General features: G+C 46.8%; 6 protein-coding genes, 2 long non-coding RNA genes and 5 other non-coding genes across 19 annotated transcripts in view; 8 read left to right on the forward strand and 5 right to left on the reverse strand.

Annotated features, from left to right (window-relative positions):
* Nucleotides 1–663: 663 nt before the first annotated feature.
* On the reverse strand, nt 664–21492 carry TMEM53 (transmembrane protein 53). The gene is made up of 3 exons (XM_042950780.1): nt 21330–21492; nt 5596–5717; nt 664–1394 (listed from the first exon to the last, which is right to left on the reverse strand). Exons 1-3 carry the CDS (start codon nt 21388–21390, stop codon nt 741–743), a joined length of 837 nt encoding a protein of 278 aa, XP_042806714.1. The 5' UTR covers nt 21391–21492; the 3' UTR covers nt 664–740.
* Nucleotides 21493–33512: 12020 nt separating this feature from the next.
* Nucleotides 33513–39648, reverse strand: LOC122226874. Its single transcript, XR_006205800.1, has 4 exons — nt 39571–39648; nt 37572–37703; nt 34676–35055; nt 33513–34257 (listed from the first exon to the last, which is right to left on the reverse strand). It is a non-coding gene; the product is annotated as an uncharacterized LOC122226874 (long non-coding RNA).
* ARMH1 (armadillo like helical domain containing 1) lies at nt 34692–71677 on the forward strand. 5 transcript variants are annotated; one of them, XR_006205798.1, is made up of 12 exons: nt 34692–34780; nt 35809–36036; nt 41013–41081; nt 41775–41941; nt 42997–43193; nt 46415–46499; nt 70217–70339; nt 70427–70499; nt 70627–70756; nt 70846–70923; nt 71200–71304; nt 71381–71473. XR_006205798.1 is itself a non-coding variant. In XM_042950766.1 (12 exons), the coding sequence occupies exons 2-12, from the start codon at nt 35831–35833 to the stop codon at nt 71497–71499; spliced, it is 1329 nt and encodes a 442-aa protein (XP_042806700.1). In that variant the 5' UTR covers nt 34692–34780; nt 35809–35830; the 3' UTR covers nt 71500–71677. The 5 variants fall into 5 exon arrangements, 4 of the variants coding, with proteins under 4 accessions (XP_042806700.1, XP_042806702.1, XP_042806704.1 ...); XM_042950766.1 differs by having other exon boundaries at nt 71223–71304; nt 71381–71677; XM_042950768.1 differs by lacking the exon at nt 41013–41081 and having other exon boundaries at nt 35846–36007; nt 71223–71304; nt 71381–71677.
* A 1377-nt stretch (nt 71678–73054) lies between these two features.
* Nucleotides 73055–77700, reverse strand: LOC122226875. Its single transcript, XR_006205801.1, has 2 exons — nt 76634–77700; nt 73055–73268 (listed from the first exon to the last, which is right to left on the reverse strand). It is a non-coding gene; the product is annotated as an uncharacterized LOC122226875 (long non-coding RNA).
* On the reverse strand, nt 77410–77525 carry LOC122228899. The gene has a single exon (XR_006206789.1). It is a non-coding gene; the product is annotated as a U5 spliceosomal RNA (small nuclear RNA).
* Nucleotides 77701–90185: 12485 nt separating the features above from the next.
* Nucleotides 90186–108369, forward strand: KIF2C (kinesin family member 2C). Of its 3 annotated transcripts, XM_042950755.1 has the most exons (21): nt 90186–90325; nt 91199–91293; nt 94342–94443; nt 94616–94664; nt 96281–96403; nt 97520–97642; nt 98191–98291; nt 98961–99056; nt 99504–99558; nt 99648–99810; nt 101854–101944; nt 102203–102266; nt 102345–102436; nt 103234–103376; nt 104158–104362; nt 104486–104596; nt 105376–105443; nt 105721–105826; nt 105919–106032; nt 108037–108160; nt 108256–108369. In XM_042950755.1, exons 1-21 carry the CDS (start codon nt 90262–90264, stop codon nt 108336–108338), a joined length of 2172 nt encoding a protein of 723 aa, XP_042806689.1. In that variant the 5' UTR covers nt 90186–90261; the 3' UTR covers nt 108339–108369. The 3 variants fall into 3 exon arrangements, with proteins under 3 accessions (XP_042806689.1, XP_042806691.1, XP_042806690.1); XM_042950757.1 differs by lacking the exons at nt 90186–90325; nt 91199–91293 and adding an exon at nt 92278–92383; XM_042950756.1 differs by lacking the exons at nt 90186–90325; nt 91199–91293 and adding an exon at nt 93826–94179.
* Nucleotides 108370–114537: 6168 nt separating this feature from the next.
* Nucleotides 114538–117329, forward strand: RPS8 (ribosomal protein S8). The gene is made up of 6 exons (XM_042952818.1): nt 114538–114638; nt 115036–115142; nt 115619–115718; nt 116116–116291; nt 116526–116655; nt 117164–117329. Exons 1-6 carry the CDS (start codon nt 114635–114637, stop codon nt 117271–117273), a joined length of 627 nt encoding a protein of 208 aa, XP_042808752.1. The 5' UTR covers nt 114538–114634; the 3' UTR covers nt 117274–117329.
* Nucleotides 114870–114949, forward strand: LOC122229041. Its single transcript, XR_006206903.1, has one exon. It is a non-coding gene; the product is annotated as a small nucleolar RNA SNORD55/SNORD39 (small nucleolar RNA).
* LOC122229051 lies at nt 115432–115535 on the forward strand. The gene has a single exon (XR_006206913.1). It is a non-coding gene; the product is annotated as a small nucleolar RNA SNORD46 (small nucleolar RNA).
* On the forward strand, nt 116352–116421 carry LOC122229049. The gene has a single exon (XR_006206911.1). It is a non-coding gene; the product is annotated as a small nucleolar RNA SNORD38 (small nucleolar RNA).
* Nucleotides 116946–117016, forward strand: LOC122229048. Its single transcript, XR_006206910.1, has one exon. It is a non-coding gene; the product is annotated as a small nucleolar RNA SNORD38 (small nucleolar RNA).
* Nucleotides 117330–121805: 4476 nt separating the features above from the next.
* On the reverse strand, nt 121806–125195 carry BEST4 (bestrophin 4). Its single transcript, XM_042952342.1, has 9 exons — nt 125044–125195; nt 124864–124958; nt 124048–124281; nt 123717–123871; nt 123195–123272; nt 122707–122904; nt 122512–122592; nt 122253–122407; nt 121806–122079 (listed from the first exon to the last, which is right to left on the reverse strand). The coding sequence occupies exons 1-9, from the start codon at nt 125193–125195 to the stop codon at nt 121806–121808; spliced, it is 1422 nt and encodes a 473-aa protein (XP_042808276.1).
* A 9919-nt stretch (nt 125196–135114) lies between these two features.
* The window catches only part of PLK3 (polo like kinase 3), a 4923-nt gene continuing 1861 nt past the window's right edge, over nt 135115–138176 (forward strand). The window contains exons 1-9 of the mRNA XM_042951129.1: nt 135115–135400; nt 135613–135720; nt 135810–135926; nt 136067–136196; nt 136278–136365; nt 137185–137280; nt 137372–137570; nt 137681–137804; nt 137988–138079. Of these exons, the coding sequence (XP_042807063.1) occupies nt 135191–135400; nt 135613–135720; nt 135810–135926; nt 136067–136196; nt 136278–136365; nt 137185–137280; nt 137372–137570; nt 137681–137804; nt 137988–138079 (1164 nt within the window). The 5' untranslated portion in view covers nt 135115–135190. The remainder of the gene's footprint in view (nt 135401–135612; nt 135721–135809; nt 135927–136066; nt 136197–136277; nt 136366–137184; nt 137281–137371; nt 137571–137680; nt 137805–137987; nt 138080–138176) is intronic.

Raw genomic sequence — 138176 nt, forward strand, 5'->3', positions numbered from 1 at the left:
TCTGATCTTCAGGGCTACTGAGTTTGTCCCAGCTCCTGTACGGCGCTACGGTCTTCCTGCTCCCCACTCCACCTGCCTGTTACACACCTTGCAGCTTTCCTGAACCAGTGGCTTCCTGGTAGTGTGACGGACCCAGGCAGGCCTGCCACCTCTGCATCCTCAGCTCCCCATCTGGCTCAGGCTCCCCGACAGTGAGCACAGAGAAGCCTCTCTTGGTGAACTATTAAGTGGGATCTAGGCGGATGGTGCTTCATGCTGCAGGGCTTTGCCCTTCTGGGGCCTTGGGGTAGGGACATCATAGCCCCTGCCCCGGCCTGACCCTCCTTTCCGGCACCTCCCACAAAGCTCACCTTCCCTTCAAGAAGTCAAAGATCAACCCTGGGGTTCATCAGCAATCCCACCCTCCCCACTTTGATAACCCTACACAGCCTAACTGCCACAGAAATTAGCAGCCTCACTTACACTTGTCCAAACACAGCCGCTGCAAGACTCCTACAGAGACCTGTCCAGGCACTCCCACCCGCCAGGATCCTGGGATAAACAGACCACCACAGTCCCTGGGGTAGAGGCTGCTAAAATTCAATGGGGATTCTCTATTTGCGGGACCACGAAGTCCCAGAGGGCTGTAAGGGAGGTGAAGCAGAAGAGGACCCCACTCGTGGATATAGGTTGTGGGGAGGTGTCAGGCATTTATTTCTGGAGTAGGGGTAAGTTGGGTGGGTGTTGGGTGGGGAAGGAGCTCAGCAGTGGACACAGCTGCGCATGAAGTTGACACAGAGGCTTGTGTAGTAAGCAGGGTAGTCGCGGAGGTGGCTGACATGTGCAGATGACACAAAGTCCACAGAGCGCACCAGGACCCGGTGTGCCAGGCGTGCCTCCACCATGCGTTCCACATCCCTGGCCAGGACCACCTCGTCGGCCCTCGAGTAGAGGTAGAGCTCAGGCCAGCGAGAGGCTGCATCGAGTAGCCTGTCATAGAAGTGGGTGTGGAAGAGGGCAGTGAGTGGAGCGAGCAGGACATGGAACAGGACTGCCACCAGGGCGAAGGCCACCAGGAGCAGCAGGCGCAGCACAGCAGGCCGGTGCTCCAGGATGGCTGCCAGGGCCCGCAGAGCCCCCACCAGGTTGCTATCACCAGGACCGCTGTCAAAGATGGTGCCCACCACACGCAGGTGGCAGAAGCGCCGATGGGTCTGCAGGAGCTCCAGCACGTATCGGTACAGCATGACACCAGCATTGCTGAAGACATGGAAGAGCAGGGGCTCCTTCTCAATCTCGTAATCAAAGAGTAGCTCAAGTAGCTTCTGGGCCAAAACACGAAGTGAAGGGATGCCCAGGGACTCGGAGAAGAAGACCATGTGCCATGGGGCTGTGTATCGGATCACGATGCAGCCCTGGGGAGAGGAGAGAGGCCTGGTCGGTCCTCGGGGATGGGGGTAGGGGTAGGGGAGTACCGCTAGGTCAGAGATGTCCAGAAGCTCCAAATGCCAGAGGCCCACAGGCCTAGCAGTGTCCAGGCACCAGCTCACCATTCACAGATGCGGGTGCCTTCCAGAGTGGAAGGTACACTCAAGGCCCATTTATGGAATAATCACTTCATGCTGGCCAAGACCACTCAGCCTGGCACGGTACGTGAGGCTTGGAGCTCGCTTTGGAGACATCTAAGCTGACCAGAAGAAAGTCTCACTCTGGCCCACACCGTCTCCCTCCCAACCTCCCCCTTACACCCTCATCTGCTCAACTCTGACATATTTACGGCCTCACTGCTTGGCTACACCTTGCTGCAGTGACTCAGCTCAGCACTATCCCCACGCTCCCAGGCCCAAGGAGGACCATCCGACACCCCACCCCATAAAGACCCAACGCAGGAGCTATAGCCTGCAGGCCCCAGTCTTGACCACCAGAGGCCACTCGTGAGCTAGACCCCGCATCGTGTCAGTCTCTGGCCACTGCCACCTTCCAGCAGGGCCTTGAGAGCAGAGTCCATACTCTCTGGCACAGGAGCCTGGCACCCAAATCTATCTGGTTCCAAGGCCCGGAATCACTCCTCCCACTCGCCCTGAAATTCCAAATATAGTAAACACTGTTGTTCCTCAAATTCTAAAATCTGAGCCAAACTCTTAGGCTTCTGTACCTCGCAATGCCTGGGTCAAGTATGCCTCAAAATCTCCAGATAGATCCTCTTCTAGGTCAGTTAAAAAAGGCAGCCAAAGCCATGAGCCTGCATCCTAATCCCCTCTCGTTGTCCTGTTCCAGAGACAAAGGGCCCTTTGTCAGGGGAATCTGTTAGGTGGGCTCTGGGGTCATACAGGTCTGGATTCAATTCCTGGCACCACCTCTTAACAGCACGAGCAAAAAGAAGCCTCCTTCATCTTCCCAAGTCTGTGTTTCCAACTGTAAACTAGGATGACATCCATCTCACAGGGCTATGAAGATTGAATGACAAAATGCATCTCAAGTGCCCAAAACAGCACCTGGCACAAAGTAAACAGTAGCAGCAATCAGTAATGGTAGGAGTGATAATGAGAACATCATACGGCCACAGTACTTGAATGACCTATAGCTCAACGCAATGGTCGGCTGAAACAATCCTGCCATTAGCCCCCTAACTTCATCCCTCCCGCTGACTCCAATCTGACATCTGCCCCAACTCCTCCTGACTGTTCTTACCAAGGCCCTGGCATGCCTAAGCCCCCTTTCTGATACTCTGCAGAGGGGCTCACCAATGCCACCTGCCCCCTCAGGCTCTGGGAAACTTCACAAAGTGCTCTGTTCTGACTTCCCAGTGGGATGTGAAACGTCTTCCCCCCTATGCGACACACAGCATTGCCCACAAATGCAAACACACTCCCACATCACACCACCACACACGTGCAACTCCTAGGACTAAACAAAGCCCACCCACATCACCATCCCACAGAGGCAGACACACGCGGCACCCACCACTCACTCACGTGCACCTACCATACTATCTGTGAGTGCACAAAAAAGCAATAGCCAGCTGTACACACCCACAAGCACCCACACCACTGGCGGGGACACACTTGCCTGCTGCACTCCCTTCAAGAGTATACACACACACACACACACTCCCCTGCTGGAGGCGTCACATGCAGAACTACCTGGTGGTGCAGACACAAACAGCAACTCCTGTGAACACGCCATCTATGAGGATATGCACAGCATGTGCCCTCCAACTGCGTGTCACCTGTGAGCACACACACAGCGCACACAACCTCCACCCCCCGTGAAGGGCATGACATGCCAAGCCAAAATACAAGAGACCCGCTCGTGGGTCTGGGCCTCACTTCGAGGTTTCCCAGGTGCCTGGCATCTCTGCTGCCAACTCCCCAATCACATGCTCCTAGAAGTCCCTGCACATCAGATCCCAGTGTCCCCCTGCCCCTCCAGCCAAGCATTTCTCCATCTCTGTGCACACTCGGCCCCAGGGCCTTGTTGAGGGTCCCTGCCTCCCTCTCCTGTATTTTTAGTCTCTTCTCTCTAGATTCCTAGCAAACCAACCTCATTAAAAAAAAAATCCTCTGCAGTTTCATTGTGTCCCCTCTAACTCTATCCCACCCTCTCTCTCCACCTTCCTAGACGGTCTTTGACACCTTCCCTCTCCGCTTCACCCCTTCCCACTGGCTCCCCTACACTACTCTCACGAAGGTCGCCCATGCTCTCCCAAATGGTCAAACCCCATGATAGCTTTTAGCGCCCATCGTACTTTCCTTCCAGCACCTTTGGGATCACGCACTCACCCCACATTAGGTATAGAAATTACTTAAAAATAAAATCTTAAAAAATAAAATAAGGAGCGCTTGGGTGGATCAGTCAGTTGAGTGTCCAGCTCTTGATTTCAGCTCAGGTCATGATGCCAGGGTCATGAGATCAACCCCCACATGGTGCTCCATGCTCAGCATAGAGCCTGTTTAGGATTCTCTCTCTCTCTCTCTCTCTCTCTCTCTCTCTCCCTCTGCCCCTCTCCCCTACTCGTGCTCGCTCTCTCTCTAAAAAAGTTAATTAATTAAATAAGACCTTTAAAAAAATAAAAGAGCCTTAAGGAACAAAATAACTAGATGCCATGGGTGATCCTGGATTGGATCCTGGTTTGGGCAAATCAGCTATAAAAGACATTCTGGGGACTGCGGAAGAACCTGAATACAGACTGGGAACTAGAAGAGATAAAAACAGATTAACATGGGAAGGTGGGGATCATGATCTGAAAAAAGGCAAGATGCAAAATAGTGTAGTCAACAGATGTGGTTTAGGTAAAGAAAAGATACAGAGAAAAGCTGAAAGGATGGGCACTAACGAGCAGATAAAGGTCATCTCTATGTGTAGATGCAGTATTTTTCTTTTCTTTTAAATAATAAAGTATTAGAAGTATGGGTTTGGAAAATCTTTTTCTCCATACCCATCCTGTCCTGACCCCCTTCCTTTCCCAGACAACCCCTCCACCAGCTTGCCAACTCAACCCCACTGCCTTCCCTGGGATCTAACATCACCCCTCTGCTTAAATCCCCCCAGGACCCTCCCAGCCTCGTCTCTTGACACCTGCCCTTTCTTTCATTCTCTGTTCTGGCCACACTCACCTATTCCTATTCTTCCACCTGCCCTCAGGGATCTTAGTCCACTGGAGAAGCCAGACAAACCAGCCTGGCCCAGTGAGTGGAATTCAGAAGTAGCTAAAACTACCCACAGAGCAAGACCACTCATAAACAGCAATGCCTGAGGACCAGCCTTGTTGGTGGGGGAAGGCCTCAAGCTCAGAACTACATGTTTCCTCCAACCCTTCTCCCATTCCAGGGCCACCATCTACTTCATGCACAGTGCAGACAAAGGTCAGTGGAGAGAGGCTGAGGCAGGGGGCAGAGGGTACTGCCTGGCCTTTCTCCCAGGAGATTCCCCACTCCTCAGCCCAGGGCTTCCAGGTGGCACCTAGGGCTGTCCGCACTGGTGTCTCCCTGCTTTGGGAGGTCTGGGCGGAGGAAGACAGGGCCAGGCCAGAAGCCAAAGATGTGAAAGGGGCTTCCAAAACATAACCCAGCCCTCCTAAGCCTCTCTCCAGTTACCAGTAGCTCTATATCCAACTCTTGGGGTAGCTTAAGAAGAAGCAAGAACCTCCAGCCTGAATCACTTTTCCAAGAGGCCCTTCTACTATGGGAATGTGAAGGTCCATGGTCAACCTAAGACAGAAACTCACCTGGTCAGAAAAGGAGAAAATTCCCAGCACACTTGGCCCAGGCTTTTGCTGCCCATCAGGGCAACAACAGACTTGAGGTCTGGGCTGACTCCACAGCTGGGAGCACATCAGGGCTGGGCTGCTGTGGGGTTTGAGGAGGAGGAAGGGGAAGCAGGTCAGGGGGCTAAGGGAGACAGACCAGGCAACAGAGCTGGCAGCATCAAGAAGGGATAATCCTGCCAAAATGCCCATGACCCCAACATCTTCCTCACAGGCTGTTCTTCGTGCCATTCCCAGGCCTGCCACACTGCAGCCCAGGGATGAGGGCGGCCAAGGCTGAGTTCCCCACAGAGGGGCCACAGGGGGCAGCGCCCCAATGGGCTGGGTGTCCGCAAACCTGCAGTACTCACCCTTTTGTGGTAGATGGCGCTGTACTTGGCAAGGTTCTTGTCGGTGCAGCCACCCCAGCCCAAGAGAATCACCAAAGGCTGTCGTGTCCCCACCTCCTTCCCACCTTGGTTGGGGCTGTTCTCTGAAACACAGACACAGTGGGACTGTCAGCACCGAGCTGTCATGTGGGGTGAGGGTGACTGGCCAGTCCAGAGCCAGCACCACTCTAGCTGTAGGCAGGGAACCAACAGGTGCCAGACCTAGGCATCCTGCCAGCCCCTGGGCCTCTGATTCCCACGGGGCTCGCTCCTCTGTCCTGCCTCAAGTGGCATTTAAGCCTCTTAGGAGGCACTACAGGGTCACTGGAAAAACCCACAAGAGGGCACCTTTCTTTAGTAACTCAAAGACATAGCCCAGGTGAGAAAAGTAAGTGAGGACTTTCTCCATGCAATTTCACCTTCTAATCCAGATGTCAGCAAATTACAAGTCATGGGCCAATTGTGACACGTGGTCTGTTTTTATATAAACCGCAGGCTAAAAATGATTGTTGTTATATTTTTAAATAGTTTAAAAAATAAAAAGAGAATCGTATTTTGTGACATATGACTTATATGAAATTCAAATTTGGCTGTCCACAATAAAGTTTTATTGGAACACAGCCATACTCATTTACTTAGTGTATGTAGCTGCTTTCTTGCTAAAACAGCAGAGCTGAGTAGTTGCAACAGAGATCGTGTGGTTCACAAAGCCTAAAATACCTACTGGCCCTTTACAGAAAAAGTTTGTCAGCCCTGTTCTAATTTCACGAGCACATGGAAGAAGAGGATTTTTTAAGTACAGTTCACGCCCAACGCGGAGCTTGAACTCACAACCTCTTGAGCTCAAGACCTGAGCTAAGATCAAGAGTCAAACATTTAACCGACTGAACCACCCAGGAGCCCCAGGAAGAAGAGGATCTTAAAAGGAGAAATGGCTAGGACAGCACCAACAGGGAGGTGAAGCAGACTGATTCTGAGGGCCCATGCCAATCCACCCATCCTGTCCTGCCAGAGAATAATAATCGCCAATATTTATTGAGATTTAACCCTCCTAACAACACTAGGAGGCATATTATTGCAGATGAGGAAACTGAGGCACAAAGTGCTTAAGTAACTGGTCTAAGGTCACACTGGAAGTACACAGCTGGCAATGTGGCCCTTGCTCCCCATCCTAACTAAGCCACTTGAGACCTCCTGTGCCACGAGCACCACCCACAACTAGAAGCATGTCTCCTTCGGTGATATGCTAAGGCACAAAGCCAGCTGTTTCTTTTACGGCTGCTTTCAAAGAGGCCTCCCTGCAACCTTGTTGGTCAGACCTCATCTCATTCCCCCTGCTAAGCCAGCACCCGCCCAGTCAGGGGGACTTTCGTGCGGGGACTGTCTGTTACTAGCTATCTGCCCTCCCAAAAGGGCCAGGGTGTGCCCTTCCAAGTATCAAGCCACTTGGCAATACTCAGCTGCCACCTCGAGATTTATGGATGCCAGCGGTGACCCGGCAACAGTAAATTTCAAGGCTAGTTAAGAGGATGGTAAATATAAATCACTAACCTTTGGACAAAAGGAAGACAACAATTTCCTGTGGAAATTAATGTGATTGAAAAGTTCAATGTGCCTGCTCTCCAGCAGTGGTGACTCTGGCCTTCAGAGATTAACTACCCGCCCCCATGGGGATCCCAGGCTGGGTCGCAACTCAGCCTGGAGCAGGAGCTGCCAGCGCCTCAGTCCCTTCTGATGCCTGCCAGCGCTCCCAGGCTCCCCTGATGCTGGCCTGACCTCTGATAAGGGAGAAGGTCCTACACCAGGCCACTCCAAAAATTCTCACCACCTTTCCCAGCCTGGTGTCCCCACCCCCTGCCAGGGCAGCTCTTCGACTGCCCTGGCCCTTCTGGTGGAGAAGCCATATCTGGGGAGGACTTGCTGGGGATGACTCCCCATGAAGCTCAGGCTACAGCAGTCTCAGGGGTAGCAATCAACAGCCACCCATTTGGATATGCCTTTGAATCTCTGAGACCCAGGAACTAGATGTCTGAGACCTGCCCCAGGGAGGCCCCCTTACCTCTGTGCAACTGTCTGAGCATAGGCTCCCCTCCCCCAGCCTATAGCGGTCCCCTCCTAGGCCACCACCAAGACACCAGCAAAGGGCCTTGGCATTTATCTCAAATACAGAGAGGGCAGCCATGGGATGTCACACCCCCTGGTGGCCTCCTGAAGTTAAGGCCAGCCCCCACCAGTGGCACTGGTGCATTCCCAGTTGGACAAGGTTCAAACAGCCTCTCCTGGGCCTCTGACCTGCCCCCTCCCAAAGCTGGATGTGAAACTCCATTCTGCTCCACCAGGTTTTACAGGTTCCCTTGGCTTCACCAACTCAAGTAGAGATGACCCTTCCCCTAGATAGGCATTTCCATGAAGAAGCTCTCAGAATACGGACACCCTGAACACACTGCCTACGGCCAGAGCCCAGCCTTTCCGTACTACTCCTAATGGGAGGCAACTGGCCCCTCCACTCAAGCCAGGCCCTCGAGGCTGCCCCTGAGCCACAGGTGCCCTTCCTGTCTGCAGGCATGCCCACTCCCCCGGCACAATCTCCTCCTGTGACCCATTCCTAACTGGAGCCTTCACCCTGACCTCCTCCCACCAGAGCCATGGTGCCCCTTCTGATTCTATATTTCAAGTGCTACAACCCAGAGAGGTCCAAGGTGCTTTGGCAACATGGCTGAGAGTGACGGAGACTGGGAAAGATCTCCCGAAGGAAGACACATTTGTTGTGCTGGCCCTGAGGCCCGTTAGGAGCTGCCAGGTGGAGAGAGGGCATGAGGCTTTGGAGATGCTGCAGTTGGTCTGAGGCCCAGCAAGCAGTCCTGGGGGGTGGGGGGGGGGGAGGGCTAGAAGCCTGGGTGAGGAGAAGCAGTGGTTGGGAGAGCTGCCAGGAGCAGGTCCGGGGGCCCAATCCTGCAAGGCCTTTCAAGCCATGCACACGAGTTGGGATTTTATTCCACAGCAGTAGAGAACAAATGATGATCCTGGAATTAGGGAAGTGGCACAATCCAATCTGTATTAATAACTCGCACAATTATATAATGTCTATCTCTCCCTTTAGCTGGCAGGCTCTGTGAAGGGGGGCACTGAGTGTGTCGTGTTTATCCCCACATCCCCCAGTGCCCAGCCCTGTAGCTGGCCCATTCAGGCACTCGGGAGACACGTGCTGGAATGAACATGTGGCTGCAAAGTGAAGGATGGATCCAAGGAGAAAGAGCTGGCATTCTTCTTGTTACCCATTGCCCTTTCCAGAGTAATAAAAGTAATTGTTATGGCTATTGTTATTTATTGCCACATCCAGATCATGATTCCTCCATCCTCCTATAAAAGCCCCTGTTCCTTTTATGCTCATTCCACTGGCCGTATCACCCTCTCCCCGCCGTGGCTGCTGCCCCCAGGGCCAAGACTCAAGCACTGGCTCCATCTCTCATTTATACTCCAGGACTTCCCATGACCCTGCAGAGGCAATCAAATCCACCTTGTTCCTAAACCATCACAGACCTCTCTGAATTCCACATCTCCCTCCAGCTCCTACCTCCCCCCCTTTCCCATCACAAAGAAAAACAATAATGATAACAGGAAAAGAGCATTATATGTCAAGCACTCTCTAAGCACTTTATTATCAACTCATTTAATCTTTACAACAATCCCATGAACAATGTACTGTTACTATTCTCATTTCACTGATGGAAAACTAAGCCACAAAGATAATAAATGACTTGCTCAGGGTTACACAATAATCAGTGAAACTAGAATCCAAACCCAAGTGGTCTAGAGACCAGCTTGTCACCACGATCCCAGCCGGCACCCTGGGTAAGAAAATCCAAGCCCCCAGTCTGTTTGTCTGTCTGTATTTATTTATTTGGTTCTTTATGTTTGAGAGAACACAAGCAGGGAAGGGGCAGAGAAAGGGGCACAGAGGATCCAAAGCGGGCTCGGCGCTGACAGCAGTAAGCCTGATGTGGGGCTTGAACTCACAAACCACGAGATCATGACCTGAGCCAAAGTCAGACGGTCAACTGACTGAGCCACCCAGGTGCCCCCCAATCCCCTAGCCTTAACCAAATCTCTATTACCTCAGCTCCAAACGTGTACACATAGCTCCCTCTGTACATCAACAGATCCAATGCTGACCTCTTCCACCTGCTTCTCCTCAGGGACTGGCTACCCCAACCAGAACCCCAACATATGGGGCTTCATTTGGTCCTGCAATCATCCTAGAAGTTAGTTACTAATGTCCCCATTTTACAGATGGGAAAACTAAAACACAGAAGAGCAAGTCCCTCTCCCCAAGAACATGGAGCCAAGAAGTGGCAGAGTCAACGTCCATCTCTCTGGACCACCATGCCACCCTGCCCCGCCCCGCTCCAGGACCTTGCACATGCTCCTCATTCCCCAGCCCGGGATGCTGATGCTCCATGTTCATGCTTTGCTAATGCCCACTCCACTTGCTGAGTCAGCTCACTGTTTGCTTCCAGGAAGTCTCCCTTGATGTCTTCCTCAACCCCTTTTCATCCTCCACCCCAAATCACCAGACTGGTTAGATGCCCCTCTTCTGTTCTGTCACAGCACCTGTCATCACCGTGCCACCACACTTATCACACTGCATGGGCAGTGCTCATTAGGAACAGACAGAGGCTGCTGTAACGTGCAAGGCAAGAGATGGCAGAAGCCTGAACCAGAACAGTGGAAGCCAGGTGGGAGGGCAGAGGGAAATGACAGGGACAAGAGCAATTTTGGAACCTGTATCAAAAGTCTCAAAAACATTCGATCTTTGACATAGCAACTCCACTTCTAAGAAAGAAAAGTGTTTAATCATATGAAAATACTCAATAATACCTTAAGAAAATCAGAAACATTAACGTAGGAGCTAAAACTATAGAAAACACAGGAGTCAATTTTTGTGGCCTTGCGCTAGGCAATGGTTTCTCGGACATGTACAAAAGTACAAGGAATAAAAGAAAAAAAAATAGATAAATTGGGACTTCATCCAAATTAAAAACATGTGTACTTCAAAGGGCACTATCGGGGCGCCTGGGTGGCTCAGTCGGTTAAGCGGCTGACTTCGGCTCAGGTCATGATCTCGCGGTCCGTGAGTTGGAGCCCTGCGTCAGGCTCTGTGCTGACAGCTCAGAGCCTGGAGCCTGTTTCAGATTCTGTGTCTCCCTCTCTCTGACCCTCCCCCATTCATGCTCTGTCTCTCTCTGTCTCAAAAATAAATAAACATTAAAAAAAAAATTCAAAGGGCACTATCAAAGAAGTGAAAATAACAAGGGATGCTTGGGTGGCCCAGTCGGTTAAGCATCTGACTCTTGATTTCGGCTCAGGTCATAATCTCACAGTTCATGAATTCAGCCCTACAGCGGGCTCTGTGCTGACAGTGCAGGGCCTGCTTGGGATTCTCTCTCCCTCTCTCACTGCCCCACCCCTACTCACTCTCACTCTCTCAAGAAATAATAAATCAACATTTTTAAGTGAAAATCAAAGCCCCAGAATGGGAGAAAATATTTGCAAATCATATATCTGATAGGGGAATTGTATCCGGCATATACAAGAAAACTCTTACAACTCAACAATAAAAAGACAACCCAATTAAGATGGGCAAAGGATTTGCAGGGTGCCTGTGTGGCTCAATCAGTTAAGCAACCGACTCTTGATTTCAGCTCAGGTCACGATCTCACGGTTGTGAGATCAAGTCCCCTGTCTGGCTCCCCACTGGGCGTGGAGCCTGCTTAAGATTCTCTCTCCCTCTCCCTCTGCCCCTGCCCCACTCATATATGCATGCACGTGTGCACATTCTCCCTCTCTCTCTTTCTCTCTCTCTCAAGGTAAATAATTAAATAATTTGATATCTCCATACAATGAAATACTATTTGGTCATAAAAAGCAATGAAGTATTGATACAGGCTACAAGTCATGGATGAACCTTGAAAATATATGCTAAGTGAAAGAAGCCAGACATGAAAGACTATATATTGTATGATTCCATTTATATGAAATGTCCAGAATAGGTAAATCCATAGAGAAGTAAATTAGTAGTTGCCAGGAGCTAAAGGAAGGGGGGAATGAGGAGGGACTACTAATAGGTATAGGGTGTCTTTTGAGGTGATGAAAATGTTCTGGAGTTAGTGGTGATGGCTGCACAATTCTGTGAATATACTCAAACCCAATGAATTGTACATCTTCAAAGGGTGAGTTTTATGGTATGTGAATTATATCTCAATAATGCTATTATTTTTAAAAATTAATAGTAATAGGGATGCCTGACTGGCTCAGTCAGTAGACCATGCAATTCTTGATCTTAAGGTTGTAAGTTTGAGCCTCACATTGGGTGTAGAGATTACTTGAAAAAAAAATTTTTTTAATTAATAGTACATTAAGTGAAAAAGCAAGTTGAAAAGCAGCATATACAACAGAATACACACACACACACACACACACACACACACACACACACACACACACACATATTTGTGCATAGAAAAAAACACATCAAGGGGCACCTGGGTGGCTCAATTGGTTAAGTGACCAACTTCAGCACAGGTCATGATATCATGGTTCATGAGTTTGAGCCCCGTGTCAGGCTCTGTGCTGACAGCTCAGAGCCTGGAACCTGCTTCAGATTCTTTGTCTCCTCTCTCTGCCCCTCCCCAGCTCACGCTCGTGCTCGCTCTCTCTCTCTCTCTCTCTCTCCCTCTCAAAAAATAAATAAATATTTAAAAAAAATTTAAAGAAAACAGAAAAAACACATCAAATATTAATAGCAATTATTTCTGGGATTAGAGGCAAATGGTTTTTCCTGATATTTTTTACCCATTTTCTAAAATCAGTATGTATCACTTTTGCAATGAGAGTTAAAATGTTACTTTAGCCCAGGGGCCCCTGGGTGGCTCAGTCAGTTAAGCGTCTCTGACTTCAGCTCAGGTCATGATCTCACGGTTTGTGGGCTCAAGCCCCACATCAGGCTCTGGCCTGCTTCAAAGTCTGTGTCTCCCTCTCTCTCTCTGTCCCTCCCCTGCTTGTGCTCTCTCTCTCAAAAATAAATAAATGACCACTAAAAAAATGTTACTTTAGCCTCTTGGCAAAGGCAGAAGTATTCTTTTCAACCCTGGCACTTCTTGAGCACCCACAAAACAATTTAATCTCACAGGCTCCCTGTCCTCTGGAACTCAACAAAACAACACTGACACCAATAATACAAGAATTACAAATATATATATTGTACAACAGTCCAAGTGATAAAATTAAAGCATAAATTAGATTGTGTCTATCCCAGGGGCATGTGGAGAAGACAAAGGAAAGGCTGATGAGGCATAAGGGTCTGTGACACAATATGTGCTTTTTCTCTGTAAGCCAGAATCAAAAGGCAAAGAACCTGTTTTCTTTTTAAAATGCAAAGAACAAAAGATCCTTGGTTTCTTCTGCTTCCTCAGAAATACCTTCTAAATTCTCACAGTCCTGATATATATTTTTTAAAGAAACCGTACCCCAACATGGGACTCGAACTCATGACCCCAAGATCAAGAATCACATAACAGGGGTGCCTGGGTGGCTCAGTCAGTTAAGCATCCAACTCTTGATTTCGGCTCAAGTCATGATCTCACGGTTTGTGGGATCGAGGCCCACATAGGGCTCTGCACTGACAGCTCAGAGCCTGCTTGAGATTCTCTCTTGCTTCCTCTGCCCCCTCCCCACTTGCATGTGTTCTCTCTCTCCAAAAAAAAAATAATAATAATAATAATTAATTTTTTAAAAAAGAGTACTTACTATATAAAATCATATCTGAATTCAAGAGAGAAAGACAAACCAAGAAACAAACTCTTAACTATAGAGAACAAACTGATGGTTGCCAGAGGGGAGGTGGCTGGGGGGATGGGGGAACTAGGTGATGGGGATTAAGGAGGGCACATGTCCTGATGAGCACCAGGTGTTGTATGGAATTGCTGAATCACTATATTGTACACCTGAAACTGTATGTTGTTTTGTACATACGTACATATGTATGTATTGTACACCATAACACTGTATGTTAACTAACTAGAATTAAAATAAAAACTTTAAAAAAAATACAAATAAAACCTTATCTGAGTTCAAATCTGTGGCTCTGCCACAAATAACTGTGAAACAGACCTTCAGCAAGTTCTCTAAACTTCAATTTCCTTATCTGTGAAATGGGGCTAATAATACAAAGATTAAATATAATAATGACGATAGAGGGCTTAGCATGGTAGCTGGCACAAAGAAAGAGTTCAATAAATCAAAGATACTATCCCTTCACGAGGAGCACATGCTTACTGTAGAAAAGGAGAAAATGAATATCTAATAAAAATGGAATCAGTTTTGTAATCTGCTTTCTTCCATTTAGCAATATATTGTGAACATCTCTCCCTGTCAGTTTATATTTTTCTACACCACTCTTTTTAGTGGCTACAGAGCGACTGTAGAATATTTCATAATTTGTGGTGAACAATCTCCCATTATTGGACATGATATTTCCAATTTTTGCTGTTATAAAAAGACTTTATTGGACACCTCTTTCTTTCTGTGTGTGTCCTTAATTGTTTTCTAGAAATGGAACTGTATTCAAACAACACTTACTAACGGCAACTGAAATCTGCATGCACTAGCTTAGGAGTGGAGCTCCAGAGTTGAAAGCTGGGATAACTTGGGGTAAGATACTTGAGTTCCCCCAGGTTTCTGTTCCTCATTTGTAAATCGGCGTAAGAGCACCCCCTGCTTCACAAGGTGGTTGTGATTAATAAAATCATGAGAAGTGCTCCTGGCAGGCCTGGCACGCGAGCAGGACATGGTCAACAGTGTAAGTACAACAGCAACCCTGGAGACCTCAGAGAAGGGAAGCTTGTAAAGGTCTGGAGTTCAAATCCAGAGCCTAGCACAGCACCTGGTACAGAGCAGACAAATTAGAAAGGGTTTTATGAATGTGTGAAAGAGACTATGATTCAAAAAATATAGGCATACCTTGGAGATATTGCAGGCTCATTTCCAGACAACCCCAATAAAGCAAATGTCACAATTAAGTGAGTCAAGTGAATTTTTTGGTTTCTCAGTCCATACAAAAGTTGTGTTTATACTATACTGTAGTCTAGTAAGTGTGCACTAACATTATGTCTAAAAAAAAACAATGTACATACCTTAATTTAAAAATACTTTATTGCTGGGGCACCTGGCTGGCTCAGTTGTAGAGCATGTGACCCTTGATCTCAGGGCCGTGGGTTCGAGCCCCACATTGGGGGTACAGGTTACTTTTAAAAAATAAATAAAATCTTTAAGAATACATTATTGCTAAAAAATGCTAACCATCATCTGAAATCTGAGCTTTCAGTGAATCATAATCTTTTCGATGGTGGAGGGTCTTGCCTCAGAGTTTATGGCTGCTGACTGGTCAGGGTGGTGGTTGCTGAAGGCTGAGGTGGCTGTGGCAATTTCCTAAAATAAGACAAGGAAGTTTGCTGCATCTGTTGATGCTTCCTTTCACGAAAGACTTCTCTGTAGCATGCAATGCTGTTTGATGGCATTTTACCTCACAAGGGAACTTCTTTCAGAATTGAAGCCAATCCTCTCATACCCTGACACTGCTTTACCAACTCAGTTTATGTGATATCCTAAATCCTTTGTTGTCATTTCAACAATCTTCACAGTATCTTCACCAGGAGGAGATTCCATCCCAAGAAACCACTTTCTTTGCTCTTCCATAACAAGCAACTCCTCATCTGTTCAGGTTTTATCAGTGAGATTGCAGCCATTCAGTCACACCTTCAGGCTCCACCTGTAATTCTAGTTCTCTTGCTCTTTCTTTCTCTTGTTCTAGTTCTCTTGCGCAGTTACTTCCTCCACTGAAGTCTTGAACCCCTCAAAGTCATCCATGAGGGTTGGAATCAACTTCTTCCCAAGTCCTGTTAATGTTGCTATTTTGACCTTTTCCCATGAATCACAAATATTCTTAATGGCATCTAGAATGGTGAATTGTTTCTAGAAGATTTTCAATTTACTTTGCCCAGATCCATCAGAGGAATCACTGTCTGTGGCAACTATAAACTTACTAACTGCATTTCTTAAATAATGGTATGTGAAAGTTGAAATTACTCCTTGATCTATGAGCTACAGAATAGATGTTGTGTTATCAAGTCATGAAAACAATATCAATCTCATTGTACATCTCCATCAGAGCTCTTGGGTAACCAGGTACATTGTCAATGAGCAGTAATATTTTGAAAAGAATCTTTTTTTCTGAGCAGCAGGTCTCTACAGTGAGCTTAGACTATCAGTAAACCATGTTGTAAACAGATGTGCTGTCATCCAGGCTTTGTTAAATTTACAAAGCACAGGAAGAGTAGACTCATCATAATTCTTAAGGGTCCTAGAATTTTTGGAATGGTAAATGAGCATTGGCTTCAACCTAAAGTCACCGGCCGCCTTAGCCTCCAACAAAAGTCAGCCTGTCCTTGGAAGCTTTGAGGCTAGGCACTGACTTCTCTGTAGCTATGGGAGTCCAAAATGGTATCTTCTTCCAATATAAGGCTGTTTCATCTACATTGAAAATCTGTTGTTTAGTGTAGCCACCTTCATTAATTATCTTAGCCAAGTCTTCTGGATGACTTTGCTGTGGCTTCTACATCAGTACTTGCTGCTTCCCCTTACACTTTGATGTTATGGAGATGGATTCTTTCCTCAAAACTCATGAACCTGCCTCTGCTAGCTTCAAACTTTTCTTCTGCAGCTTTCTCACCTCGCTCAGCCTTCACAGAATTGAAGAGAGTTAGTATCTTGCTCTGGATTAGGCTTTGGCTTAAGGGAGTGTTGTGGCTGGTTTAACCTTCTATTCAGACCACTCAAACTTTCTCTGTATCCACAATAAGGCTGTTTTCTTATCATTCATGTGTTCACTGGAGTAGCGCGTTTCATTTCCTTCAAGAACTTTTCCTTTGCATTCATAACTTGGTTGTTTGGCTTATGCCAAACATAGTGTTCGGCCTATCCCAGCTTTCCACATTGTCCTTCCTTAATAAGCTTAATAATTTCTAGCTTTTGATTTAAAGTGAGAGTCTCGTAACTCTTCCTTTCACTTGAACGCTTAGAGGCCACTGTAGGGTTATTAACTGGCCTAATTTCAATAATGTGTCTCAGGGAATAAGAAGGCCCAAAGGGAGGGAGAGAGAAGGTGGAATGGTGGTCAGTAGAGCAGTTGAACACGCACAACATTCATCTTATATAGGTGGGGTCTGTGGAGCCCCCAAACAATTACAATAGTAACATCAAAGATCACTGATCACAGATCACCAAAACTATATATAATAATGATGAAAATTTTGAAATATTATGAGAATTGGGGCACCTGGGTGGCTCAGTCAGTTAAGCATTTGACTTCAGCTCAGGTCATGATCTCATGGTGTGTGGGTTCAAGCCCCGTGTCAGGCTCTGTGCTGACAGCGCAGAGCCTGGAGCCTGCTTCGAATTCTGTGTCTCCCCCTCTCTCTGTCCCTCCCCTGCTCACACTCTGTATCTCTGTCTCTCAATAATAAATGGACGTTTAAAAAATTTTTTGAAATATTATGGGAATTGCCAAAATGCAACACAGACACAAAGTGAGCAAATGCTGTTGGCAAAATGGAACCCAGAGACTTGCTTGATGCAAGGTTGCAGCAAACCTTCAATCTGTAAAAAAAAAAAAAAAAAAAAAAACCCACATCTGCAAAGGGTAATAAAGCAAAGCAATAATAAATAAGACAGGGTATGTCTGTAAATAAACTCCCCTGTTCAAAAAAAAAAAAAAAAAATGCCTTTAGGAGGCCGGCAGGCAAGGAGAGGATCAAGTCCCAACTCAGTCTTCACCTGGGCCTCCAAGGCCTCTCTGGTGTGACAGCTCAGGCCACCTCAGGCCTCTCCAGCGCTCTTACTTCCACACTCCCTTTGCTCACCATCGGCTCTGTGAAGCTTTCGGTCACCTTGGGCCACTGTTCTCCAGGAAGCCACCTCAATGCCTGGAGCCCACCATGGTGTTCAAAACCACTCCAGACTGTTTCCCAGGGCCAGTGAAAGCTTCCTGAGGGTTAATTGGCCATTCTTGGGACACACTTTTTTTTTTTTTTTTTTTTGCTAGTGCTGACATAAGACCAGGTTCACAGTAAAGCCTAGGCTTACAATACACCCGTCACTTCCCCTCTCTGTGACCTCCGAAGGCCTTCCTTGTACTCTAAGATGAGCCCTTGTCCAGACCCTGTGAACCAATCATTTCTGAAAATGTTTACTGAACATGAGAGCAATATAGTGCTCCCAGCAAGCCGAGGGGGGGCCCTGGGGCAGGACTTGGCTGACCATTCTCTGGCTGGGAGGAGGGGCAGCATAGCCTCGGCCTGGAATGTCAAGAGCATCTCTGGCTCAGGCCCACAGAGCTGCCAAGTGACTCCATTCAGCCTAGTTGGCACCTCATCCTTGCCAGCCCCTAACAACAGTGAGCAAAACCGTCAAAAGCACTATGACAGGGATCCCTGCTACGAGAACCAGAGAACAGAACCTTCTCCAAGGAAACGAGATAGGAGCAGAGTATTAGGAGGGGGAGGGGATCACTGGTCAGAGAACCAGGATGCAGGGAGACACCAGGGCAAGGGAGCAGCTTCAGCAAAGGACCGGGCGGACTATCCTCCCAGCATGGGCAACCACAGACACTGGCTGGTGGGATTCCCGGCAGAAGGATCCTGGGCTGCCCAGCCTGGGCTCTGAACAACTGCAGGTGTGCAGCTGCCTTCTAGCTAACTGATATGCCAGTAGCAGCTGCTCGCCTGTCACTCACCGCAGTGCCAGGCACTGCAGTTTTGATGTTTAAATACAGGGAAAAGATATTCTGGAAACCAAATATAACTGTCCTATACACTTCTCCACCACTAAACAATAACTGCAAAAGAAAGACAATCTCCAGGATCCCCACAGAGTATCCCTGTGTGAAGCCATGTCGGCCTGGAAAGAGCTCTCTGCAGACAGATTCAGGGGATCATGGTGCTGTGACCTCCTTTTGCGGTCCCACGTTCCAGCTCAGCTCTAGGGCATGCACTCTAAGAGGGAAAAGCATGATGAACTGAAGCCAATCCAGAGGGGCCATCAGAAGGAGGAGGTTCTTAGGACCACATCAGAGGAGTGACAGCTGAAGGCCCTACAGGTATTTCTCTAGGAGAAGAGAGATGTGAGGAAGGCATGAGCTGACCTCTTTTTTTTTTTTCTAAGTGTTTATTTTTGAGAGAGAGAGAGGGAGAGAGAGAGAGCGCCTGAGTAGGGCAGGGTCAGAGAGAGAGGGGGACAGAGGATTTGAAGCAGGCCCTGCACCGACAGCAGAGAGCCTGATGTGGGGCTCAAACTCACAAACCATGAGATCATGACCTGAGCCAAAGTCGGATGCTCAATCGATTAAGCCACCCAAGCAACCCCTGAGCTGACCTCTTGAAGACAGAGAAAGAGAGACTACCTTGCTGTGTTGTACCCACCACGACCCTCGAGCCCTGCAGTTATCACATCATTGTGAAACCACCTGCTTATAAACCCTCACTCCTCCCCCAAACCACAGCTCCCTGAATGGAGCCTTTGCCTGAGTCACTTCTGAGGCACCAATAACTAACCCGTGGCCAGGACACAACAAATGCTGAACTGAAAGCAGAAATGACAGGAAGGCCTGTTGTGGCTCAAGAAAGGGAAGTGCTTTCTAACAATCCCAGTTACCGACAGCAGTCCAGGATGTTTGAGAGGAAGCATCCTATCAGGGAAGGGTCTTGAAGCAACAGAACACCCTCATGCTAGTAGAAGGACGCAGTACTAAATGGCCCCCTAGGACCCAGCTTCCTCAAGCAGTGAGGGGAGCCACAAATAGAGGAAACACACAGACATGCCAGGCACACACACCCAGTCCCTACCTTGTAAGCCCTCACAATTTCATGATGCAGACACTATTACAATTCCCATTTTACAGTGGAGGAATCTGAGGCCAAGGAAGGCTCAGTCACTTGCCAAAGCCATAGAACCAGCAGGAGGTAGAAGTGAACTGTGAACCAAGACCAGCAGGCTGCCCACCTGGGCTGAGGGAGAACACCTGCCCTACCACGGCAGCTCTACCCCTTCTCGTGGCTGGTGGCTCTCCAAGGGCAATAATATTAACTGGCTTCACCTCCCCCTGATGCCAAAACCTTTCAAAAGCATTTTTACATCTGTAAGCTCAAGAGCCCTATGCCAACATACCCAGCTCTAAGGAAATACATCTGGTCTAGAGCCATCTGTCCTGTAGGAGCCTAGCGGCTGCCCTCTCCTCCTAGACCCCAACCAAGTAAAACAGATGCCATGGGAGGGGATGGGAAGGCTCTCCTGAAGGAGGCAACATCTGAGCTAAGCCTTCAATGATGAAACGGACAAGGACAAGGGAGGGGTGGTGTGGGGCAGCAGAGGGGAAAGGGCATTCCAGACAGAGGAAACAGCAGAAGCAAAGGCAGAGAAGCAAGAAGTGTGTGGAGAATCACAAGCAGTTTGTGTTGCCAGAACATAAAACTTAAATTGAACAGTGGAAGGACACAGTGATCTAAGTGATAAGCAGGGGCTGATAAACTACGAAGGACTTTGAATGCCACGTTAAGGACCCTGGACTTGATTTATCCTGAGGGCAGTAAGGAGCCACTGAAGGGTTTTAGGCAGACCAGTGATAAAAGCAAACCTCTACATTAAGAAAGATCACTGTGGTAACCATACAAGAGGCTGAGCTGCTGGCAGTGAGACTGGAGGGCGGAAAGGCCATGTGAACTAATGCAGGGAGAGACATGCTGGGCTCAGTACTTCAAGCCTCCTCTCTTAAAATTCCCAATCGAGGCCAGACTTTCCATTCTCTGGGGCCCCAATTCAACTCTCACTGCAAGGATCCAGGCCTGCTCTACAGGCTACTCATTTTGTGGAGCCTCCCACACACCACTCTTTAATGATATGACTCTAGGGAGGAGTAATGCTAATCACTATACTTACTTCATGCCAGACACTATGCTGGGTCCTTTACACAAATTACCTCAGTTGTGTAACCAACAGCCCTGGGAGGGAGGTTACTATCGGTAGCCTCATTTTGCACATGAGGAAACTGCCAAAGGTCACCCAACTACAAAAAGGGAGGATCTGAACCGACTTCTACCTGACAGCAGAGACTGCTCGGTTAGCCACTGTGAAGGACAGTGGGAGGGATGAGTCCTGTGTCCCGGGCTTCTGCAAGGACCCCCGGGGGAAACAGTGGGTGGAAAATAACGGGTGGGTCCTCCAGCCACAACCACCGAAGAGAGGCTGGAAGTGGGAAGCCTGACCCCAAACAAACGAATCAGGACAACCCCTGTCCTAGGCAGCTCTCAGCTGCGAGAGAAAAGAGGGCACAGACCGGAGATCTCCAACCGAAAAGACAGAAAAATCCCTCAACAAAGCCCAGGCCGCAGGGAAGGGGCGGGGCTCGGACCCGGAGACGACTCCGGGGGCGGGGATTGTACAGGGGCGGGGCTCTGTGGGCCCGACAAAGTCTAGGACCTGCGGGACCCCGTGAGGGGGCGGGTCGCGAGAGGGCGGTGCCGCGAGAGGGGAGGAGCCACAGCTATGCTTGCGACCCACAGACTCGCTCGGTTACCTCCCCACAATTGGACCCAACCGTCGTTCCATACCCTGGCTCCAGCAGGGCTGATCCGGGATCTCGATGGTGTAGTCCAGCTCAGACGAGGCCATGGTGAAGGCGCCAGCACTCAGCACGGGCCTCCGCCGGAACTCCCGCTCGCGCGCCCGCGCCTCACCCGCAGCCTCTCGGGCACCGCCCAATCACCACCCACCTCTCCCGTCGCTGCCCAATCCCTGAGCCGCGCTCTGTGACCTCCCGTCCTAGCAACCGCCGAGTCTCTCTCGGAGCCTCTCGCCGCACCCCACCAGTAGGCCCTAGCAACCATGCCCCGCCCCGTCTATCTCTGCTTCTCAGCCATTGGCTGGATCTCCTGATCTGGGTCCGCTATTGGTCAGCCGGGACGCCAGTCGGAAAGAGGCCCCACCCTCCAGTGTAGGTAAGAGGGTCTGCGGGAGATTTGCGGTATTCTGGAAATGGGAAGGTTTTCCTTCTCGGTCGTGTCTTGTCCTACGAGGTGGACGGCAGTGCCCTTTGACTTACATCATCTCCTACCTCTACCATCCTTTACCAGACGCAGCTCCGAGGGCTGGAGGTAGAAAACCGTACAAAACGGCCTAGGACGCGTGCCGGCCATCCTCTACCCAGTGGGTTCAGGCATATTCTGGCTGGTGGGGTGAGTGGTAGACAGGGGAGTGGTGTCTTAAGGGGGAGACTCTAGAGAATGCTCTGTTCATGGGGGGCACAAAGGAGCTAGCGAGTACAGTTTTCTTGCATTTATTCATGCATTTAACAAATATTTATTGAGCACCTGTTATGTAGGTGGGCTCTAGGGAGGATTAAGCTTTTGGCCCTGACTTCCATACATCTTAAAAGGAGAGGGAAAAAAACCATGCATGAACCAACTGTAATTCTGTGTGAGGGATAAATACTACAGAAGGGTAGGCCCTAAGGATTTTAGGGGCTCAGAAAGTATTGAAGGGACATTTATGGCAATGGGGATGTCTCTTGAGCTGGGCCTTGAAAGACTGTGGAGATAGGGAAGACAAAAGACTCCTTCCTCAAAGAGAGGAAACTGAGGGGTGAGTGCCAGAAATCTTGAGCATCTTCTGGCCAGAGGAGATACTAATGTGAAAACCTTGGAAGAACAGTTAGGTCCCAATCCTGGAGGGTCTTTGATGCCACACTCAGCTCTGAGCTTATAGGTAGATGGTAAAAATTTTCCAGTGTGTTTTATAGCCACAAGCACAAGAGTTCAGACTTTATCCTGAGGACAGTGGGGAGTCATTGAAGGGCTTTAAACAACAGAGTAACAATCAGATTTGTGTTTTAGAAAGATCAATGCAGAGAATGAATTGGGGATTGGGAGAAGGAGGGAGACCAGTTAGGAAGTTGTTTCAGTAATGGGAAAAGATTATGGTGGCCTAAAGAATGAAGAGGAGGGGATGGATTCCTTAGACACTTGTGAGCTAAAAAGAACCAGACCTGGTGCTTGATGGGGCAAGTAGAAGTGAAGAATGACTTCTAAATTCCTGGCTGGAGCACACAGAAAGAAGAGATAGCAAAGTTTTTAGGAGAGGGTAAGTTTTGGGACTGATGAGTCCAGTGGGACATCCAAGTGGAAGTGTTGAGGCAGCAGTGAAATATGCCTGACTGGAGCTTGCAAGATTTCTAGTTTAGACTAGAAATCGAAATGTGGTGGTCTGTAGTGCCTTGTAGACATCAGCCACACGGGTGGATGGATTTGTTGGGCTTTCCAGACAGTATATACAGGAGTAAGAAGAGAAGAAGGCCTAGGACATAGTCCTGAGAAGCCCCTGAGTCTGAGGGTCTGCAAGGGAGGATGAACTTGCAAAGTCAATGGAGATGAAGTATCCTAAATGGTAAAATAATCAGTGGTAGAACGTGCTGTTTGAGAAGCCAAGGCAGGAAAGTGTTGAAGGCTGATGACTAATCAAGTAAAATAAAGTCTGAAAAAATCCACTGGATTTAGAAACAAGGAAGTCGTTGGTGGCCTTTGCAAACGCAGTTTCAGTGGAAGTGATAGGAAGAGAGGTCAAATTACCGTGAGTCGAGAAGTGGGTGTGAAGGTGCGGCAGTGAAGACTGTACAATACATTTTCAAGACATTTGGCTCTTTCCAAGAAAAAAGAGAGAAGGCAATAGGAAGGAGGCAAAGATTTTTATTCAGATGAGAAAATGCTTTTGGCGTGGATCCAGCAAAAGGAATAAAAGGCAAATTTACAGAGATAAGTGAGAAAGTAGCACCCCCAGAAAAGGAATAGGAGGGAATCCAAAGCATTGGTGGAGAAATTCACTTGGAAAAGCAGAGGGACATTTGCACTGTGACAAGAAGGAAGCATGAGAGATTAGTACATTAGTAGGTTTCGTGGCAGGAAGTTGAGGAAATTGTTGTTTGGTGGTGTCTAGTTTCTCTGTGAAATGGGGACATGATATCAGCCAGTGAGAGTGGGATGGGAGATGGTATGCAAGGTCTGAGAAGAGCAGAGAAAGATTGAACTAGCCTCAGTGAGTGAACAATGGCAACAAGATGACTGAGGCAGCATACAGATTTCTGGGCAGTTATGAGGCCTCTTGAGGTCCGTGACCATTCATTGTAGCAGCAGCAGTCTGCATGGTTGTGTGATAAGCATTTTTCCCCAACAGTATTCAGCCATCTAGTGGGGGGTGCAGAGAGGTTAGTTCAATCGGTCCAGGTTTGGGTTTCATCAGGTGGTGAAATGGAAGGACAAAGAGGTGGATGATCCTGCAATGGGTCGAGATGATAGAGCTTAGCACCTAAACTGCATGGGAGAGTGTAAAAGTGTTATAGACTGGGGGTCCCAGTGAAGTCAGAGATCCCTTATCTTGGAAATAGTTGAATGAGAGAGGTGTGATCAGAAAGTGGAGTGATGAAGCTTGACTAGGTCCAGCTGATGGCAAGGTCCAGGATGTAGCCATGGGAGTGGGTAGCTGGAGTGGAATATAGAAGACAGTCAAGATGTTGACATGGCCAGCCCCCAGATGATGGCAGGACTTGAGGAGGGAAAAGGATGCTTGTGAGCTAGGTACCAAAGTCCTTGATGGATTAAGAAAATTGTTCTTGAGTCTGATGCTTGAGGTGATGCTGTGAATATGAGGAGGGATAATGGTCAATACATTAGAGTGGCATGACCCTCAAAGTAGCAAGGGTTTTTACAAGAAAGAGGCGGAATAAGGAACTGGGTTGGGCTTTGGTGAGGAGACCCCAGCCCCCCTGCCAATCCTGAGACTTTTGGGGTATAAGAATATAAACAGCCTCCACCAGGGAGGGCTCTGCAGAAGTGGCACCTGGAGTAGAGCCAACTTTGGGGGCAGGCTGAGGGGAGGCAGAGCAAGTGTGGAGAAGCTAAGGGTGGAGAAGACTGCTGATTGGGAACAAAGGCCTTTGAGGGCAGAGTAAAGAGGCTGGGAAGGAAGGAGGGATAGGAAATCAGGTCAGGGAAGATGAAGCACAGAGCAGTGCAGGGGTGAGGAGACCATGGGTAGAAAGATGATGGTTGGCCTAGAGAGTTAATGTTTGGTGGGGAGAGCATGAGGGCAGGTCTGTGGAGTGGAGATCGGAAGCAGAAGTGATCTAGGAGAGGAAAATTGGGGTCTGGGTAGAGAATGAGGGTAGGTCTGGCAAGAGGATGAAGGCAGAGGGTTTCACAGGAGGGAAATGGGAGAAAGGTGGTCTCTGGGGAGAGGATGGAGGGAAAATAAACTGGGGGAAAGATGGGGCACATGGAGTCTGTAGGGAAGTGATGGGTGGCAGGAGGGATCTGTGAAGAAGTTATGAATGGGGAGCAGAAGGAAGGGACTAAGAGAAGGAAGTGACAAACTGTAGTACATCTGCCCTGAGGGAGAAGTAAAGGCCAGGACACCCTCTGGCTAGGCCTGAGGTCAGAAGGAGAGTGTTTCTTTCTCTGTCTCTCTTCTCCCTCCCTCTCTCTTTCTGAATGGGGAGCTAAGAGTGAGGAGTTAGGATGGGAGCCCAAGGAGAAGATCTCTCTCCCATTCTGCAGATGGAGCCTGCAGGAACAGGGGACACTGACTGCCTTGTCTCCAAGGCCATCTGGGGACAGGGAGCCAGGCTGGCAGCCCATGCTCTAGAGGCTTCTTGCTTTTAGAAACGTGTCTTTGGTTTAGGGAAAGAAAGCCCTCTGAGAAATTTTATTTAGAAACAAGACCAGGTGACCTTTTGGGTTTTATTACCTCTGCTCGTTTGTCACTAAGGACTTTTGACTTAGTACAATAGCCGGGGTTTTTGAGATCTTGTGATCTTAGTTTCCCTGCGTGAAGAAGAACCATTTGTCTGCTATAGATATGATTTGTGGGGGAGTCCAGATTTATTAATCACCTCTGAAAATGGAGAGGAAATTAAAAACAAAGAGTCCACTCTGGGCTGAAGACAAAGTAGGTTTGTCGTCCTTGCAGAAGATTTTGCCAAGGTTAAAAGGCCACAAACAAACCAATTTGGACCATGGTTCCTAATCCGGATTTTAATTTCATGTGCTTTGATTTTTTCAGGCCATTTTCTCTCCAAGGTAAAATAATGACAATTTTAATTGGCTGCCACTTACAGAGAGATTCCAATAAGCATGATGGCATACATATATTTTTCTCTGGCATTCCATGTGTGCTCCGGTTCTTATGATCAAGCTGGTGAGGCTGACTTTTACTGCATGCTGCATGCCATGATCAGCTGACTATAAATTAAATCCTCTTTTCCAAAAGCCATTTTCCATTAGTGCTAATTTGTTTGCTTCTCATTTCCACTGATCATTAGAGTCTCTGCTTGTGAGCACCAAATTGGAAATAATTTCTTTGACATTTCAAAAAAAAATCTCCCCTTCTTGAATGCCATTTGGCTGTGCAGCTAAAGAACATTATGGTTTGCAGAGGAACAGTTCACTCCAATTACAATTTAACTGACCGTTCATGGCACTGAATCCCTGTCCTTAGTGTCCAGAGATGACACCGTTGCTGACATTGCTATTTCCTGTCATAGCTGTAAAATGCCTCATAGACTTTGCACTGGCCTTCTTGGATGGAGATTCTGCCACCCTGCACATGGTAGCTTTGGGAAGTTGGTAGTTTTATGGACCTACATATCAGGGACCCTCAGATATAACCATCTAAAACAGGAGCAGGCTGATTTCTTCACTCATTCACCCAGCAAGCATTTATTAAACATCTATTTTGTGCCAGGCATTATGCCAGGCCCTGGGGACACAGAGATAGGGAAGACCAACCCCTGCCCTTGAGGAACTCACACTCTACTGGGATGGATGGTTAGTTTTACAGCATAGTAGGGGAAGAGGTGGCATAGGTGGGACCACAGAACCAAGAGCCCCTAGTTGTCTTGGGGAATTAGTCAAAGGGCAGAAAGGAGGCTGGCCATTCCCCATGGCAGAGCATCATTGAAATAAAGAGGGTCTGGAAGGGTCTGGGAAGTTGAAAGGTGAGATGAGGTTAGCCCGGGGCCAAGTTTGAAGGGCCTTGTATGCCACGTGTTGTTTAGAGAAATTTGGGGGTGAAGAATGGAAGAAGGGTAGAAGCTTGAAGGAAAGATCATCAAAAAAGCGTTATTTACCTATTGATTTTGGTTGGTGAAGATTGAGTAGGTATTTACAAGGAGTCAGAAATGGGGTTCCTGGGCGGCTCAGTCGGTTAAGCCTCTGAGTTCAGCCCAGGTCATGATCTCTCAGTTCATGGGTTCAATCCCAGCATCGGGCTCTGTACTGACAGCTCAGAGCCTGGAGCCTGCTTCAGATTCTGTGTCTCCCTCTCTCTCTGCCCCTCCCCTGCGTGTGCTCTATTTCTCTCAGTCTCTCAAAAATAAATTAACGTTAAAAATTTTGTTTAAAAAAGAGGAGTCAGAAAGATGGAAAGATTGAAAGATAGAAGGGCAGACTCTAGCACCCGTGGAAGGGCTAGGTGCTGACATGGTAGGGTTGAGAATGGACGGGAGAAAAGGGCCCTATTTTCTCTGTTAAGTAGGAAGCAAGGTCAGCTGGGCATCCTTGATTCCTCCCCCACTTTTATCCTTCAATGCCAGTCACCAGGTCCTGTCGATTCTACCTATGTGGCATTCCTGCTCCTCTCCAGCCCTACTGTCACCAGAATCTTTTGCCAAGATTAGGGGAACAGCCTCCTAACTGGTGCCCCATGTCCAGTCTTGCCCCCTTACAATCATCTTTCCACACTGCAGTCAAGAGATTTCTAGAACAAACTCTTTTCTTGTCACTCTTGACTTAAAACCCTTTAGTACCTTCATGTGGCCCTAGGGATCGAGGGCAGACCCTGTAGCACAGCACACACAGCTCTTCATTCTCTGGCCTCTGCCTATTTTCACAGTTTTATCCCTCGCCACTTCCTTCCTCATACTGTGGCCAGACATTCTGAAATGGTCTCAGCAATGAAAATAGAAGCTAAGTTTTATGTTGGCCCTTTGAGGTATCATCACCTTTTCTCAGGTAAGAGAGCTGAAGCCTAGAGAGACGTTAAATACTTTGCATAAGGTCACACAGCCTGGAGGCGGGAGATCATGGCGCTCTAGTCTCTATGTTCCTAACAACAGCCCTGTACTGCCTCCCACCTGGAATTCTTTAAATATGCCTCACATTCTCTCACCTCTAAACCTTTGCATATTTTATTTCCTCTACCTGAAATACAATGTTATCACCTCTTCACCTGGCTGGCCATCTATCATAGCCTTTCAGCCTGGAGTAGTACTGTAGAGTGCTTTTAAGAAGCTCTCCTGTGGAGCGCCTGGGTGGCTCGGTCAGTTGAGCGTCCAACTTCAGCTCAGGTCATGACCTCACGGCTCATGGGTTCGAGCCCCGTATCGGGCTCTGTGTTGACAACTCAGAGCTTGGAGCCTGCTTCGGATTCTGTGACACTCTCTCTCTCTCTCTCTCTCTCTGCCCTCCCCCGCCTGTCCTCTCTCTCTCTCTCTCTCAAAAATAAACATTAAAAAAAAAAAAAAAAGAAGCTCTCCTGTGAAGTAAGAAAACCAGAGAGGGGACTGGAGGGAGACATGAGGCTGAGGTAGCGGGTTTTGTTTTCATTTTTGCTTAATTTTGTTTTAGACTAGGCAAGAATTAAGTAAGTTAACAAGAAAAATGCCTAAATAAAGAGTGCAGTTGAGGATACAGGGGAGAAGGGGGCAGTGGGTGGAGTGAGAGCCTTAAGAAGGCAAGACAGATGGATGGAGAGTTCTGGGAGAGGGAGAAGGAAAAAAGGACAGGTGTGGGTACAGGTCAAATGGGAAGAGTGAAGAAGACTGTGAGGACATTCTTGCCTCATGGCTTTTTGTTAACCCAGGAGTAGATGTCCTGAGAACAGATGGAGGAGGTGGGAGGGCAAGGAGCTTGCAGACGTCACAGGCGGCTCATCGTGAGTATGAATGCGGGGTTGGTTAGAGGTGCAGGTTCAGGGTCATTGGAATCTAGATTCTGTGCCTCTCCTACCTGCTTCAACAGATCCTGGGATTTACTCCATCAGAGCACTTTTCACTTACTTTTTAAGTCGTGATTTTTTTTTTTAAGTTTATTTATCTATTTATTTTGAGAGAGAGAGAGAGAGAGAGCATGAGCGCGTGTGTATAAGTGCAGGGTTGGGGGTGGGCAGAGAAAGGGAAAGAGAGAATCCCAAGCAGACTCCACCTGTCAGTGCAGAACCCAATGTGGGTTTCAATTCCATGAACCATGAGATCATGACCTGAGCCAAAATCAAGAATGGGACGCTCAAGGCGCCCAAGAGCACTTTTCACTTTTCATTAAAATCACCAGGTTGCCTTTCTCTCCACCCACCAATCTCTAAGCATCGTGAAGGCAAAGACTAGATTTGTCATGTTAACCAGGCCCAATCCCAGTACTTGGCTGGGAATCAACACCCAGGACATCTGTTTAATTAATTACTGTGTGAGGTTAAGGAAATTAAACGCTCATTATGAGCACATTATGTCAGATGTCAATTAAAATAACCCTTGTTGAGCATCCATTATGTGCCAGGGATGATACCAGCCACCCAGATTTCAAAGTTAGAGCATGTTGATGTTGAAACTGCCCAGCCGTGCTTGGGTAAACAGGAAGACAGGTGCCCAAACCATCATGAGCATCAGGGAGTGGCCCATAAATGAGCGCCGAAGCCTAGAAGAGGGGGAAGGACAAGAGGCTGGACCTCAGAGGAAAAGAAGTAATTTTTTAAATTTATTTTTATTTTATTTTTTTTTAACTGCTGACTTTTTTTTTTTTAAGTTTATTTATTTATTTTGAGAGAGAGAGAGCACAGGAGCAGGGGAGGGACAGAGAGGGGGGTGGAGAGAGAGAGAGTCCCAAGCAGGCTCTGTGCTGTCAGCACAGAGCCCAGTGTGAAGCTCAATCTCACGAACTGTGAGATCATGACCTGATACGAGATCAAGAGTTGGATGCTGGGGCGCCTGGGTGGCTCAGTTGGTTAAGCGTCCAACTTCAGCTCAGGTCATTATTTTGTGGTTCACAAGTTTGAGCCCCATGTCAGTCTCTGTGCTGACAGCTCAGAGCCTGGAGCCTGCTTTGGATTCTGTGTCTTCCACTGTCTCTCTGCCCCTCCCCTGCTCTCTTTCTCTCTCCCTCTCTCTCTCTTAAAAATACTGAACATTAAAAAAAAAAAAAGAGTTGGATGCTTAACTGATTGAGTCACCCAGGTGCCCCTTTTTATTTTATTTGAGAGAGGGAGAGCGCACAAGCAAGGAAGAGGGACAGAGAGAGAGAATCTCAAGCAAGCTCCACACCCAGCACAGAGCCCAACATGGGGCTCGATCCCACACCCCTGGGATCATGACCCGAGCCAAAACCAAGAGTCCAGTGCTCAACCAGCTGAGCCACCCAGGCACCCCAAAAAGAAATGATTTAATATGAGGAATTTAGAGAAGGGTTTGAAGCATGGGAAAGAGGGCAGCCTCCTCTCAACTCCCACTGGAAGCCGTGACTCGGGGCAGGGGCGGAGGAGGTCAGATTTCAGTTGTGGCAGAATTTAGAAGTTCTTTGGGCTGAGATGTTTGAAACTTTATCTTGAGACTAATGAGGAACAACTGAAGACATTGAAGCAGGGAAATCTGTCGGATTTGCATTGTTTTTAAATCTCAGGTGACTGAAGATTAGGATGAGGTAAACCTGAAGATCGGGTAGAGGCCATTGCAGCAATCCATGTGAGGGATGACGGGGTCAATGAACGTAGTGGCAGTGGAGATGAAGATAAATAAACTGATGGAGATTTAGGAAGGCCAACTGGCAGAACCTGGCAACAGCTCAGACAAGGAGGGTAAGGGAGAGGAATGTGTCAAAGATAGCTCTTGGGGGAGTGCCTTGGGTGGCTGAGTCGGTTAAGGTTAAACGTCCCACTCTTGATTTTAGCTCAGGTCATGATCTCACAATTCGTGAGTTCAAGCCCTGCATTGGGCTCTGCACGGACAGCACAGAGCCTGCTTGGGATCCTCTCTCTCCCTCTCTCTCTGCCCCTCCCCACTCACTCCCTCTCTCAAAAATAAAAATAAACAGGGGTGCCTGGGTGGCTCAGTCGGTTAAGCGTCCGACTTCAGCTCAGGTCATGATCTCGCAGTCCATGAGTTCGAGCCCCGTGTCTGGCTCTGTGCTGACGGCTCAGAGCCTGGAGCTTGTTTCAGATTCTGTGTCTCCCTCTCTGTCTGGCCCTCCCCCGTTCATGCTCTGTCTCTCTCTGTCTCAAAAATAAATAAACATTAAAAAAAAATTTTTTAATAAAAATAAAAATAAACATAAAAAATATATATATCTCTTGGGTGACTAGGAGAGTGGTGAGCTAGTTACGAACTAGGGCAACACAGGGGAAGGAGCAAGTGTGAGGGTTTGGCAAGCTCAGCTGTGGATGTAGGATTTGAAGAGTGTGTGAAACATACTGATGAGGACGTCCACTGGTCATTAGGTACAGGCATCTGGACCTCAGAAGGGAGGCCCAGGCTGACAGTGTGGCTTTGGGAGACCTAAAGCCTGCAGATGTAATATGAAGTGATTAAGTGGAGGAGGCCAGCCAGGAGATTACAAAGCGTGAGAAGACAACTGAGAACAGAAGAGAGCTGCACAGGAGCCTGAGGAGGATCCAGTGAGGGGGGTAGAACCAGGGAGAGTGAGGTCAGGAAAGAAATGTTGAAAAGGGAGTCACCCACAATCCATCAGAGGTCAAGCAAGATGGGACTGCAAGTTAGCCACCGAATTTGACAATAAGAGGTGTTTGGTGACATTTTGGAACACAAGGGAGAGCAGAATCAGTGCTTTTGGTTTAACGGAGAGAAGATGGACTCTGGAGTTACACACAAACCTGAGTGCAGTTTCCGTTTCCACCCCTGCTTAGCTGTGAGGCCGTCAATAAATGAGCAAACTTTCTAAACCTTAGTTTTTCCCATCTAGAAACTAGAGATAATAATAAATACTTCCTCAGGATCTTAAGAGGATTAAAATAATGTCCATAAAATATATGTGACTAGCTCTTATAAACACTAAAAAACATTAGTTTCTCCTCCCCACCATCATTCCATCTCTCCTCCCTTCACCATGAAAGATACAGAATGTATCCCCTTATATTTGGTAGTCAAGAAGAAGCTCAGATACAGAATTTATCCCAGCCACTCTCTCCCGAACGTGGTACATTTCTCTCCTTTTCCCACTGTTTTCTTCTTTTTAATTCTTTTTAAAATTGTACTTACTGGTTATTTGGTTTGGGGTTTTGGGCTTTTTGTTTTGTTTTGTTTGTAATCCTCACCAAGTCCTATTTTGAAGAAAAGCTGAGATAAAAATAAATAAGTGGCTGGAGGCTCTTGATTCAACATGACTGCCATCCTGTACCTCCCCTACTTCTCCATACCTCCCTAACATAACACTAAAGAAATACAAAAAGGTATTACAGCAGATGAAAGCTCGATAAATATTTAGAAAGCAGGTAGGGAAATGTTACCTGGCTTGAAACACCCTAAGAAATCACAAACAAAGTGCCAGCAGGGGGAGATTACCAACAAGAAGCAAGTCAGTTCACCTAGTTTAACTTCCAAAAAGCTTAGTGCCTTGAAGGCACGAATTAGCACATGTTAGAATGAGGTATGGGGCTAACAGAGGGGAACTGGCTGAAATCTGTATGCAGAGCACTTTGCCCCCACCCCAAGCTCCTTCCTCAAAAACCACATGGCAACTCTAAACTCTTGCAGCATCAGAAAGAAGGAAATTGAACCCTGGAGGCCCCCATACTCAAGAGACCTCAGGCATAGTCTGAAGGGCAGGGATGAGATAGAGGATGGAAAACTGAGTGTCGGAGGGAAAGCCTACACACTGCATTGGGGCAGCCCGAGCCCCTCACCTCGTCCCAGGCATCTAGCACCCTCCAGCCTCTCACGACCTGTAAAGTAGAAAAGTCCTGAAGACACCCAGAAGGGGTAAAAAATAAAAAAACAACCCTCCACTGACATTTATGTGTTCTTCAATGAAAAGACTGGTTATTGCCTGATAAATTTCCAAAACTCGCAGGAACATAGCACCTGATCAAGAGAGCCCACCAAGGGCCTAGAATACTAAGTGAAAAAGACCTGCACCAAGGCATACGGTCATACAATTTCAGAAAAGTGTTTAAAAGCATCGAGAATGAAAAAGCAAGCCACAGGCAATGGCACATAAATCAGAACGACATCAGACTTCTCAACAGCAACAAGGGAGGCTCAATCTGAGAGTTTATTTCTAACATGGAATTATATACCCAACCAATCTAACACGAGGTCAATATACTTTCAGACTTTCAAGGACGCACACACACAAAGTAATTTTCATTTCTTAGGAAACTACTGAAGAATATACTTTAGGAAAACAAGAGAGCAAACCACAAAGGAGGAGAGGTAGATCCAGGAAACAGAACAGTCAACAGAAAACTGGCAAAAAGGAAATCCTAGGACAACATTTGTGTGCCAAGCTTAGCAAGCAACCAGTCTAAACTGGAGCAGAAAGACAGAGGTCTGTGGGAAAGAAGTCGCCAGAGAAGGGGCTCCTGGGTGACTCAGTCAGTTAAGCGTCTGACTTCGGCTCAGGTCATGAGTTTGAGCCCCACAGTGCAGAGCCTGCTTTTCTGTCCCCTTCTCTCTCTCTGCCCCTTCCCAGCTTGCTCGCTCTCTCTCCCTCTCAAAAATAAATAAACATTAAAAAAAAAAAAAAGTCGCCAAGGAAAAGATGGAACTGATCTGTTAGGGATTGAACATTTGGAAAAATTGCCATGTGTTTGGAACATTGGGAAGAAAGTAGCCCTAGGTACTCAGAAGTCTAAACAATTAAAAAAAAAAAAAAGAAACAATTGTTAGCTCCAGGTTAAACCAACTTGTAAGGAAAGAAAATGTAATAGTAGTTTACGGCTTGAGTGGACAGTATTTATTTACCTAATCAATAATGTAAACACTAACTATTGATTTAACTATAAATTGTGGAAAACTATATTATGAGGATAAGGGGAGAAGAAAAAATGGAAGTTAGCATGGTACGAGAAAGCTAATTCCTCAACTGTCAGAGTAAGAAATAAATACTGCCTAAAACAGATAAATTAAGTGAGGGTGATGTAGGAGTTTGCTGGGGCTGCCATCACAAAGCACAATAGGTTGGGTGGCTTAAACAATGGATATTGGTTATCTCACAGTCTGGAGGTTCTGGTCAAGGTGTCTGAGATCAAGGGGTTGCAGGACTGGTTTCTCCTGAGGCCTCTCTCCTTGGCTCCCAGTCTGACTCCAAGTCTCATGTTCTTCCACTGTCACAAGATCTGGGGCTCCTCAAGGGCCCTGGCAGTGCTGTATTCATCCCCGCATGTCCCGCAGCGCCTCACACAGTGCCACGTGATGGGCCTGCCCCACATACTCACTGATGGACACCTGAATCGCTGTGACCTTTAAAGCTGCCATTTGTGGGTTTTCCTTTCCTGTTAAGAAAAGATTAAGAAAGGGAAGATCCAAGGAAACCTCAGGATCCAAAGTGGGGAGAGCCCAGCTGCAAGTGTCCCACCCTCCCTGGCCTAGAATTGCTGGGTGCATCTCTGATGGCACTTTAAATTTTAATCCTGGAGAGAGTCCACCCACGGCAGCAGGGGGCAGTGGGGTGGGCACAGGGTGCTTTTCTGCTTCTTAAACCTAATGGTGGTGTTTCAACTCCTCTTCCCTGAGGTCCAGAACGGCCATTCATCCCCATTTTCTTGAGGCCTGTTTGGATGCTGAAGGTGGCCGCGGCCTCTGAAAGTTATTCCCAGACTTAGGGCTGTAATGTCATTAACAGTGATTGATTCCTGATCCTATGAGGGATTTTGGTCATTTTTGTGTTTAGGGTGATCCACGGTTACTCACCTGGCTGTTAAGGCTGACAGGATTTCGTGGTTGTCTCCATCCCTGAGGCTACGTGGACGCCCTTCCTGAGAGCGCATATCCAGTGTCCTCTGGGGAGTAGTGGAGGTTGGTGTGTATGTATGTCTGTCTCAGTGTGCCTCAGATTATTGCTTCCTAATAAAATTCTGATAGCTGGGCCCCATCAATATCTCAAATACATGTGAGGAAACGTTAATTTAGAATCAATTTTAGGATGTTTCAGACTGTAAAGTCCTTTTAACTAGATCTCTGGCGAAGATGTAGAAGCACTTTATGGGACTGTAAATTTCATGTTGAACAGTCTTCGTGAAATACACATCTCCCCTACACACAAGCTGTTCTCTCCATATCAATCATGGCCCCTGCAAGTAATGTTTCACAAATATTCTGTAAATCACAGAAAACCCCGTGATAATGTGAAATATGACTTTCACTTGTCTGTTAGACAAAAGAATCACACATGCCTCTCTCCCATCAGCACTAACATTTGTTATGGATAATAACACTTTCAATCACAACTATTTTTGGAAAACGGGTTGATTTTAAACCTTCCCTCCCCCACTGAAAACACTCTCCCAAGGACACAGACTCCTACAAACCACAGCCCATTAATCTAACTATGGAATGGGAACTTTTTATTCTTACTAACTTTTTTTAAAGTTGTTTTTAAAAGAATAGTATAAGAGCCCAAGGCACAAGGTTAAGGAGCATTTTTCCTTGGCCGATTGGTATGAGAAGCGCCAGGTCTCTAACGACCCCAAATCTCTGACACTGTGTGAAATGAGGGGTGAAAGAGACCCAGGTTTTTAGCAAGCACCCTCATCTCAGCTGGCATCAGCAGAGGATCCAAGGAGCTAAAATCTTAGCTCTTAAATGTGAAGCAGATGTTTGCCACCTTGATATTCTTCATGCCATTACAACACAGCTAGATCCTGCCTGTTCAAGTAGGAGGTGACCTGTTCTAGAGGTATATTTTGAATGTTTCAACATCCATGTGGGTGACAGAGACTCCCCCTGCCTCCCGCCGATTGCTGGAAAAGCAAAACCCATAGAGTAGCCCACAGGACTTGCATGGTTCTAACTATTTTGGTAACCTGTTTTCCCTCCCTCTGTAGCCAACTTCAGGACTGACTGACCATGACTTCTATAAAGGAGCAGGCAGCCATCAGCCGGCTCTTGAGTTTTTTACAGGATTGGGACAATGCTGGCAAAGTTGCAAGGAGTCACATCCTCAACACTTTCATCGAGACCAACCAAGGCAAGACCGCCCCTGAACTGGAGCAGGAGTTTTCTCAGGGAGCCAGCTTGTTCCTGGTACGCCTGACCACCTGGCTTAGACTCATGTATCCTTTGCTGAACAGAAATAAATTGGGCAATCTTCAAAGGAGAAAAGGAATGAAGATTATTGAGGGAGCTCTTCTCTTGAGTCTAAGATTTTAGATCAGGACATCTGGTGATCAAAGTAGTGTCCCCAAAGTCAAGAACTCTCTCCTTTCCTGTCTTCCCAACTTATATCCTCATTCTCACCCCTAACCCCTTCCATTCCCATAAGATTTGACATGGGTATTCCTTCCATCTGGGGTTGTCCTCTCTCTGTCCGCAGGAACCTTATTCTTTCTCTCTGGTGGCCTTCATTTTTGCCTCCCTACCAGCTTTTTCATTGGCATTTACATATGCTCAAATCCCTTCTGCCTTAAAACATTAAATTAAATCCGCATCTCAAACCAGTATTCCACCTAGTTCCTGCCCTTCATGGTGAAGCTTCTTGAAAAGGTTATTGACTTTCCCTGTCTATACTTCTTTACCTCCCTTTTCTCCCCCACCCACAGCAGTCTGACTTCTGTCCCCTTCACCGATGCAGGTCTTGCCAAGGTCACCAATGTTGTTCTAATTGCAAAACCCAGTGACTACATCCTCAGTCATTATACATGACCTCTCAGTGGCATTTGTCAATCAACCATTACCACTTCTCAAAACACGCTTCCCTGAAACTAATATAATGTTATATGTCAATTATACTTAAGAAAGAAAGAAAGAGAAAAGAAAAAAGAAAAAAAGAAGAAAGAATGCACGTATAGATCATCACAAACAAACAAACAAACAAACAAAAAACTATATACTCTTCCCTTGGTTTCTGTGACACCAATTCTCTTGGTTTTCTCCTTTATTTCTCTATGTTCCAAATTTTCTTCAGCCATCCCTGAAATGTGGATGTTTCTTGGGGCTCCATCCATGTCCCTCTTCTCTGCTCACTCATAGATTCTCCCTGAGTGACCTAACCCATCGTTGTGATGTCAACCCCACTACCGTTAAAGGGCTCTCAGTTGTGTATCCCTGCCCACGTTTCTCTCTGGAATCTGAGTTCCATACCTATTAATCCAACTACCATCTCCACTTCTATTCCACAGAATGACTCTCATGTTTCTGGCTTGGGAAACTGGGCGAATGGGGTGCCATCATGTGGGAAGAGAATCCAAGAAACGAGGGAGCTGGAGTTGATAAATCTGGTTTGGGACATGTTGTGTTTGAGGTACCTTGCTCAGGAGCCCCGGAGACAGATAAGGGTTGAAGACAGATTTGATAGTTTGAGTTAGGGATGAGTTTGTGGATATTCCTGCTGGGTGCCCACAGCATTCCACGGAGCATCTCAGATCCTTTTATATATTTTTCTTCTTGCCTGAACCCTCCCCTCTTCTCTAAACCTCCTCTTAATTTGACTAATTCCTACTCCAGTATTCAGATCTCAATCTAAAACATCCCTTCCTCAGAAAGCCCTTTTCTGAGCCCCAGACTAGCCTATGCACATACCTAGCCTGTTACATATGTAGCTCATGACATTCCCTCTGTCTTCATTGCCATAATATTGTACTGTTCATACCTGCTCAGTATCTCTCTTCCCCACTGGATTGTAGACTCTGTGAGGGCAGGAACCACATCTGTTCTCCTCATCTCTTCAACCCTAACACGCAGGACCATGCCTGGCACATTAGGGATACTTCCTATGTGTTTACTGAACAAAGGAATGAGTGAACCAGAGTCTGCACCTGGGCAAAACTAAAGGCTTAAGTAATTACAGCTCTCTTCTTCTTACAGTTAAATCATTGATAAAATTACTAATCAGACTCAGGCCTAGAACAAGCCAAGGGGAAAACCACTGAATATATCTCTAGGTTGACCCCAGTGTCCTCAGACATTAGTGTGCATAAAAGAGGTTTAAGATGCAGATTATGAGTCTACCTCCCCACCCCCACCCCACTGTTCTGATTTAGTAGATTGAGGGAGACTCCCTGGCCTCTTTGTTTCTCACAAGCATCCTTTGGTGACTCTCATGTGATCCAAAGATGATACTTTGAGAAGCATCATCACCTATAATCTGGCTTCGACCTCACAATTTGTGACACTGACCTCACCAAGGTTATCTGCAACCCCTTTGTCACTGAGTCTAGACTACCTTTTTCCCTCCTCATCTCACTTGGCAGCACTTTCCACATGACAGGAGGAGGGGAGGGAGTCAGGGTTGTACAAGCACAGGGTCAGACCCCATCTTCATTTAAAACTTTAATATTTTATTCATCATGGATTTTTTTTGTGTTAATTTTTATTTTTTTAAATAGCACATTGGAATATTATTTGATTACTGAGTTGTTTGATGCCCCCTGAAATTTCACAATCGAAGCAAGTGCCTCACTCACCTCACCCTAGCCCCCATCCGGCTTGTCCACTGCCCCTATCTATGCTCTCCTCTCCTCCACCTTCTCCCAAGGCCATTTCTCAGTCTCTGTTGCAGGATCTTTCCTACACCCACCCCTTAAATGATAATGTTCTTTTCTTACTCAGTCACTGCCCTTATTACTCTAGGCCTGGTATCATTCTTCCCCATATCCCAAGTGCCAATCAGAATGCCTAACATTTAGTAGACGCTCACTCAGCACTTACTGAATGATTCAAATCATGCTTTTAATATACAGTTGTATGTTCAGTGTCTATACCTGAAATTATTCATAATTTCCTAACTTGCTGTGACCTTGTCATACAACAGAGAAAATAGACCAGCCGAAGTGATACCGTGTTTTAAATCAGTGACTTCACTCCTCCTCCCCAGTCCTCTAGTTATGGTGGATTTTGAAGGAAAACAAATCAACATAGCATCATTATGTTTTACAAAATCGACTACCGCCTAATCTCACAGAAGCCTCAAACCCCTTTTTTAACCTTGAACTTCCAGAATAGACCAGTAGAATTAAGGATTTACAGGGGCACCTAGGTGGCTTAGTTGGTTCAGCATCTGACTTTAGCTCAGGTCATAATCTCACGGTCCATGGATTTGAGCCCTGCGTCAGGCTCTGTGTTGACAGCTCAGAGCCTGGAGCCTGCTTTGGATTCTGTATCTCTCTTTCTGCCCCTCCCCTGCTCAACTCTCTCTCTCTCTCTCTCTCTCTCAAAAATAAATAAACATAAAAATTTTTTTAAAAAAACAAGGATTTATATATTATAATGACAAAATTATTAGTTGCCATTTATTGAGTCTTTTTATGCTCTAGCTATGTGATGTACAAATATTATCTCCTGTGAGCCTAACACCAAGCCTAATAGGTGATTGTCATTACCTGAAAAGTTTGAGTAATTTACTAGTAAATGGCAGAGATAAGGTTTGCAAAGGGTCTATCTGGCCCAAAGCCCGTGTATCATCCACTCTACTTCACCGTCTCCCTCCCCAGTGAGAGGGCAGACCCACGATTCCACCTCCAACACCATCCAAGGAAATAATCCATAAATAGCCCCACTCCCTCCATCTGTCTACAGGCAGAGAGGCCTGACAGGAAAAACTCAGACTCTGAATTAGACTCCTAGGTTCAAATCCCAGTTCCATCAGTTACCTTTGGGACTTAGAGAAGTCATTACCCTGGCTGAGATTACATCCTCATGAAGTACATGGACATGTTATAATAGCAGCCCCCATGGGGTGTGGTGAGGATTCAGTGTGACAATGCAAGCAAAGCAACACAGTGCCTGGCACACAATGAATGCTTAGTACTGGTTAGCACCTGCTGATATGGTGACAGACTTCTGGAACTAATTGCTGAAAATAAGGGATCAGAAATACGCATAATGAGTGACTGTGAAAGCAAGACTAGCCTGGGGCAGAGGAAAAAGAGGTGACAAAAGTTGGTGAGCCTAGCTAGTAACTGAGGAGAAGAGGGAGAAGGCAGTGAGGTAGGAAGGGGGGGCGGGGCTGGGGCTCCTGGGGAGCTGGGTGGGAGACAATGGAGGAATACAGAGACTACCCTGTGGGCTGATATCCTGGCCCCCAGCTGGAGTGGCAACAGGCAGGGGAGCCTGGCTCTAGAGCAAACACTGTTTTTGCAGCAAAGAGCCTTTCCTAATGAGCCAATCTGTCTCCACTTCTATTGGCATCCTGGGAACCAGGGTGCAGCAGAGATAATTTGCCTCACGCGCCCTCCCCCCCCCCCCCCAACAAAGCACCATTACCTCCAACCCATTACATTAGCCTTTATCAGTCTTGGAAGCTCTCAGTCATCCTCCATGAGCTGCAATAATTTCAGCTAATTTCTTAAGTGTTCTAAGAGCCTGTGATGTGTTATGAGCCTAGTAATTGTTGACTGGTTTCTTTTCTGTTGTGGGTTGATTTCATACCTTGTATCTGAGCTGATGCGTGCTCTGGGTGCTTTATTACAATGAGGCTTTTTGCAAGGCTCACATTAAAAAATAACATTAAATACTGAGGTTGTTTTAAATCAGAGTTTAATTTTTCCACCATCTCCCGTTGTTCTTATTAGGAAGACACGCAATTCTTCATAAAGATAGTGACCTCCAGTGTAAAGCTCTGAGCAAGTACAAAATTGAGAATTAATGATGAAGCTGATTATTTTTAGAGAAGTCTAAAAACGAGGCACAAAGTAATGAACTGTGCAGAGACCCAAGGGTGCAATGGTCATAGCATAGAGAGTCTTGGAAAATTGACTATGCTTTCTCCATGCACCTTATATTCATCAGAGCCTCCTTGCTGTCTAGGGGGCCTGTCAGAGTCAAGGTTGCTGGAATACCGGTGAAAAGCTTCCTGGGGAACTGTGAACATGACTGCCAGCATTCCCCCACCCCATGTTTGTTTCCACTTCCCCTTCACCCTAGGGACCCTTCTCAGATAAAGGATACAATTCAACTATCGGTCATCCTGGGCCATAGATGTAGGCCCAGGAATGGGCCATGATCATCATAGATGATGACCAGGAATCAGTCACAGGATCTGGTTCCTGTGTGAAAAACCATCCTGAAATTCACTCTTTAACTTGTCATACAGCTATATGACTGGCTCGTGTTTAGATAAGCTTCTAAAGTCAATTGGCATCTTCTTGTCAGCTGTAAGCAGGTGAGTTCTAGAGAGATTCTGGGATCTCAGTTGTATGTTGGGCTCATGGTGGCCTTGGCATTCACACCACATGGGACCACCACATTTCACCATCTGGGTAGAAATGCAGATTTTCGGCCTGACTAGATCCAAGGGCTCAAAAAATGTCATCAGTACTTGGTCCCTGCCTCTCTTTTTCTCTATTTCTCAGCTCTGTTCTGAGCGCTATGGCTCTCAGAAACTCCAGACATGCATCCTTCTAGCTCAGTCCACCCAAAAGAGCACTTATCTTTCCCAGGGATTCCTAAGAAAGTCCCCAGTTTTGAACCTCCTTGAGCCAACTGAGGTCACATGGCTGGTCCCAAACGATTACTGCAGTCAGAATGATGGTGTTCCCTGTCACCCGCTCATCCTGCCAAAACCACATGGCCCTTGAGTGGCAGAGGGGTGATTCCCCCAAGGGTCATTGAGGTGCCATTTCAAGAAGAGAAACAGATGCTGAAAAACCAAACACAAGATATGTCCATTGTATTTAACTTTTTCATTTGCTGCTAGAAGGAAGAACTTCTAAATTATTGTGTCACTTTGCCCATGAGCACTTCCTAGATAGGAGGGCAAAGTATGTGAAGAAAGGCCCTTGAGATCCCTCAGAAAGGTGAGTGCCAAGGAACCTGACAGGGTGTCTGATTTCTACTCTTGTATTTCTCTGGACAGTAATCGGTACCTTATAGAATTTCTCGAGGTTGGAGGCGTCCTAACACTCTTGGAAATACTTGGGCTGGAGAAGATCAAGGAGGAGGACAAGAAGGAATCCATCAGGCTACTTCAGGTCATTGCGAACTCTGGCAGGAAGTACAAGGAGCTCATTTGTGAAAGCTATGGTGGGTACTGTGTATGACAGGGTGGCGATCCCATGTCTTCCTAGGGGCCTGGGCAAAATGGTGGCAGCACCCAGCACTGCTCTAGGAAAACACATCATGGAACTGGTTGCACAGAAGCACTTTGTACAGTGGAGTCAATTAGCCCCTGTCCACGTCACTGCCAGAAGAGTCAGATTTATGATTTTCTTGATTTGTCATTTGCTCAAATCTTTCCATGGTAGTTTTGGAAATACTTCTCCATTTTAAATATATCCTCTTTTATGCACCCATTCAACAAAGATTTATTGAGCCATTGCCTAAAATCCTTTGTGAAATTAAGTGAGTTATGAATAACTCTAGAAATAAAAAGGAAATAAAGTCATTGAATATGTGTGCTAAGTATACACACACACACACACACACACACACACACACATATACACTAAGGTGCTGGGAGTACAAAGATGAATAAAATACAGTCCTTGTCCTCAAAGAGCTTACAATATAGTGAGAAGTGTAAATAATCGTGTAATTTCCGTATGTTCCATCAAGTGTCCTGATCAGGGTGGATAAAGATGATGCCATCCCCCCCACACCCCTTTTTCAAAGTATTTCCCTCACTGCACTTTTCATCATGGTTCTCCTCTATGTCTCCCCATGGCCTCTCTGAGCCTTAGTGTATTTATCCATGAAATGGGACTAACACCTCCCTCTCAGTATAGTGATTAAATGAGGCAGCATGTGTCAGAACATTTAGTAAACTGCTGAATGCTGCATATGTGTTCATTATCACATAGCAATCCCAAACACGTGTTTAATTGTGCATTTTGCAGAGCCATTTTCAACTTTACAACAGATTTTGACAAGCGGACATGCCCTGTGTTGAAACAAAATCCTCTGGCCACAGAGCCATGAGGCAAATAAGGCAGTGAGGCAACGCAAGAGCCTTGATTTTTGCTTCGCTTGAACAGGCTTGGTTAACACATTTCAGTCCTTACCCCATATTATGTAATCTCAAGTGAGGCTCTTTCTCATAAATCCCTTCCAATTGGGCATTTCCTCTTTTCTTTGTTCAGGTGTAAGATCCATAGCAGAATTTTTGGCAAAGTCTAAATCAGAAGAGACCCAAGAAGAAGTGCAGATTCTATTGGATTCTTTGGTCCACGGTAATCCCAAGTACCAGAATCAAGTGTACAAAGGTCTAATAGCTTTGCTGCCTTGTGCGTCCCCAAAAGCTCAGCAGCTCTCCCTGCAGACTCTCAGGACTGCACAGGTGAGGCAGCCCACATGCTCCTGTGGTTCCGATTCAACACACTAACCTGAAAATTACCTTCCACAGTTGCACTTCACTCAGGCATGAGAAACTGAGCTCAGCCTCCCACTGCACATCTGCTGTTCAATCAGCGTTACTTCCAGAAGGCCAAGGCAGGACAAAGAGTTCATGTCTCCCAGCAGAGTGATTTGTCCTGTTTACTTAAGGATCAGAAAGATGTTGGCAGACTTAAAAGTGGTTGAGACAAGAAACAAGGATGATGAAAAGACTGTAGAAAAGCTTACAGAAGTCAATTTAGTAGGGAAGGCATCATGGGCACATTTGTTGACAGCATGGAAGTGAGAGGCCAGATCGCCAGGGCTTGGGAAAGCTCCTTTTCTCTTGCGGGCTCTACCTTCCTCTCAGTGCCCTTGAATGCTAGTGGAAGCAGATTTGGGACATGGTGGCCACATGAAGACACTGTGCTAATAAGGAGGGAAGAGAGGCTCCAAGACTGGTCTTGAGGTAAATTATTAAAAGCTCTCAAAACAGCTCCAGGCTCAGTGGAGGCAGGGAGACAAGAGGTCAAAGGAAGGGTAAGGTCTGAACTGTGGCAGTGGGAACAGAGAGGACAGGGTCAGACAGACATTTCTGAGGCAGAGTGAGTGGTAAGTGGGGCAGTAAAAGAAAAGCAGTAAAAAATGACATCCAGCTTTGGACTTAGCATCAGGCAGAGTTGGGTACCAGCAGGAGAGAGCAGGAAAAACCGATCTGATTTGGGAGGAGTTAGGTTTTGACTTGATGAGCCTCGGTGGCTCCCAAGTACCATTTAAGGAGCAGGCCCAGCCAGCTGCAGAAGATATAAATAGGCCAAAAAAAAAAAAAAGATATAAATAGGTCATTTATGGAAAAAATACCAAATCCTGGGGGCATCTGGGTGGCACAGTGAGTTGAGCCACTGACTCTTGATCTCAGCTCAGGTCATTATCTTGAGTTTGAGCCCCAAGTTGGGCTGGGTGCTGATGGCATGGAGTCTGCTTGGGATTCTGTGTCCCCTACTCTCTGCCCCTCACCCTCTTGTTCTCTCTCTCTCTCTCTCTCTCTTTCAAAAATAAATAAAATTCAAAAACAATTTTTTTAAATACCAAATCCTGGGCATCCCTCCCATAGAATCTGACAGTTTTCAGGCAGCCTTTGGTAATGCTTTTTCTTGTTAAGCTCCCCAAGTAATTCTGACTCCTAGCTTAATTGAGGAATTACTGTTGAGGACATCTAGGAGAGAGGCCCACTGGGTTTCATGAGCAGAGAAGTAGTAACTAAAACAACAGAAGTGAATAAGATCAGCCAGGTAAAGTGAACCAAGTAAGGAGAAGGAACATTGCCAGCATTTAAGAGATGAGCGGAGGAGAAAGGCCCAACAAAAGAGCTGGATTATTATTATTATTATTATTATTACTTCCAGTTTTCAGTTTTTAAGTGCCTCCTACCTGCCAGGCACTGTGCCAGGGGCTTACTTTAGTCTTTACAATAGCTTATGGAGGCAGACATTATTATCCCCATTTTAAAGATGATGTAACTGAGCCTTGAGGGGTGTTTGGTGACTTATTCAAAGCCACACACTAAGTAAGAGGTATGTACTAAGTGGGCATTTAAACCCAACTCTCTTGGGGCGCCTGGGTGGCTCAGTCGGTTGAGTGTCTAGCTCTTGATTTCAGCTCAGGTCATGATCTCACTGTTGTCAGTTTGGGCCCCACATCAGGCCCCACGTCAGGCTCTGTGCTGACAGAGTGGAGCTTGCTTAAGGTTCTCTCTCTTCCTCTTTCTCTGCCCTTCCCCTACTCACTCTCTCTCTCTCTCTCTCTCTCAAAATGAATAAATAACCTTTTTTTTTTTTAATTAAAAACTAAATTGGGCACCTGGGAGGCTCAGTCAGTTAAGCGTGCAACTTCAGCTCAGGTCATGATCTCACAGCTTGTGAGTTCGAGCCCTGCGTCAGGCTCTGTGCTGACAGCTCAGAGACTGGAGCCTGCTTCTGATTCTGTGTCTCCCTCTCTCTCTGCCCCTCCCCCACTCATGCTCTGTCTCTCTGTCTCTTTGTCATAAATAAACATTAAAACATTAAAAATAAATAAATAAATAAATAAATCCAACTTTAACTCCACAGAGTTCTTAGTTTTTCTAAAACTTGTTTTAAATGTTTATTTATTGCGAGAGAGAAAGAGAAAGCACGAGCAGGGGAGAACAGAGAAAGGGGGAGAGAGAGAATCCCAAGCAGGCTCCATGCTGTCAGCGCAGAGCCCCACACAGGACTCCATCTCGCAAACTGTGAGATCATGACCTGAGCCAAAATCAAGAGTCAGATCCTTAAATGATGGAACCACCCAGGCCCCCCTGAGAGTTCTTAGTCTTTCCATATACCACTCAACCTCTTTGGAAAAAAGCAATGGAAGCCATAAAATGAAAACAGGGAAAAAATAGGACTGTGAAAATGCAGGGAAAAGAGTTTCAATAAGGAGAACATGACCAGCTGGGTCAAGTACAACAGAGAGATTAAATGTGGGTAGAACCGAAAGATGGTCCCCAGAAGAAAAGTTTGGTTGAATCTTGGTCCCATGGCAGGAAAATTTAAATTGCAGCAGCCTGTCAAAGGGGGATGCATGGAGGATGAAGTAGTTTCCCCTGGGCTCCTGCAAAGCTTAGGTGTAAAGGGGGAAAAGAGCAGTAGCAAGAGAAGATTGAGCCGAAGGATAATTTTGTGCAATCTGGGTGAACTTGAGGGTGTTTCATGCTAATGGACAGGAAGTGATGCACAGATAAAGGTTGAAGAGGTAGAAAGGAGCAGTTCCCCTGTTGGGTGAGGTTCATGAGGGAGAGAAGATATAGGATCCTGGATCAGTGCCACTCTCCCCAGCCTGTGCCCACCCTCCCCCCAGCAAGGGGGGAGGCTTGTCCCCACACCTCTAGCAGGTGGCCAGCTAACCCCAACTGAACACCTCCTGAGCTAGAGGGGTCGGTGGTCACCTCAGCAGACGCTTCAGTCTGATTCTTGGATGCCCATCTGTCCCTCCCCTGGAAAAGAAATGTACTTGATGGTGCGGGGGCCAAGGCCCGCTGACTCACCACTCCCCTCCCTCTCCCCACTCAGCCAGGCTGCCTAGCTGTCTGGGAAGTCCGCTTTTCATTTCTTCCAGGTGTACTAGATCTAAAGAGTAACTAGTTTGTCCTGTTGTCTATCTTGTCAGTCGATCGTTGGGACCACACACCCCAGCATTGTGGACTGCGTGCTGAAGGTACTGCGCACGATGCACCTGGAAGTGCAGTATGAAGGTAGGGGAGGCGTCCGGGTCTGCTCCCACTCACACATTATAGTCACCGTGAGAGCTAGACAGGTTTGCTCTTCAAATTTTCTTTTAATATTTATTCATTTTTGAGAGATAGAGTGTGAGTGGGGGAGGGGCAGAGAGAGGAGACACAGAATCCGAAGCTGGCTCCAGGCTCCAAGCTGTCAGCACAGAGCCCAACGTGGATCATGACCTGACCTGAGCTGAAGTCGGACGCCCAACCGACTGAGCCACGCAGGCGCCCCCAGACAGATTCACTCTTGAGAGTTTTCTCTTAGTCATGGAGCACCTGGATAGTTCAGTCTGGTTGAGCATTTGCTCAGGTCATGATCTTACGGTTCTTGAGTTTGAGCCCCACATCGGGCTCTTTGCAATCAGCCTGTCAGCGCAGAGGCTGCTTTGGATCCTCTGTCCCCCTCTGTCTGCCCCTCCCCTGCTCTCACTCAAATACATACATACATACATAGAGTTTTCTCTTAGTCACAGGAACCATGTTAAGTATCCTAGGTAACCTCAGCAGATGGAAGATGCTGGTTCGATCTGATCAGCCAGAAAATGACAGCCACTTTCTATACTTTGAATCAGCCACATGATGCTTTAACATTTGCTAGGACCTGCCTGGGTGAAGAGCTGGCTCTGGTTCTCAGTCTTATGTAGTACTTCCCCACTAAACAGAAGTCACCTGGGGGACCGTCCCTCTCCTAAGAAACTAAACTGGATGGTGGTAGTATTAAGTTTTCATGTATTCAGTACACCTATGTGCTAGCCACTTTCCATGCATCCTTTCATTTAATTCTCAAAAGAACCACAAGAGTACAGAGCCTGGCACATATTAGGTTTCAAATGTTCAAATGAATAAATGGTGGAGGTAAGTATTGTTATGTTTTTCAAGCTAAAGCATCAAAGCACAGAGATATTAAGTATGCTTCCCACGGTTATGCAACTAACTAGATTCAAACCAGATCTGACTGCAAAGTGTATGCTTTTTTTTTTTTTTTTTTTTTTTTTTTGGGACAGAGAGAGACAGAGCATGAACGGGGGAGGGGCAGAGAGAGAGGGAGACACAGAATCGGAAACAGGCTCCAGGCTCCGAGCCATCAGCCCAGAGCCCGATGCGGGGCTCGAACTCACGGACCGCGAGATCGTGACCTGGCTGAAGTCGGACGCTTAACCGACTGCGCCACCCAGGCGCCCCAAGTGTATGCTTTTTAATTTTTTTAAGGTTAATTTATTTTTGAGAGAGAGAGAGAAAGAGAGAGTGGGGGAAGGGCAGCTAGAGATGGAGACACAGAATCCAAAGCGGGTTCCAGGCTCTGAGCTGTCAGCACAGAGCCAGATGTGGGGCTCAAACCCATGGACCACAAGATCATGACCTGAGCCGACGTCAGACACTTAACTGACTGAGCCACGTAGGTGCCCCTAAAATGTATGCTTTTAACATGAGCCCATAGTAGGTGTTTACAGGATGTTGTTTCCTTCCCTGTTCCTAGAGTGGTTCAAAGAAAGAAAATTCTGTTTTCAACAGGAGGGATCAAAGAAGGGTTTGCTGAGAAGGTGGTATTTGAGCTGAGCCTTGGAGAATGGGAAGGATCTGGGAAGGTAGAAAGGAGAAGAGGAGGGCATTCTGGAAAGGAGAATGGTATAAAAGAAGTCCCAGACGTAGGGATATACAAGATGTATCTGAGGAGTGACAGATCATTTAGTGGAAGTTTGATAGAGGTCTCAGTCCAGAAAGATCTAGAAAGGTAGGCTAGGACCAGATTGACGAGCACCTTGAAAGCCAGATGGAAGAGTAGCAGGTACTCTCTCCAGTAGGCAGCACAGAGCCATTGAAAAGTGAGCCGTGAACAGGGGAGTGGCAGAGGGAAAGCACTGTCTCAGGAATGTTACCTGAGTGGTGGTGTGCTCAGTAGGTCAGAGCCACAGAAGGCTCTCAAGTCTCGAGGACAGTTGGGAGGCCTTTCAGGTTGTTCAGATAACAAAGTAAGAATGTGCTGGTCTGGGGGTGCCTGGCTGGCTCAGTCAGTGGAGCATGTGACTCTTGATCTTGAGGTTGTGGGTTCAAGCCCCATGTTGGGTGTAGAGATTACTTTAAAAAAATTTTTAAATCTTTAAAAAATTTTTTAAAAAATGTACTTGGTCTAGCCAAATAACAGGCCCTGGGAAAAGAGAATGGACAGGACTGGGAACTGCCTCAGTATGGAGAATGAGATGGCATATGGAAGGGGGAATGAACAGGGCTGTGGAGGCCAGGACAGAGAGACCTATTAAGCAGGAAAGATCTGGACATCAGGACATATCAGGATTCGGCAGGTGGAGCCCCAGACCCAGGAAGTCTGGGAGGGACAGAAGGAGCAGGCGTGTACCAGGGTTCAACTATGCATGTGAGATCCTGGGGAAGACCAACAAAGGTCCAGACGCTGACTTCCAATATCATTTATTTTGGGGAGGCCGTGTTGAAACTAAATGTCAGTCAGTTTTGCCTTCAGCAGCATTGTCAATTTCATATTTGTTTGACCCCTGCAGGTGTGCCTGGGAAAATGGACCTTGTAAATTGAGAAGTAATGCTATGTTGAAATCCATTACCAGCTGGAGGAGAGTCTCCTAGCTTGGCAGGAGTTGCCAGTAAAGTGTGGGGTAGTGGAGGGAACCGAGTAAAGGTCAAACCCAGCAGCAGAGAGTTGTTGCTGCATTGGAGCAAGGGGGTAACCTGGCAGTTGAATCACGTTAGGAAGCATAATCAAGCAGCCCAAGGGGACTAGACTGGGTGGCACTGAGCCTCCCTTCCCGCCACCACCTTCACCTGACTCATGTGACCACTCCTACTCATCATCACTTCTTAGCTTAAGCATTTCTTTCCCAAGGCCTTCCCTCACCTGCCTTCAACCCCTGCCCAGATGTCAGCCCTCCTTCCTTTGTACCACCCTGCACCTCCTGCCCTCCAGTACACCCCTTCCCTAGAGCAGTCATCTCTAGAATGCACTGTGTACAGTTTCAGTGCACTCCTTACCACTTTTGTCCTTATCTCCTCAGTGCAGTCTCTGGCATAGGGTAGATCCTTGTTGCATGTCTGTTGAGGGAGGGAGGGAAGACTGTACATGCACACTGAGGCAGAGGCAGGAGAAACATGAGATTTTCTCACTGCCTTTTTGGTTTGATGTCTGCTCCTGTGATAACAGTAAAACCGTGAGTCTCAAGATAATTTCAAATATGCCAAACTCATAACAGGTGCCCAAGATGTCTGTTGAATGAATGAATCATTCTTTTTTACCAGGAACTTCAAAATAGTCTTGGTGGAACTGGGAACGTAGAGCATGTATATGCATGTATATGCATTGTCCACAAGGGGGAGCTATGCTACGTGATCGGTGGAGTGGAAGTTCTGGAAGAGAACACAGTGTTAGCTCCCGCTGAGACTCCTCCAAAGGCAGGGGGAGGGAAGGTCTGACAGGTCTTAGATGTGGTCCTAACAGTGACAACTGGAGAGGATCAGAGATTAATTTCTCTGAGTTGGACAACACTAAATTACAAGACCAGGATGATGGCAACAGTCATGGTTAGAGAACCCAGTAACCAGGAGGAATAAGCGATATAGTCGAATGGACTAACCTTAAAAGGGCCAGAGTTCGTTTGTTTTTTAGAAACAAATATTAATTGAACATCCGTGGTGTGCCAGGTACTATGCCAAGTACTGGGGGTTGCTTGTGTTTGTATTGAGGAGAAAAGTTAATGGGTCATAGGGCATCTGGGTGGCTTAGTCAGGGGGGCGACTGAGTGGCTCAGTTGGTTAAGTGTCCCACTCTTGATTTTGGCTCAGGTCATGATCTCTGGGTCGTGGGATCAAGCCCCATGTCGAGCTCTGTTCTGGCTGTGGAGACTGCTTAAGATCCTCCCTCTGCCCCTCCCCGACTCTCTCTCTCTCTCTCTCTCTCTCTCGGACTCTCTCTCTCCCTCCTTCTCTCTCTCTCTCTCTCTCTCTCTCTGTCTCTCTCTCTCAACAAACAGACAAAACAAAAAACAAAAAACAAAAACAAAAAAACAAAAATGAGTGGTTCAGAAGGAAGGAGGAGGTTAAGGAGGATGTTCACTCTACCTTCCATGATGGGAGGGGTAGTTAACATCCTTCCCCTGAGAAGGTTACAAGGAAAGTGGAGTTCTCAGGGAGAGTCCAGTGAAAACAGGGTGGAGAGGCTTAGGAGACCTGGTGACTCTTTCCCCTTGTCAGTGGTGCAGGAGCCAGGTGAGACCTTCACCTCTTTTTTCATTGAGAACTCCACCCCCACCACCTCCAAATCTGCCAGTCTGCCTGGCCCGTTACTCATTCTCTGTTCTCTTTCCCATTACTACCAAATGTCCCTGCTCCTACCACAGGCCAGCTCTTCTGCTTCTTCTTTTTTTTTTTTTAGGTCTATTTTTTAAGTTTTTTTAAGTTTATTTTTACTTAAGTTTATTTTTTTAAGTTTATTTTTTTTAAGTTTATTTATTTACTTATTTGAGAGACAGACAGCACAAACAGGGAAAGGGCAGAGAGAGAAGTAGAGAGAATCCCAAGCAGGCTCCACACTGTGGATCTCACCATGAGATCATGACCTGCGCTGAAACCAAGAGTTGGTCACTTAACTGACTGAGCCACCCAAGCATCCCATCCTCTGCTTCTGCTTATTCTCTGAAGCACATTCATAAAGCCTTCTCACAACAGCCTCTCTCTTTCTGTCTGGTGGATCATCTCCATTGACATGCAAATATGATCTGTATCCCCCATCTTTTTTTTTTTTTAATGTTTATTTATTTTGAGAGAGAGAGTACAAGTGGGGAAGGGAGAGAGAAATCCCAAGCAGGCTCCTTGTTGTCAGCGCAGAGAGCCTGATGTGGGGCTTGATCCCATGAACCGCACAATCATGACCCAAGCTGAAATCAAGAGTTGGACACTTAACCAGCTGAGCCATTCAGGCACCCCCTGTATCTCTCATCTTTAAAAGAGAGCCCCTCCTTGGTAATCTATGGATTAAAAGAGATTTAAAAGACTTGCCCCCCAAAATTAGATTAAGTGATAGCGTTTAAGGATGCATATCCCTCCTTGACCCCAAGTTCCCCTCCAGCTACCCGTTTTTCCATTGACCCAATTGGCCCAAAGCATCCGGCTTTCTTCTCTGGGCTTCTGTGATACCACTTCTCGTTGTTCTCCTGCCAGCTGGGTCTGCCATGTTTGCTCTGCTTGCTTTTCTACTTTCTCCTAATTTCTCTACCACTCTGTTAGGTCAGCCTACTTCTCATCTCTTTACCAACACCTCCTGCTTGCGTGATTTTGTCTAGTCCCCTGGCTTTACGCACCACAAATATGTTATACATGCAGATACCAGACTGTATCTTTGGCCTGATCTCTCCCCTGAAACCTCCCCAGACATCTGAAATTTATATCCAAAACAGAACGCTTGATTTTCTTCCCAAATCCTTTTCTTTCTCCTATTTTCAATAAAAGGTGCCACTACCAACCCAACTGTTCAGGTAAAAAGTGTAAGACCAGTACCATGATCTGCACTTTCTCTCACCTCCCACCCCATCCCACCCTTACCAAGTTCTATCTGGCTCTCTCCCTACTTACCCTCTTTGTCCGCCCCAACCCCACCCCGTGATCGCCCAAGGCTAACCCACCATCCTGTTTGCTAACGTCTGCTTCCATTCCGGCCTCCTGTAACCCATCCTCCCAGTGCAGCCAGAACAATCATTTCAAAATAGCTTCCCACTGCACCTACACTAAAATCTACACACCTGTCATGGCCAGCAAAGCTTCTGGAAGGCTCTTCCCCCAGACCTTGGATTGATGGACAGCTTCTCAAACTTCAGCTCAGATGTCACCTCTGCCCACTCTCTCTAAAGTTTCCCCATTCCCTCCTGCCACCCACCTCAGGCTCTCTCCATCATAGCACATCATTGCACTTATCTCCTTTAGAAATCACCTTGTTTGTTTACATGTTTAATGTCTGTGGTCTGTAAGAAAATCAGCTCCAAAAGAGCTGAGAGTTCCTCTTCTTTGTTTACCATTGTATCCCTAGGGCCTGAACAGTACTGGCAAAAGTAGACTCTTAAATATTTGTTGAATGAATGAATGGAGACGGGGTGAATCGTGTATACCCTAATTTATACTGAACAGGCATCACATTGGAAATAGAATGAAATAACTAGTTTTTTCAGCCCAGGTGGCTAAGTGGAGGCTGTGTGTAGTAAATTACCCTTTATTTCCTGAGAGTTCCTAGGGCCAAGGAAGAAGGTTTGGAGAGGGAGAAAAAAGAAGTGGTACTTGGAGGAAGGTAGGAGATAGTAAGGCCACAGGAGCAGGGCGTGGATGCCCTGGTTACCTGTTGCTTGTAACAAACCACCCCAAATTTCATGTCACAAAACTATCACTGTTTTACTCTCACACTACATAAGTCAAAGATTACAACAGGACACAGCAGAGATGGATTATCTCTGCTCCATGTTATCTGGGGCCTCACCTGGAAGACAGCTGGGGGCCACAGCTGGAACTAAAGGCTAGTGCGGATTAGTATTACTGATTTCTCCTTTTCTCTCAGGGTCTAGTATGGTTCCACAATGGCACCTTTTTCTCCCAAAAGAGTGCCAGACGAAATGTGTGCATCAAAGAATGGTTTCCTAGTCCTCACTGCAGGGGATTCTGGTTGTCCATTCTTGTCTGTTCTTCACTTTGAAGTAGAAATAACCATGGCAAGGGTACTGGTGACCACTAATTTCTGAAGGTTTTTTTTTCCTAGAATTAAGATTTTAGAATTTCTTTTAATGATGATCCCATTTAACATTAGAGAGCCAAAATTAAAATTAAGGGAGGCCTTCTTCAAAGTGGTCCTGCCTGGAATTTATCTCCATTTATGACTTCTGTGAAGTGAAAAATGGCAGTTTCCTCCCAGGGAGGATTGCTATTCCAGGAATTGGTGGCAGGCAGGGACTTAATCATGACGAGCAGTCTAAGCCACAGAAGTACTCTCTCACTGGCCTCTCTTCCTAGAGAAGAGAAATTTCAAAGTCATAGAAAGTTTTGCAGAAGAATAAATTAATGAGTTCTGTTGGGAATTTGAAATATATGTATGTGTAAATATATTAGCATCTTTTACAAATAAATTATTACCTTATGAACATCACTATGTATGACTTACTTAGAAGCAGACCATTCATTGTAAATTAATTTGCCAAATATATGCTTGCCAAAAATCAATTGGCCGAATGACCAATTTGCTGAGTGCCCAGTTCACCAAATTCCCAATTTACTGACATGTTTCCTTTAAATATTTGTGAAGTTTAAAGCATTGGTTGTATTAATGGGACCTAAGAGAGCTGAGAGAGGCCGGAACTTCAGAGTTCTCAGAGATTTTACACTCTCTCTGTCCCTCAGTTCCCTCATCTGCCCTTTGTTGGCCCTAGGTCTCCCTTTCTTTGTCCCACCTCTCCCCATCCTCTCTTCTCAAGGGTGGGTAGTGTAGGCTATGCAGTATGGTGACCTCCAGCAGGCTCCTCCACGGGGTCCCCCTTCCCTGCCCCCACTCCCTGCCACTGCAGCTACAGAGCTTGGGCAGAGACAAATGAGAATTCCATAAAATGCCACTATGAAGACAAAATGAAAGCCATTATATTCACACTTTGCAGAAATCTATGAAAACTGCTAAATCCACCCATCTCTATCCATTACCCATTGCTATATAACAAATTATCTCAAAACTTAGTGGCTAAAAAATAAACATTTATTATCTCACACAGTTTTTGTGGGTCAGGAATCTGGGAACAGCTTAACTGAGTGGTTTTGGCTCCAGGTATCTCATGAGGTTGCAGTCAAGCAGTTAGCTGGAACCATGGTCATCCAAAGGTGCCATGGGGCCTAGAGGACCCCCTTCCGTCATGGCTCACTCACAGACCTGGCAAGTTAAAGCTGATTGTTGACAGGAAGCCTCAAGTCTTCGCCATGTGGGCGTCTCCATTGAGCTGCTTTAATGTCCTCACAGCATGGCAGCTGGCTTCTCCCAGAGTGAGTGATCTGAGGGAGTGCAAGGAGGAGGCCCCACTACCTTTTATAATCTAACCTCAGAAGTCGTACACCGTCCCTTCTGTTTTACCCTGTTCACTAGAAGCTGGGGAGAAGAAATGGGCTCCACCCCTTGAGAGGAAACATACTAAAACTTTTGTGGACATATTTTAAAACCACTATACCATCTCATAAAAATTGCTGAAAAACAAACACAGGCATAAGAAACAAGTTCATGGTAAAATGGAAATGTTTGTGAATTTGGAAAAATGGTTACTTGGGGAATAACATTTTTGCCTAATTGACCTAGAACCTAGGATTAATTTGACTTTCTAATAAATGATCATATTTCATGTAGTGAAGTTTAAAGTGTAGCTTATCAGCCACAAAATACAAAAGCAGGGTTAATGGCTGAGCAAACTGTACTGTACTAACAAAGTAGAATCTTCTAGAAATGTAGTTCAGAGAAACAGTGCCTAAGTGAAAGGACAGACATAGACAAGTCTTTGAATCTCTTTCCCTGCCCCTCAGAGACCTGGAGAAAGACTGGCAGTGGACAAGAACTTCATTGTTAATTTTTCTTAGGTTTTGTGAAGTTACAAAGATTCCTAATACTAAGGAGAATGGTTTATTTAGAAATCAATCACAGGGGCACTTGGGTGGCTCAGTCAGTTGAGTGACTGACTTTGGCTCAGGTCATGATCTCACGGTTTGTGAGTTCAGGCCCTGCACCAGACTCTGTGCTGACAGCTCGGAGCCTGGAGCCCGTTTTGGATTCTGTGTCTCCCTCTTCTCTCTCTCTGCCCCTCCCCTGCTCATGCTCTGTCTCTCTTTCCTTCAAAAATAAATAAACATTTAAAAAAAAAAATTTTTTTTTAAAGAAAGAAATCAATCACAGATTTGGTTTACTTCGTTTTTCTTCATTAAGACATTTTTTTAAATGTTTATTTATTTGAGGTGGGGTGGGGAGGAGCATAGAGGGAGAGAGAGAATCCCAAGCAAGTTTCACAATCAGCATGGGGCCTGATGTAGGGCTTGATCTCATGACCATGAGATCATGACCTAAGCTGAAATCAAGAGTCAGACACTTAACAGACTGAGCCACCCAGGTGTCCCCATAAAGGCATTTTTAAAATTGAGGTAAGATTCCCATAACATAAAATTAACCGATTTAAAATGAACAATTCAGTAGTCTTCAGTATATTCACATTGTTGTGTGACCACCACCTCTATTTAGCTCTGAGATATTTTCATCCCCCCAAAAGGACACTCTGTACCATTAGGTATTTGCTCCCCATTCCTTCCCCTCAGCCCCTGGAAACCACCACTCTTCATTCTGTCTCCATGGATTTGCCTGTTCTAGATATTCCATATAAACAGAATCATGTAACATGGGACTTTTTACATCTGGCTACTTTCACTTAGCATAATGTTTTCAAGACTCATCTATGTGGAAACATGTATCAGTACTTCATTCTTTCTTATGGCTGAATGATATTCCATTGTGTGTATATACCACAGTTTGTCTATCCAGTCATCCACTGATGGACATCTGGGCTGTCTCCCCCTTTTGGCTATTGTGAATACTGCTGCCATGAACATGCATGTACATGTACATTTTTGGTGCCTGTTTTCAATTCTTTGGGGTGTATATCTGGTAGAATTGCTAAGTCATATGGTAATTCTGTTGAACCTTTTAAGAAACTGTCAAACTGTTCTCCACAGCAGCTGGACCAGTTTACATTCCCACCATCAACGTATGAAGGTTCCAATTTCTCCACATCTTTGCCAACACTTGTCATTTTCCTTTTTTTTTTTTTTTTTAATAGTCAACCTAGTGCATGTGGAGTGGTTTGGGTTTGTGGTTTGGGTTTGCAGTTTCCTAATGACTAAAGATATTGAACATCTTTTCAAGCGCCTGTTGGCCATTTATATTTCTTCCTTGGAGAAATATCTACTCAAGTCTTTTGCCCATTTTTAAAATCGGGTTGTTTGTCTTTTTGCTGTTGAGTTGTAAGAGTTCTTTATATATTCTGGATACTAGAATGGTTTCTCCCACTAGAATGGCTGTCTTTTCATTTTTTTGATAGTGTCCTTTATTGATTCACTTTTATTTTATTTTGTTTTATTTTATTTTATTTTATTTTATTTTAGAGATGGGAATGAGGGAGAAAGGGGCAGAGAGAGAGAGAGAGAGAGAGAGAGAGAGAGAGAGAGAGAATCTCAAGCAGGCTCCATGCTCAGTGCAGATCCCAACACGGGGCTCGATACCAGGACCCTGGGATCATGACCTGAGCCAAAATCAAGAGGTGTGTGCTCAATCAACTGAGCCACCCAGTCACCCCTTGTTGGTTTACTTTTAAATGATTTAAGTTTTTTGTTCAATCATTTACTTATTCAAAAGAGCAGGCACTAGGCTGGGTACTGAGTGTTTAGTGACAAAAGAAACAAAGTCCCTGCCCTGGTAGAGCTCTGATACAAGAGTAATAACAACAATAATAGTAACTAGTAATTGCTACCAGGGACTCGTGAGGACTGTGTGCCAGGCACTGTTTTAAGCTCTTCAATCAAGTCACACAGTCCTCAGAACAATTCTGAGAAGTAGGTACTATTATCATCCCCCGTTTACATGATGAAACTGAGGCACAGAGCAACTGAATAACCCACCCAAAGTCTCAGAGATAGTAAGTGGGAAAGTTGTGGGTCATACCCAGGCAGAATGACCCCTGAGCCCAAATCCTCACCACCACACTATCCTGTCCTTCCAGTGTTATGAAAAAAGACTTGTAAAATTTTTACCACTTTGAGAAATAGTCAAAAACCTGAGGACAGACAATATGATTACTACCATAAAACATAATTATGTTTTCTTAGCTTCATGCCCTTCAGAGGGTCGTGCAAATACTATAAGGTCTCATTTTTAAAAGTATACTTTTTGCCCCATAGAACCTTGTGCCTTTGCTCTCCTTTTCTGAGCTAACCCACAGTAGCAGGAGTTTCAGCCTTTCCTGCTGCGTAAGAGGCCACCCATCCTGTGCAGCTTCACTGAACAGTCACAAGGCTCTGACACTAATGGATAGTTTACATAAAAATCTGCTGAATATTCTTAAAAGATGCATTATTTCCCCCAAATTATATGAGCACTTCAACTGCCACACTTTATTCAGTGTTCCTAAGTTTTATTATATAGTTTCCCATAGATTGTTGTTGTTGTTGTTGTTGTTGTTTTTAATAAGTTCTTGGGAAAACTTGTTTCTACTTGCCCGATTTGCCTAGCCCTCAAAGCCTCTGTGTCTGCCCTGGCCTGGCGCTGTCTCCCCTTGTGCACCTCGGGCAGTGGTGCTCCCCTCGGGTGTCAGGGCCAGTTCAAAGCACCAGCGCATGGGCTGGTTGGACTTGGTGAGCCTTGCCCAGAATAGCAGATGCCTAAAGAAGACACACCACAGTAATTCTTAATTTGGCAGTACATACACCACCAGAGTACATGACATTAACTGCTTTCTCGCCTGACTTTTTCATTTTTTTAATGTTTATTTATCTTTGAGAGAGAGCGTACGTACGCAAGGGGCTGGGGGTGGCAGAGAGAGGGAAAAAGAGAGAATCCCAAGCAGGCCGCACTGGCAGCACAGAGCCTGACGAGGGTCTCAATCCCACAAACTGCCAGATCATGACCTGACCCGAAACCAGAGTCCCGTAGTCAGTCTCTCAACCGACTGAGCCACCCAGGTGCCCTCGCCTGAGTTTTTTAAAAGAAAATAGTGTGTAAAATATGTTTTCTGTGTTTCAACAATGGGTTTTGAACAAGATGTGGTGAAAGAGGTGGTGAGATGTATAGGAATAAGAGATAGAATGCGGTTGGTCAGGAAGATGCCTGACACTGGCTTCTTATGAGTTATAAGTTCCTCACAACAGCAACTTGCCGAATGTATTCACACTTACTTGCTGGGAAATGAAGCCTACTTGTGTTCGGACGCCCACTGAAGCACACTTCTCATATGTGGCCAGTAGGTGGCAGTCTCATATGAAAATGAAAACAAAGAACTGAGACCTGGGTTTCCCAGGGCTCTAGGAGCAAAGAATTGTAAAGCAAACTTCCTCAGTGCTGAGTGCCTTAGAAATAGTTGCTCACCATCTCCACAGCTCCCAGGTGCAATGCCATTCATTTCTAAGGTTCCGTCTGCCTAAAGAATACTGAGCCCGCTGCTACAACCTTGTCTCCTACTCATTGTGACTTCCAGGGCAAGTCATTTTGTTCCGGCTTCCTTCAGCTATCAGACAGGTGATCCAGGAACTTTCTTCCTGGGCTGACAGGCTGTGGGTTCTGTGGTTCTTCCTTGGATTGGAGGAATCCCTCCTTCTGCACTGAAGTCTCCTTTGAGTGTCAGTGGGCCGCTCCTTGCATCTGTTTTGTTTCCTGCTGTTCCAGTCAGCACTAGCACTGTAGCTGACGTGTACCCAACCGGTTTGTCAAATGAAAGCTTGGGCCCTGCAGAGCTGCTTCTCAGCCTCACTGGGCATGACCTCTCAATGGCTCCTGATCACCACCCTCCTCCCTGAAAACTCTGATCTCTTCCTTCCCTGACACCCACCCTCCCAACACTCTCCTGGTTGCTCAGTCCTTCCTTTGCATATTCCTATCCCTCCACCAGTCCCTTAGGTGCAACTTCCCTTCTGTTTCTCTCAGGATTCAATCCCAGGTCCCCTGCTCTTCTCTTTCTGTCTGTAGTACCTCATCTACTCCCACAGTTTTAATTACTGCCTATAATGATAGACACACTAATGGCTAGCCTTTATAAGGTGTTTACTCCATGTTAGGTACTGCTCCAGCTCTCTACTCATTAATCCTCACAACAAGCTGATGAGGTAGGCACAGTTATTATTCCCATTTTGTGGCAGACGGGCAGAGCAGTTGAGTGACCTCTCTCCAGCTCACACTGCTCTCCTGAGCTCCACCCCATTGTTCCCATTTGCCTTCTGAACATCTCCCCTTGGATGTCACTGACCAAGTTCAGAATTGGACTCCTGAGATTCCAGCTCCAAGGCCTCAATCTCAGTGAAAAGCACCCAAGGCTGGAAATGTAGGTCATCAACATTTCTTCCTGCTTCCCACCTGTAACCAACTTCTAACAAGACCAGTCAACTCTTAACTCCTTAATATTGTTCAAATCTCCCTCTTCTTCATTCTGTCTCCACTGCTGTAACTCATATCTTTATATGTCTCACCTCTAAACCAATCTCCATCTTTCCAGCACAGTGTCTACACAGTCTTTTCTCCTAGTCCTCCACCGAGCCAAGGTAGCGGAGCTTAGTGGTGAAGAATATGAGCTTTGGAATCCGAAAGAGTCATTCTGCTACTTATTAGCTGTTGGGCCTTGGGCAAGCTGCTCAATCTTTTTAAGTCAGTTTCCTCTGACACGAAAGACAAGAAAATACCTGTCCTATAGGGCGGTTGGCACATGCAAAGCCCTCGGAATCCAGCCTGCCTCCTCAGGCTTAGCTCTCACTCCGTGGGCCGTCATTTCATGTCAGGCAGACCTCCCTGCTTGCCCGGCCACAATAGTGGCATGCACTTTGCCACCTTCATAATTCTAGTCCCTCCCTTCACCCCAAGACTTTGTCAGCTCACATGTCACCTTCTCCAAGAAAGCCTTTTCCCGATTCTCTAGCCCCCAGTTCCTCAACATACCCTCACACCAACCTGGCTTCCTTTGTGTTCCCATGGCTCTTATAAAACTACATCATAGGGGCACCTGGGTGGCTCAGTCGGTTAAGCATCCGACTTCAGCTCAGGTCATGATCTCACGGTTCGTGAGTTCAAGTCCCACGTTAGGCTCTATGCTGACAGCTCAGAGCCTGGAACCTGCTTCATATTCTTTCTCTACCCCTCCCCTGCTCATGCTCCGTCTCTCTCTCTCTCTCTCTCATAAATAAATAAACATTAATTTTTTTTTTTTAAAAACTACATAATACATGCCAGTTTCCTTACTGGTATCCCCTCCCCCCCCCCCCAACCTTAGACTGTGTCATCTCTGAGGGCAAGGATGCTGTCTTAGTCCTCCTCTTAGCCCTAGCACAGGGGAGCTGGCACACAGAAGATGCTCAATGAATATTTTGTTAGATGAATGAATGAATCAATAAATCAGTGACTGATCCAATTTAGGACAGTTGAATGTTGTCAGAACCACAGGCTTCAGGCAAAGCTGCCAAAGACAGTAATCCCCTGTTGTCCTTTGCTTTCTGAATGACTCTGCCATGCTTAGGAACTAGCCCCGTGTGTAAAGAATTGTAACTGGCTGTGGTTCTTGTGGAGACATTTGGGCAGAGACTGGCGCTTTTGCTTTAGGTGTAAACATTGACAGCTGTGAATTTTAAAACTCAATCAAAAATGATTCAGTGAATAAATCTTCCTTTTTCCAAAAGAGTTCCAAGTATTGCAGATATACTGGCAATGAAGGATTCAGAATTTAGGGTAAAGTGAATAGGCAGAACCAGATATTTATCTCCTGGAGCACTTGGTCCTGCGTGGGCAGAAACATTTCATAAAAATATGTTCATCCATTCATTGCCACCCTGAATGTTCGCCAAGTCATTTCTTGCTGCACGTAGAACTCTGTCAGACACAGGCAAGTGTTCTGCCCAGGTGTCCTGGCACTAAGGTGCTGCCCACATGGGCCTGGAAAGAGCACAACTACTAAGGCAAAGTGTGCTGCGGCTGACAGAGCCCAGCAGAGTGAGGTATGGGGGGAACCAACCATGCAGATCCCAAACCCCACTGATTTAAAAAGAAGGAAGAAAATTTCAGGACCAAACCCTAAGAGAACAAGTAAAAACTACTTGGGGGGTGGTGTGTTCAGGCACTAGCCAAGCAGCCTGAGGCATCCCAGGCTACATTTTTTGTCCAAGTGGGAGAGTGGGGTGGGGGAAGCCAGGGAGGGTCAGTGCGCTGGTCCCTGTCCCTCTATAGTGTTGCTGTCTCTGTGATTTTGAATTAGAACCATATCTGAGTACCAGAGGCTAGAGTGAGGGCCCATGGGATTGTGAGGGCTACCCTGGAAGACCTGGAGGAAAGAGAAAGCCCAGAAGCAAGCAGAAGCTAGACAGTCCTTGGAAGTGTTTCTGAGTGAAGCAGCTATTTCTGAGTCAGGTTGGTCCAGAGAGAAGGGGCTACTGCAGAAGGTCTGTCCTCAGAATGCTTTGCACTAGAAGGGGTAGCAGGGATGTTCTTAAGAGGTCTTCTGCTAGCGAGTGAATCGTTGGTTCTGTGATTGGGAAAAACAGGCCAAGACAACACTGGCTTTGCATGGGGCTTCAGGACTGGGCCTCTGTGTGCCCCATGGCTCTGCAATGTAAATGGATGGGAGGCCCCCCAGGATCTGAGATGAGGGCAGCGTGGGAGATGCCTTACTGGTGCCTTTCTTTAGATTAACCCACCAGCCAAAACTGGTTCTCCTTCCTGCCCAAGGACACTCTGAGGCCTGGAGTGCAGGGGTCAGCCCCCTCCTTCTGGGGGTACTGGCAGCTGAAAATGCTCAGCACCAGGCAGGAGAGTAGAGTGTGTGGCATATGAAACACAGCATGGGGCTGCTGGCTGCCTCCCCAGCCTCTGCTTCTGGGTAAATAGGCCACTGTGCTGTTGGTGACTCCCTGACAGTTTTCTGACAAGATTATAAATCACCAGCACATGCTCATGGTTAGGCAACATATGTTTGGAGTTAAGCAAATAAAGCTTCCAAGAGCTGCAAGCAGCCTTGTGTAGACACCCGCTCTGTGTGCTCTGCAGATCCATGCAGTCCCTGTCCCTGGCTACTTCACCTGCTGCCCCTCGTCCCCCACTATGTGGGAGGGGCCGCAATCCCTTCACCTTTCCATACACCTGTCTCATATGAAGTGAGTGTTCATGGCATGTGTGGCTCAATTCTGGGCTCACCAGCAAGTATAAGGTCCTGGCTTCAAAGAGCTCTCTCGGTTGGCCATGGGGGTAGAGGGATGGCGCCGTGGTGGATGGCTTCATGGCTCTCCAGCCTATGAAGAGGCAGAGCCAAGAACACTTCCATGGCTCAGGGTGGACAAGGGCCATAGTGACCAGTGCAGAGCCTCCTCTGAGGCCATCTCCCACCAGGTAATGGCAGTTTCCCAGCACAGTCCTAGGCTCCCATTACCTGAGTGGTCATTAGGCCATAGGAATGCAGGATCCAGTCAATTCTTTTCAACATTCACGGACTGGATGGGTTTGAGGTTCTGGGTAGGCAGAGATGCCTCAGATATGTTCACTGGAGTTCACAGTAGTGGAAAGACTGTTACTGGATGACGCCAATATTCCACAGTGAGAAAATGGTGCTGTAGGACCAGAGACGCAGGACATCTACTCCTGAGTGGTCCAGGGTGGAGGCAGGGGGAGAACAGGCCAGAGAAAGCTACTTGAAAGCTAATTTCTGAGGTGAGTCTGGAAGAATAAGTAGCAGTAGTCAGATGAAGAAGACTCTTTTTTTCTGATAATGGTAGGCTAGGAAATGTGGATCAATTCCCCTTCTGGGGGGATTGATGTTGAGTTGTTTTTACTACAACACTTCTGATACCAAATGGGGGGAGGGGAGTTTCCACATTAAGCAATTCTCCTGTCCTCTGCAGACATCAGTTGGGTATCCTACATTTCAATTCAATTCCATTCTGACACTAACTATCTGGAGTTAGCTTCAGACTCCCCAGGTTTAAGGGCTCAGCCCCACAAGATTGCCCTCACTTCAAATGCCAGTCACAAGTATTAGGTCCCCAGGTTATCCATACTTCTGTCCAACTTGGCTATAAAGCCAAGGGGCTCCCACACCCTTCCTCCTTTGCAGGTTCAATCATTTGCTGGAACAATTCACAAAACTCAGGAAAGCATTTTGCTTACTATTAGCAGTCTATTATATTCTTTTTTCTTTCTTTCTTTTTTTTTTTTTTTTTTTTTTGAGAGAGAGAGAGAGAGAGAGAATGCATGCAACTGGGGTAGCAGCAGAGGGAGAGGGAGAGAGAGAATCTTAAGCAAGCTGCATGCCCAGTGCAGAACCCGATGCAGGGCTCGGACACGGGGCTCAAGGCAGGGCTCCATCTCGTGACCATGAAATCATGACCTGAGCCGAAATTAAGAGTTGGACGCCCAACCAACTGAGCCACCCAGGCACCCCAGTAGTGTATTATAAAAGATACAATTCAGGAACAGGAGAATGGAAGAGAGGTATAGGGCAAAGTATGGGTTGGGGGACTGCTCCGGTCACACACCCCCACACACCTCAATGCATTCACCAATTCAGAAGTTCTCTGAACTTATCACTTAGGGTTCTTATGGAAGTTTCATTACATAGGCACGGTTACTAGATTGGTTCTTGGTGATTAACTCACTTTCCAGGCCCTCTCCCCTCCCCAGAGGTCAGGGGATTGAGCTGAAAATTCCAATCCTGTAATCATGCCTTGGCCTTTCTACTGATCAGCCCCCATCCTGATGCCATCTAGAGGCTCTCAGTCACCAATTATTTCATTTAACACATAAAGTACACTCTGGAGATTCCAAGGATTTTACAAGCTATGGGCTAGTAACCAGGGGCAAAAATCAAATATCTATTTCCCATCATACCATAAATATCAAAAGGAAAAAAATTATAATCTTCTTAATAACAATGAAGAACAGGGAGCCTGGTTGGCTCAGTCAGTAGAGCATGTGACTCTTGATCTCAGGGTTGTAAGTTCAAGTCCCACATTAGGCATGGAGTCTACTCAAAAAAAACAAACAACAATGAAGAGCAGTACAATGAGCAATTACCAGACCAAAACCTAGGGGAAGGTGAGAACCCAGAAAGATAAGACCAGCAATCAAAACTGAGGCCATTTTCTGATCCTGAAGAAACTAAGCAATATCAGATGGCAAGAGAGAGAAAAGGCACTCAAGGCCTTCCCACAGTAGGAATATGATACCTCAAGTATAAATACGTTAAGCCAGGACCCCAGAAGACAATGTGTTCAAGATAAGGATGAGCCAGAGGTAAGTCAGCCTTCAAATGACCTTGCATAGATTGTGCAACCACCTGTGTGGTCCAGAAACCCTCAAGTCTTGAACTTGTATAAAGATGGTTCAGAATTGTTAGTGCCCAGGTGGCTGATAGAAAGAAAGGAAAATGCTCTCTGGAAAAAGTATCTCCTTCCTAGCTCTGAAGTTTTTTTCCTACAATTAATTTTGCAAATACAAGACCAACCCAAACTATAAGACAACCATACACACAAAGAAGTCACTATAAGTGACGAGTAGACTAGAAAATGACTCACAAAGACTTCAGCCTATCAAAAACTCAGTTAAAAAAATCTGTCAAATAACTTTAGGGTACAGGAAGTTATAAAAAGTGACATAATAGATTTGAGAAACAACCAGATGGAATTTCTCAAATTTAAAAATACAATAGCTGGGGCACCTCGGTGGCTCACTTGGTTGAGAGCTGACTTCCGCTTAGGTCATGATCTCATGATTTGTGAGTTTGAGCCCCATATTGGGCTCACTGCTCTCAGCCTGTCAGCACAGAGCCTGCTTCGGATCCTCTGTCCCCCTATCTTTGTCCCTCCCCTGTTTGTGGTCTCCACAAAATAAATAAATATTTTTTTAAAAATACAATAGCTAAAAGTAATTACTCAGTGTACACATTTAACAGAGTAGACACAGGTGAAGAGAAAATTAGTAACCTGGAAGAGGGGAAGAAGAGTAAGACTAAGGATAGAGCGAGATTATCTAATAGGGGCAAAGAGAAAAGAGAAAGAACAGGGCAGCACCATTAAAGAGACAATGACTGAGAATTGTCAAGAAATGATGAAAGACTCCAATCCACAATAAAATCTAAACAGGTTAAATAAAAATAAATCCATACACTATGACTCAACTATGTACTGTCTCCAAGACCTTCACTTCAAATAAAACAGTATAAGCAGGTCGAAAAGAAAAAGAAAAAGATACTTCATGAAAGTACTAATCAAAGGAAAGCAGGAATAGCTCTATTAATGTCAGATGAAGTAGACTTCAGAGCAAAGAAAGTTACCAGAGATGGAGAGGGATATTATATAATGATGAAAGGGTAAATCCACGAAGACATAGTAATCCATAAACATAGTACATGGACATGTACATTTATGTATATGCACTGAAAAAGAGACCTACCAAATATGTAAAGCAAAATGATAGCATTGAAAAGAGAGCTCTACAATCATAGTTGGAGACCTCAACACCCCCCTCTCAACAATGTATAGAATAACTAGAAAAATCAGCAATTATAAAGAACTCAATAACACCATCAACCAGCAGTGTATAGGGGCGCCTGGGTGGCTCAGTCGGTTAAGCGTCCAACTTCAGCTCAGGTCATGATCTCACTATTCATGAATTTGAGCCCCACATCAGGCCTAGAGCCTAAAGCCTGCTTCAGATTCTGTGTCTCCCTCTCTCCCCTCCCCTCCCCTGCTCACGCTCTGTCTCTCTCTCAAAAATAAATAAAAATTAAAAAAAAGAAACAAGAAAACCAGCAGTGTATACTGATATTTATAGAACACAGTTCTGTATTTCTAGAACACAGAAAGGGAGGGAGTAAGTCCTAATTGATTTTATGAGGTTAGTATTACCCTAATACCAAAACACACAGTGGCAGTACAAGAAAAGTACAGATCAATATCCATCCATCAATATAGATGCAAATATCCTTAACAACATATTAGCAGTTAGGATTCAGCAACATGTAAAAAGAATTATACACCATGACCAATTAGGGTTCATTCCAGGAATGCAAGGCTGGTTCAGTATCCAAAAATCAATCAATTTTATATTCCAAATAAATAGGCTCTTTAAAGAAGAAAAATCACATTATTATATGAATCAGTACAGAATATGCATTTGACAAAGTCAGCACCCATGATAAAAACTCTCAGGAAAATAAGACTAGAGAAGAACTTCCCCAACTTAATTGAAAAAAAAAAAATCTACAGCTAACATATTTAATAGTGAAACACTGAATGCTTTGCCCCTAAGTTCAGGAGCAAGGCAAGGATGTCTGCTGAAGGATTACTTCTAGCAAAAGAAAAATAATCCTAAGAGACAATTCTCTACAGGTCTGTCACATTTCTGCAGGTCTTTTTAAAATTTTTTTAACGTTTATTTATTTTTGAGAGAGAGAGCATGAGCAGGGGAGGAGCAGAGAAAGGGGGAAACACAAAATCCGAAAGCAGGCTGTAGGCTCGGAGCTGTCAGCACAGAGCCCAACGTGGGGCTTGAACTCACAGACTGTGAAATCACGACCTGAGCTGAAGTCAGATGCTTAACTGACTGAGCCACCCAAACTCCCTCTGCAGGTCTTTTAAGTGAGATGCTAATTGCTCTTTGTTCCAGACTATCTTTTCAAGGATGTTGGTTAGCAAACAAGCTTTGGAAAATATATTTCTCCCTTTCAAGCAAAAGCCAGGCATGCTTACTGACTATAACATTCAGGTTCTCTGAGATCAGGGTTTCTCTTTGTAGCGCACACTCCTGCATAAGCAAGCATCCATGGCATTACTCCCATGGGACCTAGGGGCAAAGGGAACTGATGCAAAAAGAGAAAAGTCATGTAATTAATATGGAGAATATAAAAGGATACATCACTATGGATGCTACACTCATTAAAATGATTTTTTTTTATTTTTTTTAACATTTATTTATTTTTGAGACAGAGAGAGAGAGAGAGCATGAACGGGGGAGGGTCAGAGGAAGAGGGAGACACAGAATCTGAAACAGGCTCCAGGCTCTGAGCTGTCAGCACAGAGCCCGACGCGGGGCCCGAACCCACAGACCGTGAGATCATGACCTGAGCTGAAGTCGGATGCCCAACCGACTGAGCCACCCAGGCGCCCCTAAAATGATTTTTTAAAAGATGATAAAATGAACTTTTTTCAATATGTTTGAAAATGTAAATGAAAACTGCTAGAAAAGATAACCTACTGAAATAGGCTTGGGAAGAAATAGAAAACACAAATAGTCCCCTAACCATTAAAGAAAATGAATCAGTAATTTTTTCCCTATAAAATCAGCTTAAGAGAATTCTATCAAACATTGAAGATAAAATTCTAGTCTTACACAAACTCTTCCCAAGATTAGAAAAATAAAGTACATATACCCCCAACTCATCTTGTAAGGTTAGCCTGATCTTAGTATCAAAATCCATGAATAACAGCATGCAAAAGAGAAATCATACACCACTCTTATTCATGAACATAACTCAAAAACTACGTAAGATATTAGCAAATTGAATCTAGCAGAATATGCCAAGGATAATATATCAATCCAGGAATGCACATATATCATTTTAACAGGAAAAAAAAGTTTGAAAAAATCTCTGTTCAATAAGAGGCATCTACAAGAAACTATAGCAAATACCATATACCTAACAGATGAAACGCTGGAAACTTTTCCTTTGAGCTCAGAAATAAGGCAAACTTGCAAACGTTTCTCTCCACGGAAATCATTAGCAAAAGGTGAGCAATCTGAAGAGAAACCAGAGTATACGTAGCTATGTTTGCCCTTCTTTCTGTAACTGATTGCAATTCTCCAAGCCTGAGGTCTATTCCTGTGCTGCAGTCACTCTGCTAGAAAAATTTGTGAAGGGGATTTTTAGAAAAGACATAAATTGATCCATGCAAACAGAGAAACGCCCAGTTTTAAACCGACCTGTAGTACTAAGGGCAGCACCAATGGGTATATGCAAATGAGTCCTCTGGGTGAGATGCCAGGGTTGGCACAAAGTAGAGCACGAGTCTGCAACCTGCCCCACCACCCATGGCTCAGGGGAAGGGAAGGCACCCAAAACATTTGTTGAGATGTTGCCCAAGCCTAGGCCTTGGGGCCCTAAGGAGCGCAGGTGGCGACGGGATAGGACCAAACTGGAGTCTCACTTGTAGCTATGATGGGGGGTGGGGGGAGCGTGGAAACCCAGCGACCCAATCTTAACAATCTTAAGTTCTCAACCTTGTGAAGGAGTACACGCCCCAGGACAGAAAGAAGCTCACTAAAATAATCTTTAGCAATATAACTTAGTCTTAGTTTCTTATTACTAAGTTAAGAGCCCATTCAGGCCCGTACAATGTCAAGGGACTATCTTTGACATGCTCAACATTTAGCCTTTCCTAAGCAAGGCCTCTGAAAGTTTCACTACCAATTTTCTAATGTTTCATCCCACAAAACCTTTAGCATCTAAGCCAAAGATTCACTTAAGAAGGAGAGAAACGAAATATTGGTGCTCTTTCTGTGCCCATCATCCTGGATCCTGGCTGATGCCCCTGCACTTGTGGTGCCTTTGCGTTTGCAGGCAAAAGTTTTTCTTCCAGTGCAGAGAATTATCTCAAGTATATCCTTACTAGGTAAAAATTTCCTGTCAAGGAAATAAAGGGTTAACTTCCATTATTCAAAGAGATAACACTGATAATAGTTCCCATGTGTATAAATGCAGCCTGGTATGCAAATGAGCTAGCCAGGGATGGGTGGTTTCCCAAATCTTGGCTCCCCTAGGAGTAAGTGGAGAAATAGGGGGGACCTGACTCCTGTGCTGGGGGACCATGCACTCTGTCTTCTGTGTGGCAAGTATATGTGTTTCAAATAACATTTACCCCAGTGTTCGTCACATTACCATCTCACTGTGCCCCCTTCCAGCTCTGCCTCTCCGTGGTTCCTTTCCCTTTACAAAAAGATTCAGTTTTCCCCAGTGCACTCCCAGGCACGCCACAGCCTATGAACCCCTTTTAAAGCACTCGTCACCATACAGTGCACCTGTGCCAGGTGTTTAGTGCAGATGTGCCCAAGGGCTGAGTGAATGCTGGAATGAATGGATGGCTGCAAAGCATCTACAGGAAAACCCCTCAATAAATTCTAGTTCCTTCTTTCTTCCTAACCAAGTCTTTCCTTTTGCTTCTACCACCTCCTAGCTATGGTATCTTAGGCAGAGTGCTTTACCCCTGGGCCTCATTCCCTGAAATGTAAAATGGGCAAATGTAAAATATTGCAAAGCAAATCTCATTTGGTTATGGTAAGCTTGCTTCAGCGCAATACTGTGTGGAATGCCTAGGCAAAGAAGGGCTCCATAAATGGGTTGTCAGAAACTAAAGTTTCCCCAAACCACAATCTACCTTGCTTCCACCCTTCTCACTTTCTGCCACATATCCTCCACCCACTTGCTCTGTCTCCCTGTCTCCCCTTGTCTTTGTCCATCTTTGTCTCCCTTTCAAGCCCTAGCCCCTCCCACAGGGACACGCGGATTCCTCCAAACCCAAGGTGGACCCACCTCTCTGGGGCCTCCAGCCCTGACAGCATCTAAGCCTCCTTGATGGATAGGCTCACCATCCAACCCTCCTCTTCCCTCTGTGGCTAGTTATGTGAGGGGTGAGGGGTGAGGGTGGGAGATGAGGCTCAGCCCCCTCCTCCTCTTTAACCACAGATCCAGAAAGGACAGGAGTGAGGTGTTGCCTGCCCAGCTTGCCCCACACACACCTTGCACAGTGCTGACAAGCAAAAGGTGCTAGGAGAGGTCCATGAAGGGGATGAGGGTAAAGGGAAGCGACTTGGTTCAAGGGGGGATCTTTGCTTGTTGGATGGGGATGGGTAGTGTTGGAGGTCAGGCCTCCCCAGAGCCTCTGCCCTTCTCCAGCCATCGAGCTGATCAAGGACCTGGTCAACTATGACGTGTGTCAGGCGCTGCTCAAGGGCCTCGTGGCGCTGCTGATACCATCAGTCAAGGAGACCAGCAAACTGCAGCCCAAGATCCTCAACGGTAGGGAGCCGCTCAGACTGGGGCTGCGGGAGGGGCTCCTGGGCTTGCGAAGCAGGGCCTTCCGCCTCACGGCCGCCCCTCCTCCAGACTCCGCGGTTCTCCAGCTCACCTCCAACCTGCCGGTGTTCTTGCAGCAGGCCGCGGCGGCCAAGGCCATCGGGTAAGCGGGCAGGGGTAGTTGGGGGAGGGGGGGGAGCAAAACAGGCTGGCGCTGCCCGCAGGCCCCGGAGCGCTCGCGCCGCCTGGGGGGTTCCAAGGGGTCGCCGCAGCCGGAATTCCTGGCGCAGGGTCCTGGCGCGCAGCAACACGGGCATCGCCGAGGAGATGCTGCACCTGCGCGTGGTGCACAGCCTGATGGCCGCCATGGGCAACACGGACCACAGCAACAGCCAACGGCAGGCCAGCCTCACGCTGGAGGTGAGCGGCGGAAGGGCTGGCGAGCGGCGCGGCGGGCCCCGGGCGACTCCACCGCGGTCACCCCGCCGCCGCCCCGTCCGCCGCCGCAGTACTTCGTGCAGATGTTCCCAGTGGTGGAGGAGCACGTGCGCAGGTCCATGGGAGAGGAACTCTACGAGCTCTTCCTCGTGAGTGCTCCCGCCCCGCCCCAAAAAGCAGTGACCCCGACAGTACGGTGCCGCCTCCACGGCGTCCCTCCCCTGGGACACACCCCCTACACAGATTGGACCTGGTGGCCCGCTGCAGGAAGGACTGCCCTGGCTTGCGCTCTCCCCCTCTCCCCTCCCCTCCCTCGCCCCGTGTCCTTCCGTTCTCTTTACTGCCCTTCCGGTCAAGCACTGGATCCTGCGACAGTCCTCTGCTCAGCCCACCTCCAAGTGCAGACTGCCCTTGCACCTCAGCAGGTTCCCCTTGCTCCTGTCCTCAGAGCAATGCCGAGGACTTGTACATGAAAATAGATAGCATTCAGGCGGACATCTTGGCGGCCAACAAAGTCAATGTTTCCAAAGGTGAGTGGGGAGTGAGGGGACCTGGAGCAGAGGTGCAACGGGCACCCAGACTCAGGCTCGCCTCCCCTGCTTCCAGCGTTATCCATCAGTGGCGTCTCCTACAGCAACATGAGCTTTTACCTTGGCCCTTGTGGTGAGGATCAACTGGCTTACACCACAAACTTCCAGAAGGAGGGTTCGGAAGGAAAGGAGTAACGGAGCCTCTGAGGCAACCCAGAAAGGCCAACGCTGTGTTTTACCTGGCAGAAGGAGCCTAGGGTCAAGCTCAGGGTGACTCCCTCCATTAGCCCTAGGTGGGAGGCTGGGGGGTTCATGCCAGTTGGGGAGAGGAAGGGCTGCTGTCTGGGAAATTTCAATAAATAGTCTTGCTGTCTGTTTGTTCTCTCTGTAAGGGGGAGGGAGGATTAAATGAGAGCTTCCATGGTGGGTTGGGGTGCCTCTGCTCGCCAAGGAAAAAGAGAAAAGCTGGTTCTGAGTGAAGGAACATCAACATCCTTTAAGGTTCAAGAGCATAGCCTGAGGAGAGACCCTCACTTCAGCTCCTTACTGGCCCCTGCACTCCCTCCTCCAGGAGACCACACTCACCTGGTTTTCTCCTACCTCTCTGGTTGCTTCCTCGTTTACTCTTTTGCTGATTTGTCCTCTTCAACCCAGCTTCTTTCTTTCTTTTTTAAATGTTTATTTTTTAGAGAAAGGGTGGGGGAACACAAGCAGGGGAGAGGCAGACAGGGGAAGAGAGAGAGGACCCAAGCTGGCTCAGCGCAGAGCTCAGTGTGGGGCTTGATCTCACAAACTGTGAGCTGAAGTCGGACGCTCAACTGACTGAGCCATGCGGGCGCCCAAACCAGCTTCTTTCTAACTGGAGTGACCTTGAGCCTCTTCTCCATCTACTTTTTCACCCTGGTGATCTCATCCAGTCTCAGAACTTTAAATGCTGTTCATATTCCATTGATTTCACACATTTCTATCTCTGGCTAAACATTTCCACCTCTTTGTGTCCAAAACTGGACTCCTGATCCTGTGTCACCTCCCCCAACTCAAGTGATAGCAGTTCATCCTTTTTGTCACTCAGAACAAAAGTGTTCTCCTTAATGTCTCTCTTCAACATCTGTATCCATTCTTTCTGTTGATTCTACCTTACAAATATATCCAGAATCCAACCATATCTCATTACCTCTGTTGCTAATGGTCCAAGTCCAATCCACCATCCTCTTCCCTCTGATTTACTCTAGAGGGCTTTCTGCCCTTCCATTCCCATTTCAATACAGCAGCCAGCATAGTCCTTTTAAACTTCAGTTTCTATCTTCTTGCAGGGCTCTCCACTTAAGTAAAGCTAAAGCCCTTATAATGGCCTGCAGGGAGGACCGTAGGCAACCTAGTCTCCCATTACCTCTAAACTGTCTCCTCCTCTCTTTCTCCTTTACTGGATCCACACTGGTTCTGTGTTTCTTGAAATGGACAAACTCTTGCCTTAGGGTTTTGTACTGACTTTTCTGCTGAACAGTGAGAGAGGTTCTGTCTTAGAACCTTTCACCTCAGATATGTAGCTACATAGGCGAACTCCCTCACCTCCTTGCAACTCTCCAAAAGTCACCTTCTCAATGAGGGCTACTCTTAAAGTTGTAACTATGTTACTACCCCCTATGCTCTGGCCCTCAAGCCCCTTATGCCTCTATTTTTTTCCACGACACTTAATACTTTGTGTATTGTCTGTCTCTCCCCCTGAATATAAATTCAACTAGGGCAGGGGTGTTTTTGTTCTTTACTAATATTTCCCAAACAATGTCTGGCATACAAGAATTAATGACTTAAGTATTGGGAGGAAATTGTCCGTCAAATCAGAGGAAATGAAGTCAGATGGCAGTAACTCTCCAAGAGGCCACAAGAGGGCATCACCGGCTCTGATATTGTTAGTCTGAGGCGGGCCCAGCCTTCCCTCAAACTGAGTTTCAGCTTTCCTCCATCTGGGTTGAAGGAAGAAAGAAAAGTTAACAAAATATAGTTATGCTGTCCATAAAGCTAAATGGATTTCCTGTTTTAAAGAAGTGTCTGTTCTTAGTTCTGTTTTGTTTTATCTTTATTTTTGAGAGAGAGCATGTGCGGGGGGGTGGGGGGGGTGCAGAGAGAGGACAGAGGATCTGATGCAGGGGGCTTGAACTCACTAACCATGAGATCATGACATGAGCTGAAGTCAGACGCGGAGCTGACTGAGCCACCCAGGTGCCCCTGTTCTTAGTCTTGAAATGCCCTTTGTTTTGTAGAATGATGGTAAAAAAGTACCTCAAAAATCTTTTGGGAAAAAAAAATTTTAAGTTTTTGGTGGTTTTTTGTTTTGTTTTCTTTTCTTTTCTTTTGTTTTTTTGAGAGAGAGCAGGAGCAGGGCAGGGTCAGAGAGAGAAGGAGACACAGAATCCAAAGCAGGCTCCAGGCTCTGAGCTGTAAGCACAGACCCTGATGCAGGGCTTGAACTCATGAACTGAGATCATGACCCGAGCCAAAGTCGGACGCTTAACTGACTGAGCCGCCCAGGTGCCCAAAAGAGTTTTATTTTTAAGTGTTCGCTATAACCAATGCGGGGTCGAATTTACAACTCAGATCCAGTCACATGCTCTACTGACTGAGTCAGCCAGGCATCCCTGGAAATTTTCATAGTCAGAAAATCCAAAACTCTGAAAGCCACTGGTCTAAGGTGACCATAGTTTGATAAAAACTATGGAACTTTTTTTTAAGTTTATTTATTTTGAGGAGCGGGGGAAGAAAAAAATCCCAAGCAGGCTCCACACTATCAGTGCAGAGCCTGACCAGGGGCTTGAACTCAACAACTCCAGGATCATGACCTGAGCCAAAATCAGGATGGGGTGCCTGGGTGGCTCAGGTGGTTGAGCGTCCAACTTCAGCTCAGGTCATGATCTCGTGGTTCGTGAGTTCGAACCCCACATTGGGCTCTGTGCTGACAGCTCAGAGCCTGGAGCCTGCTTCGGATTCTGTGCCTCCTTCTATCTCTGCCCCTCCCCTAGTTGTGCTCTGTCTCTGTCTCTCAAAAATAAATAAATGTAAAAAAAATTTTTTAAATAAATAAAATTGAATCTTAAGTATAAGACAAATATCTAAAACATACACATTACATGGAATTTATTAATACATACATTAATACATTAATACATATTTCCCCTTCTTATTTTTATGTTAAAAGCTATAAGAAAAGTTGAAAGAAAAATACAATTAATACCTATATATCTATCACTCTTAGACATGTTTGCTTTCTCTTTCTGTGTTTACTGACCCATTTGAAAGTTTCAGTTATTGGGGCACCTGATTGGCTCAGTTGGTAGAGCATGCAACTCTTGATCTCAGGGTCATAAGTTCAAGTCCCACGTTGGAGGTAGAGATTTCTTTAAAAAATAATAATAAAGTTTCTTTTTTTTAATGTTTATTTATTTTTAGAGAGAAAGAGAGAGAGAGAGAGCTAACAGGGGAGGGGCAGAGAGGGAGACAGAGAATCCCAAGGCTGTCACCACAGAGCCTGATGAGGGGCTGGAACTCAGAACTGTGAGATCATGACCTGAGCCCAAATCAAGTCAGGATCCCCAACCAACTGAGCCAGCCAGGTGCCCCCCAAAAAATAAAGTTTCAGAAAACAATAAAGTTTCAGGTATCATGACATTTCACCATTAAATACTTCACATGATGTTTCTACTACGAATAAGGACATTCTCCTACATAATTATTATTTTGGTGGTCTTAGTAATGGCCCCCAAATATGTCCACATCCTAATTCCTGTGAATATGTTGGGAGGTTATTCTGGGGAGGTTATTCTGGATTAGCCAGGTGGGCCTGAGGTAATCACAAGAGTCCTTATAAGAAGGAGGCAGGAGGATCCAGAGTTAGAACTAGGAGATGACAGGACAGAAGCAAGAGAGTTGGAGTGATGTAGTGAAGGGGTCACAAGCCAAGCAATACAAGCAACTTCTAGAACCTGAAAGAGGCAAGGAAACATTCTCCCCTAACAGCCTCTAGAAAAAAGGCAGCCCTGCCAACACCCTGATTTTGGACTGCTGACCTCCAGAAGTATAAGAGAAAACGTTTGTGTTAAGTCACAGTTTGTAGTTACTCGGTACAGCAGCAACAAGAAAACCTGTACAGTTATTAATTCAATAATAATCTAAAATAGAATACATACTAAAATTTCCACAATTGTCCCCAAAATGTACCTTCTGTTTTCTTCCTTTTTTTGTTTTTGTTTGTTGTTTTTTGTTTAGCATTCAGTTAATGTTGTATGTTGCATTTGATTGTCATTGTAGTATAAATTTTTTAATGTTTGATTTTGAGAGAGCATGGAACCCAGCGGGGGAGGGGCAGGGATAGAGTGATCACAGCACACAGTGCTCAGTGCGCTCGGTGATCACAGCAGACAGCCCCATGCAGGGCTCCAACTCAACAAGCGTGAGATAGTGACTTGAGAAGTCAGTCGTTTAACCGACTGAGCCACCCAGGCGCCCCTATAGTATAAATTTTTTAAGTACAAATTTTAACACTTTCTTGCTGTCTTGATCTACATAAAAATTTGAAATCACTTACAAAACTGAGAATTTCCTTACAATTTCAAATGACCCACTTCTGAAGAGGCTAAATTAACTCATCGGGGGAAAAAAAAGTATAAATGTCACACAAAAAGCTTGAACTAATTATACTTTAATTTTTAAAATGTTTCTTGAAACCAAATTTATGTCAGTGCAACACTTAGAGTGAGAGCCCCAGAGAGATGAGCCTTGCCTGAGGTACAAAAGTGTTGCCTTGAAAAATGTTTGTGAAGGGGCGCCCGGGTGGCTCGGTCGGTTAGGCGTCCGACTTCGGCTCAGGTCATGATCTCACGGTCCGTGGGTTCCGGCCCCGCGTCGGGCTCTGTGCCGACAGCTCAGAGCCTGGAGCCTGTTTCAGATTCTGTGTCTCCCTCTCTCTGTGACCCTCCCCCGTTCATGCTCTGTCTCTGTCTCAAAAATAAATGAACGTTAAAAAAAATTAAAAAAAAAAAAAAGAAAAATGTTTGTGAACAGTTACGCCCAAGCTTGAACTTTAAAGGTTTTATTCTATAGATAGCAAACATCTATTGGACGACTGCTCTGTGCCAGACCCTAGGCACAGAAAGCAGTTCAAGGTAAAGCTTGGTGGTCTCCAACCTGTAAACATTGCAAATTCAAAGCCTTAGGGATGAAGTCTATCAGCCATCTCTGCTAATGTACTTGAGGTTCTTAGCACTGCCATTGCTAGAGGGTTAGGCTGCCCTTGGCACCACCCCACCCAAGACGGCCCCTTCCTTCCCAGTCCTACCGGGTTAAGGCTTTCATCCTCTCCTTCCTCCATTGGCGGTCAGCATTGCCTCTACAACGTAAACGCCACACAACTCCGTGAGAACCAGCTGCACCATCCAAGCCACGCCTGAGACATGAACATTTTTCTAAAGAGAACCTAGCAGGCAGAGTAATAACACAACCCACCATGGGAATGACCTTCCTTATGCCTAGATTAACCCTTTGAACAGTGTAGGTAGATCCACACACCCAACTCGTTCTTCAGTTTACCCAAGGGAAGAAATTGGTCGGCTAGTCGGGCAGGGGAAAATGGCAATTTCCTTAAAATGCGTACGGGTGAGAAACCCTGCAGGAAAAAGTGGAGATTTCACAGAACCACGTGAAACTGGGTTACTGCACAGCTGCAAGAGTGACTAACTCAGATGGTCCCACGTTGCGTTTAAGACTTGGCTTCTCCTGAAGTCCAGATAGGAAATTTGATGAGGAACTTACTTCAACTGAAGGTAATACAAAACAGTCCAAGTTTTATGTTAACATACGGCGGATAGTTCAGCTTGGTAACAAAAATGACCAATGGCAGAAAAACTTGAACTTCACTCGCTGAATTAAAACGGACATAAAAGAACACCAATAAGCACTAAACACAAAAAAAAGTCTTCCAAAAACGTGAAGCACAAAACGGAAAAAAAAGTAAGACCACAAAATCAAACTCCCGAGGAGAGTGACTTCTCCGTATAAAGTACTTGGCAAAAGTATATTTTCTCGTCAACTCTATTTTTTTTACACGTACTAGTAAGCCCTGCAAGCGCAAGGCCTCAAAAAATTGGGTAAACACTCAGAATTGTTCCTCTCCACGGAAATCTTTAGTAAAAGGCGAAAGATTTATACGATCTGAAGAGAAACCAGAGTATGCCCCACGTAGTGTTCACACAGTTCTCGGGTAACTGTAACTCCTAGAACAGCAATGGTAGTTATTTTTCCAAAAGATCTAGTGGCTTCTAACTCTATCTCAGTCAATCCTGTGAAGGCGGTCTCATTTTTAGGAGGGAAAAAAAAAGTTGAAAGAAAAAAATCTAGCCGTTTTAAAATAAGAGATACTCCGGGTGCAGTGCATTGTGGGTATGTAAATGAGCTTAGTCACCAATCTCCAGTTTCCGGAAATTCTTTTAGTTCTTTTACCTGCTAAGCCTACAGCCACCACCAGGGGGAAGCCAGATTGTCAAGAAAATAGGCGCCAGGTTTAGCCAGAAAGTCTCTCTCTCTCTCATTCTCTCTCTCTCTCTTTTTTTTTTTTCATTTTGTTTTAGAATTGGCACGCCAAGGTAGAATTTCTCTTGAATTAAAATTAAAATTGAGGGGCGCCTGGGTGGTTGAGTCGGTTGAGCGTCCGACTTTGGCTCAGGTCATGATCTCGCGGTGTGTGAGTTCAAGCCCCACATCCGGCTCTGTGCTGACAGCTCAGAGCCTGGAGCCTGTTTCAGATTCTGTGTCTCCCTCTCTCTCTGACCCTCCCCCACTCATGCTCTGTCTCTCTCTCTCTGTCTCTCTCTTTTTCTGTCAAAAATATTTTTTTTAATTTTTTAAAAATTAAAATTGAAATTTTTTAAGTCTTTTTTTTAAATTTTTGTAATGTTTATTTATTTTTGAGACAGAGAGAGACAGAGCATGAATGGGGGAGGGGCAGAGAGAGAGGGAGACACAGAATCGGAAGCAGGCTCCAGGCTCTGAGCCATCAGCCCAGAGCCTGATGCGGGGCTCCAACTCACGAACCGTGAGATCGTGACCTGAGCTGAAGTCAAACGCTCAACCGGCTGAGCCACCCAGGTGCCCCAGAATTTTTTTAAGTCTTGAAAAGGAGTGTCTTCAATACATTCATTGAACAAAAATGTATTAAACATTGTGTCAATCCCTGTTCTGGGCCTTAGGAGACAAGTATGTGTGGTGAGTACTGATAACAGAATGTTCAGTGACACATGGGTGGAGCATAAAAGGATTCATCAAAGTAGGGTGGTGAGGGCATTCTAGGCAGTACCATAAGCTCTAAGAGCCTGGAAAGGGCAAGTGGCTAAGTAGCCAGGGCCAGATTTTGATGGGTCTTCAATGCCAAGCTAAGAGCTTGGACTTACCTTTGAGGGCAATGGGAGCAATTTAAACTCTTTAAAAGAGAATAGGATCAGATGAGTGTTTGAAGGAGCATCAGCATCACCTGGTGTTATTGGTGTTTATTAGTTGAATTGTGCCTCCCCAAATTCATTTGTTGAAGTCTTAACCCCCAGTATCTCAGAATGTGACTTTATCTGGAAATAGGGTCATCCCAGGCATAATTAGTTAAGATGAGGCTTCCAGAACTGAGACAATAATTTCTGTTAAGATACCCAGTCTGTGGTGCTTTGTTATGGAACTCTAGAAACACCTGTGTCCCTATTAGAACCACAAAAGATCAGGCCCCCACCCCAGACCTACCAAGTCAGAAACTAGGGGTGGGACCCAGACGTCTGAGCTTAACAATCTAAGGATGATTTTGATGCAGGCTAAATTGAGAAACATGGGACAGCAGCTCTCTAAAGTTTGGAGATTATAGTGAGCAAGAAGTTGAGAGATAGGGTGCCTGGGTGGGTCAGTTGGTTAAGGGTCCAACTCTTGATTTCAGCTCAGGTCATGATCTCCAGGTTTATGGGTTTGAGCCCTGTATCGGGTTCTACACTGACAGTACAGAGGCTACTTGGGATTCTCTCTCTCTCCCTCTCTCACTCAAAATAAGTAAACTAAAAAATTAAATTTTAAAAAAAGTTAAGAGCCAATTTAGGACGTTGAGCAGTAAAGCGGAGATAAATAAATGATGGCCCAGAGTACCCAAGGGATGAGCCTCCGGTGAGGAGAAGAAAACAACCGGGAGAGGACCCTGGAGAACAGTGGCCTAGAGGAGCGGAGCAGCTGGCGCAATTAGGAAGGTTGGCTGAAAACCAGGAGTGAGACAGCACAGAAACCAAGGGCAGGAAAGAAGTTTCAGGAAGGGAGTGGTCAGTTCTGTCCAGTGAGTGAGATGGGGGCTGCAAACTCCATGGGCTTCAACAGTCAGGGCACTTGCTGGTGACCTGGCCAGAGCTCTTTCCAGGGAGTGGGGCACAGTGGCAGCAGGACTGCGGGGAGGTGGCGAGGGGTGGGGAAGTGGAGGTGGAGGTGGAGGATACGGGCAGACGGGGCAGATGGTACAGGCAACTCTACTGAGAAGATTGACCCTGAAAAATTAAAGAGAGGTTGTTTCTGGAAGGGCAGCAGATCGAAGGCTAGCTCTCAGCCTCCCTCGGGAAGGTGAGCACCGTGTTGAACACATTTCCTCGCTGACGGGAAGGCACCGGCACAGGGACAGAGTGTCTGTCCAGAAGACTGGAATTAAACAATGTGGGGAGGGGTGAGGATGGTGGTCCCCCCTAGGTGAGAGGAAGGACCCGGACCCCTGACTGTGTCACCCCAGCGGCAGGGGGGAGGAGGCATGCAGGTAAACACCACAATGACTAAGGTCCCTGGAGCCGAGCGCTCCCCAGCGCTTCTCCTCTGCTCTTGCTCTCCACCTTCTTCCACCTTTCGGCATCTGGTCCAGCCCCAACCTTCCACCTCTCAGCATCTCCCCTGGAGCAGCTGGGAAAATCAGACAGCTGAGCCACACCCCTGATGAAGGCCCCACTCCTACTTGCCAGGTCTCTTGGCTCGGTTTCCCCAAGCCCGAGGCCCCCACTTTATACCCTCTTCTCTCATGGGAACCGTCCCACACTTTCCCCCAATCTCTCTCAGGAGACAACCTCACAAAAGAACTCCCTGAGAAGGCAGAAGCCGTTTGCCTTCTTGCCTTCTCTCCGCCACACACCCCCCACCCCCCCCCCCCCAACCGAGCATCTCTCCCCTGGCATCAGTCCCTCCTCCTACCAAAGGCCCATCCTCCACCAGGGCTTGGGGCCCTCCTCCAACCCCACGAGGACTGCGGGACTTCCACCAACCCTTTAGCGGACAGACGTCTCTCCTCTCTCCCGGGTCCTCCGCGCAGATCCAGTAGGTTCCATTTTCTCTCGGCTGAAAAAGAAAGGGAGAAGGAGGGAGAGAGGGAGGTAGACCTACATCACCCTCCAACCGCATTCTCCTTTTGGAATGTAGTGAGAACCACAACAAAACAAATTTATTCCGGGGCGCCTGGGTGGCTCAGTCCGTTAAAAGTGCCCGACTCTCAGTTTCGGTGCGGGTCATGATCTCACAGTTTGGTGAGTTCGAGCCCCGCCGCACTGGGCTCTGAGCTGCCGGTGTGGCGCCTGCTTGGGGCTCGCTTTCTCTTTCTCTCTCTCTCTCTCTCTCTCTCTCTCTCTCTCTCTCTCTCTCTCTGCCCCTCCTGTACTCACGCTGTCTCTGTCTCTCTTAAATACACTTAAAAAAATCTTTTTTTAATTTATCTTGTGTTTTGTTTCAGAAAATTTTTTTTTTAATTTTTTTAAATGTATATTTATTTTTGAGAGACAGAGAGCGTGAGCAGTGAGGGGCGGGGCGGGGGGGGGGGAGGAGATACAGAATCAGAAGCAGGCTCCAGGCTCTGGGCTCTGAGCTGTCAGCACAGAGCGCAACATGGGGCTCCAACTCAGGATCATGATCTCAGCCGAAATTAGACACTTTACCTACTAGCCACCCAGGCACCCCTAAAAAATTTTTTAAACAATGCACTGAAAATAATGTAAAAATATATATGTAATAAAATTTCATTGGAAGAGTAAAAAAACAGGTGCCTGGCTGGCTCAGTTGGAGGAGCATGAAACTCTTGTTCTTGGGGTGGTATATTCCAGCCCCACATTGGGTGTAGAGATTACTTAAACTTTTTTTTCTTTAATTTTTTAAAAAAGTTCCTGCAGCCACAAGAGAACATATGGGACTAGTTTCCATTGATTTTCACTTTAAAGAACTTCCACTATGGATGCGTTTACATCAACTGGTACAATTTTGAATTAATTTTCACACTAGACTTTTTAAGTTTGTTTATTTAGAAAGAGAGAGAGCACAAGTGTGGGAGAGGCAGAGAGGGAGAATTCCAAGCAGGCTCCACAGGGTCAATGCAGAGCCAGATGTGGGGCTTGAACCCATGAACCCTGAGATCATGACCTGAGCAGGAACCAAGAGCCCACACTTAATGGACTGAGCCCCAGGCACCCCTTCACACTAGACTTTTTTAAATGACTCATGTAATTACCTAAATAATGCTTCACAAATCTTGAAATTGATTCAAACATCAAGTTTTTACTAGGTGAAATAATTTCTACAGTAAAACAGAGTTCTTAGTTTTCTCCTTGTCTCTACTTCCTCATTTCTCATTTTTATTTTAAAAATTTATCATGGGGGTGTGCCTGGATGGCTCAGTTGGTTAAGCCTCAGACTCCTGATTTTGGTTCAGGACATTATCTCATGGTTCATGAGTTCAAGCCCGGCTTCCAGCTCTGCATTGACAGTGTGGAGCCTGCTTGGGATTCTCTCTCTCTCTCTCTCTCTCTCTCTCTCTCCTCTCTCTCTGCCCCTCCCCCCATTCACGGGGGCTCATGTGCACACATGCATGTGTACACACTCTAAATAAGTGAATAAATAAATAATTTAAAAAGTTTGTCTTAGGGGCACCTAGGCGGCTCAGTCAGTTAAGAGTCCGACTTTGGCTCAGGTCATGATCTCACGGATTCATGGGTTCGAGCCCCATGTTGGGCTCTATGCTGACAGCTCGGAGCCTGGAGCCTGCTTCTGATTCTATGTCTCCCTCTCTCTCTGCCTGTCCCCGGCTCATGCTCTATCTCTCAAAAATAAATAAAGGTAAAAAAAAAATGTTCTTTTTAAGTTTGTCTTAAATTGTTTCTAACTCCACAGAAAAGTATAGAAGACAAAAAAAAAACACCACACTTGATACTCCAATTTAATAGATAAAACATTTCTTCATATGTGCTTTAGATATGCTTGAAAAGGAAAACCTTAATTTCTTTCCTCCATGTTGGAGACCGTGGAGGGTTGCAGTGGACAGGACTTCTAAAATGACAACTATATCTGGAAGGCTGTGGGCCAGGGCCATTTTTTGCTGGCTATAAGTAGGGTCTCTGGAACTGAGTGAGCACACAGCTCTTCTGAAAATCAAAAGCATTTATGCTAGAGACAAAATTAAATTCTATCTGGGCAAGATTATGTGTACAAAGCAAAGAAGGACACAGTGACTCCTGGTGGCAAACAAAACAAAATCTGAATAATCTAGGGAAAGGATAATTTGCGCCTGTGGAAACAGTGGCATAGTTCATGCCAAATTCCAAAGCAATATTCCTGCTATGGCATTGGACACAGAATCCAGGTGATGCTTTACTCGTTAAGGATTTAAACTTATTGAGAAGCGGGGTGCCTGGGTGGCTCAGTCAGTTGGTCGTCCGTCTTCAGCTCAGGTCATGATCTCATGGTCCGTGAGTTCAAGCCTTGCGTCGGGCTCTGTGCTGACAGAGCCTGCAGCCTGCTCCAGATTCTATGACTCCCTCTCTCTCTGCCCCTCCCCATCTCATACTCTGTCTCTCTCTCACTCTCAAAAATAAATGAACATTTAAAAAAATTGGCGGGGGGGGGAACCTGGGTGGCTCAGTCGGTTAAGCGGCCGACTTCGGCTCAGGTCATGATCTCACAGTTCGTGAGTTCAAGCCCCGCATCAGGCTCTGTGCTGACAGCTCAGAGCCTGGAGCCTGCTTCGGATTCTGTCTCCCTCTCTCTCTGCCCCTCCCCCACTCACACTCTGTCCTCTCTCTCTCTCTCTCAAAAATAAACATTAAAAAAATTTTTTTTAACTTATTGACAAGTAAAGTGTGGATTTGTTCTCTTGTATTTAAAAAGGGCAAGAGGAGGGGTGCCTGGGTGGCTCAGTGGATTAAAAGTCCCACTTCGGCTCAGATCATCTCAAGGTTGGTGGGTTCAAGCTCTGTGTAGGGCTCTGTGCTGACAGCTTGGAGCCTGGAGCCTGCTTCAGATTCTGTGTCTCCCTCTGTCTCTGCCCTTCCCCTGCTCATGCTCTGTCTCTGTCTCTGAAAAATAAATACACATTTTTAAAAATGTTTATAAAAGGGGAGGCTGGGGGAGGGCTTACATATAACAACTTATCTCTGAATGAATAAATTTCTTTTTTAAATCTCTTTTTCACAGATTTCTGCCTTTTTCCTCCATCTCTTATTTCTTTGAATCTCAACTTTGCAGCTCTTTCCCAAATTATTGAACAAAGTATTTGTTAGGAATGTTTTCAGCTGCAGGTTAAAGAACGTGAATAAAGATGGCTTAAACAAACAAGTGGGCTTTGTTTTGTTTTGTATTTACACAAGGAGTCTTGGTGTAGGTGGTGGCTGGCTTTGATTCAACAGCTCAGCCATCAGGAACATGGGTTTGGGCTCTTCTTTCTTTCCTACCTGGCTGCCCTGTGTTGGATTTTCGATCTCATGACTGTCAAACTACTTCATGATCACAAGGCAGCTGTCACAACTCCAGACAGAGTATCGATGTCAAAGGCAAGAAAAAGGGGGATGAGATGTTACAAGCAAAGCATCCTTCATGTCATCTCATTCCTTTCTATTAGAAAACAACATTTCCTGCCCAGAAGCCCCCAGAACATTCCTGCTTATATCTCATTGGCCAGGACCGTGTCACATGGCCAGTTCCAAATGCCTGGGAATCTAGGAAAGCAGGTATTTTCCAGTCTCTAATGTAGACATGAATAAGGAAGCTGGGAATAGCTGTTGGATTAGCCACCAAGAGTGTGTGTGTCACAAACAACTGGCTCATCTGTTTTCAGTCTTCCTTGTTTTCTTTAACCCTTCCTGATACCTTTGAGGTGAATCCTCACCCTGATGTTGTTGCTCATCGTTTCATTTTGGCTATAACCATTCTGCTCTTCAATCCATGTATGGATTTCAGCTACTAAAGTTTTCATAACCAGTATTTCCATCTGATTCTTCCTGTTTGTTCCTGCCTTAGGTTAACAATATCCTCTCTTATCTTTTGAGGATATTTATTAAGCTTATTTTAAACTCAATCAGGTCTAGTAAGTCGGCCTCATCTATTATTAGTTTCTCAGTTTGTTTTTCTTTTATTGCAAATGTGTTCCCCTTTGAGTTCCTATTACTATGGGTATGTCAGTGAACTTGGCAGGGGAAGGCTAACGTCCAGACTGTAGGATATGAAGAAGAAGGGGGGAAGTAATATTTCAGGTCCACTGGTCTAGCCCTAGCCAGGATGGAGTACTTGATAGGGCTGCTGGCTTCCTGCCTCATGCACAGTAATGAGGCATGTAACGATTCACTCAGGGCCCTGGAGAGTGGGGGCACAGAGGGAAGGGCAGTGGAGAGCACAACTGAAAACTCTCCCTTGGCTGCACCCTCATCTCAAAGCACCTGACCCTCTTCCACTCTGGCTGCCAGTCCCAATCTCTCCACAACTGGCCCCAACCACCCTCTGTCTCCTCATGGATGATTTCTCAGTTGTTGTTGCTATTGTTTTTAATGTTTTTATTTATTTATTTTTGAGGGGGGAGCCGAGGGGGGTGGACAGAGGATCCAAAGTGGGCTCTGTGCTGACAGCAGAGAGCCCAATGCAGGGTTGGAACTCATGATTGTGAGATCATGAACCGAGCCAAAGTTGGACACTTAACCAAGTGAGCCACCCAGGCACCCTGAATTTCTCAGTTTTTACCTTAGTTTCTCAAATACTCAACCCCTTTTCACTTCTGTATCTTCTTCTTCTTCTTTGTTGCTGTTAAATAGAAATTTTTGAGCAAACACAAGTTAAGTGCAAGGACACCATTTCCATCACCCAGCACCCATGATCATCAATTCATGGCCACTATTATTTTCTACATCTCCGCCCCTCACTGCTGGCCTACTGGATTATTGGACTATTTCAAAACAAATCTCAGACTTTCACTTCTGAGGTATCTTCAAGTTTTGGCAGAAGGAGCTACCACTATCAGTCTAGATTATTTCAGCATCTTATCTGCCCCATTTAATAATTTCCCCCACCTTTATTATGAAAAATTACATACAGACAATAAAGTTGAAGGACTAGTACAGCAACCACTTGTATACCCACCAACCTGATTCAACATCTTTTAACATTGTGGTATCTCATCTTTAGCTTGTTTGTATGTTACTGTAGGGGAAGAAAAATATTTTTTTCCCTCTACCCTTCTAGGTTCTCAATTGGGGCTCTGTAACAAAAGATTAACAAGAGAAAAGCAGACAGAAGTTCATTAACATGTGTGTCTCCTGAATACCTGGGAGATTGTAGGGATGAATAACTCAAAGAGGTGGCCTGAACTTCGGCTTATATAGTATCTTCAGCAAAGAATGATACATTTGTAGAGAAATAATAGGACAAAGGAAAATGGCTTTAGGCTCCAAGGACAGGAAACTGTGGGAAGATAAATATATGGGGGCAGATTAATGGGGTAAGGTTTGTTTGCAGATTCCTCTGATGCCATCACTGGGTGGATAAGAGTCTAGAGTCCTCTCCAGTAAAGGAAAATTTATATTCTGCCTGTAGGCAGAAAGGGGGAGGGTAGAGAACTTTTCCTGTATATGCTGCTTCATAACTGGCTTCAACTCAAAAGAATTCTTATGTCAAACAGGCATATTTTAAGGTGACATATCCTGGTTTTCTTCATTATTTTTTCTGAACCCTGTGAAAGTTGCAAACATCCTGACTCTTTAGCTCTAAGTATTTCAGCATGCATCTCCCACAAATAAGAACATTCTCGCACATAATCATGGTATCATTATTATGCATAAGTAAATTAGAAATAATTCCCTAAAATCTTTCTTACCTATTCCATATTCAAATTTCCCCAGTTACTCCCAATTTTTTTTTAAGTGTGTTTATTTATTTTGAGAGAGACGGAGACAGCACAAGTGGGAGAGGGGCAGAGAGAGAGAGAGAGACAGAGACAGAGACAGAGAATCCCAAGCAGGCTCCACCTTGTCAGTACGGACCCCAACATGGGGCTTGAACTCATGAAACCATGAGATCACAACCTGAGCCAAAACCAAGAATCAGACACATAACCTATTGAGCTAACCAGGTGCTCCCTCCCAATTTTTTTTTAAACCATGATGCAGTCAAGATTCATGCTTTACGTTTGGCTGTTGTTTGGATTATCTTTTAATCTAGAACAGTCTTTGTACTTTTTTTCTCCATAGGAACTTTTTAAAGAGACCCCCAGGTCAAATACCTTGTAAAATATCCTGCATTCTAAATGTGCCTCATTATTCCTCCTGGTATTGTTCAATTTGTTCCCTCATCCCCTGCATTTCCTGGAAGCAGGAAGTTAAGTCTAGGGGCTAGACTGGATTTAGGTTACACATTTTTGGCATTATTGTCTCCTGGATAATGTTATATGCTTCATATTATATCCAATGAGAAGACACATAATGTCAGGTCACCCCATGACTAGTGATGCTAAGTTTGATCACTTGGGTGCAGTAGTGACTGTCACATCTTCCACTCAAAGGTATGCTTTGCCTTTGCAAACTGTTAATTCAAATTATCTGTGGAGCAATACTCTGGCATCCTGCAAACATCCTACATACTCAGTAACCTTTGACCTATGGTCCACTAAATCATTTATTTCACTGGGAGTTGCAACATAGTTCCAGAGTTGTTGTTGTTTTTTTAATTCAGTGGCCATATTTTAAAAAGTTTTCTGTTATTTCTGTCTGTTTCTTTTTATATATTGCTCTATGCTTTCACAATGATTTATTTATTTTTTTAAAGATTTTTTTAAAAGTAATCTTCACACCAAACATGGGGCTGGAACTCATGACCCCGAGACCAAGAGGTGTGTGCTCTACCAACTGAACCAGCCGGCACCCCCACAATGATTTGTTAATTCTTTCTTTCTTTTTGATATTAAGCATACCAATTTTATAGACTCTGACTGTTTTATTACTAGTTCAAGGAGGGGAGGGCTTTTTTTTTTTTTTTTTCCTATCTTGGTAATGTGTCTGTGGTAATATGCTAGATTCCCTGACATATGTGTCCCTAATCTTTGTTTTCTAAGGTCCTAGAAGTTTCATTATTCTCAGAACATGGGCCTCTCCAGGGTCAGCTGCCCTTGCTGCTCTGACATCTCTCTTCCTTTTTGGCACAAAAGAAATTTTTGACTTTGGGGACTTTGAGTTTCCTGTGGGTTTTACTATTTTTGGACCACTCTGTGTTAATTTCTTGACTTTCCCTTTGTACAACAGGAGGGGAGGAGTTTTATTACCCATGTGAGGCCAGGAAAAATTCACTGGATCTGCCCAAGGTTGAGGAACTGGAAATAAACCCTCCTGAAAAAACCCATGTGCCCCAAGGGTTCCACATAGGCCTTGAGAAGCAGCCAGGAAGTTTGCAACTACCTGGACCCACAGGTAGAAAAATAAAAAAGGTAGGGATGGATCCAAATTTACATCAGCTTCCTAACACAGGAAGTACAGAAAATAACATAATGACCACTCATGTATATGCATGACTCATGTAAAAAAATAAAATTTTTATTTTGTTGCTGTACCCTCTCCAATTGCATTACCTGCTCTGCCAGAGGCAAATGCTCTCCTAAATCTTAGTATTTATCACTGAGTATATCTTTTTTTTTTTTTTTTTTTTTTTTTTTTTTTTTTACATATGCATGTATCTCTAAGCAATATCCCACTTCTACTCTCTCTAGTCTGACTCTCACCCTCACTACTTCACCAAGACTGTTCAAGGTCACCAATGACTTAAGTGCTAGCAAATTCAAAGGATATTGAAAAGATATTTCTATGCCCTCTTCTTACCTACCCTTTCCACAGCTCTCCTGATACTTCCTCCTTCTTCAGTCTTTCCTAGGCTTCTACTCCCTGGTTTTCCTCACCCCTCAAACCACCCTAATCTCATCTTTGCTGCTGCTCCCCCTCTGCCCTACCTCAAAATGTTGGTGTGTCCCATGATTTAATTATGTTCTCTTAGATCTCATTCAGTTCCAGGACAGCAAATACATATACAGAAATACATCCACATAAAATGGCTACCCAATCTCTATCTCTGGCCTTGATCTATCCCTGAGCTCTTAGCTTGCATATTCACTGCTCACTCGACACCTACACTCTAAAGTCTTGCAGACATCTCAGACTCAACATGACCAAAATGAAACCCTTGACTTAGTCCCCATAAACACACCTGTTTCTTTCACAACCTGACTCTCCTATTTCAGGAAATAGTTCATCATCTACCTACCCAATTGCTCTAGCCAGAAACCAGAAGTCAGGCATGATTACCCCTTTTCCTTCACCCCCATCTCCAACTCTTCGGCAAAACCCATTCATTCCATCTCCCAAACTTTAAGTCATTCTCTTAGTTACATTTCCATTATCACTACCCCAGGCTAGGGCAGCATAATCCTTGCCCACTAAATAGTCTCACTTCATCTTCCCCCATCAAATCATACATACATCAGCATTCTCCATACATCAGCAAGTCTGATAATATCAATCAAATCAAATGTAACTCAGATCTTGTCACTCCTCTGCTTAAAATTATTCAATGAATTCTCACCCGAATAAAAGCCAAAATTATTACTATTGGCTAGAATATGCTACATGTTCTCACCCCACTGCCCCTCTTCTCTTGCTTTCCAGCCACACTAGCTTCTTTCAGTTCTTCAAACAAGATCAAGTTCTTTACTGCCGCAGGGCCTTTGCACACACCATCCTTAGACCTTAGCCTGGGAGCCTCCCCACCTTCCTGCCCTCGATTTTGACAGTTTGTTCCTTTTTGTTCTCTAGACGCAGTTTAAATATCACTTCAAATATTTCTTCCCTGGGCACTTTATCTAAAGTTATCTAAAGTTCCTCCATTATTTTCTATCTCAGCTCTTAGTTTCCCTGAGAGCACCTACCACTGCTAATTTGTTACTTCTTTGTATCCCGTTCATATTAGAAATGTCAGGTCAAAGACGGCAAGAATTATGCCTTGTTCACTATTACTGTCTTTAGCACCCAGGTACCATGCCTACCACGTGGTAGACAATAAATATCCAGGTAATCTGTGTCTCCCAGGCACTTGAAACATAGTTCCTCATTTAAACTTCGCAGTAACTCCGTGAGGGAAAAAGCATGCTCCTCACTGGGCAAAGGAAACCGAGTCCAGTTTCTAACCTGCTCAAGATCACTGAGCTAGTAACTGAAGAAGTCGGGATTGGAACCCATGTCTGTAGGGGCCCAACAGCACTCGGTCTCAAACACCATACTGGAGTTTCTCAGTTTTGGGGAGGCCAGTCGCGCAGCAGGCTCTCAGTAAGACGCCCGAAACAGGTTACCAGCAGCGCGGAGTGCGGGCCAAGCTCCCAGGAGCCCCAGCGCGCAGGGGTGTGACCAGACGGATGGGCGGTCTTGAGCGCCGGAAAACCGACCGTAGACTACATATCCCAAAAGGCTGCGGAGGGCGCCGCGGACTGGCGGTAGCGAGGCCGGCGACAGCGTGATGACGTTCTCAGGGACGCTGGCGCGCGGGATTTAAACTGCGGCGGTTTGCGCGGCGTTAAGACTTCGTAGGGTTAGCGGAGCTGTGGTTGTTTGTATTTCGCGTTTCTTTTCCCCGCGACTGCCCATGGACTCGTCGCTTCAGGCTCGCCTGTTTCCCGGTCTCACCATCAAGATCCAACGCAGTAATGGTGAGGGGCTGGGTCGCGAGGCCAAGGGGACCTGTGGGCTGTGAGATGGCTGAAATTACTGCCCCTCCCCAAACGGCAGGGCCGAGATGCTGTTAGGGATTTCCCCGCTTCCACCCGGTCTGGGTCTCTGCACTAGCGTTGCGTCTCTTCTACCCAGGTGCAGGGGCCTCTGCGCTGGCTGTGGGTCCCCTTCCCATCCTCGGCAGTGGGCGGGGCTCCTCCCTGTCAGAGGACCTCCCAGGAAAATTAGGGTTGCTAGATTCACTTCACTTCCAGACTTCTCCGCTGAAATTGCTATGCCCTTGTAGGGACCTCGTCTTCCTGGCCCCTTTACTATCCTCTAAATATTCCGCACTTGCAGTATGTCAGTCACTGGGATTCAGGGTTAATCAGTAGAAAAGATCCCTGCTTTTCAGGAGCTTGAAGTTCTGCCCTCTTTTTTTTTGGTTAAGCAGCTACCAAATCTCTGGCAGGTGGAATACCCTGTCATTAGGAGAATGGTCAGACATAACCGTCTCGTAGGGCAACCCGAGGGCGCCAGAGCGTCAGTGGGAGTTGAGGAACAGTACCCAAGAACTAGAGTGACTCCCCTGCCCAGACATACCTTCACTCACTGTAGGCCCTCTTTTGAGTGGGAATGAATCCTTATTCCCTGCAGCTCAGTTTTAAGACCCGTTCCCTGCCTACCTCACCGTGGGATGTTCGAAAGGTGAGGAGTTGAATGTTAAAAGCCAGGGGTTGTATTTGTTTCCTAGTGTTAAAAGGAAAGAAAAAGGCAGCTGTTCCTTCCTTCAGGCCAACTCCACGTTGAGAATCTCTGTGGGATCCTAAAAGTGAAAAAGATGGGTAAATTCTGGACTTTTTATACTGTAGGCATAATTCACAGTGCTAATGTAAGGACTGTGAACTTGGAGAAATCCTGTGTTTCAGTGGAATGGACAGAAGGAGGTGCCACAAAGGGCAAAGAGGTAAGTTCTGTGAAAATGCCTCTGCCACATTTAGCACCTTACTCCCTATAAGATCTGTGTGAAGGGGCATCTGGCTGGCTCAGTTGGTAGTGCATGCGACTCGGGGTCCTGATTTCGAGCCTCACATTGGACAGAGAGATTACTTTAAAACCAAACAAAAAGCTTTCTGTGGAAATGGAACTTGTGAGAACCTTATTTCTGATCCTGCCTTGTCCTCCCTAATCTTGAACATGGTCCTCTTTGGACCTATTAGGATTTTATTTAGTTGGGCCTGATCTAAATTGAAGCAATCAACAGTTTCTGGTGTGTTTGAAGAAGACAAACTGCACAGAATCCTAAAACCTTGCTTACCTACGCTAGCTTCTGAGTGCAAACTACCTACAATATCGGTTTGGGGAGCAAAACTGATAACCCAGTTGAGACAAAAGTATGTTTCTGAAACCCCAAGTAACAGAAGGCAACTTGTGATAAATGGCACGGATGAATAGTGCTTGAGCAGCTCAGAGGTAGTAACTCGCTGAGGATGAGCTTGACTGGTGGGGATGTGGTGGGAAGGTATAGCAGAAACAATAGTGAGATAGATGGCCTTCATCGAGACTAGTGAAGAAGCTTGCTCCAGGCAGTGGGAAGGCTCAGGATGCTGGACAGTTGAAAGGGGGGACCAGAGGGTTATCATCTCTGGCACTAAGATGTTTAAGGTTTTATTCTGTAGGTACTTGGGAGCCTTGGGAAGATTTTGAGAAGAGGAGAGATGTGACTAAGGCATTTATGTTTTAGAGGCATTGTGGTGTGGTAAAAATTTTACTGGGCTAGGAGTAAGGAAACCTGGATTCTAGTCTGGCTCTGCCACTATTTTGTGTTCTCAGACATGCTTCCACCTCTCTTAGAAAATCAGTTTCCTTACCAAAAAAAATGAGGATGATAATATCTACTTAATAAGGTTATTGTGAGGATTTGTTCAACAGATACTTTTGTACTGGTTCCAAAATGCCAGACGGAATACTGAAGTGAATAAGACAGACCTGGACCCTCTTCATGGAACTTAATGAGATAACACATGTAAAGGACTTGTCTAGCATAGTGCCTTATGGTAGGTAAGCAGATACTTAGTGGTATATTTTAGAAATAAAAGGATTGAATACTTTACAACATCTGCTCTTAAATCAAGAGTTTCCTAAAATTCTTTTCAACCAGCTATTAGAAGTTCCTTGTGATTTTTGTTTGCTTATTTTTGTTGTTTGTTTAGAAATATACCTCTTGTTGGGTCTCACACCAGCTCAGATACTGCCTTTGGAATAAGGTCTAAACTTCTTAGTGAGGCATTCAAAGCTTTTTCAGGATAAAAACTTTTTTCTTTGTACCACACACTCTTCCAAAGTATGCTGTGTCAGGGTCAAATGCATCAGGTCCCCACTTTGTGTCCATGCCTGGTGCCTTGCTGCCTTCACACTGTCACTCTTACTCCTTCCTCCTGGGATGCTCACCCTGAATCATCAGTGTGAGAGTTAATGTCAGAACTAAGGTTAAAACATTGATCTCCTATATTGTCTGTTTTCTATGGTTTAAGTGTTGGAAATGGGAGGAATGTGTAGTAAGGGTCTATAGCTGTCCAAGAATTGGGGACAAAAGTGTGGTTATTAAAGTACCCGTGAGCTTTTGCTTTTAAACAGTACTCTGTCCCTGTTTATCCTGTGCTGCTTTGGTTTCTTGCCTTCTGTGCATATGACTTTTCCATTAGAATATGAGCTAATTAGGGGCACCTGGGTGACTCAGTCATTTAAGCATCCAACTTCAGCTCAGGTCATGATCTCACTATTTATGAGTTCAACCCCCATGTCTGGCTCCGCACTGATGGTGCAGAGCCTGCTTGGGATTCTCTCTCTCTGCCCTTTATGTGAGCATTCTCTCTCTCTCTCTCTCTCTCTCTCTCTCTCTCTCTCTCTCAGGTAAACTTAAAAAAGAAAAAAGAATAGGAGCTAACTGAAGGCCAGGGCAATATATGTGTTAATTCATCTTTGAATATCTTCCCCCTATTGCCTTAATTGTGCCTAATAAATGTTTGAATAAGCTAATTAATAAATATAGGTTGCATTGTAGGAGTTAAAGCTTTCACCCTGGAGTACATGCTTCAGCTCTGAAACATTTCAAGATTGGTTGGTACTGGGGCACCTGGGTGGCTCAGCCGGTTAGCATCCGACTTCAGCTCAGGTCATGATCTCACAGTCTGTGAGTTCGAGCCCCGCGTCGGGCTCTGTGCTGACAGCTCAGAGCCTGGAGCCTGCTTCAGGTTCTGTGTCTCCCTCTCTCTCTGCCCCTCCCCTGCTCATGCTCTGTCTCTCTCTGTCTCAAAAATAAATAAAAACATTTAAAAAAAAAACTTAAAAAAAAAAAAAAGATTGGTTGGTACTATTTTGGTGTGTTTGAACTGCTGTGAAGTATGCTGATGAAGTTTGAGTTGCTGCTGGAGGGTGGCAGGGCTCTGGTGATGTAAACCTAGAATTGTGACCTCAACTGCAGGCATGTGCAGGAAGTTGTTATTGGGGAAGAAGTTTCTGGGCCCAGTAGAAAATGTAGGTAGACTTAGGGTTAGGTAGCAGCTCTTGGAAACTTGTCCCCGCCCATAAGATCCTGAAGGGCCCTCCAGTTTGACTATTGCCGGGACAGTTAGAACTTGTTTCCTCCTCCGTGTCATCTAGCAAGAGGTGCTCAGGGGACTGTGCCCAGCAGGACCTCACTGCCCAGCAGAATAGTAGGGAAACCAAGTGGCCTACATCTACTGTGGACTACCTGACTGGTTACCTATCTGTCTGCCCTCCTCTTTACCTCGTTCTCATCATCAACATCTACCATTGGCTTGGCAATCAGAAACCAGTATTCATCTAGATGGTAAACCGTGACTAAGGGCTATTTGTTTATAGTTGTTGGTACTTGGTGGAACTTAAAAGTTGATAGTGTCTGAATCTAGGAGTACTAGCATTGGTTGTAGAGATGCAGTTGGGTTGAAGAAGCTATGTTGTTCCACTGAAATTTTTTACTTACTCTTTGCAGATTGATTTTGATGATGTGGCCGCAATAAACCCAGAGCTTTTACAACTTCTTCCCTTACACCCAAAAGACAATCTGCCCCTGCAGGAAAATGTAACAGTCCAGGTAGGTGCTTGTCATCTGGCTGAACCAGTGCCCCAGATGATTTGCTTGGCTTGTTGGCTTTTGCTGATTTTCTGGAACTGCCTAGGACTTCAGCATAACACATGGATCTAAGATAAGTCCTTGAAAATTGATAGGAACCACATATTGTGATGTTTTTGTTTTTATTTTACAGAAACAAAAACGCAGATCAGTCAACTCCAAAATTCCTGCTCCTAAGGAAGGTAAATAGATTTTTACTGGCTTATCGTCATGGGGTTTGAGCCCAGGATAATATTCCTGGGGCACAGGAAGCTGTGAAATAGACTCATTGCTCCACTTTAGCAGGTGGCTCTATGTGGGCTGAGTCCTGCCCTGTCTTCTAAGCATCTTAGTGAAGAAGAATCGAACCTACAGGGAGGTTTTGGTCAAAAGGTACAAAGTTTCAGTTATGAGAAATAAGTCCTCGAGATCTAATGTACATCTGGCCTGTGATTAACAACACTGAATTATATACTTAAAATTTTACGATGAGGGTGGATCTTATGATAAATACCCTAACCACAAAACAAAAATAAACAAAATACAAAGCAAAGAGAGTGGGAGCAAACCTTAGGAAGAGATGGATAAGTTTATAGCATTGATTATAATGATAGTTTCATGGGTGTTTACTTATCTCCAAAATATCGAGTTAAACACATTCGATATCTACAGTTTTTGGTATTTCAATCATACTTCAAGAAGTGCTTTTTTTAAAATTTTTAAGTGTATTTATTTTGAGAGAGAGACAGTGTGAGCGGGGGAGTGGCAGAGAGAGGGAGGGAGGGGGGAGAGAGAAAGAAAAAGAAAGAAAGAAAGAAAGAAAGAAAGAAAGAAAGAAAGAAAGAAAGAAAGAAAGAAAATGAGCAAGAGAATAAATGGGGGAGGGGCAGAGAGAGGAGGAGACAGAGGATCCGAAGCAGGTGCTGTGCTGACAGCAGAGCTCAATGTGGGGGGCTCAAACTCAAATTGTGAGATCATGACCTGAACTGAAGTCGGACACTTAACTGACTGAGCCACTCACGCGCCCCTGTACCATGTGTTCTATTTCCAAATTTCTGACTTACTTTATAGGTGATGAATTGTTTCTCTCTTACGGAGGGAAACTATATAAATGGGTAGAAATTAATAAGAATTCAAATATAACTCAGTTGTTTCTCTCAGTTAAGCATTCTTATAAGATTCCAGAAAATCAGTGTAGCTGACCCATGGGTTTCTGATGATGTGCCCCAGGTCTGGCTCTGTAAAGCATCCTGAAACAGTGGAAAAATCCAAAATCCAAATCCCAGACTTTGGAATCTAACAGTTTTGGGTTAACATCCTGGCTCCAACACTTACTACAGTGTGGAAGTTCCTTAATTTCTCTGAGCCTTATTGTCCCCTTCCATCAGATGGGAAGACTGATATTTACCTTACAATGTTATTTTGAAGTATGGGAAGATTGTACAATGATAGGTGTTGCTGCTGTTAAGGTTAATAATGCTTTTTTCCAGGGATTAGGTCTGTCTCTTCAGAAAGGATTTCGGATTGGCTGTAGGTCCCTCCATTTACTCAGGACAGTTGCTCTTGTGGGAGATATCCTTGCCCTTGGGAGCTCTCAGATTGGCAGAATGTGAATAGATTAGTTTTGGGGTCACTAGTACTTGGCCTTTCTAATTTTTCCTTTCCTTGGGTGGAAGGAGTGGGAAGTTGGGCTCTTTTTCCTAGTGATCTGGACCCATCCCACCCTATACAGAATCTTGGAGGGTTGCCCCCTAGTGGCCCCCATCGGCCCTCCTGATCATGCCCCACTGATTGGCTGCTGCTGCCCTTGGTGTTTCAGGTCTCCGAGGCCGCTCCACCCGAATGTCCACTGTCTCGGAGGTTCGAATTACCACTCAGGAGAATGATATGGAGGTGGAGCTACCAGCGTCTACAAATTCCCGCAAGCAGTTTTCAGTTCCCAGTGAGTAATGAATTTGTTTTTCCTGTTTGAGGCTCTGCAGCAGCTGCTCATATATTGCCCTGTCCCTGTTCTGAAATATCCTGAGATTTCTACACTCCCCTGTCTTCAGTTCTATTCTGCTCCCTTATTTGGAAATCATTTAATTTTACTCTTTAATTTTATTGAAACATTACACACACACACACACACAAAGAAAAGCGACCATATCATTTAGTTCATAAACCGAACATACTCACATAACTCAATCAAAGCATTATGAGCAACCCAAAAATCCCCCTCAAGTTCCCTTCCAGTTCATAAGCCCCTATATTAAGTACCTATAATCTTGACTTCTGATACCATAAATTAGATTTTTCCCTTTTTGGACTTTATATAAATAGAATTTGAAAAATATTTTTAATTGTTAACTTTTATTAGATAAAGCAGGTACAGATTGTGTAAGATAGACAGTCGTTACATCTTACATGTATCAAATTCAGCTCTAACAAAATGAATGTAAACAAGAGGGTCACAACCAGGTATGGGAAGTAGCAAGTTGTCATGGGCTTTCTGGGGTTGAATCAATATGTTGTTGCTCAGGTTTCTGTTACTCCTGGCTTTTCAGTCTTTGTCCCTCTTAACCCAGGTTCCAAGACTTGGAAAAGTCTGGCTTTTTCTTCCACATACGCCCTGGCCTGAGAACCCAAGCTTGGATGAAGCCTAAAGTCTTTAGGCCTTTAGAGGCTTTCCCTTTGTGGTAAAGTCCATGCTGAGCTACTCACATACCTTCAAAGATATATATTCTTTTTTATTTAAAGATTTTATTTTTAAGTAATCTCTACACCAAACGTACAACCCTGAGATGAAGAGTCGCATGCTCTACCGACTGAGCCAGCCAGACACCCTACCCTCTAAGACTTTTGATCCCGGGAGTCAGCCCCTGTAGAGACTGGTTGGGTTCAGGGTTTGGGCTGAAGTGACGGGAAAAGCCCAAGCTCTGCTCACATGGTGGGAGCCCAAGGTTTTGCTGAGCTGGCAGTCAGTTGCACTCCTCCTGACCCACGACCTGCTAGGGCTCAGAGGAGCACAGCTCTGGTATGCCTGCCTGCTTCTCCAATGACTCTTGTTCCCCCACAGCTGGACCCCCTAGGCCCTCCTGCCCTGCAGTGGCTGAAATACCATTGACGATGGTCAGTGAGGAGGTGGAAGAGCAAGTCCATTCCATCCGAGGCAGCTCTTCTGCAAACCCTGTGAACTCAGGTAGACACACTGAGCTGTCTGCTGCCCTGCTCCTAGTGCAGGACAGGTTGTTATATCCTCTCCCAAACCTGACCTGCTTTGGCACCTGACTTCAAACCATGTTTATCACGTGGGGGCATATTTCCTGTGGCCATCGCATCAGTCTTTCACAAGAGGTGACCTTGTTCCCACCAGCTGGCAGGAGCCCTCTAATGTAGTTGAGGTGTTGCCATAGCTCAAGTCTTGACCAACACCTGAAAAACAGCCCAGAATGCCCATCAAAATCAATCAGGGATGGTATCACCTCTTGTGGTTGTTGAGAAAATGCCACAGAGACACGGAGAGAGCTTGGGTTAGGCCTAGAGCACTTGTGCAGGTCTTTACTTTGCAGGCTTAGCCTACAACGGATAGAGTCATATCCATTGCTTCCTCTCCTTGCATATGGTGGTTTAAGAGCAAGGGTCTAAGGAAGGCCTAGGCCTGGGAATGGCCCATGACTCAATAGAACAGCTGGAAAAGAGTAGGCTGGCTGGCCTAGACAGGTAAAAGTGGGCTTCCTTCTTCCCCAGTTCGGAGGAAATCATGTATTGTGAAGGAAATGGAAAAAATGAAGAACAAGCGAGAAGAGAAGAGGGCCCAGAACTCTGAAACAAGAATAAAGCGAGCTCAGGTACCTTTCTTAGGTCAAGGGTTTTTGGACAGGCATTCTTAATTGCAACCTCACCAGCAGCAGAGATACAGCTGGGCCCCAGCGTTTCTGAGGCTCCAGTTCTGATATCCAGGAAATTTAACTGGTTTTTCATCTGGATTCAGGAAAAAATAATCAGATATTTTTCTGAAGCCCTTTGGGTGGGGAATATTTCATGCTGATCATCCAGTAGGCACACCCATCACAGTGCAGTGGCCAACAGAGCTGCTGGGCAGAGTTGCCTGCTTTCCCCCCGACCCCCACCTCCACCTCCTAATTGTGTATATGGGGCAGGGGTTTGGGGTTGCAATAAAGTCCCAGTTTGGAGCATTTCCCCTCAGTTGGGTTAACTGCTCCAGGGAATCTCAACCTGCTGGTCTCCTAAGGGGACAGTGGCCCTCGCCCTAGTTCCTAGAGTGGTTGAATGCATGCCTAAAACCTACCATCCCCCACCGCCAATCTCTGTTCCCAGGGCCTTTGCTTCTGAGTTCTCAGCCTAGAGCCAGGGTGGGAGGAAGGTAAGATGTGGGAGGGCTTTGTCAACTGAAGGGCTGTGTGTATATAAAGAGCTGTTGCTGATGCTTCAGCACTAAGCTCTGAGAGCATTTACATGTCAGCAGTCAGTCCTTTTTTTGCCCTTGTCCCAAACAGGAGAATGACAGCAGCTTTCCAAACTGGGAATTTGCCCGGATGATTAAAGAATTTCGGGCTACTTTGGAATGTCATCCACTTACTATGACAGATCCTGTAAGTAAACCTAAAAGGCTTCTATCTCTCCTTCCTGAGTGTGTGTACAATTGAGAGACAAATCTCCTCTTTAAGGATGTGAGAGCTTGCAAGAATCTCCACTTACCCTTGAGGATATTTTTAATACCTTTAATGGGCTGGAGCTAGCAAGGCTGGATGGGAGAGTCAGCTGCATAAAGTGTCACCCTCTTCACTTCCATAGGTTGGCTAGATCCTTACTAATAATTGTGTAAGTGGCACTGAAACCTGTAGGCAGCAGGGTGAGAAAACTGGAAAGGAAATTCAAAGCTGCCTGACTGTTTTTGAGAGTAACTAATGGTGGAGCTGGGGTCCCAGTGTTAGGTCTTGGCCCTTGAGTGAGCCAGACATGGGATTGGAAGAGGAGGAGTTCTTTCAGTATTGCTCTGACCTTTTGGTGGTTGGTTGTCTTCTTTCATCCTTTTGAAGATCGAAGAGCACAGGATATGTGTCTGTGTGAGGAAACGCCCGCTAAATAAACAAGGTAAGCCCTGATCAGTCAGAAGGAGGCTTTTGACTGACTGACCTTCTCCATGTCCAGGAATCATCCCCTGAAATACTCTTCTTCTGCAGAATTGGCCAAGAAAGAAGTTGATGTGATTTCTGTTCCCAGCAAAGGCCTCCTCTTGGTCCATGAGCCCAAGTTAAAAGTGGACTTAACAAAGTATCTGGAGAACCAAGCCTTCTGCTTTGACTTTGCATTTGATGAAACAGCTTCAAATGAAGTTGTCTACAGGTTAGTTTCTTGGCCTCTTTTATTTCCCTTTCCCAGCCTTCCTCTTGTCAATGTGGGATATTGTACTATTCACCGCCACACTGATCTCTGAGGCCTTTCTTGGCCTCCTCATATTTTCTTTGGATCAGCCATTACAGAGTTGGTTCTGGCTCTGTCTCCTGGCACCAGGAAGGCCCAGTTTGGGCTTGTCACATCCCATTTTGCATCTTTAGCAGTGCATCCTCAAATGGATTACAAGTGAGGTATTACCCGTTGTACTCTCTGAGGCTGGGTTGGGCAGGTCGAAGGGATTCTTCCAGTGTCTTATGCAGCCACTCCATTACCCACTGAGCTTAGCAGACTCAGCAAAGACTAGGACCGCTCTATCTAATACAGCACCACCAGCCTCATGTGGCTATTCAAATGAAAGTTAAATAAAATTAAGAACTCAATTCTTTTTTTTTTTCTTTTTTTTTTTTGGCTTGAACTCACAACTCTGAGATCAAGAATTGCTTTCTCTACCAACTGAGCCAGCCAGGCGTCTCAGAATTCATTAAAAAAAATTTTTTTTAATGTTTATTTATTTTTGAGAGAGAGAAAGCACGTGCACAAGCAGGAGAGGGGCAGAGACAGAGGAAGACACAGAATCTGAAGCAGGCTCCAGGCTCTGAGCTGTCAGCACAGAGCCCAATGCAGGGCTTGAACTCACAGTGAGATCATGACCTGAGCTGAAATCAGATGCTTAGCTGGCTGAGCTGCCCAGGTGTCCCAGAATTCAATTCATTAGTCACACTAGCCACATTTTAAGAGCTTGACAGCCACCTGTGGTAGTGGCTGCTATTAGCACAGTAAAGAACATGTCCACCACCACAGAAAGTTCTATAAACAACACTGCTCTAGACCAGAGGTTGACAAACTATAGCCCATGGGCCAAATTTGGTTTGCAATTCCTTTATTTATTTATTTATCTATCTATTTATTTATTTTTGAGAGACAGCATGAGACAGAGCACAAGTTGGGGAGGGACAGAGAGATAAGGAGACACAGAATCTGAAGCAGGCTCCAGGCTCCAAGCAAGTGTTCAGCACAGAGCCTGATGTTGGGCTCGAACCCACGAACCATGAGATCATGACTTGAGCCAAAGTCAGTCACTTAACTGATTGACTGAGCCACCCAGGCGCCCCTGCAATTCCTTTTTATATGGTTCTCAAAATAAGAATGAATGGTTTCTGTGTTTTTAAAGGATCGTTTTTAAAAACATGTGACAGTAAGGGGCACCTGGGTACCTCAGTCAGTTAAGCATCTGACCTCAGCTCAGGTCACGATCTCACAGTTTCTGGGTTCGAGCCCCATGTTGGGCTCTCTGCTGTCAGCGTGGAGCCTGCTTTGGATCCTTTGTCCCCCCTCTTTCTCTGCCCCTCCCTGACTTGGGTGTGTGCTTGCTGTCTCTCTCTCTCTCTCAAAAATTTTTTTTAAATTTATTTTTTAAATTTACATCCAATTTAGTTCGCATATAAATAAACATTTTTTTTTTTTTAATGTGGTAGTGGGGTGCCTGACTGGCTCAGTCAGTGGAAGGTGCAACTCTTGATCTCAGTGTTGTGAGTTCTAGCCCCATTTGGGTGCAGAGATTACTTAAAAATGAAATCTTTAAAAAAAAAAAAAAACGTGACAGAGACCTATGTAGCCTAAAATGTTTTAGACTCCTACTTTAGAGGGTTTCCTCTGATCTTTGTAGTGTTTCTTATGCTGGCAGTCAGCTACTAAGCTCAGGGTTTCATCTTGGGTCTCCAGAGTCAGACAAAGGGCTGATGGCTCAGTTAGAGTGTAGGCCACCAGCTTACTCTTGGCAGGTCAGTCCAGCCCTCCCCAGTTGGCTGGGAGAATTTCAGATTTGTAAGTGGGGCTGGGGTCCAGTGGGACCACTTTGCAGAAGAGGAGTGCTATTGTTTGGAAGGAGGAATTGAAGACTGCAGTAGTTCTGCAGTGGAAGGGCAGTAGGACCACATTCTAGGGAGCACATTTTGGGGAGAGATGTATACTCTTTCCTGTCCTTTCTCCCAGGTTCACAGCAAGGCCACTGGTCCAGACAATCTTTGAAGGGGGAAAAGCAACCTGTTTTGCATATGGCCAGACAGGAAGTGGGAAGACACATGTGAGTATTCAGCCCGGGCAGGGAGCAAACCAGCCCATGGTGTCACACTGGGTCCCTGTAAAGGAAGCAGGTAAGTTGCTTGCAGAAAGTCCCCTTGGTACAGATGCCCTATCACCAGACACTCTTGTTGTGCCAGATGCCTTAGCAGGTACAGCTTCTCAGCTTTGATGTGGTGGCCCACTGTGGTAATGGAGCCACTAGTGCTCTGGCCTAGGCCCAGGGTCCTTTACCACAGTCTTCTGCCCCTTCCGTTTGCAGACTATGGGCGGAGACCTCTCTGGGAAAGCCCAGAATGCATCCAAAGGGATCTATGCCATGGCCTGTAAGTAGTGTGTTCTGCCCCACTTGGGTTGGGCACAGAAAGGCAGGTTGCTTACTTAATCCAGGCTCTCTCTCATAGCCCGAGATGTCTTCCTCCTGAAGAATCAGCCTCGCTACCGGAACCTGGGCCTGGAAGTCTATGTGACCTTCTTTGAGATCTATAATGGGAAGGTAGCTAGCTGGCAGGGAGCCCGTCTCTACTGTTGGGGCCACTGAACTTTCTAAAACCTTGAGGTTGGCTAGAAATTGTAGGAACCAAGCAGCCTGTGGGCTGTCAAGCCTTTAATGGGCTGCTCTGTCCTATCGTTGTGGGAGGTTTCATCTGATGGTGGGATGGTGCCCAAGCTCAGTAAGTATGGCAGGCACACTCCTCGGGGCTCCTTCTCACATGTCTCACATGGGAGGTTTGCCTTGTGTGTGCCCTGTCCTCCCTCGACCCACCTCCTTAAAACCTTTCTACTCTTCCCCTGATTGTGTACATTCATTTTCATGTTCGTATTCTCTTTCTCTCACTCTCTCCCTTACCCCTTATACTCCATACCTTCTACCTCTACCTCTACCTCTGTACTCTGCTTTTGCAGAGTTGCTTTCCTCAGCAGGATCTTGATAATAATAATGGCTAATGTTGATTATTGGTGTAGTATCATGTGCTAAGCACTTGTCTCAACTCATTCAATCGTTATAACCTATGAGGAAGTATTCGCATCATTATTCTGCAGATGAGGAATAAGCCTGGAGTAGTTAAGTACTGGTCCAGGCTCCCATAGCTGGCAAAGTAGCAGGGTCATATCAAACTGAGGCAGCCTGATTCAGCTTTCAAGTGTACTACTGCCCGCCACCCAGCTTAGCTTCTCTCTGCCTTCTCTGCTGCCAGCTCTTATCTAAGCTGGGACAGGCCCTGAAGGAGGGGGTGTAGGTGGGGTGTCCAGGACCTAATGGCCTTATCCTTGTTCCCCTGCCTGGCACAGCTGTTTGATCTGCTCAACAAGAAAGCTAAGCTGCGCGTGCTGGAGGACGGCAAGCAGCAGGTGCAGGTGGTGGGGCTACAGGAGCATCTGGTTAGCTGTGCTGACGATGTCATCAAGATGATCGACATAGGCAGTGCCTGCAGGTCAGAGTTCTGGTGAGGGGAAGGGGCCACCTAATGCCCGGTTCAGGTGATAGACCCCCGCTCTGAGCCCATTGCTGTTTCCACAGAGCGCCACTCTCTGCAGCTTGGTGAGGGCTGTGAGGGCCTCTGCCGTAAGGACTCTCAATAGGGCAGATGACCCAGGGCAAGAGGCTCATCAGGAGCAAGTGTCTTAAATCTAACCCAGGTAGACTTTATTTCCAGGTCCTTACCCCAAATCATCCTTCCTGACTTCTCTAGGTTTCTTCTTGCTGTCCCCTCCCTCTGTGGTAGGAGACAAGCTCTGGATCTAGTCTGGGCTGGAAGGGATGGGGTCATAGCTTCTATACAGAGGTAGGGAAGTGTTCTTCCACCAGGCACGGTGCAGTGGAATGCTGGGTGGCTTATGGAGGCCCAGGGAGGGGGTTGCCCTCTCCAAGCCTCTCAAGCTTTCACAAGTGGTTCATGACAACCCCTCCTCCTCATGTGCCCTGCAACACAGGCAACTCTCCTTCCCCATGTGCTTTTGGGCCCTCTGGGCTGGCCAAGGCCTAGCACAGAATCTAGTACTTTCACTGCGAGGAAAACTTGCCAGATCTGGAGGCAGAGGGAAAGCTGCTGCCCAGGAAGGGCAAAACAGAAATCTGGGATAAGAAAACACAGGACTGCTTAGAGTCTTGACCTGTGTCCTTTGTACAGAGAACTCAGTGCTGTGGAGTGGGGTGGCTTGAACTCTGGGGAGCCACAGTGGCTCATAACCTTTCTTTGCCCTCCTTTGCCACAGGACTTCTGGGCAGACATTTGCCAACTCCAACTCTTCCCGCTCCCATGCCTGCTTCCAGATTCTTCTTCGGGCCAAAGGGAGAGTGCATGGCAAGTTCTCTTTGGTGGATCTGGCAGGGAATGAGAGAGGTGCGGACACTTCCAGTGCTGACCGGCAGACTCGCATGGAGGGTGCAGAAATCAACAAGAGTCTCCTGGCTCTGAAGGTAGGAGGGCCTAAACAGGTGGTTGGCCTGGAGGACTGCTGGTGGAGGGAGGGAGGGAGAGAGGGAGGGAAGGGGCAACTCAAGAGGAAGAACGGGACCTCAGTGGCTCCTGCTGCCCCACAGGAGTGCATCAGGGCCCTGGGACAGAACAAGGCTCACACCCCATTTCGAGAGAGCAAGCTGACACAGGTGCTGAGGGACTCCTTTATCGGGGAGAACTCAAGGACCTGCATGGTGAGTAGGGTCACTTTGGAGGTGGTATAGGAAGACGTTGAGTCCTGTCTCTGGGCAGAAGGCTTGGTGCCCTTGGCTACCTGGGTTTCCAGGCTCAAACTTTACTGGGCATCCCCCACTGCTTTTTAGTACCAGGTTCCTCTTTGCCTATTCAAAAGGGAAGGAGAGGATCTGCTCCCTTTACTATATGTCTATGCAGCTCTTGGTTTGGGGTCCAAAGGGGCCTTGCCTGATGAAAAGGGGCCCCAGAATTCAGAAGGATGGCCTGTGGGAAAGCAGGAGAGCAAAATTCTCCCCTTCTATGGTTTCCCTCAGGTTCACTGACTCCTAATTAAGTACACAGGAAAGGGGTATGGCCTCAAATGACTTTTTGTTCCCTTCCTTATTTTATCTACAAGCCTGCTAGCTAGGATCTGCCTTCTTCCCCTCTAAGGAATCTCCTCTTCCCTGTCTACTAGGGAAGGTAGGAATTTCTGACTAAGCCACAGAGCCTTGAGATGTGACCTTGGTGAAAGAGTCCATAAAAAGATAAAACAACAGGTATCCAGATGCACCTTTAAAGGCAGGGAACCAATTTTTAACGTGCCTTAGTTTTCAGTGCCCTTGGGGCAAATTGCCTGGCACAGACTAGGCGCTTAGTTAGCTCTCCGCCCCAATACTGTGTGGGTGTCAGCAGCTCAAAGAGACGACTCCTGGCAGTATCCAGTACTAGGCAGTCCAGCGCCTTTACCCTACCCTGTGATCCTCAACCCTTAACTGCCTATTTCCCCGTTTTGCAGATTGCCATGATCTCACCAGGCATAAGCTCCTGCGAATATACTTTAAACACACTGAGATATGCGGACAGGTACTAGTACCATGACCAGTGGGATGGGGAGACGGGTGCAGGAGGGAGGAAAGGAAGAGGGAGGAAGTCTGGAGCCTCAGTGCCTACTGTATATTCTTCTGTGACTCAGTGAATCTGAGTTCAGACATGTCCCAGTCCCCTTCAAGCCTTAATGTGAAGCCAGCATGGGTCATCTTGGCCGATGTAAAAGCTGCCGAGCCTCATGGTTTGAGTGATGCTGCAGTCCTGTGAGTGCCAAAGAGGTTCCTGTGGGATCTGAGACCTTCTTGTTCCTCAGGGTCAAGGAGCTGAGCCCCCACAGTGGATCCAGTGGTGAGCAACCAACTCAAATGGAAACAGAAGAGATGGAAGCCAGCTCCCATGGGTCCCTGATCACAAGCAATGTAAGGTGTAGGGTGGGGCCAGGCAGGATGGAAACGTGGCCTATCGAGGGAAACTAGGCCATACTGTTGTACCTCTCCTTTTGGCCCCTCAGTTCTCCAAAGAAGAGGAGGAACTGTCTTCGCAGATGTCCAGCTTTAATGAAGCCATGTCTCAGATCAGGGAGTTGGAGGAGAGGGCCATGGAAGAGCTCAAGGAGATAATACAGGTGATGAGCTGGTCCTGGTTAGGGATGGACTGGATATCCACCCCAGCACAGGCCCTCAGCAGTGCTCAGAACCATTCCTTGAGCATGAGCTGGGCTTTGCTCCCACAGGTCTTCAGGTAGGGATGGCAAGAGGCAGACCTTTACCTAGTATTCCTCAATTGTCCACCTATTCATCTAGCTGTTCTAGAACAATGAATTACCATACCCTTTTCTCCAGCCTGGCCTACACAGGCTTTCCTCCATCCTCCTAGCCAGAGCTAGTCTCTCCCCTCTATGTTCCTGATCAAGGTTTTGGAGGGTGACTTCTTTGCAGAGATCTTGGCTTGTTTACTCAGTGAATGTTTGGTGAGTACTTTCTATATGCCAACTCCTGTGCTAAAACCAAGGACCAAAAATATCAAGTATGGATAGCATGCCCTAAAGTAAGACATGCTCAATCCTGACTCTTCTGAGTTGTTTTTTTTTTCCCCTGACTCTTCTATTTATAAGCTGATTTCCTTAGGAAAGTCATTTAGCATCACTGGGCCTCAGTTTCTTCATCTCTGCAGTGGGCAAGACAGGATGATTGCATCTGAAGATTAAGAGATATGCTTTTAAAACAGTGCCCAGCACATGGTTAGTGTATAGTAAGTGGTAGATGCTGGTGCTGCTGTGACTCCCGCTGTGGGAGAACAGGGAGAGGGAAGGGGAGGCCCAAGAGGGCACTCTGCCAGTGGGGTATTCAGGGCAGGGTGCAGTGCAGAAAGAAGGACCTTGGGCCACTCAGAAATGAGAAGGGAACGTGAAGAGTAAGCGCTTAGGCATGTCCTCCCTCCCTGGAGTGCTCAGGGTACAAATGTGTGAAAGGACATGGTATTTTCAGAAAGAATGAGAGGTTCACTCTACTCAAAGCAAAAGATGTAAGCAAGGGACATTGATTAAATATGTGTCTAGGTCAACAGGTAACCTGATGCTAAAAGACCTATGGCTCACTCCAAAGGCCTGGACTTGGTTATGAGGGCAGTGGATACCTTTGAAGGGAGTAGAGTATGGTCAGATCAGATGACGTGGTCTTATCACAGCATTAGGTACATCACTGTGGCTGCAGTGTGGAGTCTGGTTTGGGAATGAGGGAGAGCATGAGTAGAGGCACTTAGGAGTTATGGGAAATTAGGAGATTGTTGTAAAGAGTTCAAGAAGGGCATCTGGGCGGTTCAGTCAGTTAAGTGTCTGACTTGGGCTCAGGTCGTGATCTCATGATTCGTGAGTTTGAGCCCTGCGTCAGGTTCGCTGCTGTCAGCACAGAGCCCACTTCATATCCTGTGTCTCCCTCTCTTTGCCCCTCCCCCATGTTTTCTCTGTCACTCTTCTCTCTCTCTCTCAAAAATAAACATTAAAAAAAAAAAAAAGTTCTGGACACCAGGGTGGCTCAGTCAGTTAAGTGCCTGACTTTGGCTCAGGTTATGATCTCACACTTTGTGGCTTCGAGCCCCACATTGGGCTCTGTGCTGACAGCTCAGAGCCTGGAACTTGCTTCAGATTCTGTGTCCACCTCTCTCTCTGCTCCTCCCGCACTCATGTTCTGTCTCTCTCTGTCTCAAAAATAAACATTAAAAAAAAAAGTTCAAGAGAGATGTTGGAGCCTAGACAGAGTGTGGTCATGGTCACCATGAGACTGGAGTGAGGACATGAGACTCAGGTGCCATTTAAGAAGCAGAATTGATAGGATTTAGGGACCAGCAGGGTGAAAGAATAAAGTTATTATTCCCATTTCCTGCTTGGCATCAAGATAGATTGTGACATTGATTTGACCTGGGGAGAGGGACAAGTTTGGGGTAGAGAAGAGGATGAATTCAAGATGAAGATTTCTACAGGAGCAGGTCAAGAAGCAGAGCACAAGCTATGGCTTAAGGAGTGGGCATCTTGCCTAGGTTGTCTGCATTGCAGATGGTAGGGGCCCAGGAATAATTTGCTAAGTTTATTTGGTCATTTTTGAACTGACAAGGTCCCCCCATGTCATTGCAGCAAGGGCCAGGCTGGCTTGAGCTCTCTGAGATGACTGAGCAGCCAGACTATGACCTGGAGACCTTTGTGAACAAGACAGAGTCTGCCCTGGTCCAGCAAGCCAAGCACTTCTCAGCCCTGCGAGGTGGGTGTGGCTGGAGGATGGGGCCTCTGCCCTGAGGGAACGGGGCTTCTGAAACACCCACTAACCCCCAGTGCACCACCACTCCTTCCCTCCAGATGTCATCAAGGCCTTGCGCCTGGCCATGCAGCTGGAAGAGCAGGCCAGCAAACAAATAAGCAACAAGAAACGGCCCCACTGACGACTGCAAATAAAAGATCTGTTTGGTGTCACACCCAGCCTCTTCCCCTCCCCAACCTCCCCAGCAAACTTTGGGCACCTGGTGGGTCTAGTCAGGGTCTGAGCTGGAAAAGGCTTTGGTAAACACCAAGTATGGAGGCAGCTGGGGAGAGGGTCAGAGTGACGAGGGACACTTCTCTCCTTTTCTTCGGTTACAGCTCTCCAGGGAGCAAGGGTGGGAAGATAGAGCTTTTAGTTACTCTGGGTGTTGCCTTTCTCTCCAGGAGGGGAAGACTCTCTGGTAAAGAGTTCCCTGGGGTGTCCTTCTGCCTCTGAGGACTGGCTGCTGGTAAAGGGCTCCCTCGGGTTATCCTGGCGCTGGGGAGAGGAAAGGAGCCTTTAGTCCAGCTCTCTGCTGGCTCTGGCCTGCCTTCCATGCCCTTGGTTCAGCCACTATGTCTTGTACTCTAAAAAAAAGTTTCTGGGATCTCTCTTCCTTCCTTGCTGTTTTTTGAGGCCCAAGAGGATCCCTGCTGTTTCCTGTTTTATGTGTTTATACATTGTGTCTAACAATAAAGAAAGAGGAAAAAGTCAACCTGTTGACTGGTGTGTGGGAAGGGCTGAGACATGTATGAACCTTCTCGGACTAAGGACAGATATTACTGCAATTTTCCATAGTGCTGATTCTGTACTCTACCTAGGAGGCCAAATCCATACCAGCAGTTTCAATGATGTGGTAAAGCTTCCAAGCTCTGCCTTGTTCTGTGCTTACTAGGTCCCAGGTCTTCTGGGAACAGGAGCCATAAGCAGAAAGATGGTGCTTTGTCAGTTACAGTCTTTGCTCAAGACACATTACAGGATTCTGTGGCAACACTGACAAGAAAGCACTTAGCTTGCTAGGTGGGAAAGGATCTGATGAACAATACCAGTTTGGTCTTGAAAAATTAGAAGTTTGCCAGGTGAACTGAGGAACCAGTCATAGAGCATGGACAGTTGGGAACTGGAAGATTCCAGATTCCTTGCCCTGGAATATGAATTATCAGGGGCGCCTGGGTGGCTCAGTCGATTGAGCGTCTGACTTCAGCTCAGGTCATGATCTCATGGGTTCGAGCCCCGCCTCGGGCTCTGTGCTGACAGCTCAGAGCCTGGAGCCTGATTCGGATTCTGTGTCTCCCTCTCTCTCTGCCCCTAACCCACTCGCATTCTGTCTCTGTGTCTCTAAAAAATAAATAAACATTAAAAAAATAAAAATAACATTAATTATCTAAATAGTAAAAAGGTATTAAAAGATTTTTAGCCTAAGTGCCACACAACCAAATGCACATTTTAGAAAGACCTCAGGAAGAAGGGGCACCTAGGTGGCTCAGTCGGTTAAATGAAGACCTGACCAGACCTGACCCATCTTCTCACTTGGAATGGCATATTAGTCCCTCATGGGACCAGCCAGGGGAATCCTTATAAGTCATCACCTGCTTCAAACTCTTTTCTTTTTAAAAATTTTAAAATATTTATTTACTTTGAGAGGTACAGAGAGAGAGGGACAGAGAATCCCAAGCAAGCTCCACACTGGCAGCACAGAGCCCGATATGGGGCCCGATCTCACAAACCGTGAGATCATGATCTGAGCCAAAACCAAGAATCAGATGCTTAACAGACTGAGCCATCCAGGTGCCCCTCGAACCCTTTAATAATGTCCCTTTGCACAAAAGATAAATTCTAAATGTCCTGCTGTGGCCTGGTCAGCTCCTTCCTCTATTGGTCCAGTTGGAATGCAGTTTGGGCAAAACACTTAGGAGGTTAAAAGCCTGACTCCTGAGGCCACCTTAAGTGGGTTATTTAACCTCTTTTTGCTATTTGTGAAATGAGGATAATACTGGTATAGAGGTGTTAATATACACACGGTAGTAAGGACAATGTCTAACATTTAATAAGTGCTATATAAGTTCTAGCTAGCTTATCGACCATAGCCAAAGTATGGAAAGAGCCCAAATGCCCACTGACGGATGAATGGATAAAGAAGATGTGGTATATATATACGCAATGGAGTATTACTCGGCAATCAAAAAGAATGAAATCTTGCCATTTGCTACTATGTGGATGGAACTAGAGGGTATTATGCTAAGCGAAATTAGTCAGAGAAAGAAATATCATATGACTTCACTCATATGAGGACTTTAAGACACAGAACAGATGAACATAAGGGAAGGGAGGCAAAAATAATATAAAAACAGGGAGGGGTCAAAACATAAGAGACTCTTAAATATAGAGAACAAACATAGGGTTGCTGGAGGGGCTGTGGGAGGGGGGATGGGCTAAAAGGGTAAGAGGCATTAAGGAAGACACTTGCTGGGCTGAGCACTGGGTGTTAAATGTAGGGGATGAATCACTGGAATCTACTCCTGAAATCATTTTTGCACTATATGCTAACTTGGATGTAAATTAAAAAATAAAATAAGTGCTAGCTAGCTAGCTAAGCACATAAGGACAAAGATTTTTGTTTTATTTAATACTGTATCCATAACGTCTGGAACATATGGTAAGCACACAATTCATATTTTTAAATGAATGAATACACTGCATCTCCTACCGCTCCAACTACACTGACCTTTATTTCTTGAATATACCAGGGCACTTTTTTTTTAAATAACAGCTTTATTGAGATACAATCCACGTACTATAAAAGTCACCCTTTTAAAATTCACATACTATGAATTCAATGGTTTTGGTATATTGATTTAATCGGGCAACCATCACCACTGATTCCAGAACATTTTTTTTTTTTAATGTTTCTTTTTTTTTTTTTTTTTTAACATTTATTTATTTTTGAGACAGAGAGAGACAGAGCATGAACGGGGAGGGTCAGAGAGAGGGAGACACAGAATCTGAAACAGGCTCCAGGCTCTGAGCTGTCCACACAGAGCTGGACGCGGGGCTCAAACTCACGGACCGCGAGATCATGACCTGAGCCGAAGTCGGCCGCTTAACCGACTGAGCCACCCAGGCGCCCCTTAATGTTTCTTTTTGAGAGAGCACGCAGTATGTGCACAAGTGGGGGAGGGACAGACAGCGAGGGAGACAGGATTTGAAGCAGGCTCCACGCTGACAGCAAAGAGCCCGATGCAGGGCTCAAACTCAGAAACGTGAGATCATGACCTGAGCCAAAGTTGGATGCTTAAGCAACTGAACCACCCAGGTGCCCCAATTCAAGAACATTTTCACCCAAAAAGAAACCCAATATGCATTAGCAGTCATCCCCCAATCTCCTCTTCCCCCAGCCCCTGGCAACCACTAATCTACTTTCTCTATGGACTTGCTATTCTGGACATTTCATATAAATGGAATCATACAATATGAGGTCTTAGCATTTAAGATCCATGTTGGGGTGCCTGACTGGCTCAGTTGGTAGAGTATGTGACTGTTGATCGCAGGGTCCTGAGTTCAAGTCCCATGTATGGTGTACAGATTACTTGGAAAAATTAAATCATGAAATAAGATTCATCAAGTCCTCTATAACTTTCTCTCTTCATTTTTGCACTGTCACTTTTAACACATTAAAAAATTTTTTTTAACATTTATTTATTTTTGAGAGACAGTGTGAACAGGGGAGGGGCAGAGAGAGAGGGAGACACAGAATCTGAAGCAGGCTCCAGGCTCTGAGCTGTCAGCAGAGAGCCCATGCGGGGCTCGAACCCACGAACCATGAGATCATGACCTGAGCTGAAGTCGGATGCTTAACCAACTGAGCCACCCAGGTGCCGCCTTTTTTTTTTTTATTTTAATTTAAATCTAAGTTAGGTAACATATAGTGTAATAATAATTTCTCTCCCTGCCCCTCCTGGAATTCTCCCTCCCTCTCTCTCTGCTCCTCGCTCACTTGCGCCCTCCTCCCAGAAATTAAAAAAAAAAAAAAAAAAAGGTGGTGAGAGTTAATGTCTTTGTCTTGTTCCTGATTATTAAGTTTGATTCTACCTATGGGTTTTTATAGATGGTCTTTCTCACGTGGAAGAAGTTCAATTCTGTTTCTAGTTTAAGTATTTTTATCATGAAAGGCATTAGATTTTGTCAAATGCTTTTTTTGTGTGTTTTGAAGTGACCATGTTTTTTTCCCATTTATTTTATTTACTTTTTAAGTTTATTTATTTATTTTGAGAGAGAGAGCACGCACAAGCGGGGGAGGGGCAGAGAGAACGAGAGACAGAATCCCAAGCAGGCCCACTGCCATCAGCACATAGCCCAATATGGGGCAACTTCACAAACTGTGAGATCACGACCTGAGCAGAAATCAAAAGTAGGGTGCTTGGGGCACGTGGGTGGCTCAGCCAGTTAAGCATCAGACTCTTGGTTTTGGCTCCAGTCATGATCTCAGGGTTCATGACCTGAGAGGCCCCAAGTTGGGCCCTGTGCTGGCAGTGCAGAGCCTGCTTGGGATTCTCTCTCTCTCTCTCTCTCTGCCCCTCCCGCATTCAGCTTTGCTCTCTCTCAAAATAAATAAATAAATATTAAAAAAAAAAAAAGTAGGACCTTTACCTGACTGAGACACCCAGGCACCCCTTGATTGTTATTTTTTTAAAGTAAGCTCTACCCCCAACATGGGGCTTGAACTCATAACCCAGAGATCAAGAGTCACATGCTCTACTGACTGAACCAGCCAGGCACCCCAAGCATTGTTACTTTAGAAAGCAGCAGGCTCAGAAAAGTCCTCCCACCGTGTGTTTGTACATGGAGGTGAGATTTTGAGCAGAGACAATGAGAGAATCCCTTCAAAGGGCTGGGATAGGATTGGGAGCAGAGTGTAAAGGACTCCTTTAGGCAATTTACTCCTTTAAATACTGCCCTTTGATCCGTTTCCCCTCCAGCCACCAGCCAGTCTCCTCTCTTATTATTTTTTAAAAATTTCATTGTTGTGGGGAGGGATGCCTGGGTGGCTCAGTCAGTTAAGTGTCCAACTTCAGCTAAGGTCATGATCTCGAGGTTCGTGAGTTCAAGCCCCACATCGGGCTCTGTATTGACAACTCAGAGCCTGGAACCTGCTTTGGATTCTGTCTCCCTTTCTCTCTGCCCTTCACCTGCTTGCTCGCTCGCTCTTTCTCTCAAAAATAAATAAAACATTAAAAATTAAAAAAAAAAAGGTTTTAAAGTTACTAAATCCAAGAATCCCTTTTTAGACCTTTACTAACCTTTACAGTAGCATTAGACCATGATATACTATGCTAGCTTTCTTCCTGTCAGTCTAACTGCTCCTTGTCTCCTCTGCCAGTTTTTCTTTACCTGGCCTTAAATGTTCATATTCCTCAAGCCTTGGACCTAGAACATTTTCCTATTTCTTTATGCTAAGGGTTGGCACATCACAGTATGCTGATTGAGCCCGTGCGCCAAGAGTTGTTACGTTTTAAAATGTTTATAAAAAATCAAAAGCGTAATGGTTCATGAGAGATGAATCTCAGTATCGTAAGTTCTGGAACACTGCCACACACATGGAACACTGCCACACACATTTGTTTACTATTGTCTAGGATTACTCTCACACTACACTAGCGAAGTCGAGTAGTTGTGACACAGACTCTATCTCACAAGCCTAAAGTATTTATTTAGTACATTTTACAAGAAAAGTGTGCTTTATGCTCTCTCCCTAGATGCCATTCATTCTGGAAACTTTAATTACATTTGCATAGTAATGATTCCCAAAGTAACATCTTCTGTCCAAATTTCTTCCATAAGGATGACCAAGACATGAACATCCAGCTGCCCGTCATTCCCACTTAGAGGGCACCAAGATCTCAAAATGAACATGACCAGAACCGCTCCTACCTTAGTTTACCCCATCTCAGTAAAAGGCACCGATTTTCATCCAACTCATCACGTGAGGAATTAGTAATCCTCGACACACACCCCTTTCCCTAACCCCCTCCCTCCAAGTCCAATGTATCACCAAACCCTTCAGAACCAAACCTAAGTCCACCACTCGTTTCCCTCCCTGCTGCCTTCCACCTTTTCCCATCGCAGCTGCGCCCAGCTTCTAAAACGAGTCTTTTCAAAGCGTAAAGCCAGGTGACTCCACCTCGGATGTACCCTAAAGCCCTCAACCTCTAGCGAGCGGCAGCAAACGCGGGTCCAGCGCTGTCCACGAGTTAGGAGCCCAGAGGCCCCTCTCGCAGCGGGAGGTCCGCGGTACTGTCGCAGAAACGTCAGTGACGTCGCACTCAGACTCCGGGATCCTCACAGCGGCGCGCAGAAACCACGTTAAAGGGGCGGGACTGCGTTTTACAAACCGGACCGTGAGGCTTTGCGTTTTCCCTTTCGCAGCCAGCGCCGAGAGTGATGGGTGAGTGTCGCTCTGCTTCGGGGCCCGGGAAGGGGGACGAGCTCGATCCGGCGCCATCCTGCCTCGCAGTCAAGTCAGGAGTGCGGGCGCCCCGACCCCTAGCACGGAGCAGCCACGAGGAGGGTGGTGCTCGGGTTCTGGCCGCCGAGGCCCCCTCCAGGGGCTGTAGGAGCTTGGGGTTGCAGGCATACCAACATGGCTGCCATGGGAAGGAGCCCGGGCTGGGCCGCATGTGGATGATGACACCTTGATAATGCTGTAAACTCCCGAGTGCGCAGTGGGGGAACCAACCTTGGAGAGCTGAGCGTGCGGCCCGTCCGGCGCGGGGGTTTGGGGCTTGCGAGGTGCCGGCCCGAGGCCCAGTGGCTAAAGCTTCCGTCCCCGTTCCGGCATGTAGGCATCTCTCGGGATAACTGGCACAAGCGCCGCAAGACCGGGGGCAAGAGAAAGCCCTACCACAAGAAGCGGAAGTATGAGCTGGGACGCCCCGCTGCCAACACTAAGGTGCGTGCGGGGCGTTCGCGTCCCCCTAGTCTCCGGCGTGGTCTGGCCTCTGCTTGTGGTGGTTGAATCTTTGCAGGGCTCTGTGATCTGTCTAGGGGATTGGGCGGCCTCCTCACCTTTACCTGTTGGTTGAGACTAAAGAGATTGCATGGAGACAGATGCTGTGTACTAGGACTTAAAGGGCACTTGGAGGGGATGGGCTCCTCAAATGATAGTCAGACACCTAGTATTTTTGTTGAATAGAAACTTAGTTTTCAGTGTTTGGAGTTAGGTTTTTCCTCTTGGAGGTAACTAGAGTGATGAAAAAGTATCCTTAGGCGTGGTTGTGGCCGTCTTGGTCACCTGTGTGCCACTTGCCAATGCTAGGACTTGTCATAGTTACACTGACTGTGTTGCCTCCGTCCAGCCTGGGTACCCTTCCCTTTGTTGTCTTGCTCTCTTGGATAACCTAGTTCCTGTCTCCTTGTGTTTTCCAGATTGGCCCCCGCCGTATACACACAGTCCGGGTTCGGGGAGGCAATAAGAAGTACCGTGCCTTGAGGCTGGACGTGGGGAACTTCTCCTGGGGCTCTGAGTGTGAGTGAGGCCCTCTAGGAGTGGGTGGGAACTCAATCCCTAAAATTTCCTAAGCTTCAGTAGGTACTTTTTAACAGGAAGTCCTTGGCCTCCATCAAGATACTGAAGTTTCTCTTTGTTTGAAAGATCTTAAGGTTGTGGTAGCTGGAGAATTCCCTCTATCCTGTTTTGTCTCTTAAGTCCTATAGCCTCAGGGATTGGGGCTGAATCTAGACCTTATTTATATGTGGTTGCCAGCCATCTCTGGAAAGGTGGCTTTGTGGAAGATGAGCTGACACCCTGTGGCTGGGTAACGGCTTAGAGTTCCCTTTTCCTTAGGCACTATGGGGTAGGATGTGCAGGGAACAACAAAGCCAGTTGTTTACAGGACTTGATTCTGAATTTCTCCTGTGAGCAGGTTGTACGCGCAAAACAAGGATTATTGATGTTGTCTACAATGCATCCAACAACGAACTGGTCCGCACCAAGACCTTGGTGAAGAACTGTATCGTGCTCATTGACAGCACACCGTACCGGCAGTGGTACGAGTCCCACTATGCACTGCCCCTGGGCCGCAAGAAGGGGGCCAAGCTGGTGCGTTTTTGGGGTGCCAACTTCCCTGTTGGGCGGGGGAGGCCAGCCTCATTGCAGCCTTCTTATGATGAAAACTGCGTCCAGTTCTGCTGCTGAAGGGAAAGAGATGAAAGCTTTTAGTGCTGAGGAAGGCAGCAGGGATTGGGATGTACTGGGCCCAAAGCTGTGAGGACATTCCTTCCTTGAGTCAGTGTTTGGGGAGCTCCAGCTAAGTCATCTGTCTCCTTTATTTAGACTCCCGAGGAGGAAGAGATTTTAAACAAAAAACGATCAAAGAAAATTCAGAAGAAATATGATGAGAGGAAAAAGAATGCCAAAATAAGCAGTCTTCTGGAGGAGCAGTTCCAGCAGGGCAAACTTCTTGGTGAGATAGCTGTTGCCTCGGGGGAGGGGGTGTCCGGATAACTGTATATCCTCTGCATTTTATTCTTGCCTCTTTTGTTCTTTTTACTGGCCAGCCTTGTGGTAGAGGCTTCACCAGGAGAGTTAAATGATAACAGAATGCAAGCAAAACTCAGAACATGTGGTCATCCCATTAGTATGAAGCTCAAATGGGAAATAGTGGGCAGGAGTCCGTAGGCCTAAGCTTGCCCTCTGCCTCTAACTCCCAGAAGTATTTTGAGAAGTCCATGCATGTGTGGGCTGAGGGGGCTGTCTCAGTGATGAAAACTTTGTCCAGTTCTGCTACTGACTTCTAAGTGACGGTGAAGTCTTATCTGAGGAGACAGTGGGCTTCAAGCTTGCCCTCACCACCACCACCACCACCCCCCCCCCCCCCAGGATACCTAAACCAACATGGACTTCTAAGGCAATACCTAGGTTTGGATAGGGCCACATTGTCATTTTGCTAATGAATGCATACTCTCTTGCAGCATGCATCGCTTCAAGACCAGGCCAGTGTGGCCGAGCAGATGGCTATGTACTGGAGGGCAAGGAGCTAGAGTTCTATCTGAGGAAAATCAAAGCCCGGAAAGGCAAATAAATCTTCTTCCTTCCTATCTTCGGTCATGTAATAAAAGGTGTTTATTCTGCCCTGTATTCATGTGTGAATATCTGATTGCTTGGGAAACCGTAGAGTGTCCCAGCTCACTCTGCCTGAAGGCCAGCCTTAGGTGTGGGCTATGTCTGTAAGGGGGAGCATTTCTCACCCCCAAAGGCTAGTGTTTAGTGGGAACAGGGATGTGGCATGCAGGGCAAGCAGAAACTGTGTAAGGGAGGTATCTCAGCACTGGGCCCCCAATATTACTGTGTTGACCATGACTGGTACCTGAAGCCATGCTGCCTCTGTAAATTTGGCCTTTTAGAGGTCCTGTACCCTTTCCCTATGTGCACCTTGGTCTTAAGGTTTTAGCTTGGAAGTTTTCGGCCTGGGTTTGTGAATAGCCTATAAACCTGGAAATTGTATTCCAAATTTCTTTTGTACATTGTTGAGGAAGTTGAGCACACTTACGTGTCTGTATCTTTCAGTTTTTTAATGTCTTTCTGAAGTTAATTTTCTTTTGAAACCTAATCCCCCTTCCCCTCTTACCAAAGTGTGCAAGATAACCAGTGGTTTCTGCATTGCTAAATCTGCAAAGTTCAGTTCGTTGTCTCCAGCTTAGCTGTACATTGTCTATTGTAGGTATTGAATGTGGTTTATGATGCATTTTTTTAATGTTTATTTTGAGAGCAGAGGAGGGGCAGAGAGAATCCCAGGCAGGCTCCATGCTCAGTGCAGACCTGACTCAGGGCTCGATCTCATGACCACCAAGGTCACCTGAGCCTATATCAAGAGTTGGGCACTCAATGGACTCAAGCCACCCCGGTGCCCCATATGATGCATTTTTCTAACTTTAACCCAAACCTACTTAACACCTGCATTTGTATATCATAATTGGACTCTCAAAGGTGAACATGTTAAAAATGGATAACATTCTTCAGCTTTTCCTTTTCAAATAGTTTCTCAGCTATTTGATTATAGCAAACAGTTGTCTTTATACAGCTGCTTAAATCAAAATCTTGGGTCATCTGACCCTTATATGCTAACATCTAATAATCCCAGGTCTTAATTGCTTCAACCTTTAAAACCATCCACCTTCCAGTCACTTTTTTATAAGTAGCACTCAATGCTTCTGTTGTCCCCAACACAATCCTAGCAATGTTGATAAGTTTTTTTGTTGTTGTTGTTGTTTTTTTTTTTAATTTTTTAAGGTCTATTTACTTTTGAGAGAGAGTGTGAGCAGGGGAGGGACAGAGAGAGGGAGACACAGAATCTGAAGCAGGCTCCAGGCTCTGAGCTATCCTGTCAGTGCAGAGCCCGATGTGGGGCTCGAACTCCTGAGCCGTGAAATCATGACCTGAGCTGAAGTCGGATGCTCAACGGACTGAGCCACCCAGGTGCCCCTGTTGATCAGTTTTAAGATCAGGTTTTTGGGGCATCTGAGTGGTTCAGTCAGTTAAGGGTCCCGACTCTTGGTTTCAGCTCAGGTCATGATCTTGCAGCCTCATGGGTTCAAGTCCTGCACTGGGGTCTGTGCTGGCAGTGCAGACCCTGCTTGGGATTCTTTCTGCCCCTCCCCCACTCATGCTCTCTCTCTCTCAAAATAAATAAACGTTAAAAAAAAACAGTTTTTGGGGGCCACCTGGGTGGTTCAGTCAGTTCATGAGATCAAGACATATGTAGGGCTCTGCGCAGAGCTAGCATAGGATTCTCATTCTGCTCATCCCTCGTGCATGCAGTCTGAACTTTTTATTTCTTTTGAGAAAGACTGTGAGCAGTAGAGGAGCAGAGAGGGAGAGAGCATCCAAGCAGGCTCTGCTGTTAGCTCAGAGCCTGACGACATAGGGCTCAAACTCAACAAATCTTGAGATCATGACCAGAGCCAAAATTAAGAGTAGGATGCTGAACCAACTGAGCCACCCAGGCACCCCCTCTCAAACTTAAAATATATCAGGTTTTTGACAGGGCAACTTACCATCTCAAAAGCCTAACCAAACACTATGGAACTCTACATGACCTGCTCCCTTTTTCTATAGTGCCTATGATCCTGGCCTTACTGAGTAAATAATGTATGTTCATTTGCTATTCTTTTGTTGGAAACAATTTATTTCAAATACCCACATGGCTTACTCCTCTGGTCTTACTTAGACCGTCGTTTTTTTTCCTCTCTGATCACAGTTTGGTTTTTTTTTAATGTTTATTTTTGAGACAGAGAGACAGCACGAACGGGGGAGGGTCAGAGAGAGGGAGACAGAATCTGAAACAGGCTCCAGGCTCTGAGCTGTCAGCACAGAGCCCGACACGGGGCTCGAACCCACGGACCGCGAGATCATGACCTGAGCTGAAGTCGGCCGCTCAACTGACTGAGCCACCCAGGCGCCCTGATCAGTTTTTTAAGTTAGTCCCTTCAATGCTGTATCTTTTCCTCCTTTTTCTCCTTATCCCTTAGTTGGGCATAAATTTTGCTCATTTTGTCTTGTCCTACTAGAATGTAATTCCGGGTAACAGGTATGTTTGTATCCTGCTCTGTCTCCAGTACCTGGAAGTACAGGACAACATAGCAAGCACTCCAGTGTGCTAAATTAATTTTTTATTAAAAATTTTTTTTAATGTTTATTTTTGAGACAATGCGAGAGACCCGAGTGCAAGCAGCGGAGGGGCAGACAGGGAGACACAGAATCCGAAGCAGGCTCCAGGCTCTGAGCTGTCAGCCCAGAGCCCGATGTAGGGCTCAAACTCACGAACCGTGAGATCATGACCTGAGCCGAAGTCGGACTCAACCGACTGAGCCACTCAGGCGCCCCTAAATTAATTTCTTAAAAAACAAGATTTTATCGAAGTTGAAGTTGATGGAAAGTGTAAGTATGTAACTTTTAAGAGTTAAAGAAGTGAATACCCAACTGGTTCATTAGCTTGGCAAAATTGCAGACTTCTGTGAAGAGACAATAGGGAAAGATGACAGCCACCACTTTTGAGTACAAAAACTTCAGGACACAGATCAACCCAACCTTCTGACACCTTACCGTTGCTCTGGGGAGGCCTGTGCCCCACCTTTCCATCCAGTGATTATCTTAATGCAACACCTTAATTTTAGCTATTGTTGACTGAGAGGTAGGAGTCAGGAGTTGGTATGGGTCAGCAAAGCCACACTAAACACTTTGCCTTTATTTCCTAATTTGAGTTCCAAAAAACTATACTTCCCCTTCTACTTATAATTTATGAATAGAATCTTTTTTAAAAAGTCTTGGATCCAGGCAGTATTCATGTTCACAGCCTTCAGATGACCATTCTTGCTCTGAGCAAGGCTACTTCCTATTAACCCTGTGAAAAAGCCTTAAATACCTTACGGGTGAATGGCTGTCCTGGGGGTGCTATTGTCTCCATACATTTGGAGACCTATGCTTAGGTATCCAGTAACCTATGGTCACCCAGCAGTATGAAAGTAGCAAAACCAGCATTATCTAGTCAGTCAATGCCAGAGCATGCACTCAACCTCTATACTCTTGTTTCTGCCCTCCTTTGACTTCTGTCCTCTGTAATTCTTTGATCTTAAGATTCAGTTTTAGCATTCACCAAGTTCTTTAATGGAGGCTGAATTTATAGGCCAGGAATCTTAGAGGAGCTCAGTTCAGGCAACTCCATCTAGTGTTGTCTGAGTCTGATTTCCCCCCAGCACTGTAGGCCCACCACAGAGATGGAACCCCAGCTTCACCCCTTACATCGTCTCTTCTGTTGGTTGGTGGGTACAGAGAAGGATGTGGTACTCAGAAGTTCAAATGCCCAAGGTCTAGGCTGGGTGGTGTAAGACTGCCTTCACATATGAGTTCAATCAGCCTCCAGTACAGATTCCCAAGCCCTTCCATATCATCTTTACCTCACTATCCCACTGCACAGCAGGCCAATTTAGTTTTAAGCAACCATAACTGCACAATGATTATATTCTCATTGTAAACAAAAACAAAGAATATTATAGGAAAAGCAAAAGTCCCCCAGCACACACACTTTGATCCCTCTTCAGAGTAAGATCATCAAGATAAGGTATACCCTCAATATCTCTTTATGTCTCACACAAATTGTAATGTTTGGACCAGCAGCAGCAACAGCACCTGGGAATTTACTAGAAATGCAACTTCTTGGGTTCCGTCCCAGATCTAATGAATCAGAAATGCTGGAAGGGACACCCATAACTGTTCGGAACAGGCCCGTCAGTGACGCTGATGCTCCCTCAAGTTTGAGAACAGGCCCAGCTCCCCGGGAAATTAACAGTGCACCTGGGTTCTTGTCCTCTAGGCCTCGCACGTGTATCCTAGCTACATCGTCCCCAAGCAAGCCATCCTACCTTCTCCCGCCAAAGCGGACGCATTCCTAGCCCTGACACTGGCCCCGCCAACGCTCTGGCTCAGGGCACACAGCAAGTGTTCCTATGGCGTCCGAGGGCAGGACCAGCGCCGTCTGGAGGGCAGCAGGGGGCGGAAAGCGAGCAGAGGCAGGCTTGGGGGAGGCAGGCAAGAGGGCCCGGCCCTGGCAGCCTTTTCTCAGGGCTCCCCGGCCTCGTCCCCTGACCCCACCGACGCCTCCTCAATGCGGTCCGCGGCCTCGGGGTCGCCGCCCTCCTCTGCTCGCAAGCGCAGTAGATGAGGGGTCCGGGGGGCTCCGCGTACGCGGCCAAAGGTCCGGAGGCTGATCGCCGGCGAGGGTGCTCCTGCGGCAAACAAGTGGCCGAGCAACGGGGTCTGCGCGGCGGGGAGCGGCCTAGCGGACCCTGGGGACGTGTCCACCTGCACGTTCTGCTCGGGGTCGTCGCCCACGCTGCGGACGGGAGGGAGGTCTGAGCGATCTTGGCGCCGAGCGGCCCTGGGACTGACTCTCCCGAGAGGGCGGGGAACAGGAAGGACCGATCCATTGGCGCCCCAGAGTGGGGGCGCGGACCTGGGGCCCGCGTGCCAGCTCAACCCCTGCCTCCACCAGCTTGGGTCACTCACCGAAGGTTGAAGGTGGAGCCCAGGAAGGAAGGCCGCAGAGCCTCTGCTGCCGTGGCCACCGTGTAAGGCGGCTGCGCTGAGTCTTCGTCCCAGTACAGGTCCTTCTCCACGGGAGGCAGGTTCTGGTACATGTCGTCTACGGAGAGCAGGGACACCTGAGGCAGGCAGCAAGTCATAAGGATCCTCCTGTCCTCTCCACACTTAGGCGGAGAGCTGGCAAGGAGGGGAGCACAGGGAGTTGCCCCCGGACCCGGCGCACCTGTAAGTTGCGGTCTATGAGCTGGTTAGTCTCAAAGTCATCATCATCCTCCCCAAAGGGGTTGATAATCTGTTCGGCCACCTGCAGGTTGTAAGACAGTGTTTTCAGGGCTCAGAGCCCCATTCTCCATCCCCAAAGTTGAGGTGGACCCACATGTCTACAGAACAAGCTGGTATGAACACGCTATGTGCCCACCTTGAGCCAGCCAGCATAGAAGAAGAACTGCAGCAGAGTGGTGAGAGGCACATACATGTCCAGGTCCCCCAGAGTAGACGCTGGCCCCTGGCCTGGCTCTAATGGCTCCCGAGGTTTGGCAGGCCCTGCCTCTGGCTCCACAAACTGGCGGCCGACCAGGGAGAGGGCAAAGTAGGAGTATACCGCTATGGTCACCACCTGGAGAAGGAAGCCGGGCCGAGTAAGACAGGGAAAAATTCCCTCCCCACCCCTGAGGGCCAGTGAGGGACTCTGACAAGGAACTAAATGTGTAGCAAGGTGTGGCAGCATCAGAGGGGATGGGGTCCTATTAGTGGGGGTCCGGGGATGCTTTGAGGATGAGCCCTTAGTTGTTCAGTGTCTCACTGGACTGAACTGCCCCAGCGCAGGTGCCATCTCTAGTTCTCAATGTCACACACAGCACAGGACATGCAGTAGGCACTGGGACTGGGGAGGTGAGAGGCAGTTACTTGGGTGTAGACGAGAGGTATGCTGATCCAGTCATAGTGGAATAGCATGCTGCACTTGGCCCGGTACTTGTTCAGCTCCTGGTGGAAGAGCAAGAAGAGGAAGTCAGTGGAGGTGAGGAAGGAAGAATGGGGAAAGAACTGGGAGCCCAACACAAACCAGGCCTAGAGGCCCAGTTGGCTGTTGGAGGTGTTACCAATGTGGGAGTGCTTGTGATGGGAAGCAGTTTAGCAATGTAGTTCCAAGCATGGACCCAGAATGTATGAGTCCCAGCTCCACTAACTATCTGTGTGATTTCGGCAAGTTTCTTTTCCACTCTGCCTCAGTTTTCTCACCTGTGAAAGAGGGATGCCGATAATGTCTCAAGGGTTGTTGTGATGGCTAATGAGTTAATGTACGTACAGTGCTTCCAACAGTGTGCAGTACAAAGTTGGCAGCATCTAAGTGCTCATTACTAAAATTATTGTTCTGGTTTGCAAAGCTAGGAGGAGGAGGATAAATGGGCCTGGTCTGAGCAGACTCACTTCCAGGAGCAGGCAGAGAGCAATGTCATCACGGATTCTCCCATCCCTCCGGGCCTGGGCCGCCAGGTTAGTAAACCAGACACATGGGATCCAGTACTTGTTGAAGTCGGATTTCAGGCTCTCAAACTTTTTCCTCTCTTCCTGGGACATGAAACCTGAGGGGATAAAGTGAGTGGGGCGCAGACTCAGCCCCTGTGCCTAGGACTTGCCCCTTGGGGGTCAGACCTCTCCTCCTAGGAGGCCCACCTTCGGGGTCTGGTGGGCTGTGCCAGGGCTCCCCAGCATGGCACCTGCATCGGCCCGGCCGAGCCCCAGGGGCCCCTGTCCGCACCTGCATCCACCACGTGCTCCATAGTGGGGAAACGCTTGAGCACGCGGGTGCTGACTGAGCGCAGCACCAGCACAGACGCCAGGTTGGCATAGCGGATGAGGGTACGGCGCAGCAGGCGGCCATGCTGGTCTACACCGTGCACGCTGGCCGAGATGACGCACATCAGCTGGTCTGGCAGCGGGATGCTTGTATACTGGGCCCACCAGCGGTTCACCACCAGGGTCACGTAGAAACCTGGTCAGCCGCCCCAGAAGTGGGGACAGGAAGGGAAGAGGGAGCGTCTGGCAGTTAGCGTGCCCTGCCCCCCAGCTGGAGCGCCTGGTCCAGGCTAGGTTGAACTGAAGCAGGGGGAAGGACACATCCGGCTCCAGTGTCCTGCCTTGATGTCAGGGGAAGTGCCTCTTCCTAAAGCCTCTTCCTTGCTAAGCCAGGCCCGGAGGATGGAGGAGTGCAAACCTCTGGTAGAGAAGTGGTGGCTCAAGGCCACTAGTAGTAGTTAACTCTGAGCCCCTCTTCCCATGAAGGTGGGAAGGGGATGTCACCTCTCTGCAGCTCCCCTCCCCCCAGAGCGGGGGTTTGAAGCCAGCAGGTGTTTTGTCCCTTGTTTGCGGAGTGAGGGTCCAGCAAGTGATAGGCAGGGTCTAGCCCTCTGGAAATCCTGGACCCAGGATACAACTCCCATGTCTGCTGAGCCTGCTCTGGTTAACCTCTAGGCTGTGCTGTTGGGGTAATTCTGACTCTCAGCGCTATCGACTCAACCCAAAGGTCAGGGAAGATGGTAAGAAGGATACCAGGGAGAACTAGAGGGAGCCTTACCCAGTACAAAGGATAAGGGGATGAGATCTGCCGAACGATTACAGTATCGGGCCACCTGAGCATATACATGCCTCTGCTCCTGGGTCAGCAGCAACCTGGGTAAGGTCAGTTGTAAGCCTGGGTTAGAGGGAAGTGGGCAGCCCTGTCCCCCACAGGCCAGCCCTGAGACCTCACCCTCACCGGTAAGTGATGCTGAGCAGAGCATACAGGGCGATGAAGAGGAGGAACTCTTTGTAGAGGAGCTTGTAGATGCTTCCCCTCCAACGGAGAAGCAAGCCAGAGAAGCCTCCGAAGCGAGCCTCCGCCACTTTGAGGGTGTATGAAACCGTCATGGTGCTGGGGGCCTGAGCAGGAGGTCACAAGAGCTGCCCCCAGAGTGTCCCTCTTTCCCAGCAAACCTTCTCCTTAGCTTTCCTTCTTATCACCAAGCTTCGTTCCCCGGGCAACCTCCCTTCAATTCTGGTCACATACATCTAGCCTTCACCCTGTGTCAGTAGTCATGGGGGAGGAAGCTGCAGAGCAGACAGAGCACATCCCCATCCCCTCCAGAACTCAGTGTACATGGGTCAAGCCAGGATGGCATGGGCCTAGGGGAGCTGAGATCTATAACCTCTCTTGCAAGAGGCTTCCCCGGGATCCTCTTCCACTTGCAGGGCTAAAAGTAACCAGATCATAAACTGCTAAGGACAGGAGATCCAACTCTAGCCTAGACCCACAACTATCCCTTGGGGTCTTGTTGATAGCTGGTCTCCCGAGGCCCAGGGTACTGTCACCCCCCACTCCACACCTGCCTACCTGCTCTGAGCAGCAGCATGTGTTGAGGAAGGAGAACTGGGCTAGCCCCCACATGAAACACACTTAAATATCTGCCGGGCCCATAAAGCTTAACTGGACTGTGGTTATCATTGATGGATTGAGGCTGTCACCCAGCTTCTCCTGGTCCTGGGAACTAGATTTGTCTCCCTACTCCTGCAGGGCTGGGCTGGCCTTTGGGTGGCAGAAATGCCATCTGCACTGACCCCACAGCACACACAAATAACACCATGTCCTTGAAACCAGGATGACAGGGATTACTGTCCCACGCTCCAGGTGAGAAGACAGATGCATGATGATCAATTGTTACAACAGCTGCTGATCACAGAGCACTGACTGACAGGCACTGTGCCAAAGGCACTACTATATCATCCTCTCGTGGAATCCTCATCACAACCCCATGAGGCAGGACTCATCCCCATTTATAGATGAGGCTCCAAGAGGTAAATGTCTTGCCCAAGGTCATATAGCTGGGATGCACTGGAGGCAGGATTCAAAGCCTGAGTTGGTGGACTTTGTTGAGCTTGAAAATAAAACATCCAGTTATTTTACCAGCAAAATGGGTTTATTAAAAAAATAGAGGAATTGCAATTCAGGGCATGCAAGCTATAGCAACCCATAGGCAAGTCTAGAAAACAAAGGAAAGGAATGTTATTTTATAGAGAAAAAGGAGGATGTTGAGAGGGGCCACTTTGAACAAAGTCCACTGGAGGCTGGTGATTTTTTTCTCATTGGCTGAGTTGTGCCATCTTCTCATTGGCTGGGCTGTTGCTATTCAAAGAAAAAGTCTCCCTCTTGCAGGGGTAGTAGGGTACGTTCTGTGTTGTTGGAAAATGCAAGGTATGCTTCTTCCTTTTGGGGTCTGCAATTGAGGACAAATTGGTAGGGTGTGAGAACTACCCCCCTTCTGGCCTACAGACTATTTTATTTTATCTTGTTTTATTTTATTTTTGAAGGGGGAGGGGCAGGGGAAGAAGGAGAGAGAGAATCTTAAGCAAGCTCTATGCTCAGTATGGAGCCCAGCTTGGGGCTCGATCTCATGACTGTGAGAGCATGACCTGAAGCGAAATCAAGAGTCAGATGCTTGGGGCACCTGGGTGGCTCAGTCGGTTGAGCTTCCAACTTTGGCTCAGGTCATCAGGCTCACTGCTGTCAGTGCAGAGTCCATTTCAGATCCTTTGCCCCCCTCTCTCTGCCCCCACCCCCACCCCCCGCACTTACACTCTCTCAAAATAAACATTAAAAAAAAAAGAGAGAGAGAGAGATGCTTAACTGATTGAGCCATTCAGGTGCCCCCAGACTCTATTTTACATGGTTTTCCTGTATTCAGTTTCACAACCTCAAAGGCTGGAAGTGGCCTACTTGGGCCTAAACAAGGGCTTGAGCCCTAGGACCATAGTCCTGTGCACTGGCCACACTGCCAGGCTTCTAGTCCAGGCTCTGAGACTTGGCTTAACCATCCCCCATCCCTATCCCATGGAGTTGACAAGGCCACAGGCCTGGGACTCAGGCCTAGCGATGCAGACCTCCCTCAGCCCTGTGTCCAGCATCTTGACTCCTAAGGGTGCCTAGCATCCTGAGTGGCCATTTGTTTTTTGTTTTGTTTTGTTTTATTTTTTTTTAACGTTTATTTATTTTTGAGACAGAGACAGAGCATGAATGGGGGAGGGTCAGAGAGAGGGAGACACAGAATCTGAAACAGGCTCCAGGCTCTGAGCTGTTAGCACAGAGCCTGACGCGGGGCTCGAACTCACAGACCGCGAGATCATGACCTGAGCCGAAGTCTGCCGCTTAACTGACTGAGCCACCCAGGCGCCCCCTGAGTGGCCATTTGTACTTCTAGGCCTCAATTTCTTCATCTGTTAAACAAAGGAAATAATATTTGAGGCACCAGCTCAATTACCCACCCAGTGGTGAGGTCATCCACAAAAACCCAGGAGTGGTGGTCCCATTCTGACCTGTATTGAGAAGCTCCTTCCCCCACATTGTGAGCTGATTCTTACAAGCATTTCTGAAAGAGAGGAACATGGAGAGGTGATTAGGAGCACAAGCTTAGGAGTCAGACAAACCTGGGTTTGAATTCTAGTTCTCTGTAGCCTTGTAAGAGTTACCTAATCTCTCTGAACTTCTGTTTCCTCTTCTATAAAACAAGATCAATAACACCTTCCACATAGGGCAATTGGGATTATTCAAAAAAACAATATCCAGAGCCTGGAGCACTGCAGGCATTGAGCCTGGGCTGCTATTACCATGAAAAGCCAAATCTGTTCTCTTTGGTTTCTACCTATTAGTCCTCTGTTGTGTCCCAGAACCAGGCAATCCTTCAGAGATGAAGAGGCAGAGATGTTTCACCTGAAGCCCTGCCAGCCTGTCCCCAAACCAAACAGTGCCAGGTCCTGGCTTTTAAACTGGAAATACAAGGCCTTTTGAGATGACCCCATCTCTGCTCCCATCACCAGCCTCTGGTCTAGCTCCTTTTCACTGCTTCTGCAAGGTCCAGCTCAGAGCATCCTCAGGGAAGCTGTCCATGATCTTCCCCAGATCACTCCCCAACGCACTCTAGGTTTCCTCTCTCAGCAGCAAATCACACTGGGCTGTGTGACCTGTCTGCAGGGGTCATCTCCGTCCAACCGGTGTGGCCCTTGAGGACAAGATTGTACCTTTTTTTTTTTTTTTTTTAGTTTATATATTTTGAGAGAGAGAGAGAGAGTGCAAGCAGGGAGAGGGGCGAGAGAGAGGGAGAGAGAGAATCCCAAGCAGGCTCTGCGCTGTCAGCTCAGAGCCCAACCCGGGGCTCAATCTCATAATCAGTGATATCGTGACCTGAGCCAAAATCAAGAGTCAGACACTTAACTGACTGAAGCACCCAGGCACCCAAGGACAGGATTGTATCTGATTCATCTCGATAGAGCTGGGGAGTCCTTGAGCCCAAGCAGGCTTTTTTTTTCTTTTCCTTTCTTTTCTTTATCTTTTTTTTTTTTTTTCATTTTTAACCTGAAAGACATCTGGACTTCCTTCCCCTTTTTCTTTTCTTTTTTTTTTTTTAATTTTTTTTAATGTTTTGTTTATTTTTGAGACAGAGAGAGACAGAGCATGAACCGGGGAGGGGCAGAGAGAGAGGGAGACACAGAATCCGAAGCAGGCTCCAGGCTCTGAGCTGTCAGCACAGAGCCCGATGCCGGGCTCGAACTCACAAACCGCGAGATCATGACCTGAGCCAAAGTCGGACACTTAACCAACTGAGCCATCCAGGCGCCCCCCTTCCCCTTTTTCTGTAAGAACCTTCCTGGATGAACAAGGTTTGGAAACCTACTCATGGCCAGAAGAGTTATGTTCTCTTTCCAGGGCCCAGGTGAGCCAGGTGAGATGTCAATATGAGGAAAGAACTGGACTCAGGCTGTGTGTGTGTGTGTGTGTGTGTGTGTGTGTCCCAGAGGTCTGGAATACCAAGGATCTTTCCCAGGGAGGGTGAGATACCAGCTCTGGGGACTCAGCCATCATGGCCATGCATCCCTTCCCAGGCTCTGATCTGTGGCTTTCCTAGAGCATTCTGGGCTTCATACCACTTAAAGAGTCTTGTTATCTAGGCACCCAGGCCCTGGGACTGAAGGAACTCAGGCTCTGAGGTCCTGGGAGCTTCCGTCAGTACTCCTTTAGGACATCCCAGGCTGCTGCATTTCAATCATTGCCCTCATTCACTTCTGTGGCCCTCACCTTCCTGTTACCAACACTCTGGATCACTGGGCTGTGAAATTTCCCACAGAGCCATGGATAAAGGTACAGGACTAGAAGACTTGTTCCTGGAGGGGGCAGTCCCCAATCCCCACCCAGCCCCTCCCTCCTGAGTCACCTTATCTCCCTTCCCAGCTGCTGACAAATCCCTTTGGTTTATGGTCCAGGAGAGGGAACCATTCCACCTGTAAATCATTTACTCCACCCGTCTTTATCATTCCTCTAGTTCTTGCCTCACCCTCTTCTGGTCCTAACCACCAAAGACCCTCTCCCCTCTTCACAGCCCAGAGTTGGATATATGGCTTGACAGTTTACAGCATGGAGTTTGGAGCCAGACTGCCCAGATTTTCAAATCTGAACTCCACTGTGAACTACCTTTGTGACCTTGAGCAAGCTGTTTTACCTTTCTGTGTTTAATTTCCCCATGGGGAAATAGGGATGATAATACATTTCTCATAGAGTTGTGAATATCAAATGAATTAATATTTAGAAAGTGCTCGGAATAGCACATGGTAAGTATGAAACACTACCGTAGCTATTAGCATCTGTCTGGTTTGGCTTTAGCACTTCTACCTTTGCACCCACCAAAGACACCTGTGATCTTATTGCTTATTCCAACAGCCCCCTCCCAGTTCTAAGCTTACTTGGCAGCTCTCATTCTTGAAAGACTCCCTTGATCTCTGTGACCTGACACTGTGAAGAGATTCTGACTCTGAGCTGCCAAGGGAGCAAGGAGTGTGGGACATGTGCTCAACTAGGGGCAGAGGAGCCTGACAGAATCCTCTGGGGGATGAGGACCCAGAGAATTCAGAAAAACCTCAGCTTGGGCAGAGATTGTGAGAGTCTTGGGGGAAGGAGAAAGAGCACTAATAAGAGGGACATGGAGACATGGAGCAGTGTAGAAGGAGGACAGGTACAAGGACAGAGAACCAATGATCCCCAGAAAAGTCAGGCAATGGTGAATAGTGAAGTCAGACATCTTGGATTCAGATCTTAGTTCTACCCCTTGGTAGCTGTATATGACCTTGAGTAAGCAGCTTAACCCCTTGAGTCTCAGTTTCTTCATCTGGGAAATGGGAGTAATAATCACATGCATATCATAAGGCTACTGTGAGCAGTCAGTAACATAAATGCTTAGCCCAGTTCCTGGTGCATGGTAGGTGCATAAGATTTATTCATGGTAGCGTATATTACACTGAGGGAGGAGGCAGAGGAAACTTCCAGGCCTTTCAGTTACAACATCCAGCAGGATCTCCTCCTTGTGTGCTGGCCTCTGGAGGAGGGCTCAAAAACCTTGATAACCTCCGAGGGGGAGAAGACGGTGAAGAGTAACAGAATATGGCACCCAATATGCCACTTAGGCATATTGACTATTTTGAACTGTAGCTACATGCAAAACATCAAGTGCAAGGAGAAGCTTTCTCTGAACTCCCCTTATCTGCCTAAAGATGGATCTCTAAAAGAACTCAATGGGAATGAATCCCCTTCCTGGGAGTTTCTTCTTATATCACAGGAGAGGAGACTAGAAGTGTATACCATATCCAGACAAACTTTGCCACAAATGATCATATCTCCCAACCATTCTTCTAAGGACCCATTCAGTTTTTCCAGAAATCATTTACTCTTCCCCAAGAGGTCTATATTTCCCTTCCCTTTTCCCTATTAAGATGGTATTTAAGGGGCGCCTGGGTAGCTCAGTTGCTTAGGCATCTGACTTCTGCTCGGGTCATGATCTCACCATTCCTTAGTTCGAGCCCTCTGTCAGGCTGTGTGCTGACAGCTCAGAGCCTGGAGCCTGCTTTGGATTCTGTGTCTCCCTCTCTCTCCGCCCCTCCCCTGCTCATGCTCTGTCTCTCTCAAAAATAAAAAAAAATAATAAAAAATAAAAACACTTAAAAAAAGATGGTATTTAAGCCTGAATTCTAAACAACATGAGAGACTTACTCATTTTTCCCTCAGTATCTCCCATTCTCCCCTGCATACATAAGTTATACATGTTAATAAACTTCTGTTTGTTTTTCTTTTGTTAATGTTCTTGTTTGAGAGTTTAATCTGAAGACTAAGATGGATGGAGGTAAAATTTTGACTCCTATACAAAGTCCTAACCCCAGTACCTTAGAATATGACTGTATTTGGAGACTGAACCTTTCAAGAAGAAGTTAAATTAAAAGGAGGCTGTTAGGTGGGTCCTAATCTGATTTGAGAAGAAGAGATTAGGTGTTTTTATGAGAAGAAGAGATTAGGACACACAGAAAAGAAGATCATGTAGATAAAGCGGATTAAGAGGTATAAATTTTCAGTTATTAAATATGTAAGTAACACAGAAATGAAAAGTATAGCATAGGGAAATAGTCAATATTACAAAAATGTTGTATGGTGACACATGGTGACTACAGTTATGGTGGTGAGCACTGAGTAATGTGTAGAATTGGCAAATCCATATGTTGTATACCTGAAACTAATATAACATGTATGTCAATTATGCTTAAGTAAAAAAAAAAAAAAAAAGACTGGGGTGCCTGGCTGGTTCAGTCAGTAGAGCATGTGACTCTTGATCTCAGGGTTGTAAATTCAAGCTCCAACTTGGCATGGAACCCACTAAAAAAAAAGGAAGAAGAAGAAGAAGAAGAAGAAAGACTATTAAGTCAGAGGGAGAAGACTATCACCTACAAACTAAGAGTCCTCAGAAGAAATTGTTAAACAAAATTCAACTGGGGCACCTACGTGGCTCAGTTGGTTAAGTGAACAATTCTTATTTCAGCTCAGGTTACGATTTCACAATTCCTGGGATCAAGCCCTACATTGGGCTCTGCACTAACAGCACAGAGTCTGCTTGGGATTCTCTCTACCTCTCTCTGCCCCCCCACCCCCCACCGTGTGCTCTTGCTCTCTCTCAAAATAAAAAATTTAAAAAAAAATTTTTTTAAACGTTTATTTATTTTTGAGACAGAGAGAGACAGAGCATGAACAGGGGAGGGGCAGAGAGAGAGGGAGACACAGAATCTGAAACAGACTCCAGGCTCTGAGCTGTCAGCACAGAGCCCGACGCGGGGCTCGAACTCACGGACCGCGAGATCGTGACCTGAGCCGAAGTCGGCCGCTTAACCGACTGAGCCACCCAGGCGCCCCTAAAAATTTTTTAAAATAACAAAAAATTTAAAATTCAACTAAGTAAATTTGAAGATCTAATTGGCTTTATTAAACAAAACATGAATCAGGCAGCATCCCATCTAGGAAGTTGAGGGGTCTCTGAGGAGTTGTACAAAATGGAAAGTTGTTATAGGAAGCAGTGTGGGGCAAGAAAGAAGCAAAAGAAAATAAAGAATTGTTTCCTGCAAGGTCACTTTCTCTTAGGAGGAAGAGCAAGGGGTCTTATCATGCAGATCACCTCATCTTTCTTTGGGAGATGGAGAGAGTCCTATATAAGATTTATTGGCACCTATCAGAAAATTCCTGACAGGTTAAAATTTATATTTCTGGGGGAGATTGAAACTGCAATTAGGTTAGGTATTAAGCTCTGGCTTAGCAACTTTGCCTGGCCCAAGTAACACCATTTGAGGTCTGTGGTTTTCTTTTTAACAGAATTAACCTGTCAATACCTTGAACTTGGACCTCCAGCCTCCAGAATTATGAGAAAATAAATTTCTATTGGTTAAGCCATGTTGTGTGTAGTATTTTTTTATGGCAACCCTACCAAACTAATACAAAGACATTTTGCTTTATTTTCCAAATATAAAATTGCAAAATCAAATATGCCTTTTCAAACTACACATGCTTCAGCTCCATTTTCCCCACAGATCTGTCCTTCCTGGCCCACTGCTACCATCTCCCCACTGGAAAATTGTCAACTTGTAGGATAAAAGCCAAACTCCTGAGTATGGTACTTAAGGCCCACCCCTCACCCCTCACTCCCCCTGAGAGTAACTAGAAATTCTCCACATTTCAGGATGTTTGGTTTCTTCCATCAGTGGCCATGAAGGGCAAGGGTAGAGAAGCAGGACTTTGTGGGCCTGATGAAGGATTGGGTGGGCTGGTGACATGGAAGGAGGATAAAATGGAGATGACACTAAGGATAAGGAGACCAGCAAGATGCTGTGGCAATAATCCGAACCAGAGACTGCAACTCAGATTAGGCTGTGAGGGGAACATGGGAAGTGGGTACTTTTCAGAGATTTTTATCTTTGGGGAGATAAAACTGACAGGAATTGGGTACTCAATAAGTATTTATTGACTTTCCTGGCTACTCTTTCTAAAGCAAGCTCTTTGATTACTTTTCTGTTTACCTCCTTCATAACACTTTTCAAAGCCTGCGATTACCTTGTTGGCATACTTGCCAGTTGTCTGTTTCCATCAAGCAGAATGTAAACTAAATGAGGGCTGCAACCTTGACCAGTCTTATTCATCCAGTGCTTGGCACTTAGCAGTTGCTCTCAATAAATCTTTGAGGATTGAATGGCTTAATAATTGACTGAATAGTACAGAGTGAGGGCAGAGAAATGAGAGGGAAAGGCCAGGGGAAGCCTGTGAAACTGGAACAAACACTCGAGAGGGGTTAAGACCCCACCTCTCTGTCTCTGGCCCTGGAAAGGGCAGGCATGAACTAGGGGTCCAGCAGTCCAGTTGGCTCCAGAACCACCTGCCCAATTGTCCATAGCTAGATTTGAGAAAATCCAATTCTCATTCTTCACTTTCTGGCCTCTGGCTGCTGACTCCAGGCAGTGGGAGTTTTCCGGGAAGGGGAACAGGGGACCCTACCAGAACTGGAGACCTGTCCCTCAAGAATGTGTAAGAGAGGGTAGCCTGGTTGGCTCAGTCGGTTAGCGTGGGACTTCGGCTCAGGTCATTATCTCACAGTTCATGAGTTCGAGCCCCACATTGGGCTCTCTACTGTCAGCGCAGAGCCCGCATTGTATTCTCTGTCCCCCCTCTCTGCCCCTCCCAGCTTGTGCGCGGGCGCCCTCTCTTTCTCAAAAATAAACATAAAAAAAAAAGAAGAAGAAGAAGAAGAATATGGAAGAGGGTTGTAGAAGATGCGGCCTGGCACATAATAAAAACCTTGAATGCTGGTCTCTGTTTGACCACAAAACTTGGCGTGGCAGTCTCCTACCCACCCCTCCCCATCCCAAGCCAGGCTCCGGAGTGTGCAATTCTTCCCAAGCCCTAAAGGGGGTGGCACCGGGCTGCGCCCGCGGGCTCTGGCCGAGGGCAAGGGACCAGCGGAAGGGCTCGCGCCCTTAAAGGGGAGTTTTGGTGACTCCCGCTGGCGAAAGCGAGCGCCGCCCCTGCCTCTCCCTTCCCGCCAGGATTGCTTGTCCATCTAGTTGCCTGGCGGAGACTCCGGATACCCAGCCCCCTTCGGACTTCAGCATAAGCCCCGAAGGATGGGGAAAGAAAGAGACCTCCATTAAAGGGACTCTCGGTCACCAGGGCGTGGGGCTAGGGGTACGGAGAAACGGCTGCTCCCTACACGCTTGGTGCCTACCAGCAGAGTTGCCTCTTTAAGGCTTGGGTAGGAGGCTGGGTCTGAACTTGCATTGGGTGGGAGGACGAGCTTCTTGGTGACGTAAGACCTGAGGAGGGGCGTGCCTTCTGAGTGACTCTTCGCCTAGAAGGGGGCGGGCTCTTAATGACGAAACTCCGGGGAGGAGACAGGCGTTCATTGATAAAAACGCCGGGCTCCCTCGGGCGCGAGCGCAGCGTAGCAAATCCAGGCAGTGCCACGCGCGGCCCGGGCCTGGCGGAACAGAAACAAGCCGGGCCCGCGCTGCGACGCACCGCCTGCATGGAGCCCGCCGCCGGCTTCCTATCCCCGCGTCCCTTCCCGCGTGCTGCCGCCCCGCCCGCGCCCCCTGCCGGGCCCGGGCCGCCTGAGAATGCCTCGCCGGGACCTGATCTGGAGATGCTGGACGGACCACCGGCGCCGGACTCAGGGCGCCTCATCACCGACCCGCGCAGCGGCCGCACCTACTTCAAAGGCCGCCTGTTGGGCAAGGTGAACTGGTGGGGTGGAGTGCTAGCGAGGGGCGGGGGGGGTCTTGCCGACCTTCTGGACGGCTCCTGCTGGGGCGGGGGCGCTTGTCCTCAGCGCGGGGACGCGGGGACGCTTGTCCTCGGCGCGGGGACGCTTGCCCTCAGTGCGGGGACGGTCTGCGGGCCAGACTTGGCTATCCTGGAGCGCTCTGCCTGATGCCCCCTTCCCAACAGGGGGGCTTTGCCCGCTGCTACGAGGCCACTGACACGGAGACCGGCAACGCCTACGCTGTGAAAGTCATCTCACAGAGCCGCATCACCAAGCCGCATCAACGCGAGAAGGTGGGCCCCAGGCCCAGCGGATCAGGGGTGGGGTGGGGACAGTAGTGAGGGAGCCCTTGAAGGATGACCACCCCGCGCCCCCATTGCAGATCCTAAACGAGATTGAGCTGCACCGCGGCCTGCAGCACCGCCACATCGTGCGTTTTTCACACCACTTTGAGGATGCTGACAACATATACATTTTCCTGGAGCTCTGCAGCCGAAAGGTGAGTGATGACAATGGGAGTGGGAGAGAGAAAGGGGCCTTGAGACCCAAAGCTGGAGCCCTGTCTCTTCCTTCCTCGAGCACAGATGGAGGGAGGGTCAAAGAGGGCGGGCCAGGGGCTGAAGCAGTGGCTCTCTGCAGTCCCTGGCCCACATCTGGAAGGCCCGGCACACCCTGTTGGAGCCAGAGGTGCGCTACTACCTGCGCCAGATCCTTTCCGGACTCAAGTACTTGCACCAGCGGGGCATCCTGCATCGAGACCTCAAGCTGGGTGAGAATCCTGGGCCAGCAGGATTGGGGTTTGAGGACGCAGAGGGAAAGGAGTCTGACACACCTCTTTCCCCCTGTTCAGGAAATTTTTTTATCACTGAGAACATGGAACTGAAGATGGGGGACTTTGGGCTGGCAACCCGGTTGGAACCCCCGGAACATAGGAAGAAGTGAGTGTTTGAGGAGAGGGGTGGCCACAGTCTGTGTGATACAGATGACGTGCGTGACAGACAGTGAGTTTGTATGTGGGAGGCATGATGACTGACTGATGTGTGTGTGTGATAGATGGGGAGGGATGACGGTTGTTTGTGTGTGGGGGAAGGTGGAGGTGGCAGCCACGACTGGTGGAAAGGCTGAGGGTCCTGTTGGTGTTTGAATCCCTGAGACAGACGGGGATGTAAGGATTCTTGGAGATGTTTGATCCTGTGTGTGGCTGGGGGAAGGTGACATAAGCAATGTGTGTGTGAGACAGACGGAGTGTGGGAATAGCAGGACATGACATCCTGTGTAAGAAGACCCTGCTGTGGCCATGATGACTGGGTGTGAGTGACAACAGATAGCATGTGTGACAGAGGAGTGTTTTGGGGCAATATGACAGCTGGTGTTGGTGTGTGTGTGGCACAGACCATAGGAGGTGACAGCCTGTGTGGGTGTCTGACAGACGGGAGTGGGAGAAGGAGGAAAGGATCAGTGATGGACTCTGCTGGCCTTGGAGGAGGGAGCTGGGTTGGGGGTCAGGGCCTTCCCCCCCCCCCCCCCCACGCCGCCCCCCATCATCCTGCAGAGCAGCTGAGCAGCTGGGCCAGGCCGGTGGGCGGGGACTCAGCTGCCATCTCCAGCATCCATTGTCCCAGGACAAGCAGGAGTTCTCTGGCCTTTGGTGACAGGCAGCTGCTTTGTCTGGACTCACAGTGGGGGCAGGGATGAGGGTGGGGGGTGGCTAGCCAGGCTGGGTCTGAACCTTCTCCTCTCTTCCTACTCCTTTTCAGAACCATCTGTGGCACCCCCAATTATGTGGCTCCAGAAGTGCTGCAAAGACAGGGCCATGGCCCCGAGGCAGACGTGTGGTCCCTGGGCTGTGTCATGTGAGTCCCAGGGTCGTCTACACACTGGTGGGTGCACGCATGGGGTGTACCTTCCACTTTACTCCTGACCCCCCTTATCTCTACCTCACAGGTACACACTGCTGTGTGGGAGTCCCCCCTTTGAGACAGTTGACTTGAAGGAGACCTATCGCTGCATCAAACAGGTTCACTACACACTGCCTGCCAGCCTCTCACTGCCTGCCCGGCAGCTCCTGTCTGCCATCCTTCGAGCCTCGCCCCAAGACCGCCCCTCAATTGACCAGATCCTGCGCCATGACTTCTTTACCAAGGTCTGTGGCTCCCCGAAGTCAAGTCTGCATATTCCCAGGGGATTCAATGGGGGGTAGGTGACAGGGCCCCTAGGACCTCCCTTCTCTGCTCACATGACTTCCCTCCTCAGGGCTACACCCCCGACCGGCTCCCTGTCAGCAGCTGTGTGACAGTCCCAGACCTGATACCCCTTAACCCAGCTAGGATTCTGTTTGTCAAAGTTACCAAGAGCCTCTTTGGCAGGAAGAAGAAGAGTGAGTCTGCGATGTCAGTGGGTTTGAGGGTATAAAGTGCAGGGGGGCTTGTTACATATATTGTGGGGGCATGAGTGTGAGTGCCTTTGAACCCCTGGAGAGAGCATGTGCCCATTTGTATCATCCCTACAGGAAGCCTGCGGGGTGGGCAGGATACTGAGGGCTATATCTTCCCCCACCCAGGTAAGAACCATCCTGAGGAGCGGGACGAGGTCTCCTGTTTGGTGAATGGCCTCACTCGGACGTCCATTGGCCATCAAGATGCCAGGCCTGAGGTGAGGTACTCACGTGGGTAGTGTTTCCTGACTCACTCTCACCCTAGCAGCTGCAGGAAGCCTGGGATAAAAGAAGCTAGTGAAGCATCTAGCCTCA

This window comes from Panthera leo, chromosome C1 (assembly GCF_018350215.1).
Source record: "Panthera leo isolate Ple1 chromosome C1, P.leo_Ple1_pat1.1, whole genome shotgun sequence".
Taxonomy (NCBI): Eukaryota; Metazoa; Chordata; class Mammalia; order Carnivora; family Felidae; genus Panthera; species Panthera leo.

Excerpts from the sequence above, each read along its gene's own strand:
- TMEM53 (XM_042950780.1), bottom strand. The coding sequence starts at position 21,390 with ATGGCCTCGTCTGAGCTGGACTACACCATCGAGATCCCGGATCAGCCC. Across the intron at positions 5,718-21,329 it reads TCAGCCCTGCTGGAGCCAGG|AGAACAGCCCCAACCAAGGT; the intron begins GTATGGAACGAC and ends TCTGTGTTTCAG. Across the intron at positions 1,395-5,595 it reads GCGCCATCTACCACAAAAGG|GGCTGCATCGTGATCCGATA; the intron begins GTGAGTACTGCA and ends TCCTCTCCCCAG.
- RPS8 (XM_042952818.1), top strand. Across the intron at positions 115,143-115,618 it reads GCCCCGCTGCCAACACTAAG|ATTGGCCCCCGCCGTATACA; the intron begins GTGCGTGCGGGG and ends TGTGTTTTCCAG. Across the intron at positions 115,719-116,115 it reads CTTCTCCTGGGGCTCTGAGT|GTTGTACGCGCAAAACAAGG; the intron begins GTGAGTGAGGCC and ends TCCTGTGAGCAG.
- ARMH1 (XM_042950766.1), top strand. The coding sequence starts at position 35,831 with ATGACTTCTATAAAGGAGCAGGCAGCCATCAGCCGGCTCTTGAGTTTT. Across the intron at positions 41,082-41,774 it reads TTCTTGTCAGCTGTAAGCAG|TAATCGGTACCTTATAGAAT; the intron begins GTGAGTTCTAGA and ends TTCTCTGGACAG. Across the intron at positions 70,924-71,222 it reads AACTCTACGAGCTCTTCCTC|AGCAATGCCGAGGACTTGTA; the intron begins GTGAGTGCTCCC and ends TCCTGTCCTCAG.
- KIF2C (XM_042950755.1), top strand. The coding sequence starts at position 90,262 with ATGGACTCGTCGCTTCAGGCTCGCCTGTTTCCCGGTCTCACCATCAAG. Across the intron at positions 102,437-103,233 it reads TTGAGATCTATAATGGGAAG|CTGTTTGATCTGCTCAACAA; the intron begins GTAGCTAGCTGG and ends TGCCTGGCACAG. Across the intron at positions 103,377-104,157 it reads GACATAGGCAGTGCCTGCAG|GACTTCTGGGCAGACATTTG; the intron begins GTCAGAGTTCTG and ends CCTTTGCCACAG.
- BEST4 (XM_042952342.1), bottom strand. The coding sequence starts at position 125,195 with ATGACGGTTTCATACACCCTCAAAGTGGCGGAGGCTCGCTTCGGAGGC. Across the intron at positions 123,273-123,716 it reads CTCTCTGCCTGCTCCTGGAA|GAGCTGAACAAGTACCGGGC; the intron begins GTGAGTCTGCTC and ends CTCTTCCACCAG. Across the intron at positions 122,408-122,511 it reads TCATAGACCGCAACTTACAG|GTGTCCCTGCTCTCCGTAGA; the intron begins GTGCGCCGGGTC and ends TGCCTGCCTCAG.